Source organism: Taudactylus pleione, unplaced genomic scaffold (genome assembly GCF_031769625.1).
Source record: "Taudactylus pleione unplaced genomic scaffold, aTauple2 ptg001334l, whole genome shotgun sequence".
In the NCBI taxonomy this organism is placed as follows: domain Eukaryota; kingdom Metazoa; phylum Chordata; class Amphibia; order Anura; family Myobatrachidae; genus Taudactylus; species Taudactylus pleione.
The window spans coordinates 3,680,587-3,798,907 of record NW_028285734.1 but is presented as its reverse complement, the minus strand read 5'-3'; the positions used below and the strand labels follow the sequence as shown (position 1 = coordinate 3,798,907).

Sequence of the window (118,321 nt, the reverse complement as noted above, 5' to 3'; positions counted from 1 at the left end):
ATCGTGACGTTCCATAGGTTGTCCCAAACAATGTCTAGTTCATTTTATTTATGGGATGTATTTAGGATTCATAGGGCTGTTTCACACACGCCGGTTTTGACCGGCCAGCGAAACATTTTTTTTCCCCGGCAATCATTGCCTTTCACATTCAGTGGCTTCTAGCCGTTTTTAATGCCGTGTTTTTTTTCTTTTTTAAAGTAGTAGGCATGCGCAGCGGAGGGAGTTGTGGGCGGGTACGAGCGTAAAAAAACGGGATGTGTGAACGGCTACATTGCAGACTGTGATTCACTGCCCGGCAGGGACGGCACGGACACGGCAGCCGTCCTTCTCAGCGGATATTCCCGGCTGCATTACGGCGACCGTGCCGTGCAGTCTGAAAGGACCCACCTGTTTTCATACTTGATTACATTTTACATACGGCAAAAAACCAGCCAGTCAAAACCGGTGGCTGTGAATTAGCCCATAGTGCCCATTCACTAATGGGCACTAAATATAAACGGGCATTGTATTTATTCATGTTACTGCCTTTTCTTTTATTAACAGTTTCATTTTTTTAATACTGGTTTCTGATTAGTTTCAAGTTGTGTTTTTTGCACATAGAGCGCCACCTACTGTTGTGTTTGAGGCTGCAGATCGTCTTTTCTGCTTACGCTGCTGATGTGGCTTATTAAGTGCCTGAGAACTCTCCCTTTTTCTCTAGAACATCAGGTGGGTGATCAACTATGGGTTCAAACTGTTCTAATGTTATGGAGGCCTTGGTTATATAGACATTAGGGTGAGGCAGGGGTGCAGCGTGTGGCCAGGGTGCCTGGAGCACGTTCATACTACGACACCTCCACCTCACCCCCCCAAGTGTGCCAGGGAGGGGGCGTGTCCAGCACATGGGGTTCAATTAAAGGGAAATAAAATTAGGGGCAGTATCGAACTGGGGCAGGTTGGGCTAGATATATATTCTAATTCCAGTAACGAAATCCAGTTTTGTGTGTACACAATAAAAATACAACTTGCCTACAGTATATGGTGGTTTCTCAGCAACACCAGCCCCTGCCACCCTTTCTGACTTACCTTCTGCTCTTCAGCGCGCAGGCTCTTCTTCCTGCTCCTCGACGCGGCGTGGAGGTAGACATGATGGTGGGTGAGCCGCCCGTGTGCAGAAGGCGCATGTTGGTGGTCACACCAGGACCTAGTGCCATGACAGCTGCTGGGTGACTTCAGCGCCCTACCCGGAGCAAGCTCCACAGCCGTGCCACCGGAGTGAGCTCCCAGCTGCAGCTCAACAATTCCACCAAAGCTTCACAACCATCAGACGTCTTCCTCTTCTGTCCCTGATTTATCTTGTGCCGAATTGCTTCTGTAGGTGTTTTACTCAAACTGCATCCAGTCTCCTTACTCTGCATAACTTCTGTTCATGTCTGTCTCAGGCTGTAGTCTTCTGTCTGCCATATGCATCACATCCGCTCACTTTTATTCTGCCCACTTGTAACTATGTAATTTTGTAGTCTTGTATGAAGGCGGGTATCCACTAGACCAGGGGTAGCCAACCTTGGTCCTTGAGAGCTATTAATAGTTCACTGTTTCCAGTCCACCCAGCAGGTGCACAGGTGTAGTCATTACTCACTGACACATTTGAAAAGATCCACCGGTGAAGCTAATTATTTCACTTGTGATTCTGTGAGGAGACCTGGAAAACATGCACTGTTGGCAGCTCTCGAGCACCAGGGTTGGCTATCCCTGCACTAGATGATATGCTCCTTGAGCGATATCGTCTACCGTTTTCCCGGCAGTGATGTGCTCAATGTCATTAACGACATTGAGCACCCACACTGAACGATATATCGTTCAGTGACGTCACCCTCCCTCATCCCTGTACTTGCAGAACCTGACAATATAGTCAGGTTGCCCTGCAAGTACGAGCAATGAAAGATGCTATCAACGACCAGCGGGAGCGCGCATCGCCGGTCGTAGATGGCATATCCACTGCACAATATGGCGGACGATGAACATTATCATTCAAATCGTCCAATTTATCGCGTAGTGGATATGTGCCTTAAGGGGGTAGTAATTACCTGGTCTGAGCAGGGGCAGGGATTGCTGGGCGGCATAGTCACTCCCACCCCATGCCGGAAGCACCCCCCCCCCCCCCGCAGAGCACGAACCACTTTGTGACAGCATAAGTAGACATATAGTCAAGTAAACTAATACACAGGGGGACATAGCAGTGACTCCTCCTGTTGTCACACTTCTCACCTACCGTTTAATCTGTCTTTTATACTAATGCTATGGTTCACTGTTGTATGTTGTACTTTTCTGTAATTCTGGTATACTTTTATGTCACCCCCTGTAAAGCGCTGCAGCTACCTTGCTTTGCCTTATAAATAAAAGATAATACTGATAGTTCATGTCATAGTGTTATTAATAAGTAGATTTTAATACATGAGTCGAGAATTGTGAGTAAATATAAAGGCGCAAATGAATTTGTATAGGCATTCTATCATTTTCCCTAAAATTTAAATCAGTAATTAACGTTCCAAGCAATATTTGTTTATATAGTGCACACATATACCGCAGCGCTTTACAGAGCATAAGTCAGTCACATCAGTCCCTGCACCAGAGCTTACACTCTATAGTCCGTATCACATGGACACACCCATACCCAGTAGGGTTCATTTTTGTCCAAAGCAGTGCTCGAAGTGGGGTGGTATACGGTGTTATGACAAAACTTCTGGAAGTAGCGGTACTTCAAGGCACCGCTGCTTGCGCCACTGTAATTATCCGCAGAACACAGGAATATACTGGATCCGGGACGGCAATGATGCTGTGGCTTCCTGCTCCATTGGTCGGTGCAATCGTTTTTTTATCATTGTAGCGCAGCACGCACAATGTCATAACGCGCCTCTGAGATGAGCCGTAGCCAAGAAAGGATAACTGAGGAGCAGCCAGAAGACACAGTAGAAGTTAAGTGTCTGTGGGCTGGAGCCAGAGGGATGTGGGAGCTGGAGAAACAGAAAATGGCTGACTGGAGCTAGAGAGACAAATGAGCTGGAGAAACACTGTGGGTTGTAGCTGGAGACTTTGGGGATCTGGAGAGACTCTACAGGTTTGGAGAGACCTGGGGGGGCTGGAAAGAAAGGACTGACTCTAGAGACAAATGAGGGTCTGGAGAAACATGGGGGAGCTTTGCTGGAGAAAAGTAGTGGAGCTGGAGATATACATTGGTGATTTGGAGAAATACTGGGGGCTTTGCTGAAGAGACAAGGGGGCTTGAGAAACTGGGGATTTGGAGAGACAGTGGAGGGGTAACTGGAGATGGGGGTCTGGAGAGAAATGGGGTCTTCTCTGGAGAGACACAGGATTTGCAGCTGAGTCACACTGGGGACCTGCAGCTGGAGTTACACTGTGGGGCTGGCGAGACAGAAGGGATACTGGGGGCTGCAGCTAGAGACACTGGAGAATGAGGCTGGACAGACACAGGAGGCTCTGGAGAGACTAGGGGGCTGCAGCGATACTGGGGGGGCTTTACTGGAAAGACAAGGGGGCTGGAGTGACTGGGAGTTTGAAAGACCCTGGGGGGCTTGAAAAACACTGAGGGGCTACCTGGAGCTAGGGTTCTGGAGAGAAACTGGGGGCTTTGCTGGAGAGAGAAGGGAGCTGGAGAGACACTAGGGAGCAGTAGCTAGAGTGGCACTGGGGGGCAGCAGCTGGAGAGACAGAAGGGGAATGGCTGGAGCTGAAGAGGTCGGCCGACCTGACGATTGGTAAGTGTATACCCACTTACCAATTAGTCTGCCTTATGTGCCGGGCTTGACAGCTCAATGGACGATCATTTAAATTGCCCGCCCAGTTGAGCTGGCAATCACTGCCATGTACCGCAGCAAGCGTACGGGCGATCGGTGGGTCACCCGTACACACCAGCAGATGGCTGATATATCTTTCATATGTGCTGCACAGCAGATCGGATAGGTCTGTGAACAACCTCGCTCACAGAGATATACGCTGTACACACCCGGCGATGCACTATCGATATATCGCCCCTTCAAACGAACGGGCGATATATCTATCAGTGTGTACCCAACTTAATCTTCATTAAGGCACCAATTCTAAACAAACATTACTGATGTAAATGGTACCACATTAGCAAGTAAGATTTAATAATATAAAATTGTTTGATCATGAAAGTTACATTTTTTCCCTGCACCAAAACTATTGTTACTATCTATTATCTGATTGCACCCCTGCTATATGATGATGCCATTGCCTGCTTGTGTAGGAATACAACCATCCGCGAGACCATGTCATCTCCTACGTGAATACAGACTGAAGTCACCATCTGACCAGGGAGGAACAATTTCTTCAGGGGTTCCCCGTTGCAGAGAAACCACATATAGGTAAGGGGGTGCAGTCAGGAAGCAGACGGTCGAAATGCCGACCACCGGCTTCCCGACTGTCAAATCCCGGCAGGGGTCTAATGATAGGCGTCGAAATCCCGACGCCTATCGTCCCTACTCCAGGAGCCCGGCATACCGAACGAAGGTAGGCCGAGCGGCGGGCGCAGACAGCCGCTTGGGGGGGGGAGGGATAGGTTAGGGGCTCCCGGGGGCACTTGGAGTTAGTCATCCCCTGGGAGGGTTAGGCTAGGGGATTGGGGGGTTAGGCACCCCCAGGGGAGGTTAGAGTTAGGCACCCCCGGGAGGGGGTTAGACACCCCCCGGGAGACTTAGGTTTAGGCTGCGGGGACAGGGGGTTAGGTTTAGGCTCTTACAGGAGGGTAAGGCACTAGGAGGGGAGATTAGGGTTAGGCAACCCTAAGGGAGGGTTAGGGTCAGGGGGGAGAGGGTTGGTTATACTTACCTTTTTTAGCTGTCGGGATCTTCCGGCGTCGGGATTTAAACTGCCGGACGTACGTCATTCATACCGATCCCATAGGTAAGGAAGACTCTTAAGTGACTGTACTGTACCTGCCGGGGATTGATCTCATATTATCAAAATCCCGAAAACTACTGGGGGCATGAGGCGGCCCCTGAGCCCTGGCTGTTCTATTCAAATTTCCATACCCGCACTTTCCCACCTTGAGCGCTGATCCAAAGCCAATTAGTCCACCAGTATATTTTCATGGAGTGCAGAGAAAACCAGCCAGGGAGAACTCACTTAAACACATGGAGAACATACAAACTCCACACCAATAGTTGGAACCCATGACCCCAGTGTTCTGAGGCCGAAAAAGGATTTACAGTGTACCTGAAATAAACAATGAGATACTGATATTTGCTACCACAAGGACACACACACACAACGATTCATAGTCTGTTAGAAGCCAATTATCCTTCCAGTATGGTGGTGGGGGGAAACCCACACAAAGTGAGTACATACAAACTCCACATCAATGGTGCATCGGGGAGGAATTGAACTTGGGGATGTGAGTTATGCTAACCATTACCCCAACCACGCTATAAAATTTGTAAATAATTTTGTCTCATATTATGCAAAAGGGTGCACAGAATAATGCATATTTAATTATTATAAAGCTAGTTCGGAATCGCTGGATTATTTGATACGCAGGCAATAGTGACTGGCAGAATAAGGCCTCATAACCGCTGGTGTTTGTTTAGTCGCACTTGCGTTTTAATGTGGACGTTGCATTCTCCTCGCAGCTTCAGCCCCCGGGTACCACTAGACGTGACAATTACAACAAGAAGATGAGTCTGGGGCCTTCCCAGCAACTAAATACATTCTTCATTTACAGAAACTGGAGCTAGATTACCAATCTTTGCCTGATTTGTCTTTGAGATCTATATATTTAGGGAGAAAGTGTTCCCTTTACAAGCAGCCATTTGTGTGCCCATTATTGAGAATACATTCTGCGCCTGAAACTATATGCACAGAAGCATCCAAGTGACCGCCTAAATGTACAGAGAGCATCCGAGTGACCACCTTAATACACAGTTTATCCAAGTGACAATTTAATATACAGAGAGCATCCGAGTGACCACCTTAATATACAGAAAGCATCCAAGTAGTCAACTTAATATACAGAGCATCCGAGTGACCGCCTTAATATACAGAGCATCTGAGTGACCGCCTTAATATACTGAGAGCATCCGAGTGACCCCCTTAATACACAGAGAGCATCAGAGTGACTACCTTAATATGCAGAGAGCATTCGAGTGACTACCTTACGAGTGACCGCTGTAATATGCAGACGGCATTTGAGCGTCCGCCTTAATATACAGAGATCACACGAGTGACTACCTTACGAGTGACCGCTTTAATATGCAGAGAGCATTTGAGCGTCCGCCTTAATATACAGAGATCACACGAGTGACCGCCTTAATGCACAGAGAGCATCCGAGTTACCTCCTTAATATACAGAGGGCTTCCAAATAGCAAACTTAATATAGAGAGAGCATCCGAGTGATAGCCTTAATATACAGAGAGCATCTGAATGACCACCATAATATACAGAGAGCATCATACAGATTTTCATGTAATATACAGCATCCTAGTTACATATCCACATAGCTACCAAGCTGCCTAATCTCTCTGCTTCAACTGCATCTCATCTCCTGCTTCTTATCCCCTAACAATGCATCAGTCTGCAGGATTCCTTCATTTGTGTCTTCATTGATGGGGCTCCAGTCATACAATGGGTATTGAGACCCGAGGGATGGAGTTACGCCCATGCTCCTCCCACTTTCGTCATTCTCTTCCTTTGCCCGGCTTGATCATCATCTACACTCCTCCTCTATTCCTATGCTGCTCCTCCACTCCATCCCCCAACCTCCTCCTCTATTCTTTTCCTGCCTCACAAGGTTCAGAGAATTGTGTGCCGAGCCCTGATTGGACTCCCATGATAAACGTCAGCACACACCTATCTCTGCCCCAGAGATTTTTCGCTGTACACGTCACCACACACCTAAGTAAACGCCCAGCACGCGTAAAGCATATCATGCATCTCTATCGATATTTCTCAGACTCCCGTCTCTCTGTCCTATACAGTGGGGGAGATTTCCATATTTACCACTCACCAGAGTAAAGCAGATAACCCTCACTTCCCCCTACGCCCAAGTCCATTCAGCTGAGACTGTCTGCATCCTTTAACAGGACAGTGAGCAGTGATCACTTTATCCTACCGACAAGAGTATGAACGTTTCACACTCGCCATTCCTCTTACCGGCCAATCTGCCTCCTCAGCCAAAGCACAGGCACACCAACATAATAGCAGATATGCTCTCTATACAGTAACCCCACTCCATCAGGGCAGATCCGGATCTGTGGAGGGCAGAGGGGTTACAGAACATGTTAGAAGAGTCAGCGGTATCCGGAGCACAGGGAATGACCATCAACTGCGCTGTACTTTTACCCATGGGGATAACCTAATACAGGCGGGTGTGAATTCACCAGGACAGACATGGACATAAATGGGCAGACAGACACTTGTGTTACACATCAGAGATTTATTACACGACCGGAAACACATTTAGGGAAATAATTACAGAAATTTGTAGAATGTCATTATAAAAACACAACATAGAACTTGTACAGCCTTTTATTACCAATTACCGGCAAGGGCAAAAACAAAGATGTCCTAAATGGGCGTTCCCTACAGCGAACGTGTTCCTGCTCATGTCCTCTCTTCCCAACACAACGAAACTTAAGAACAGCCCTTAGAGTCCTTGTGAGGTAACAAAATGTTAGGAGTGGGGTGACTTTTGCAAAGTTGAAACTTTCGAGTCGTAAATCGCAACTCTTCCTCCGGCCTCCGACAATCCAAGGATTCGGATTGGATACTTCAGCAGCTGCAAGACTACTTTACTCCATGGGGCGTAGTGCGCCTCTCCAATCCCAACCACAACGCTTTGCTATCTACGTGATGAGCTGGACATGTGAATGAAACACAAATTTCTGTGTTAGCGTGATGTCTGTTCTGATGCGTAATATTGAAATAGATGGTTCTTATTATGTACCAGGTAAGAACTGCCCGCACTCTTATCTAATTGTGTCTGTAGGCCTCATCCCATCCCCACATCCATACCATTTCCTTACCGATGTCTACTTAATCTTTGATGTAAAAGACAATATATCAGAGTATATTAAAAACTCATAACTGGCGACAACTTACCTTCCCCTCTACTATTTCACAGATGTCCTGCATATTAAGTCCCATGGAGCTACAGAAGGCCATCTGGCTCCCTTGGTTTGCAAAGTCCACCTTAAAAAGAAAGAAATTAGAAATAATTTCTGTGTATATGAAAACCCAGAACACACCCTGAGACCCTGAAGGCAGTGAGTACAGCCCAGCAAGGGAAGAGGGACACGGGAACTCAGTACTTACACTTCTTTATATGCTACGCTATAGATAACAAGGAGGGAAAGGAACTGCAATACACCAGTAATGGTTGTGTCTGTACATAGAAATATTTTTGGAGAAATGTACTCCTTGGAAGTGTGACTGAACGATGGAGACCCAAAAAAAATGTTTTTTCTGAATTTTTGGATTTAAATCAGATTTTTTTGGATTTAAATCAGATATTTTTGATTTAAATAGGATTTTTTCTTTACATTTTTTTTTTTTATTAAACGTTTTACATTTTTTAGGGATAAATAAAATCCTATTTAAATCAAATAAATCCATTTTTTTTTTTTAAATCTGATTTTTATGCAACCCTTTCAATACTGTATAGCTTAGTCACCTATAAAGAAACTGAGGTATGTGACATCAGGGAGAGGAGCAATAAAAGAGAAAAACAAACGCTTGACACACGGCGCGTGCAGTGTGCAGGCTCCTCAAGCCCAAAATGACTAGATGTATATAAATATATATTTTTTGGGGACCACTGTTAGGGACTGTTTATGAACTATAGAGAATTTTTTTTTTATTAATTGGAATTTGCACAGGCTCCTCAAATCCGAAAAGACTGTTATATATGCACTGACATATTCTATTTCTATAAAGATTATTAATATTACATAGGTGCCGTCGTGAGAATTTTTTTCTGCCATTTCGGAAAATACATAGAATATTATTTATCTGATTATTAGTGCATCACCATTGTTTTGTTGTGGCAGTATTGCAAATGCTTATTTGCATTTATGTCAGTGCTGGGGGATCTAGGTTCTTGTACAACTGGATGAATCAGTACAACAGTCACCAAAAAGCTCTGAGACACTAGGTTGGTGCTCCGCTACAAAATGCTTCACGTCTGCCTAAAAGTGCTGGGGAAGCTCCCCGGGTCATTAGTATTAGTTGTGAAAAGTATAAATCAAGATTTAAAGTTTACCTTAACTTTACAGCCAGCAATCACCCCCCACTTGGTCTTTTCTACAGCTGCCTTGGCAAATTCAGTCTCTCTGTAAAGAACCAAAGCTATGCCTCTACAGTGATCATGCACCACCTGCCAGGAGAAAGAAATGTACACATAAGAGCCTTGCAATTGCAGCCAGAAGAACAAGAAAGTACACAAACATGCTTCAGAGAGAGACTGAAAACAAAGGGGGCCTGATTCAGCAAGGATCGCTATTCTGCTAATGCACACGCAACGCAGTTGCTAATATCAGCAGTGATATGCCAATGCATTGCGATTGCAGATTAACAGTGCGATCACAGCCTCACATAAGGACGCCCACTTTACCTTGTCCCACATCTTTAATACTTGGCAAAATAGCGACACAATCGCTAACATCGACCCGTACGCACACTTGCACAAGCCCAGACCTCGCTAACAGCCACGCACACCACGAGACGAGACCTTACACTGCGTATGGCGTCGCAGTGGATAATTTACGCACACCCCTGCAATGGGGTTGCAATGCACTGGCACACCTGCGTTCGCACACGACCACCCCCCCCGGCACCACCCACAAACGGCACTTCTTGTCAATCACCCTGCGATGGGTCTACGAGCACACTGCGATTGCAGTTCTGATCGCAGCATCTGGTTCGCGCACGCATGCGCAGTGCGAATTAATCGTCCGATTGTGGGCGTATTAGCAACTGCGATCCTCGCTGAATCAGGCCCGAAGAGCGTTCCGGCACATACGGATCTTGTTGCGGCGATAATCTCCATTTACCAATGATGAGAGATGGACACTTTTCACCTCCAAGTGTATTCAAAACAATCAATTCCCACCGGTGCCACCGAATACACAGGCACAGGGGAATTCCAGGGAATGTTTTAAAGTATGTAGTCAGACAGTGACAGCATAATCCAAAAGAATAAACAGGACGACAATAATAGTGTACACTGGTTGTGTCACCTCTCTCTTTTCTGTGTAATTACGTGGCTTGCATGCGGAGTGGGTGTGAAGTCCCGGCAGCTGATTAGATTAAATAGACTGGTGATCCAAATGTGGTTCCAAAATAAGGTGACTGTCACACACGTCTGTCTCTTTACTGCTGGGGAGGCACGGCACGCACGCCCGGAGCCCAAGTGCACATGCCGGTCAGAAAGAAACAGGAGCTGGGATACCTGCTAAACAGAAGAGCGGCCTGCCCGCATTTTATGCCGGTCCTGGTAAGCCGTCACGAAGTGTATCATGACAACATGCTTTAGAAGTATATAGGAGCCATTGTCATTACTGAGACAACCTTTGCTCTATGTAAGCAGCACTATTGTATCCCTGAGGAAGTTGGTCACAATGAAACGCGTTGTTTTTTTTTCCTCCAATTTGGGTGTCACCTGAGTACAGTCTGAGACTGGGTAAAGATCTCATCTTCCAGGATTCTGGTGATCTGTTTTGTGATATGTGCATTTATAATTTTATGAATGTACGAGTTTTTATTCATGTATGCTTTAGAATACATTTCTGAAATATTACGCTATGAAATTTTCTGCTGTTTTAGCTGCTGGGCTTTAATTCCAGATCATTTGTAAATACATGGTCCTGCTTTATCCGGTGTCCCATTCAAACACTATATGGAGGATCCCTTGGGGTATGGGGTACATATATATCAGATAAACTAGTTTAATGTTCTATAAAGTACACATAATATATACATTTCTGAGAACCAAAAAAAGGTGTTTTTATATTACACCCTTGCTTGCGTGACTTCCTGATTTGTTTTTGTACAAATATTAGGATATTTATTGAGTATTTGTAAAAACAAGTGTTTGGTTCTGGTATATCACTGATATTTGAGGTGCTGGTGATATCTAGATCTCCTTAGAAGAAATAGTTAAATAGATTCAAAGCATAAAGGACGCACTGGCCTGAGAAAGAAGACCTGATCTGCGAAACGCGTTGAATGCCAAGTGGAGTGAAGGTGTGTTATTATTTAGTATTATCCACTATAACCGGCTACGGTCACACAGTGTACACTCTGTTACTCTTTTTGCAATACACATGGAGACGAAAATGAAAAGATTCAAGTATACATCTCCATTCTTTATGATTAATCACCCCAAGTAGGACTGTATGCGCCGAATCACTCTTGGTATTTATTACTACATTACCTTCTCATTCTAACTCCACTTACCTTTAGTACAGGTCCGTATTGGTTAAAATGATGTCTTAAAAACTGTTCAGAAATACGGATGGGTAATCCGCCTAACCACACACAGTTGGTAGGCGCACTTTTCCCAAATCCCGCCTATGAACAACAAAGGGGACAGTATGTAAGTTGTAGTAGTTGGAAATGAAAGGTGCTCTTTACTTTTCTCCTGGTGATTAGGGCTATTTCTGACATTTACAGTCCCTTCTTGTAACTGAATTTTAGAGGAAGAAGCTGGACTAGAACAAAGACACAGTATCCTGGAGGAGAAAGAATAAAGAATATAGCTTAGCATGTAAGGATTACTGCCCCGCCCCAGCAGGTAAGACCCCGCCCTAGAGGATCGGGTACTGAAGAGAGCCTATAACAGTGATATCATTGTGAGGCTGACCTCAGTGATGGGTAACGTGATAAAAGAAAAAGGAGGCACTGTTGTTTCACTATAGAGCTGTATACCTTTAGCCGGTGTTTCCCCAGATATTCTCCGTGCATCGCCTTAATTGCTTTACAGACACTTGAGACATCGCAGTACTGCAGAAACGCATACGTAAGAATCCCCTTCACTGTCTTAATGTCAATATCCTGGACAGCAGAGGAGAGAAATAGTCAGGGCTGCTACTAAACTGGATTAGACACAGAGAGTCACCAGGGGACAGCTAGACAACTGGATATCAAGTGTGGGCCAATAAGCAAGGAATTAGATTGCCAGGCTGGGGAGACACTGCGGGAAGTCTGATGTAAGTGTGTAGTTGTAGTGGCCTAAGCTCCCAGCCTGCTCCTATCCAGCGTCCACAGACCTGATATCTAGGAGGGATGGGATCTGACCGGACCACGGGTTACAGAACAGGGCAGACGTACCACAATCTCCCCGAATCGCTGGAAAACGTTATGTACATCAAAGCGGGTGGTGGTTTCCTCCAAGTTACTGATGAAGAGAGTCCTGGTGGCCTTGGGGTGAAATTCATCTATTTTCTCTTCGTGAGATGGTAAAATAAACTCACTTTCTATTTCTGGAGGAAATAAAACACAAAAGCTCATTACTTACAATGTGAGGATTAGATGAGGGTCTTTTAGTGGGACACCAGAGTACACACATTGCTGGGTGACAGGATCACAGTGGCCACTAAGTAATTCTAATCTAATCTGGCTGGACCGATATACTATATGTTGCACTTACTCTCATGTATTACATCCCTATTTCCTTGCAGAGTGTAAGCCAGCGAGCAGGGCCCTCTGACCTCTCTGGCTATGTAGTCATTATGGCGATAATCACAATGTTGACAGTCAAAAGGTCGACACCAGAATGCAGACTGTCGTAATGTTGACATGTTTAAATTTTCAACACAGTCTAAATGTTGACAATAGAAATTTCAGAGTTCAGGGCAAGGAGTAGGCTGAAAATTGGGTGTTGACATTATGTACCTATCGCCATGTTAAACATGCCGACTTTTTGTCATTTTCAAAATTTTTCATGTCGACAGTGTGGTTGTCATCATTCTGAACATGCCAGCACCACAACCTAAGACTACATCGACTCCCACCACACACCTCCTAAAAAAAAAAAAGGCTTCACCGGCAGTGGGACCACACCGGCAGTGGAGGCTGCATCTCCATATCAGCATCTTTGGAATAGAGAAGAGATGACCCCTCTCCAGCTGGAGTGGTGTTCCGCTCTCCGCCGAACCCCCACCACCACTATCAACGTAACTGCAGCTCTGCACACATCAGCAACTCTCAACACCGGCCAACCCCCGGTAGGAGGAGCCTCCTTACGCATTAAGCAGCAAGAGACTGTTTCTTTAGCCGACGATACCCGGCACCATCCCGGACGGTCTACATCCTACTGCTGCACTTACTATCTGTGAGTTCTGTACACCGCAGCTCACAAGCATTGTACAAGATCACCTGTAGAGTTGGATGAGACCACAGGGCAGAACTGACTGGATGCATAGGAGGGGTATAGCGCTATACTAAACAAAGGTGTTCCCTGAAGGAATCACCTGAACACTCCTACAGTCCCCATACTACGTACCCGTTAGTGGGGATCTCCTAATGCTATATTATTGTACATGGGGCTCCCTGACCATTTACACCTCAATCCCACGCATCTGGTCACAGTCCTTCTGTACTACAAACATATAGCAGAACACATCACGCTGACACCCCCTCCCCCAATAGACATTTTGTACCTGTTAATGTGATGTCTAGATAACAACAAAACATACCGAACCGGTAAATGTAAATAAATACATTACGGATGGGAGCAATGGGTAAATGTAAATAAATACCTTATGGACGGGAGCAATGTGTAAATGTAAATAAATACATTATGGACGGGAGCAATGGGTAAATGTAAATAAATACATTATGGACGGGAGCAATGTGTAAATGTAAATACATACATTATGGACGGGAGCAATGTGTAAATGTAAATAAATACATTATGGACGGGAGCAATGTGTAAATGTAAATAAATACATTATGGACGGGAGCAATGTGTAAATGTAAATACATACATTATGGATGGGAGCAATGTGTAAATGTAAATAAATACATTATGGACGGGAGCAATGTGTAAATGTAAGTATATACATTATGGACGGGAGCAATGGGTAAATGTAAATAAATACATTACGGACGGGAGCAATGTGTAAATGTAAATAAATACATTATGGACGGGAGCAATGTGTAAATGTAAATAAATACATTATGGACGGGAGCAATGTGTAAATGTAAATAAATACATTATGGACGGGAGCAATGTGTAAATGTAAATAAATACATTATGGACGGGAGCAATGGGTAAATGTAAATAAATACATTACGGACGGGAGCAATGTGTAAATGTAAATACATACATTATGGACGGGAGCAATGTGTAAATGTAAATAAATACATTATGGACGGGAGCAATGTGTAAATGTAAATAAATACATTATGGACGGGAGCAATGTGTAAATGTAAATAAATACATTATGGACGGGAGCAATGTGTAAATGTAAATACATACATTATGGACGGGAGCAATGTGTAAATGTAAATAAATACATTATGGACGGGAGCAATGTGTAAATGTAAATAAATACATTATGGACGGGAGCAATGTGTAAATGTAAATACATACATTATGGACGGGAGCAATGGGTAAATGTAAATAAATACATTATGGACGGGAGCAATGGGTAAATGTAAATAAATACATTATGGACGGGAGCAATGTGTAAATGTAAATAAATACATTATGAACGGGAGCAATGGGTAAATGTAAATAAATACATTACGGACGGGAGCAATGGGTACATGTAAATAAATACATTACGGATGGGAGCAATGTGTAAATGTAAATAAATACATTATGGACGGGAGCAATGTGTAAATGTAAATAAATACATTACGGACGGGAGCAATGTGTAAATGTAAATAAATACATTACGGACGGGAGCAATGGGTACATGTAAATAAATACATTACGGATGGGAGCAATGTGTAAATGTAAATAAATACATTATGGACGGGAGCAATGTGTAAATGTAAATAAATACATTATGGACGGGAGCAATGTGTAAATGTAAATAAATACATTACGGACGGGAGCAATGTGTAAATGTAAATAAATACATTATGGACGGGAGCAATGTGTAAATGTAAATAAATACATTACGGACGGGAGCAATGTGTAAATGTAAATAAATACATTACGGACGGGAGCAATGGGTACATGTAAATAAATACATTACGGATGGGAGCAATGTGTAAATGTAAATAAATACATTACGGATGGGAGCAATGTGTAAATGTAAATAAATACATTATGGACGGGAGCAATGTGTAAATGTAAATAAATACATTATGGACGGGAGCAATGGGTAAATGTAAATACATACATTATGGACGGGAGCAATGTGTAAATGTAAATAAATACATTATGGACGGGAGCAATGTGTAAATGTAAATACATACATTATGGACGGGAGCAATGTGTAAATGTAAATAAATACATTATGGACGGGAGCAATGTGTAAATGTAAATAAATACATTATGGACGGGAGCAATGTGTAAATGTAAATACATTATGGACGGGAGCAATGTGTAAATGTAAATACATACATTATGGACGGGAGCAATGTGTAAATGTAAATACATTATGGACGGGAGCAATGTGTAAATGTAAATACATTATGGACGGGAGCAATGTGTAAATGTAAATAAATACATTATGGACGGGAGCAATGTGTAAATGTAAATAAATACATTATGGACGGGAGCAATGTTAGTCACCGAGTAAAAGGAAAGACACACACACAGTCCGAGACAGAACTCACAGTACTGTGATTAGAATGGTGCACGGTCCATAAGCACTAGTGCAGCGACACTCACCTCATCCCTTACAGACCAGTGTACGGCCAGCACTCACAGTGTCAGTAGATAAGGCTATATTCAGTATAAGTCATGATACAATGACCATCTGTCCTCCCTGTCATTGTCTGTATCATGATTTATACTGAATAAAGCCTTATCTACTGACACTGGGCCTGATTCAGACCCACTCGCAAGCGGGTCAATGTGCACTGCGCATGCGCACGACGGCAGGAGCTCCGTCGTGCGCATGCGCCAGACGCGACGAGCGAAGGACTTTCCTTCGCTCGTTGTGTCTGATCAAAGGGGGCGTGCTGTCGATGTTGATTGACAGCACGCCCCCTTTGGTGGGCGTGCCGGGGGTGTGCCTCCCTGACGGGGGCGTTCCCAAGGGAACGTCTACCGTCAGAAGCCGGCCCCACTGACATCACTAGTGATGTCAGTGGGAGTGATTTTGGCTCTGATAGAGCCAAAATCACTCCGGGCCTTGCGGTTGAAAAACTCAACCGCAGGCTCCGGCTCGCAGTGGCGATGGTCGCGATGGTCAAGACCATCGCGGCCATCAACCTGCACGCTCGTACAGGCTGTGGGTGGCGACCCACAGCTATACGAGCGTCCAGGAGGACGCTCCATAATTATGGAGGACGGCCCTCATTCAGAGCGTGCGCTCTGCTCAGAACGTACGGCTCTGAATGAGGGCCACTGTGTGCTTCTAGTCATACACTTTGGGGTACATTTACTAAAGTGAGTTATTAGAAGTGGAGATGGCAACCAATCAGATTCTACTTTATATTTAACTAGCACTTCTAGAAGATAATAGCTAGAACCTGATTGGTTGCTATGTGCAACATCTCCACCTCTAAAAACTCTCACTTTAGTAACTATACCCGTTTGTCTGTAAAGGATGAGGTGAGAGTCGCTGTATATATATATTATATATATATATATATATATATATATATATATACACATATACATACACACACACACACATACATCACAGCAGATGCCAAGACATTTTCAACTTAATTTCTTCCTACTGATGAACTTAATGTAATGGTCACAATGACTTCAGATGATGTAGTGAACGTTGGTGACTGGTTCTATGTTGAATATGATGGAAAGAGTTTCCCATGTGAGATCTAGGACATCAGAGATGGTGAATACTTAGTGAGCACAATGGAGCAAGCTGGCAGCACCTGAAAATGGCCATCACCACCAGATGAAATATTTTATACATCCTCACAGTTACTCAGGAAGATAAACAGGCCTACATGGATTAATTCACGTGGATTGTACAGGTTTGTATCAGAGACCTTTGACTGGGGACAGAATTGTAACATGAGTCACATTCATATGTAACATGAGTCACATGTCAAAATTGATTTTAAGTATAGTTTGGTTAACATTCAGTTTTTTGTTTGAGCGTCGGTCAAGTTTAGGGTCTTAAAAGTGTATGTAAAAATAATTAGGAGAGCAAGTTTAAATAAAAATATAAGTCCCCTCAGTTCCTATGTCCATTCTGTTGTAACATGAGTCACGCATAGAAATAATAAAATGCAACTATATTTTATTCTGCTTCTAAGCATTATTTATGACTACCTACCCCATATATTATTGTAATTTTTTAAAATTTAGAATTTCAGCCTTAATTTCGTGTGTGGTTCACTTAAACTTCTAAAAATGAACATGAAATGTAATGCTAATCACATGGAATGACCCTAATATATTATATACACACACACACACAATGGACAAAAGTATTCGGATGACTGACCATTTCACCAACAGGGACTGTAATGATATTGTATTCAAATACATATACTTTAATATGGAGTTGGGCCCCCTTTTGCAGCTAAAACCACTTCCGCTCTTCCACAAGATTTTGGAGTGTTTCTGTGGGAATTTGGGCCCATTCATTCTGTAGAGCATTTATGAGGTCAGGCACTGATGTTGGACGAGAAGGCCTGGCTCGCAAACTCCGTTCCAGTTCATCCCATAGATGCTCGATGGGGTTGAGGTCAGAACTCTGTGCGGGGCAGTAAAGTTCTTCTACAGCTAACTCATCAAACCATGTCTTTATAGTCCTTGCTTTGTGCACTGGGGCACAGTCATGCTGGAATAGAAAAGGGCCTTCTCCAAACTGTTGCCACAGAGTTGGAAGCATAGCTTTGTCCATAATGTCTTAGTAAGCTTAAGCATTAAGATTGCCCTTCCCTGGAGATAAGAGGCCTAGCCCAAACCCTGAAAAACAGCCCATTGTACCATTATTTATCCCTCCACCACCAAATTTCACAGTTGGCACTATGCAGTCAGACAGGTAACGTTCTCCTGGCAAACCCAGACTCGCCCATCTGACGGCCCAACAGAGAAGCGATTTGTCACTCCACAGAGCACGTTTCCACTGCTCCACAGCCCAGTGTCGGTGTGCTTTACACCACTCCATCCGACGCTTGGATGCGAGGCTTGCATGCAGCTGCTCCGCCATGAAAATCCATTATATTAAGCTCCCGCTGCACAGTTTTGATGCTTACATTAATGCCAGCGGAAGTTTGGAACGAATCAACTATGGAGTCAGAAGGGCATTGCCAATTTTTACGCACCATGCGCCTTAGCAGTTGTTGACCCCACTATGTGATTTTACATGGTCTTCCGCACAGTTTTGATGCTTACATTAATGCCAGCGGAAGTTTGGAACTAATCAACTATGGAGTCAGAAGGGCATTGCCAATTTTTACGCACCATGCGCCTTAGCAGTTGTTGACCCCACTATGTGATTTTACGTGGTCTTCCGCTTTGTGGCCGAGTTGCTGTTGTTAATAAACGCTTCCACTTTCTAATAATATCACTTACAGTTGACCATGGAACATCCAGCAGGGATGAAATTTCACAAACTGTCTTATTGCAAAAGGTGGCATCCTATCACAGTACCACGCTTCCTATCGCAGTACCATGCATCCTATCACAGTACCACGCTTCCTATCACAGCACCACGCATCCTATCACAGTACCACGCTTCCTATCGCAGTACCACGCATCCTATCACAGTACCACGCATCCTATCACAGTACCACGCTTCCTATCACAGTACCACGCTTCCTATCGCAGTACCACGCATCCTATCACAGTACCACGCTTCCTATCGCAGTACCATGCATCCTATCACAGCACCACACATCCTATCGCAGTACCACACATCCTATCGCAGTACCACGCATCCTATCGCAGTACCACGCATCCTATCACAGTACCACGCTTCCTATCGCAGTACCACGCATCCTATCACAGTACCACGCTTCCTATCGCAGTACCACGCATCCTATCACAGTACCACGCATCCTATCACAGTACCACGCTTCCTATCGCAGTACCATGCATCCTATCACAGTACCACGCTTCCTATCACAGCACCACACATCCTATCGCAGTACCACGCTTCCTATCGCAGTACCACGCATCCTATCGCAGTACCACGCATCCTATCGCAGTACCACGCTTCCTATCGCAGTACCACGCATCCTATCGCAGTACCACGCATCCTAGCACAGTACCACGCATCCTATCACAGTACCACGCATCCTATCGCAGTACCACACATCCTATCGCAGCACCACGCTTTCTTTCACAGTACCACGCTTCCTATCACAGTACCACGCATCCTATCACAGTACCACGCATCCTATCACAGTACCACGCATCCTATCACAGTACCACGTATCCTATCACAGTACCACGCTTCCTATCGCAGTACCACGCATCCTATCACAGCACCACGCTTTCTTTCACAGTACCACGCTTCCTATCACAGTACCACGCTTCCTATCACAGTACCACGCATCCCATCACAGTACCACGCATCCTATCACAGTACTACACTTCCTATCACAGTACCAGGCATCCTATCACAGTACCACGCTTCCTATCTCAGTACCACGCTTCCTATCACAGTACCACGCTTCCTATCACAGTACCACGCTTGAAGTCACGGAGCTCTTCAGAAAGACCCATTTTGTATCACTAATGTTTGCAAATGGAGACTGCATGGCTAGGTGCTTGATTTTATACACCTATAGCAATGGGTCTGATTGAAACACCTCAATTTAACAATTAATAGGTGTGCCCAAATTGTTCTGTCCATATAGAGAGAGAGAGAGACACAGAGTGTGTGTGTGTATATACGTGTGTGGTTTAATTTTACGTGACCTGTGAAATATAAGATTAGCATTATTCAGCCTTTTAAAAGTAACTTATATAGCCATATTGAGGGTTGGTACAGTATATATTAGAAAAGATATAGGGGAATTCATAGTGATTATCATTCTGATATTCCCTGATTTTCTACTCATTCAGTTATTCTTCTTGTATCCCACTAACAAACATTATTCTCTTCTAAGTGTCGAATTGGGGTCTTGACTGTATTGGGGTCCCGCCATTCTCTGCCTTGGGTCTCTATATAGATGAAGACAAAGAATTTACAGCCAGTGCTACCAACCTGGAACGCAACACACCTCCATGACCCAAAAAGGGCCAACGCCAATTCCTTGCTGTTATTATCTCGCTACCCTCAGGATCTTACACTGCATTTCACAAAGAATTTTTTTTGGGAATATTAGGTTCTATTTACGAAGCCTTGGAGGAAGAAAAAGTGGTCATTTTTTAAACACAGCCAGTGAATTGGCAGTTAGGAGCTGATTGGCTGGTACTTTATCTCCGTTCACTTTCTCTCTCCTAGACTTAGTAAATAAACCCCATAATCCTGTGGAACCACTTAAATATATCAAAAATAAAAATATCATCTAATTTAAGCCTCCTTACTTTATTGGTTACCTGCGCCTAAGAGTACCCACTTTTCAGAACAAGTCAACGTACCTGTTTCCTCCCATGAAGTCACTTTCATCGGTACACCGAGAAATGTTGTGCCTTGTGAATCGTTAAGGGCAACCTGTTGATCATCCTGGTGCCTGAAGAAGACCAGGCCGTACCTGTTCTCGGGTATACCGTGTATCTGGACAGCCGATAACTCCCCATACTTCTTAAACTCCTTGTAAAGGCCGTATTTAAGGCCTGTAATTAGAAACAACACAAAAACATTTGAGCAGAGCAAACCAATCAGAACATCACATTACACTTGTAGGAAATGCAGCCAAGAGATTAGCATCTGTGCCTGGATCCAGGACTACATAGTAATCCGGTACAGGACAATAGGAGAAGTCACTCTGTGACCACGTATCTGAGGGTTCCCATACAGCCAGATACAATGTCCCTCTGTTCTCACCTATATTTGGCCCCTTCGGGCTGCTCAGAAAACCCGACAATAGGATTACAAAAAGGAAGTCCTCCCGCATCATCACAGCCGTACCTCCTGAAACTGAACATTTCTTTTCTACAAAACCGCACAGAAATAGTCTTTTTTTTTTTTTATTTAATGAAAAATAAAAAATATTTTTAATAATATAATTAAATATATTTTTTTTTTTTTAAAAAGGAGATTGTTGTTACCTAGTTAAATCCATAGGGGACAGGGAGAGAGACCATGGTATAGGCTGGAGCAGGAGGAGTCCTTGCAACAACTAGTTCTTCTCCCAGCAGCCCCGACTCCTCCCCTCTATACCCCGCTCCCCACGCAGGTCAGTTAAGTTAACAAGCCCAAGGCAGGAATGAGAAAGAGGAGAAGGAAGACCGATACACACATACAGGTCCAAACACCCAGAAACGCTAAAAGGAGTACTGGAAGCAGAGTAAAAAGCCTGCGAGCCCGGTGTGTCAGTGTGGACGCCTGTATCCCATATGGATCTAAAAAACAAAAAGAAGAATTTAACCAGGTAAGAACATAAATCTCCTTTTCTTCTTCACTCCATAGGGGAACAGGCAGAGACCATGGGACGTCCCAAAGCTATCCCATTACTGGAAAGGGACGCAACGGAGCTGCGATGAGAACCCTTCGCCAAAAGGTGCATCCACGGTAGCGAATGTGTCAAATTACCAGAACTGGAGGAAAGTATGAGCGGAGGAGCATAGGGCCGTTCTACAAAGCTGTTCAACCGAGGCACCCCTGGTGAGCCGCCTAACAGTACTCACCAAGCTGGTGAAATGATGCAACATCAAAGACAGAACAGAGAGGTTCGCCACAGCTGAAGCGTGATGCATAGTCAAACGGAGCCAACTGGCCAAAGTCTGTGTGGTAACCGGCCAGTCCCGCTTACGAAAGATGTAGAGAAAAAAATGGGATCCGTCTTATGGATATCCCAGGTCCTATCCCCAGAGATCCGTAGGGACCCCACAACGTCCAAAGAGGTGGAACAATCAGGTGCCTGAGACACAGGGGCCACAATGTCCTGGATGATGAGAAACAGAGCTTACCGTAGGAAGGTAGCCTAAGCAAGTTTGAAGAACAGCCCGGTCCAAGTGAAAAACCAACAATGGGGAGAGACAGAACAACACGCCCAGTGAGACACCCATAGGGCCAACAGCATAGCCAGCAGGAGAGCGGTCATCAATGTAAGGCAAAGAATGTTTACAGAGCCCGAAGACTGAAAAGGCGATGACTGAAGAGCTCGAAGCACCAAAGACCAGGTCCAAGGAGCCAAGGAACAAACACTGTATGTGGAGAGCAACCTGAAGGAAAGCTTGTACTTCAGGTATCAGAGCATTCAAAGAAGAGAGGCAGAGGGCTAAATCTAGACCCACCTGCAGAAGGGAGAGGACCCAAGAGAGGGAAACACTCTGGGATGAAAATTCCCGTCAGAAAACCAAGGGAAGTAAATCCACCACAGCAGTGATAAAGTCTTGCAGAGGAGGGCTTACGGGCATAGAGTATAGTATGAATTAATGACCTAAGAACCTTCAGCACTCAAGATGGAGGTCTCAAGAGCAACCCCAACAAGTGAGATGGGCCAGATCCGGATGGAAGCACGGGCCCTGAGACAGAGGATCTGGCCGCAAGAAAGACACAGCAGATTGTTGATAGATCTGCGTACCAAGCTCGTCATGGCCAATATTGGGCATCCAGGACTACCATGCTGCCCCCATCACTGCAACTTGTTTAGGACCTGCGGTATCCACAAAATCGGAGGGAAGACATACTAGAGATCAAAATCAAGGCGAGCAGTACTTCGATAGCTGGTGTTTGTGCCGAGATGCCAACAAGGTAATGTCTGGCGACCCCCAGTGAACAGCTAGGATCTGAAAGGCACCTGGACGAAATGCCCCTTCACCTGGTTGAATACCCCTAAAATCGAGGAAGTCCTCTTCCCAATTCTGGACTCTGGGAATGAACACTACTGACAGAGCCGAAACCTGACACACTGCCCAGATGAGATTGCGACTCACCTCCTTCATGGCGCCAAAATTGAGTGCCGTCCTGATGATTTATGTAGGCGATGGCAGTCACGTTGTCGAATTGTACCTGGACCGGACCAGGCTGAAAGAGCGGCCATGCCAGACAGAGAGCTCTGGAGATTGCTCAGAGGACCAGAAAGTTGATCAGAAGCCGGCTCTCAGAAGTTGTTCACAGACACTGGAAGGTTGTTGACAGGTAACTGCCCCCCACCCACGAAAACTTGAATCGGTGGTGAGGAGGACCCTCTGCGGAATCCCAAAGGGGGGCGGCCTCTGTCTAAGCGGGAAACCTGGACCACAAGAGGAAGAGCCGAACCTCTCAGGAGAGGTGAGCTGTCAGTGGGACATGTTCCACTAGGATAGATTCTCCATTTGAAGAGGCTTGGAGTGAAACTGGGTCATCAAAAGTCGGAGAGGCCGTGTAAAGACGAAAGGGCAATGCCCAAAATTGGAAAAGCTTCCCCCGGACCGCAAGCCAGAAGAAAATCTGGTGACTGAGCCATATAGGAACCTATAAATAGTCAACCTGGAAATCCAAGGAGATCCCCCAGATCTGGTGCCAGAATGATGGAACGTAGAGACTCCATGCAGAATCTGAGGACTCACAAAAACTTAAATGGAGGGTTTCCAGGCTTAGGATTGGCCAGAAAGAACCATCGGTTTCTGAACCAAGAAGAGACTGGCATAAAAGTCCATGCCTTTCTGAGACAGGGGAACTGGAACAAGTACTCTGGAGGCCAGTAGGAAGTGAAAAGACTCCCTCAGTCCTTCCTCTTTGTCTGGATCCACCAGAAAGCCTGTGGAAAAATTAGGTTCGGAGGCCTTTCCTGAAAGGCTACAGAGTAGTACAGGGAGAGAATTCCTCGCCCTCAGGCGTCTGTCATGGTCATCATCTAGGTGCTGGAAACAGCAGAAGTCGGCCTCCCACGCTGGGGCCCCCCAGGTAGAGGTCAGCCTTGTCGAGCGGCAAGCTTGGCAGTAGGCCTGGAGATAGGAATATTGATAGACATGGGCTGTTAAGCTCGGGGTTTGGAATCCTTAGAAGAGTAACTTCCTCGAGAAAGGTTGGCCCTTGGCCTTTCCATCCGGACGAAAGGAGCGAAAATCAGAAGTATGCATCCTAGGTAACAGAAGAGAATAAGGCCCTCCTGGACGCCATCATTATTGCTACATTCCTGTCCAGATCAGGACCCCAAAGAATGTCCCCTGAATACGAAAGAGCCACTAAGGTCTGAGTCAGCATGCCAGAACAAAGCCAGAGGGCTCGTTTACCAGCCACAGAGGATGTTGACACCCTGAAGGCTAGGACACCAGTATCTATTGCTGATTCTCCTAGAAAAGAGGTCATCCTCTGATGTGCTCCCGTAATACCAATAGCTTATTCCTATGGGTACCAGAGCTGAGGTCCTCCTGAAGAGCGTATCTACAACCTGTGTTGGCTTTAGCTACCTAAGCGGAAGCCAGGGCTGGACGTACAGTAGCACCTGCAGAATATTAGTCCTTTTTGAGGGAAATTCTAATGTCCTGTCCGTCGGTTCCTTAAGGGATGCCATATTTGGACTTGGAAGGGTAGACCAGATGGACCATGTGAGCATCCACCTGAGGAGGCGGCTTATTATGCCCGGCCCACAGCAGATAGAGAATTGAAGTAGGCAGAGAGTTGAAGAAGCAATGCGCCTAGAAACCTGGAGGCGCCTATTAGGGTGTGCCCACGCCTCCGCTAGAAGGTCCACTAGCTGTGCAGAAGACAGGAATTCTGCAGAAAACAGTCTCCTGACGCTTGAAGACCGGAAAATTAGCCTTAAGGGCCTGCTCTGCGTCTTTCATGCGGAGAACAGCTCTCCCCGCCTTAAACAGGACTGCTACATCCATCTTCGGTAGGGAGCCCTCCAGGATAGAAGAAGGTCTCAGCATCTGAAAAATTAGACAGAGTCCAAATCATAACCGGACCGGGGCGCAGAACTATCTTGAATGGTTAAAATGGCTGCTCAGTGTCTCAGTTGGGAGGGGAGAGAGGAAGGAGAATCCCTATGACATAGTTATTGCAATGAGGGAGCGAGCCGTGGGAGCGAGCCAAGGGAGCAGGGGATAGCCTACCTCCCCCTAGCTGAAAAAGATCCCTCAGGGCAATGGCTGCTTCTAATGAAGCTCCCCACTGCCTGTGCCCTGGTGCTCTAGTGGTGGCCCCAGGCAGCCTGGCTGACCGCCGTCCACACCGCCGATGGACTCTCACACTAACGGTGACAACCGCTGCAGCGCGGCTCCCTTAACTAGTTGATGAATGGACTCTTCCTGCTCCTCCCTTTACCCTTGGTCTTTGCCTGTGTCCCCTATGGAGTGAAGAAGAAAAATAGATATCTAGTGGATGTTTAGCACCCCCTACCCCCTGTGTCCATAGACCCCCATTATAAAACTTATCCCCCCCATTGGCAATGCACCCCTTGGTGCTAATAACATTACCCCCCACACCCCCTTAATAGTAAAAAAATAAAATAAATTCATGTATAAAAGAAACCCCCCCCCTGTAAAAAAGACTGCTTTTTTTGCACCCCCCTCCTCCTCCTTCCCTGTAACAAGTTTAAACCTTTTTTTTTTTTTTTTATTATTATTATTATTTTACCCCCTCCTCCACATCATATGGTTTTATTTAAGCTCTCCTCTACCCACACTGATACTAGATCCCCCCACCATGCAGAACGCAGCCTACCTCATGTCAGAGGGGCAGATGATCACATACAACCGCGCCGGGGTGGCACGGTTGTATGTGACGTGGCCTTGCCAGCTGTAGCACAGCTGGCTTCGGTTGGATCACTTAAGACGTCGCCAGATAAGTTGCACTTCGCTGCGACCACATTAGCATCAGTTTCCATAGTCGCATGTGCGACTTTATGGTAATGCTAGTACCAGCCTTTCCCTTGGTGTACAGCCGTGCGTCTTTACGTGCAAGGACTGAGATGCCCACTTTGTACAGACATCGCTCGCACCATTAAATCTTGCGCAAGACCCATGCTAAGTGCGATCCGCAGATGCATGCAGGAGTTGTCTATCTCCTACAGACACCTGATGTTGCATTTACATTTTGTTGGATGGTATTGCACAGCCAGGTCTGTGCGCCTCTACAATACTGTCCTTGCGTTCGCAACCAGTTATGCGACACTCCCATAACACGCCCTTAAGACAAACTATCTCCGCGCATCTTAATCGCCACCGCCCAGGAACGTCCTTTTGTTATCAGACGCCGTGCGCCCCAATAGTTACTGCGACTCTGCGAGTGCACACTTTGAGATGCATGTGCTGTGCGAGTTTCTGGGGAGTTTTGCTCACGCGCAGCAGGATACAATCGCCAATTTCGGTGAGTGTGTACGACTCCGAATCAGGCCCTATAGGAGCCAATTCAATTCAAAACTATATTCCATTAGAAAAGTATTGGAATGCTCGGAATGGCGGCAAATAGCGACCAAAACATTGCTCATTTTGCCTGGCAGCGGTGCTCTACCTTAATTCTGCGTAATGTCAGCAGCCGCTCTTCGCGCAGAACTGAATTACTGCCACGGAACAATGAGCAAGACTGATGAAAACACAGGCCACGTGCACCCTCGCACAGCTGAATGCGTTCCCTTTAGGAGGTTATCAGGATATGCTCTAAAGCCGCGTATCCACTAGCAGATACCCATACAACAGTACAATTACGACATCGTAATCGTACCGTCGTTCCCCTAACCTCCTGCAGTGCCTACACTGAACGATTAATCGTTCAGTGTAGGCACATCAATCATCTCTGAACATGGCCAATCTGTCATTATCGGCAGATTGACCAGCATGTTCAGTAGGTGATTGATGTCGGAAACGACCAGCTGGAGCGAGCATCGCTGGTCGCTTCCGACATAATAGTGCCCGATTACGATGTTGTAATTGTGCAATCGCTCAGTAACATCGCGTAGTGGATACGCGGCTTTAGGCGTTCAGCAAGCCACAGAGTTTCCCTTTACAGCATCAATTATTGTAGAATCAATACTTTGTGGTGTTAAGAGAAGTTTTTGGTTCTTTGAAAAAAATAAATAAAAAGGAATTATTGGCCAAGGTTAAGGCAAGAATTTACCAAGGACTGCCACAGATCTAAATAGATAGAATTAGTGTTATAAATACTGCAATCTAGAGTAATCACCACTGGCAAAACATATGTACCTTTACGGCGCACTGGGAGATTCTCAACTTTTATCCCAAAACTCTTGCGCGGTTCATCGTCATCTGAAGAGAAGAGCGTCTGGGACGGAGGAGCTGGTGTTGCCGCATATTCGTCACTGCTGTAACATAACGATTCATGTTAGACCTGCCATATAATAGTTGTGGAACTGCCAAGAACCAACTCTGGTGGAAATACAACTCCTATATATTACCCAATGTTAGATTGCAAGCCCCTGCTGACAGGACCCTCTTCTCTCCTCCTAGCACTATTCATGTCACCAGTGGCAGTGCGCCTTTGTTCTCATGTCCACCCTTTCCCCACCGGTGACACTGATCCCTTTTGGTGGTGAAGGGTCAGAGTGCGGTTTTGCCTCTTATGCTACTTTTTTCTAAGCCGATACAGTCTGAGTGAGCGCATAAGAGCGACCAGATACTGTAATTATGCATTTAAGTAATTACGTCGATGTGTGTATAAGATGACTTTTCCCTTTATCACTCCCTCTCTAATGTAAAGTGTTCCAACACGGGAAAATCTCAACTCACTGGAACTACAAAAATAAATTATTGCAGAACACCGGTTTGAGGTCCACAAACAACCCCCCTCTCAGCTGAGGGATTTGAGGTTTCCTTTCACATAAACTACTGTATGATCACAAAAGTGTCAGTTAGATCCCAGGACAGTGGAGTGGACTAAGGCAGAATGATAGGATGCTGTCCAGGGCTGGATTGGTTATGGTTTGTTTAAAAAAATTAGAGAATTTAAATTTAGCGATTTCAATTTGGCAAGAATTTGCTGTTTTTGTTGAAGTCCGTCAGAACCAAGAGCTCACATTTGGGAGAAGAAATGCTGGTAACAAAGTTTATATAATCATTTAGGGTTTGAGGTTTCTTTTTAGAGAGTCAATAGATGGCAGGAATAATGAATAGGTTAGCCATGGGTAAGCAAATTTTGCCAAATAAGCATTCATAGAGATGGAATAAGGAGATTTATGTTCTTACCTGTTAAATCTATTTCTTCGACTCCATAGGGGGCAAAAGGATAACTCTGGGTAGCTAATGTAGTTAGCAAGGAGCAAGACAGAGGAGAAGACAGACCGGCACACGCACAGAATGATACACACGTATGAGAGGGCAGAATGGGCTGTTACCACGGCAGAAAGATCCGCCAAAGAGTAAGCATGTCGGATAGTCAGAATGGAGCCAGCGGGCCAAGGTCTGTTTAGCAGTCGGCCAGCCCCGCTTGTGAAAGGACAAACAGAGAATCTGACTTGCGATCATCTCTGATCCTGTTCACATACATGCGGACAGCTCTCACAACATCCAAAGAGGAATCCACCTGCGAAGAATCCGTAACCCAAAAAGACGATACCACACTTTCCTGATACAACCTTGGGAAGATAACCCATGTGAGTCCGCAGCACAGCTCAATTTGAGTGAAAAACAAGAAATGGGGAGTGACACAACAAGGACCTCAAGTCAGACACTCTCTGGGCCGATGTGATGGCAAGTAAAAGACAGTCTTCTATGTTAGCCAACGCAGCTCAACCATCTCCAAAGGCTCAAAAGGGAGTCGACTGCAGAGCCCGGAGAACCAGGGACAGGTTCCAGGGAACAACACAAATGGTGATTGAACGTGGTGAACTCCCTGGAAGAAGGTCAGTACATCAGGTAACAGTGCTATCTGTCTCTGGAAGAGAACCGACAAAGCCAAAACCAGGACCTTCAAGGAAGAGAGCCGGAGGCCCAAATCCAGACCTGTCTGCAGAAAGGAAAGGACACAGGACAGGCGAAAAGACCTGGGGTTAAAACACCTAGCTGCACACCAAGCAAAATAAGTACGCCAAACCCGGTGATAGATCCTCACCGAAGATGGCTTCCTAGCATTGAGCATGGTCCGAATGAACCTTCTGGAAAACCCTTTCGTTCTTAAGACGGTTGTCTCAAGAGCCACCCCATGAAAGTGCGATGGGCCAGATCTGGATGGAAGCATAGACCCTGTGACACCCCCGCGGCCAATCTGGCGCCTCCAGGATTACTGTGCCTCCTTCCAGCTTGAATTTGTGGCGTACCCAAGGAATCGAGAATGGAGGGAAGATGTATATGAGAGGAAACTCCCACAGAACTGCTAGAGCGCCCAGAAGTAGTGCGCTGGGATTCCTGGTGTGGGAGCCATCATGTCCCCAACGGTGGACAGCAGATGAAAGATTTCCAGATGTAGAGCCCATTCGCCTGCGTGAACGTCCTCACGGCTCAGAGTCCAATTCTGGACTCCTGGGATGAAGACCACTTCCAGAGCCGAAAGATGACGCTCTGCCCAACAGAGAATGAGGCTGAAATCCTTTATGGTGCAGCGACTGCAGCCCTTGAGGTTTATGTAGGCAATGGCTGTTGCGTTGTCCGACTATACCTTGAGCAGAGACTACGCCTGGCAAAGAGCCCTATACATTGCTCGGAGCTCCAGGACATTAAGTGATAGTGGACGTTCATGAAATGTCCATCGTCCCTGAACGTGAGACTTGTTCCACCGCACCAGAATGACCAGCTGCAGAGGCCGGGAATGGAACTGAGCGTACTTCACCATGTCAAAGGTGGAGACAAGAGACCCCAAGATCTGCATACAGGAATGTATGGACACACGACAGTGGCTCAGGAAGGAGCAGATCCTGGAGGTCTAGTCTGCTGGAAGGAAGACTCCCTGAGTCTTGGAGTCCAATAATGCTCCTAAGTGGCGCATCTCTTGAGGAGTCCGGGTGGATTTTGCCAACTGATTATCCACCCATGTGACTGCAGAAGCTCCACCAGAGACATCAAGTCTGCCCATGTGAGTACCTGAACTAAGCTCGTCCTTTATAGCATCAGCCCAGTAGCCAACTACCTTAACTACCCAAGTGGACGTTTCGGGCAGGACGAGCAATACCACCCGCATTAACATAAATGGTCTCAAATGCATTTTCTGGCTTACTATCCACAGGATCCTTAAGGGAAGCAGTGTTCGGAATAGGAACCTGATAAAGACTGGTAATATGGGTATCCACCAGAGGAGGGGACTCGCACTTGGCCCTATCCACCACTGGGAGAGGGAAAAAGGTAGCAATACACTTAAAAACTTGAAAGCATTAATTAGGGTGAGCCCACGCCTCCGCTAGGAGGTCCATCAGTTGCACCGGTGAAGGGAACACAGTTACTGCCTTCTTTTGATGCTTGAATACTGGGGCCTTGGATTTAGCAGGCTGCTACAAATCCTCTACCAGGAGAACCAATTTAATTGCCCTGATAAGAGCCTCCACATCTACTGGAGAAAAAATACAAAAAAACCCTACAGTATGTGCCTAGACACACTGTCATGAAAACTGAGCCTGCAGCCGTATAAAACAAAGGGGAAAAAACTGCAACCCCACACAAATAGGAAAAAAGAATACCGCGCTGGCAAATAGTGTAATTGAATAAAAAAATATATTTAATAACCAATAACGAAATATAAAAACACATGAATAACACAAATAAGTTGAATAAATGGTATAGATACAGTAATCTAGATCAATAGATATGCATAGACATAGATAAGAAAAATAAAAAATAAGGACAACAATACTAATAGAACATAAAAATATATGGTAAAATGGATAAGTGAATATAAATGTTAATAGGAATCAGGAGTGTGCTGTATCCCGGAAAATAAAATAATAGTCCAAAGACTACCGTAGTCAATTGCAACAAATGTGACAGTTGTCACAGCTTGTGGATGATACTTGTAAAGTGGCAACAATGAGTTCACAGCATTATAACGTAGTATCCATTAAGATATCCTAGTTTGCTGGATAAGGTGGAGTTTTTAGAAAAATAGGCACGTGCCGTTGTACCTCAATGTGGTTGTATAATTCCCCGTCGGGCGCCACAGAAGTGGGTCAGCGGAATAGGCAGAAGTATTGCCGAACAGCATGAAGATCTCAGGCCACTGGTAGTACTACGGCTCAATAACTCTCTGCCTGGCTCACACGTGCAGGAAGCTGCCCAGGTAAGAAGGTGCTGGGGAGGTTGTGTATTCCTCACACCAGAAGTCGGGGTGGCAGGCACTGGATACAAATGTATCGTAGGGTAACCGGTAACAGCACAAAACAATGGCAGCAACGCGTTTCCCGATCCTGGGACTTTTTCTTATCTAAATCTATGCATATCCACATCTACTGGAGACATAGCCTCCTCCAGGGACGATGATGTCTCAACCACAGAAGTGATAGAGACACTAGTCTCATCGTCTGAGGAACCCTCAGAGTCAAAACCACCCCCTGGCAGTGACGGAGGTCTCCGGCGCGTAGCAGGCCTGCGTCTGGGAGCTCTAGCCTTGTCCAGCACGGACTGAGTAAAGGATTGCATCCAAGTGGCTCCGTAGTAGGTAGCTGAGGAGCAGGGAGAATGTTAGTTAACAGGGAGTGCTTGAGATGCAAGCTGGTTTACTAACTGCGACCTGTGTCAACGTAGATGCCCAAGCCGGTTTCTTGACCGAATCCTGCGGGTGAAGGCACCTCCTGCTGTAGAGCCGTAAAGCAACAGACACAAAGGCCATCGCGGTCCAGGTCTTGGGAAGAGATGGCGTTGACACATATTTTACAAGTGCGCAGCACTGGAGCACCCACCTCCTTGGGAGTCTTATTTTTGGAATATATTATCAGCAATCCAAGAAATCCCTACACAGAGGCTCAAACAATGATGCGTACACAGGGGAAGCACAAAGAACGTTTGATACAGTATTCAATAAATGATAAGTGTGCAATTGGTATGTATATATTTATATATACAGAGTTGTAGTCACTAACTGATCAGACGTGTCTCCTGCCGCCCAGCGTCTCAGTAGGTTAAAAGAGAGGAGGATTCTGCCTGGGGCTTGATGACTACTGTGAGGAAGCGCGCCCCAGGGTTGGGGGAGAGACTAACAGGGACAGCCTGCCTACCTTGTCTGGTCCGGACCCCAGGCCAAATGGCCAGCTCTGTTCCCACAGCGCCCTGTTCCTTCGGTTCCTGGATGAAGCAGGAAGCCGGGAACCCCCACAAACAGTACCGCCAGTGGTCTCCTGCACTGGTGGTAACAGCTGCGAATATGTGGCTCCCTCCATGCAGGGAGCCGGTCTTACCTGAATCTCCCGAGTGTCCGGCTGCAGCTCCGGGATGTGTGGAGTCCACAGGCGAAGTCACAGACCCAGGCGCCTGTCACTGCCAACTCAGTAGTAAAAATAAATTAATAAATAAATAAAATAATGGGGGACCACCTAAAGCAGCCCCCCTCAAAATGGTGCCCACTCCTGCCGGCACCAATCTCATACTGGCTGCCGGCGGCTGGGTATAAAGGAAAGAAAGCCTTGGGAATTTAACTATTTTGTGCCCAGACTCTCCTTTCCTGGCTATACCCAGTGTTATTCCTGTGCCCCCTAGTGGAGGAAGAAGAAACAGGAGTAATTTATCATTCATCAAACTCATGGAATACTCTACGTAGAATATCACTCTTGCTTACTGTCCTAAAGACTAATACACGTGAATGGTTTCAGATGCATCCTCACAGGACCCATACGTGTTCTCGGGAAAAATTATAACCTCAGTCATTTCCATAAAGCACCAACATCTTAATTAATCTAGTTTAAAGTACTGACCTCCTAATTCATCCAGTCTGGTTACTGTAATAGTTTATGAGCAACATACAGGACCAGGAGACCGTCCGTTTACAAATTTGCTCATTGTAAATTTGTAAAGCTTAGAACCACATCAAGGAGATGAAGAGAACTCGAAGAACTAGAAGATCTGTACTGCTAAAAACCAGGAGGACAATTCCCTGACTTAAATGTAACTGCGACACAACTTTCTTTTTGAAAGGACGAGCGAGTTTGAAGGACTGCTCTGTCAGGATGGAAAATCAACGAGGGTAATAAAAAGACAGAGCTGCCAATTCTGAAACACGCAAGCAGACGCGCAAATGGCAAAACCTTGGCTGAAATTTTGTTTTTGGAGCAGAAGCCTGGAGCTAAGTAATTTTCCGTAACCTGAGAAATAATATAGTCTAGCCCAGGCCCAAAGAGGAACACTGGATTGAGATCCCATGACCTGAACGGCCAAGGTCCTGGAAATGAGTGCACTCATATCCAGGAGGGCGTCTCCAATATATGCAGATGCTCCCTTAATCTGGTGATCCCAAGGCAGATCATCAGCCCAAAAAACATTAGATTGAAATCTTGGCTAATATGTTCTGCTCAAGACTCAATGGTCTGTAGAGTGAAGTTCTGGGCTATTTAGAGTAAATCGCGTTGTAATTTGTAAACCTTTATTTTGCCTTGCTTTTCTGGATCTGCTTCTAGACTTTAAGACCTTTGGACTTGTCTCCAGCATACTGGGAGTCACTTCTGGACTTCTGCAGACATTCAAATAAGACCGATACCAACTAATATTATGCAGTTATAATAACATGAATTATAAATGTATTCCTTTTTAAAATTACTACACAGTCCTCTTCTGTCTCCGTTTTTTATTCCCAAAAGGGCATGGTGTTATGAAGCATTTCCGGACCAGAAAAAGCACTCAGATATAAGCTTATTGTATTTTCATTTACTATAGTAGGAAGAATTATACATTATTTTATAATACTGCAGCATCAGGCCCCCACCCTTACCAGTTTCTTATTTTCACATAATTATACAAATATACAAATCAATTAGCATTTTAAGCTTAGCAGTCTGCTTAATATGCCAACAAATGACAACTTACCTTCTCTCGGATGTTACGTCGCAGTCCTCCTCTACAGCCTGTTCCGAGGACTCCATGGAACGATAGAAAGCCAACTCATCTGATTGGTTGGCAAAATCCAGCTTCAAAATAATTGAGAATTCCAATAATTTAAATGTATAAAACATTCTATTAAAAAAAATTTAAAAAATGTAAAGAGTGCTGCATAATAAACAAAAACAGAAGCGTGTGGGATGTAAATACTATTGGTAATGGACAGTATATAAAAAAAACTACGCAGCAATCACTTAATACCAGGTTTTGTATAAAATATTCATTATTTCCTCACCCAAGGCTTGTAAACTGAATGTTAACTGGAAGCAGATCAGTCTAATGATACATTACATCTTGATACCATTAGTAAATATTTCCCCCCCTAGAATTACAATTGCACAGAGTAAAATCCACAAAACCTGATGTCAAGTGAAAAAAAATTAAACTGGCTGTTTTGGCATTATGAGAGCTTTCCACGGCACGTGTTGGAAGCAGCTGCCGGTTATCATGAGTTATATCCACAGGCGGACATAACTAGAGGGACGTCGCAGCTGCCGGGAAATGGGTTGGAATAGTCAGGGAGTTCCAAACATGGAATGGGATTATTTTGATTTGCATTAAATCCTTTACTAGGAATCCAGAGTAGAACTGGAGCACTGGGTATAGAGTTTGGAGACAGGTGCTTTGGCACTTTTAAACTTACCTTTATAGGTTAAAGATCCTCCCCCTCTATATCCCGAATGCCTAGCTTTCAGTATATTTCTAGGAGGAGAGAACCAGGTGTAGAGAACAAGAGGAAAGACGACAGATTTCCAATGAAAACAAGAATACTAACAAGGAAACCAGGACCATCAAAAGTCCATGTAAAGAGAGAATTTGTTTCCTTTTGTATGAACACCAACTGGGTGTTAAATAGAAACTCCATGAAGTTTATCTACCAGGCGGATGCATGGTTGGATTTCCCAGTGTGAAGCTCTAAGGGCCATCTCCAGAACATCCTTGCATCCTTCCTAAAGGATATGAAACCCTAACAAGGTTGTGGCAGTGACTAGGACCTACCCAAAGCCTAACAAAAATTGGGCAGGCACAGCTGGCAGGAGGTGGTTCAGACTGTAGAATTTACACTGACGACTCCATGCATCATACAGCCACCGCATGGAAAAGGTAACAAAATTATATTTAAAGAATAGGGCTGTCAAAGGCAGCCAACACAACACCGTCTAGCTTTGCTGGGTACTTGAAAATATAAACCGAAGTGCCAGTGAAAGTGCCCAAACTGCTGTCACCAACCCTTCATGCTCCAAGTGTTCCACCATGGATAAAAGAGAAGTCATACTTAGATGCATAATGTATAAGCTTATGTGATGCGTGGATGGTGCGATTTATATTAACAGAATCTCAAAGAGGTCACCAATCTTTCACTGCCCGCGCACAGAATGGTTTTAAAATATAGAGATATAAAGAAAATAGATGTAATTCAGAAACTGAGACAGCATCCCAGGAATATATATGAGTTATCACAGTGCAGAAGTTTAACAGTACCAAGAGAAGTTTGGAGAAATGACAACATCAAGCCGCTCAGAGATACAAGGTTGGCGCTTCCCTACATAATGCAAGGATAGCTGGGTTTATATACCAGTGGTTCTTAATCCCCTGACAAACATTTAGAAATGTATAAGTCAGGATTTAATATTGATACACACCTTAATTTTTTTCCCACGCATTCTCTTCCCCATGGTATTTTCTACAGCTGCCTGGGCAAATTCGGTCTCTTTAAAGGAAATCAGAGCCATGCGTTTCACTTGATCATTCACCACCTGTCGGGAGAAAACAAAATGAAGAGAGTACACATAAGAGCCTCGTCCACTGGGGACTTGGTAAAAGATCAACGTTCTTCTTGTCTCAATTGTATGAGGATTCTGGCTCAAAATACGTGTCTTAGCGATCAAGGATACCTGGCTGGGATTGACAGAGGAACTGCTATGACATATATAACACCCATAAGTAACACAGCTTCTAAGAACACCCCCTGCCAGCTCATGTGATCTACAAAGCTCTCTTAGCATACAATATTGGAAGACTATGGGGCATATTTATCAAACAGTTTTCTTATAAAATTATGCAGAAACTACAGGCAAACAAGGCATCCTCAACAAAAATGTGTCAGGCTATATCGCAAACTATCACCCAGTTATAACAGTTTTCCATTGCCTCCCCAAGACCCATAAGAACACCCGCTCAAACACCAGGAAGACTTGATCATCTCAGGGATCAGCACAATCTTAGAAAATCTATCATAATACATTGGTCATTTTTCACAGAATCTTGTGGCAACACATCCAACCTACATAACTGACACTACACAGGACCTACATACATTGGACTAGATTGACTGGAAAAAGTACTTAAGTCTGGCATCAATTTATATCATGATCAACACCAACAGGGACTAACAGCATCAAATGCTTTTAGGACTAAAAACCCACAACATTTTTCAAAGCAATCTGTTTATATTCAAGCATAATTCTGAATGTATTAAGAATAAAATCTGTCTGCAACCACAAGGCACAGCAATGGGTACCAGGATTGACCCTAGTTACGACAACATGTTTATTAGCCACTGGAAAGAACACTACACCTGGCTTAAACAAGGAACAAGGGCAAACCTTTATACTCTGAAACAGATACATTGATGATATTTTAATGATAAGCACAAGGGACAGAAGAATCACTTCAAGACTTTCAACACACATCAACAAAAACAAGAACAACAACAATGACAGACAAGCCTTTTCATACTCCAAACAATTAACAAAGCTGTTATACAAGATGGAATTTTATGCATTTCAGATTTGTAATGGAATTCAGGGAGACTTTCAACAAGGCACTCAGATTCCTTACAGAGGAAGAGTGTTAGCAGACTCTGAGTTTGCTCAGAATCATTAAATGTATTAATTAGTATAGTGAGCTTTAATAAATGCACAGTCTTTTGTTATTGTGTGTATACTTGATACGGCATGTTAAGTGAGCCCATGATATCATTTAGACCACCCTAAAAGACAGACCACAGTAAAGAAGCATTTAACATTAACTAACCATTCAACACTTTCCTTACCACAAATTAGCGGCAACTGCATTAACATCTGAAGTGATAAATGGTCATCCTATAATTCCATATGAATTTGAATCCACTATTGGCTTGATTTGCCTATTGTTTGTCAACATTTCTAAAGACATTATTACTAGCCTCTATTCCATTAACGAATGCATGCTGAAGCTCACATGTCTAAAATTATCGGCAAAACTGATAGTGTAACAATGGCAGAGCATGTTTGTGTGGCATTTTGAGAGGGTAACATGTTAATCAAGCATTTGGTCTGAGGGGATGGTGTTACAGTGACCACCACATCCTTTGGCTCGAATGTGTCACAGGGGTTCATCATCCTGTTTCCTTGAAACCCTAAGACAGGTGGTAAAACCACATAGAAATTGTCCTGAGAAAACCAACAGGGGAGTAGAGAAAGTCCATCTTGCTACTGCGACCATTATGTCTGACAATATATGTAACTAATCTAAAGAAGTGTAGGACACGAAAGACATAAGAAGATGGAACGGTGTAACCCCACTTACCTTTAGCACAGGCCCATGACAGCCAAAATAGTGTCTTAAATACTCATCAGGGACGCCAGAGGGCAGGCCTTTTATCCACACGCAGTTGGTAGGCATGCAGCTCCCAATTCCCAGCTGTGAATAAAGACAGTGAGCAAGTTGTAGTCTTACAGGTGAAGGTATAAAGGCGCTCCCTATACTCACAACTTTACTTAACAGTGTGGAGTAGATTGCTGTATACGTTACACATCGTGTTATGCTCTTTTTCTATAGGCTCTAATCCTAAATTGAAGGTTTTGTATTCATTGACACAATGCAACGCACCTAATAAACCCTAACCTAGCGTTCCCGCTAGGCTGTTTTAGCGGGGCACGGCGCCCTGCCCTCCTTCTGGAGGGCAAAAAGCATCCAGCCCTCCAGGAGGAGGGCAAAAAGCGCCCTGCCCTCACAACCTGCGGGTGCCGTTCTCACCCGCGGGACGCAGTGTCCGGCGGGTGGAGAAACATACGGTGACCCGGTCACCGTCGGAGAAAAGACGCCGGGCGCATGCGCCCGGCATCTATTCTCCCTTTCTGCAGCGCTTGGGGGCTGCCCGGCATGTCCGTAAGCACCGGGCACGCCCCCAAGTATGACGAAAAGGGGACGCCTCTTATAGACATGCCCCCTTTTCATGACCACGCCCCCTTTTCGGGCGCGCGCACAAGGTTGCCCTCTCTAGCTCTGGCGCCCTGCCTGCCGCCGGAGCTAGAGTGAACACTACTAACCCCATCCGCTGCTGCTGGACCCCCACACTCATGCATTTTGAGAAACAAATATTACACACCTATTAAATCAGACAGGGGTTTTGGTCTAGTGCACCGGTAAGGAGACTACGACAACTCCCGAAACACATTATATATTAATCTATGAATAACAAAACCATAGCTCTAAATACCATCATCATCATCATCATCTTTTCTCATCTCTCTCCTACTTAAATCTGCATACAACGTAAGGTTTGACCAGCCGTAAATGAGGCTGATAAAAGTAACTAGAAGCAACAAAAACCAGTTACAGTTATATGAAGGATATTTTTGATGAGTTACAGAATAAAATTTTTTATTTTTGGTACTTCCTTTTAAATCCCTTTCTCCAAATCCATCTGGGGGACACTGCTGACCATGGGGTGTGTTGGGGGTATAAGAGTTCGTGCATAACTGGTTAAAATTTTTCTTGAAATCCTTGCAAAAGGATATGAAACCCTAACAAGGTTGTGGCAGTGACCAGGACCTACCCAGAGGCGAACACACATTGGGCGGGCACAGCCGGCAGGAGGGGGTTCTGACTGTAGAATTTCCACTGATGACTCCATGCATCATGCAGTCGTCGCATGGAAAAGGTAACAAAATATTTAAAAAACGGGGCTGTCAAAGGCATCCAACACAACACCGCCTAGCTTTGCTGGGTACTCCAAAACATAAACCGAAGTCCCAGTGAAATGGCCCGGGGTGCTGTCACCAACCCTTCGTGCTCTAAATGTTCCACCATGGATAAAAGAGAAGTCATATATCGGGGCAGAATGTGAAAAGCTTATGTGATGCGTGGATGGTGAGATTTATATAAACAGAATCTCTAAGAAATCAATAATCTTTCGCTGCCCGCTCACAGAATGATTTTAATATAGAGATATAAAGAAAATAGATGTAATTCAGAAACTGAGACAGCACCCCAGGAATATGTTAGTTATCATGGTGCAAAGGTTTAACAGTACCAAGAAAAGTTTCTAGAAATGACAACATCAAGACGCTCAGAGATACAAGGTTGGCGCTTCACTACATAATGCAAGGATAGCCGGGTTTATATACCAGTGTTTCTTAATCCCCTGACAAACATTTAGAAACATATAAATCAGGATTTAATATTGATACACTGTCACCATTAGGGTGTTCTGTGCGCACCTTAATCTCTTTCCCACAAATTATCTTCCACTTGGACTTTTCTACAGCTGTCTGGGCAACACCACTCTCTTTGAAGGAAATCAGAGCCATGCCTTTCACTTGATCATTCACCACCTGTCGGGAGAAAACAAAACGAAGAGAGTACACATAAGAGCTTCATCCACTGGGGACTTGGTAAAAGATCAACGTTCTTCTAGTCTCAATTGTATGAGGATTCTGACTCAAAATACGGGTTCTCGCAATCAACGATACCTGACTGGGATTGACAGAGGAACTGCTATGACATATATAACACCCATAAGTAACACAGCTTCTAAGGACACCACTGCCAGCTCAGGTGATACGCAAAGCTCTCTTAACATACAATATATGAAGATTATGGGGAATATTTATCAAACCGGTTTCTCATAAATGTATGCAGAAACTACTGTCAAATGAGGCATCCTCAATAAATATGAGTCAGGCTGTATCGCCAACAATCACCCGGTTATATCAGTTTTCCATTGCCTCCCCAAGACCCATAAGAACACCCGCTCAAACACCAAGAAGACGTCATCATCTCAGGGATCAGCACAATCTTAGAAAATCTATCATAATACATTGATCATTTTTCACAGAATCTTGTGGCAACACATCCAACCTACATAACTGACACTACACAGGACCTACATACATTGGACTAGATTTACTGGAAAAAGTACTTAAGGCTGGCATCAATTTATACCGTGATCAACCATCAACAGGGACTAACAGCATCAAATGCTTTTTGGACCGAAAACCCACGACATTATTCAAGGCAATCTGTTCATATTCATAGATAATTCTGCATGGATTAAGAATCAAATCTGTCTTGTAACTGCAAGGCACAGCGATGGGTACCAGCTTTGACCCCAGTTACGACAACATGTTTATTAGCCACTGGAAAGAACACTACACCTGGCTTAAACAAGGAACAAGGGCAAACACTCTACTCAATAAATGTATCTGTTTCGTACCCCAAGTTTTCCCATATAATTTGAAACAATAAAAATCTACTGTTTAAAAAAAAATAAAAAATGTATCTGTTTCAATGTCTTTTTGATGAGCAATAGGGACAGAAGAATCACTTCAAGACTTTTTAACACAAATCAAAAAAAACGACACAATCTCGTCTCCATGTCCAAATACTAGAAGACAAACAGACTTTCTGGATTTATACATTTTTATCAATAAGGAAACCATTAATACAATAATATTTCACAGACAGGTGAATGTGTAAAGCTACATCCTGGTGTGCCATGGTATTGCTATTCCTGTGAATCACACTCAGCCTGCCTGCTCAACATCCAGTAATTCCCAGAAGCTGTATGAATATCCTAACATCAATAAAGTGAGTCTTGCTCTTTACGAGCACATATCTTGCCTTTTCATACTCAAACAATAATTGAGACAATGGAACAAGATGGAATTTTATGTGAGCCCTTGATATCATTTAGACCACCCTAATAGGCAGACCACAAAACAGAAGCATATAACATTATATTACCAATTAACACTTTCCTTACCAAAAATCAGCAGCAACTGCAACAATATCTGAAGTGCGCAATGATCGTCCTCTAATTCACACATCAACATAGATCCTGCTATTTGCTTGAGTGGCCTAATTGCCTATTGTTTTTCAATATTTCTAAAGACGTAATGACCAGCCTCTTCAAGAAATTATCCATGAGCGATGGTAAATATGAGTGCACGCTGCAAAATCTCCAGAAACAACTGTCCTCGAAAAGCTGAAGCTCACATGTCTAGCATTATTGGCAAGACTGATAGTGTAACAATGGCAGAGCATGTTTGTGTGGCATTTTGAGGGAGTTAGTCACATGTTAATCAAGCATTTGGTCTGAGGGGGATGGTGTTAAATGTGCCACAGGGGCTCATCATCCTGTTTCCTTGAAACCCTAAACACCCCCCTGCGAGGCGACAGGGGATCCGTCGTCCGACATATCGGGCGGTTTGCGCACATGGCGCGATCGAGTGGCCCACCGCCCGATATGCCGGCTCCCCCCCTCTCACCCGCAGAGCAATCCATGGGATCACACATTGCATCCCCTGATCTTATGGTTCTGCAGAAAGATCAGGGGGTGCGATGTACGACCCCGCGGGAGCGAGCTTGGCCCGACATCAGGGCCATATACGGTGCAATATAGCAAGCAAATCGCACCAATCAGTCGGATCGCCTGCTTTATCGTCCCGTCTATGGGGTCCTTAAGACAGGCGGTAAAACCACATAGAAATTATCAGGAAAAAACACAGGGGAGCAGAATAAGTCCATCTTGTTCAGGGTTAAAAAAATAATGGTTTAATTGGTTTAAACAGTTTTTTTTATTTATTTAAATCAGGTTTTTTTGCATTAATGTTTAAATGGAAAAAAATAATATTTAGCATATTATATTAATACAGGTTGAGTCTCCCATATCCAAAATGCTTGGGACTAAGGCTATTTTGGATATTGGAATATCCTGGATATTGGAATATTCCGTATTTTGGAATATTTGTATACCATATTGAAATGTCTTAGGAAAAGGGCCCAAATCTAAACACAGAATGCATTTATGATTCATATACACCTTATACACACAGCCAGAAAGTAATTTTATACAATACTTTCAATAATTTTGTGGCTCAAACAAAGTTTGTGTACATACATGAAATTCATTTAGTTTCATATATACCTTATGCATACAGCCTATAAGTCATTTTATACTTTATTTTTAATAATTTTGTGGCTTAAACAAAGTTTATGTACACTGAACCATCAAAAATCAAAGATTTCACTATCTCAGTCATGCTAAAAATATTCTGTATTTCGGAATATTTGGATATGGGAGACTCATACTAATGTTTTCTAACATTAACAATCCACAGTTATTAGGATTTTTTTTTTATCTCATTCAAAGAGAGCCAGACTAAAGGTGCCCACACAGTGTACGACTCGCAAACGATGCAATGTCGTTAATGACTTCCCTTGAACTCCCCGGCAGCTCCCCTGGCAGACCTGGACAAACGATATCTTGCATAACCTGTGCAATCTGACAAACGATCTGACCAACGATCTTAATCTCATTAACGAGATTGCCAGATCTTACCTGCTGTAGGTAAGATCTAAGGATACGACATACAACCCGCAGGACCACGCATCGGATCGTTATCGTTCCTGGAAGCTGCACGTTTTTAAACGATGTATCATTCCCATGCGTCGTTTTCATGCAAACCGTGCCTAAAATCGTCCCGTGTATGGGCACCTTAATCTTTTTTCTTTCCACTCATCTCAGTAGGAATGAAGGTTTTGAATTGAAATAAACATTAAGGAGATTAAACCATGAGGTGTTTCTCTGTGTATTGCCTCTTAGTTGTGGATTTCTCCTGTCCTATAGGATTGTTAGGGGAGGAGTTTGTGAAGTGTTAGCTGATGCTAGGCAGGTTTCGTACCTCTCTGATCTGGTTCACCCTCCCTATTTCTCTGCTGTGTGTGTGAATTTACTGTAATGGTTAAGCTCACTCAAATGAAGACCACAAGCAACAAGAATGTGGAATAATAAAAAAAACCCAGAGAGTTTTTTTTTTTTTAAATAAATAAATTTTGGTTTAAACCAAGGTGGTTTTAACCAGCCAACCCTGATCCTGTTACTGCGACCATTATGTCTGACAATATATGTAACTAATCTAAAGGAGTAAAGGACAGGAAAGATGTAAGAAGATGGAATAGTGTAACCCCACTTACCTTTAGCACAGGCCCATGACGGCTAAAATAGTGTCTTAAATACTCTTCAGTGACGCCGGAGGGCAGGTCGCTTATCCACACACAGTTGGTAGGCATGCTGTTCCCAAATCCCAGCTGTGAACAAAGACAGTACTGTAAGTTGTAGTCTTACAGGTGAAGGTATAAAGGGGATCTGGTCTATAGATCTACAGTAAAAAGGTTGACAATGTCTAGATAGACAGACAATAGGTCGTCAGGGACAAAAGGTCGACATGTAAGAAGGTTGACAGTGTCAAAATGTCAATACAAAAATGGTGCATTTTTATTTTTTAGGATTAGGCAGTTACCGGAGGCTTAGGCATTTACCCCGACGGTTAGGGACTTACTCCAACGGTTATGTGGTTACTGGCGGGTTAGGCACTAGAAGGGACGGTTAGGGTCAGGCACCTACCCCGACAGTTAGGGATAGGCACCAGGAGGGAGGGTTAGGGTGAACATTAAGATTAGAAAAAAAAATAAATCATGTGTTGACCATTTTTGTGTCAACCTTTTGACCTTGTCGACCATTTGTACCGGTCGACCTTTTGTCTGTCTAACATATGGTGTCTATCTAAAACATTGTCTACCTTTTTACTGTAGATCTTTCAATCCACACCCAGTATAAAGGCGATCTTTATACTCAGAACTTTACTTAACAGTATCTAGTACAGGGCTCGACAAATCCCGGGGGCCAGGTCGCCATGGCTACCAGATTTTGCTGCCTAGCTACTAGATTTTACAATGAGGGAGGAAGCAGATCCTCATCAGCTCCAGCGGAGATTCGTGCCTATAGTATTGCGGTGTTCATATCATGAACAGAAGTGCATGTGCTGAGTGCCACCTGCGGTGACTGCTGTGCCTCTGTCCGTCCCGGCCTGCACTGACGACTCACTCTCCATCCTGGCCTGCTCTGATCCCTGCTGTCTGTCCCAGTCTACGCTGATCTTCCTGTACGTCCCGGCTGTCTACTGTCTCCTATCTCCGGCTGTATAGAGCTCTCTGGTAGTAGGGTCTATGCGTGGCCATGGATTCCGGAGCGGCTACAGAGGGATAGTGGTGTGACCACGAGGGGAGGGGGGTTTTGTTGTACTTTCTGGCACCGTTATTACTGCAGGGGAAGGGGGGGTGGAGCAGGGGAGCTGTGCAGAGCAGTGAGGGGGCCTCCATTTTACTGTATCCATTCAACTGTGACCATTTTGTGGACTAGTATAGTGTGTGTAACAGTTGCATAACACACAGAGCTGTGCTCCTTACTCCTGTAATTTTATGGGGGGCGGTGGTCTGGCTCCTACAATTTCATCCTGGCTCCTAGATATTAGAATAATTTGTCAAGCCCTGATCTAGTAGATTGCTGTATACGTTACACATCGTGTTATGCTCTTTTTCTATAGGCTCTAATCCTACTTCACAATAAATGACAGCCTAATCCTAAATTGAAGGTTTTGTATTCACTGACACAATGCAACGCACCTAATAAGCCTTAACCCCACCCGCTGCTGCTGCTGGACCCCCACACTCATGCATTTTGAGAAATGATTACTATACACGTATTAAATCAGAGAGGGGTTTTGGTACTAGTGCACCGGTAAGGAGACTACAACAACTCCCAAAACACATTATATATTAACTAATCTATGAATATGTCTACAAAACCACAGCTCTGAATACCATCATCATCATCTTTTCTCATCTCTCTCCTACTTAAATCTGCATACAGCGTAAGGTTTGACCAGCCGTAAATGAGGCTGATAAAGTAACTAGAAGCAACTAAAACCAATTACGGTTCTAGAAAGAATATTTTTAATGAGTTATGGAATCACAAATAGTATTTTTGGTACTTCCTATTACATCCCATTCTCCAAATCCATCTGGGGGGACACTGCTGACCATGGGGTGTATTGAGGGCGTAAAAGCTTGCGCTTAACTGGTTAAAATTGTCAAGTATAAAAGCTCCTCTCCTCAAACCCCTTCCTCAGTCTTAACTTACAAAGCCTACAGGATAGGTTTGAAAATATGACAGAGGTCACGCCACTCTTACAAAACATAAGGGAGGACAGTGACTGCTAGATGGACTTGGCCTATAAGTAACAAAAATATATGCATGTCGGATCATGGACCTAATCCATCCAGCTATTGTCTGCTTACAATACTGTGCAAAGGTTTTAGCAGGTGTGGAAAAAAATACTATCATGTAAAATAGAAAAAGAAGTGTCTGCACACTGGCCCTGATTCAGAGCCGGACGCTCTGACAGAGCGCTCGCTCTGAATCAGGGCCGTCCCTCTGAATTTAAGAGCGGCCAAAATGATGGTCGCGATGGTCAAGACCATCGCGACCATCGGGCTTGCGACAAGACCCTTGTGGTAGGGTCTCGCTGCCGCAAGCCCTGGAGTGCTTTTGGCTCTATCAGAGCCAAAAGCACTCCCACTGACATCACTTGTGATGTCAGTGGGGCCGGCCCCAGACGGTAGGCGTTCCCATGGGAACGCCTCAGTCTGGCCAGCCACGCCCCCGGCACGCCCACCAAAGGGGGCGTGCTGTCACTCACCATCGACAGCACGCCCCCTTTGTAGCGAGACCCATAGCGACGGCTTGCCCGTCGCTATCCGGGTCTTGCGCACGCGCATGACGGAGCCGGCTCCGTCGTGCGCATGCACACTGGCCTAGGGTCTGAATTAGGCCCACTGTACTGATTAATATAATATTGTCATGTATTAGACCCCATGTAAATTACATTTGTAAAAAATTTCAACAACCTGGGGGTGCAGCCCAAAATCAACCAAATTAGATTATACCCCACAAAAAGAAAAGGGGGCAAGGGGTTGTATGGGATGGGCGCACAGAGAGAATAGAAGATATTCTAAAATTTAACTTTTAATTCATTTAAATTAAAATAGTCCCAATCTATTTGAATATACAGTGAAATATAGAGGTTAAAAAACTGGACATATACGCAAAATATGTGCAAAAAGATAGAAATTGTGTGAGTAAAAAAAGCAAAGTCCACTGGTTAGTTTTGATTAATATTGGGTACTACTCTGTAATACAATAAATCACAAATGAGGGTGGTGTATAAATAGCTAGGATGATGGTCACCTGCAATAATTGATATAGTTCACCTAGTATTGATTTATAATTCCTGTCTGTATCTACAGGAAAACTTGTTCATTAGTCAACATCCTTTATTTATACGTTAATCCATAAAATACTGATATTACATTGATGGATGTTACGGACATGTGATATTATCAAAAAGGATCGTTAAAATATAATTAGTAGTGGTAATGTTCATTCACTACTACTGTAAGCAGTCTCTAATCCATCCTGTTAGAGTTGGCATCAAAAGCAGTATATAGTAATTATATAATAACACCAAAATAATAAATTATAGTGTTGTTTTAAGTTTATTTGACACTCATATTATATTATTTCTCTTTAGACTGATTGCATTTAGTTATGGAGAATTGCTACGATGGAATTGCCATTTTATAATGCTCTCACTTCACACCATATAATAGGAACTTGCTCATAACTAGCTGTGCTACATAACGTTCATTTTATTCACTGTACTATAAAAGTCACAGCTTCAGCCACTTAATTAAAAGCGGTCTCTAAAGTGTAAGAGTCTAAAGATAGCTGTTAATGGTAGATTGCAACGATGATGATTCCCTGCTGGCAGTCTCTAGTATGCGCTGCCTGATATCACCTCAGAGACAATGAAAATATTAGGAAGTGTTTAGATATTTAACAGGGAATGGATAACAGGATTTTGGTACTTACCGATAAATCCCTTTCTCCGATTCCACAGGGGACACTGGAGTTCAAGACAGTGGGGTATAGACGGTGGTAGAGTAGAGCCTGGCACCTTAAATAATTTAGAAGTGTGACTGGCTCCTCCCCCTCTATGCCCCATCAGCCCCAGTTTAAGAACTGAGCCCGAGAAGAGACGGAGGACAACAGGAAAACGAGGAGAAGGAGAAGACCACAGAACGGAACAAGACTGACTGAAGGAGAACAGAGGAAACCACTGCAGGGAATCATGCAGTCACACAACCATAGAAGGAACAAAACCACTGGCAGGTATGCAGCGCTGGGCGGGCGTCCAGTGTCCCCTGTGGAATCGGAGAAAGGGATTTATCGGTAAGTACCAAAATCCTGTTTTCTCCTTCATCCACTAGGGGACACTGGAGTTCAAGACAGTGGGGACGTCCCAAAGCCAACCTCCTGGGTGGGAAGCGCTGAGAACATGCCAACCCTTTGGCCAACCGAACAGGGACCGCCAAGAACCAGAGGTTCAACGGAAAGGCAAGAGCTGAGGATCAAATGTCGTGAGCCAGGAGACAATCAAAACTCCCTGCGGAACAGACACAGAAATACCACAACTTACAGCGTAAATAGAATGGAATAAGCGGCTAGCGAGAAAACACCCTCAGGTGAGAAGCATCCTAACACTGTAAGCTCAGCTGAAAACAGACCAAGCCGGACTGTTGGGAGCAGAGAACTCCAACCCGAATCCATATGAGAAGGGCAGTAACCCGAGAACAAAACTCGAGAAAACCGTACCAGATTCAGAAACAGAAAGCTGCAACAGTCGCAGATAGCAGAATACCAGCACTGTTGGACATAGTCATAAAGATACAAGTATAACGATACCAATCTACAGAAACAGAGCTGATCCTGTCCACAGACTCCTAACAGAGTATGCAGAGAGGTAAAAGACAAGGCCGAACAGTCACCATGAACCATTCTGGAAGTCCAACTACTACAAAGTTGTAAACCAGCGGAAGGGAGAGACCATAGAAGTCTCCAACGAGTGGAGATCACACTGGGAATGAGGCCGAGGCAGCTTCGAGAGGATTGAGATTACAATACCTGTCAGAGGGTCAGACAGCAGAACAACCCATTCTGAAAACAGAGTAGAAAACAGCGACTGAACACCTGCAGTCGAAAAGCAAATCACAGCCACAAACTCCAAAACAACAGACAACTTCCAACATGATGGAAGTGCGTAGGCAGTACCAACCGCTGGCCTGAACATAGGGTGAACAACCAGGATACCCTAGTAGTTATAGAGCACGGATGCAACAGCCACGCAGGAAGCTACCAATATAGGGAAGCATTCCATACCACAAGGCTAGAGCACTAGGACAACCCTGAAGGTACCAGTCAGGTACCCGTCAATGTGATGAAAACATCCACAGAGGCTGAACAGGAAATCCACCAGGCCCCCTGCGTAGGACATATTGACTGTCACACTTTAATGTAAAGATGTGCACTAGACCCTCAAAGCGCTTCAGTCCATAATCCCAACAGATCTAGTAGAAGAGTGTCACTAATCTCAATGTTGAAACTATGCACCAGGGAAGCTCTAAAGTGTAGAGCCAACTGATTAAAAGAGCAGATGGCTGCTAGGACCACAGCTAGGGTGCATAAGGGAGAAAGCGGCTATGCAATGACAGGTTGAGCATTAGTGGGGTAAGCCCGCTTACCTGTGAGCGGCCAAAAGCCCTCTGGACGCTATGTAGAATGTCACTGACCTTTTTCATCTCACAGCAACCTGCCCCGTCAGGTATAGGGAATAGCTTCAGTGGGCTAAGACCCAATGCTCTACAGCACGGACTTCAGTCTGGAGATGTTGCAGTAGAAAACACTGTATAAACTAGCAAAATGTTAGTGGAGGCAGGAAGGTCGTTCAACAGGACTCTATACCTGAGCTTGTTATATTAGGGATGTGTATCCATATACACATTATACCTATACCACAAAACGGTCTACTAGTTTAAGTATCAGTACATTAACACTTATAATGGAGAAGTGTGTATTACGCCCATCAATCTAATAAAATCCAGGCCTGACCCTGCCTATATCGGCGGGGGCCCTAGGCCTTCATGTAATTTAACAAATGAATCCCTGATTACAGAATAGAACCTGGATTCTCTATATACAGATAGAATGTACCCAGGGGCCCTTTAGAGACTCATGTTATTGAGATATGTGACAAGACAATAATATGGAGTACCGGAATCTATACTGAGAAGGGTACCTGTACATAGACAGAGTGCATTAGTTATCCCGAGAAAGGAAGGGACATATCTGTATTGATAACCAATAGGGTTAAAAACCAGGTTTTGCCAATTATTACAAAATATGCATACAAGGAATGGGAATATATCAGTATATATACACCCGTACATACAGACAAACATAGTTGCATAAGAAGGCCATCTCTTTGAAAGGAAGAGTAGTGCCAACATAGCAAGTTAACTTGTCAGACTCCTGCATCGGGAGATCAGCATGCTATATTTATATATGTCCTGCTATATCCTGCATTCTCAGTGTCTTATAAGTTTGCTACCAAGTGCAAAGTTAAAATAATCATAGATCACCCTAAAGGGGGGCGCCATAGATAGGGACTAACAAGAAGGAACTATAACCCCAGGAGGATGTAAGTACATATCTTTATATACAAGAAGGCCCCAGTCATGTATAGGGTTCATAATAGAAGCAATGTCTATCACTATGTAAGCTGCAGAACATGACTCTAGTCTACAGAGCCACCATTTAATATATATATATATATATATATATATATATATATATATATACACACATATATATGGATAGGCTGACAGCTTTGGTAATCGCAGGCGGCTTCCCATCCGTGGAAATATAGGTACGTACACACACCCACATACAAATCCTTAGGGAGAGATGGTGTAAAGCGGAGTTATTGTACCAACTACTGGATGAGGAGAGTCCAGACTTCAATTGCAGAATTCTTCTTTTAAATAAGCTAAGTACCAGACATAAGACTGATAACAGATCCTACCTCTGCCTTATAAGGATAAGAAGCGATATATATATATCTCCACATATGCATACCTACATACAAGATTAGTAGGTGCGATAATATTTAAAATTAGAACATGAGCAATACACGTATATGTTCTATAGCAGGGCTTAGTATAAATACATGTGGCTTACCTCAACGCAGGGAGACTGCTCAAGTGTTGCGTGTAGCCATCAGCCTGCTACGGTGTAATGGGCAGGATATTTTATCAGCGTGCTGTCCCAGACTGGTACCGAACCTGGGACCCTTCTGTTACTGGAGTGCTCGCCTTAATCAGTTGAGCTATATATGTGTGCAGAAGAGTAACAATCCACAAACTTAAGGGATTACTGTCCCCAAAAAGTGAGCTGTATTCTAACAGAGCCTTCCCAACAAATTAAAAGGGAGACCTGTTCCTTGGGAAAAACCACAGCGCAATCCCCCCATCTAAACAGGGGATAAAGGCCTGCCGTTGTTATTAACACAGCTAAAGTGGCCGTCCCGGCCTCTAATGCTGGGCCACAGGGATGGTAAGCCCAATATGGGATTCTCGTTCCTGAGAATGGATGATTCGGGAGGACCTGACCCAAGGCCTGCCCCCTCAGCCAACGCTGGGTTGAGACCCAACCCAATGGAGAGTTCTCCTCACCCACAGATATCGTTACAATATTTTTGTATATGTGCTGCCAAAGCGTGCACTGGAACGCTTGTCAACCTTGCGCAGTGTGCTAATTAACCTCTCTGGAATAAGGCTTGTCCATAGACCACCCGATTAGCAGAGTAGAAAAAAGGTATACACATACATACACTATATATATATATATATATACACATACACACACATATATACATACATCCCTATATGGGATTACATATACATCTACATACACACACACACACACACACACACAACACGTACATTGTAGGCGCCGGGACACGGGGAGCGATCTGCAGAAGTGACAGAGATGACTCTTACACTGCGCTAGGGTAAAGTTATACCGCGCTGTGTGCGCAAAATGTCCACGCTAGCCTGGAAGAGTCCCGGCTAACATAAGCTGTCCCCTCAACAGAACCGCATAAAGCGGAGTCATAGTGCACCTGCTAAGCGCAAGGTTGAGGGAGGGGCAGCAAAAGGCTAGACATATCCATCAGAGCAGCAGGTGTTAGGGCAATGAGCTATACTGCTGTGGAGGGCGCCGAAGCGGCTTATACACAAGTGCCCCGAAGTAGCTAGCGCCAGAGCTTATACATTAAAGCACCGCCTCAGCAGGCTAACAGCTACGCTGTTATAAAACACACGCAAGCACAGGGAGAATATACAAACTCCACACAGGGTCATAGTGGGAAACAAACCCATGACCTCAGTGCTGTGAGGCAGCAATGCTAACCATTACACAGTCTGTGCTGCCCTGTTAAATATATACAGGCTGCCTCAGTGCGACTGGCGCTGTACCTACAGTGAGAGCTCCAGCGCTTTTTGTAAGTGACAGCGCAGTCAGCCGTCTGTCACTTACCTGACCTACAGTTAACGGAGCTTCAATACACATCTCCCCCTTGTGGGGGGAGGGGCAGGAGACCCGGACTCAGCCAGCGGCGGGACCCTTTTCGTCCCCGAGCAGGAGTGAGTCAGCGCTGTGCTACACAACGGACCACTCTTAATAAAAGGGGGAGTTGTTTATATTGTAAGCTGTTCCCTCTCCTTAAGGGGATGAAGCGCGCTCCCTTGCAGGCGCTGGTCCGCACTGCATACTCTTAAAAGGACACCTCTCCTGCTAAGCAGGAGAGGAGAGCGTCAGCTGATGTCCACTGCTCCAGTGAAATGACTCAGCGCTGTGCTTGCCGGCTATTGCTGCTGCGGAGCAATAAGGGGGAGAACCCTTACAAATGGCGCCGCTGTTGCAGGACGCGCCATAAGTGTTTGTTTAGGGCGGGTCTCGACGCCGGGTCCGTGCGCTTATTAAGACAGCGGGACTTATTAGCCACAGCAGCCCGCCTTGTGTGAGGAGGGCAAGCGCGATCGGCGCTGCTAACGAGCTCTCCTATGCAGCAGCGCCGACAGCCGCGTGGTGCACACAGCGCGGCAGTGAGGAGGGAGCCCGACTATAATAGGCGCCGCTAGATTGCATGACGCGCCTCCAGCAGCCCCAGCGACGACCGGGGCTGTAATTTGCGCCCTCGTGACTACAGCACCTGGTGACCCCCTTGACCTGGTATCCGAAGTCGGGGAGAGGGTGGTGCGGGGGCAGGGGAAAGTCGGGCCCTCCTAACAGTGACAGTGTCACTGAGCCCAGCTATACTTCCACTGCTCCTGCTAATCAGGAGCAGTGCATACTTACAGCTGCTGCGGCCGGGATGCTGGGCTGAGGGGGCGGAGAGGAACCCGGACACATGCCGGTGTCAGCAGTGGCGGGTCTTCTCTGGGTCCGATGACTCCTTTGTGTGTGCCCCCTCCTCAGGGTCACCGGACACAGGCTGCAGTAGCCGTGTGGTGCCCTTCCCGGCGGCTCCCACGTAGCAGGCAGACTGCCACAGCAAGCAGCCTGCCTGTCCTCAGTGTTATAAAAATTAAAAAAATATGAAAAAGGCTGGAGACAGCCTGATGTGCGACCGGCTCTCTCGGGCACATTCTAAAAACTGGGGCTGATGGGGCATAGAGGGGGAGGAGCCAGTCACACTTCTAAATTATTTAAGGTGCCAGGCTCTACTCTACCACCGTCTATACCCCACTGTCTTGAACTCCTAGTGGATGAAGGAGAAATGATAGGCTTTATATACTGTTATCACTTAGTTTAATAATTCACACAGCATATAACAAGATTCTACTCATTACTACCAGTATTACGCAATGTCAGTCTTTGTTAGCTATGCTGTGAGACTCACAGCTAAAGCCACCTCATTAACAATATACATGATAAACCAACACAGGGAGTTAATATACATCCTCTTTCAGATTACACAGTGGACCTGCTGAAACGCCAACGTGCACGTTTCACTGCGTAAACAGCTTTATCAAGGCAGCCTGGATCTGTATGTTGTTATTAGAAACAGAACTGGAACAAAGGCAATTTTTGTGCAGGCGATAGGAAAAAGGAGATTTATGTTCTTACCTAGTTAAATCCTTTTCTTCGAGTTCCATAGGGGACACAGGGACAACGCTGGGATGTAGGCTGTGCAGAAGGACTGGTAATCAATCAGTCAAAGTCTTTGACTTCCCAGGCAACCCGACTGCCTTCTCCCCTATACCCCACCCCCGAAAGACCCACCGAACCGCTAAGGCGTCCACCAGAAAAGCTTCTGAATATCTGGTGCGAGAAAAGTAGCTCAGCAGCTTCTGGTTGTGTTGAGACGCCATCAAGTCAACGCCTGGTAGGTTCCAGTGAAGAACTAAAAGCTGAAAGACATCTGGATGAAGAGCCCAATTGCTTGAATGAACATCTTCACGGGTTAGGAAATCAGCTTCCCAATTATGGACCCCTGGAATTAAGACAGCCGGAAGATGAAACCCTGCCCAGCTGAGCATGTGACCAACCTCCTCCATGGCACCACAACTGCCTCCCAGAAGATTGATATAGGCAACGGCAGTTGCATTGTTGGATTGAGCGATGCTGTAGGAGCAGTTGCGCTAGATACAATGCCTGAAAGACTGCTCGGAGCTCCAGAATGTTGAATGGAAGGCTGCTCTCCTGAACCATCCACCGACCCTGAAGGGACTGCTGGCAGGTTACTGCCCCCACCCGTGCAGACTGGCGTCGGTGGTGAGCAGTACCCGATTCTTAATCCAAAAGGGGGGGCAGCCCTTGTCCAAGTGGGACCCCTGGAGCCACCACAAGAGAGAGAGAGCCAGACCTCCCAAGAGAGGATGATGGTTTGCTTCCTGATATGGAGATAGGATGCGTTCCATCGGGTCAGAACTTCTTTCTGAAGCGGCTGGGAGGAAAACTGGGCATATGCCACCCTGTCGAAAGTGGAGACAAGTGAGCCCAAAATCCGCATGCAGGAGTGAATGTACACTCGGCGGTGATGCAAGAACCTGCTAATCTTGTGCATCTTGTCCTGAAGGTCCGGAAGTCTGCCCACTTGAAGGAAGAGCCTTGGAACAGTGGAGTCCAGTAAGGCCCCCAGGTGGAGCATCTGCTGAGACGGAATTTAATTATTTTTTTTTTAAACTGATGAACCACTCGCGAGACTGGAGAAGATATATCGCTAGACGAACATGTTCCTTGAGGACATCTGCGGACAGTGCCAGGATAAGAAAATTGTCCAGGTAGGGAAGAATCCGTGAAAGAGCTGCCATGACTGTCCTGAAGACACAAGGAGCCGTGGAAAACCAAATGGCAAAGACCAAAATTGTTAATGGACCACCTGGACTGCTGACAGGAGGAATCTCCGGTGACTGATCCGGAAAGAAACATGTAACAAGGAGACCATGAAATCCCCCAGTTCCAGCTCCAGAATGATGGAATGCCAAGATTCCATGCGCAACCTGGGGAATGTGGTCGATAAACCTTAGAATGAGTATTGCCCAAAAAGAACACATCAGACTTCTGAACCAAGAAGAAGTTGGCATAGAATCCCGTGCCTCTCAGAGACCGGGGTACTGGGACAATTACTCTGGAGACCAGAAGGGAGACAATGCACTCCAGCCGGGCTCTTGCTTTTCCAAGAAACACTGGAAGGCCTGTGGAAAAGAACTGGGTTGGAAGATGCTCCCAGAAGAGTAGAGCGTAGTCCAGAGAAACCACTCCTCGTAACAAGGCGTTTGACATGGTCGCCAGCCAGGTCTGGGAGAAAAGTAGAAGCCGGCCTCCTACGCTGGGGTGCCCCAGGTGGAGGTCCACCCCAGCAGGTTTGGTGGTATGGCATATGGCAACCCAGGGTTGTTTGCTGCGGGGCTTAGAGCCCTTGGTTGAAGAACCCTGGAGAAATGCTGGCCCTAGGCATTTCCCTGCATACAAAAGGAGTGACAATTAGATGCTCATAACCCAACCCTGCCGCAAAAGGGAGAAAATGGCTTCTTCGATTCCGCAACTGAGGCAATAATCTTGTCTAATTCAGGACCAAAGAAAATACCCCCAAAATAATAAAGAGCCTCGAGAGCCTTCTTAGAATCTGAGTCAGCGTGCCAGGTACGAACCCAAAGGGCTCTCCTAGCAGCAACGGAGGAAGCTGACACATTGGAGGTTAACATACTAGTGTCAAGAGCCGTCTCATCCAGATAGAAGGCAGCCTCCTTAATGTGCGCCACTAGGGACTATAACTGGTTCCTGGGAGTACCACAGGAGAGGCCCTCTTCTAGGGCATCCATCCAACTGCCGTTGTGCCGACGTGTGATAGTACCTGCATGGGTATAAAAAACCTTAGGTAAGGTCTCCAACTTCCTATCCGTCGGATCGTTAAGGGAAGCTGAAGTAGGGATAGGAAGGATAGAGTTCTTAACTAGGTGGGCAATGTGTGTCAACCGAGGGGAGCAGACTCCTATTTGTGACACTGTTCAGCAAGAAGCGGATAAAAGGCCGTCATCCGTTTGGAGGCCTGACAGAGTCCGTCAGGAATGGTCCAAGCCTCCGCTGAGGGTTCTCAAGCCATTCTTACTTAGCTGAGAAATTAACTGAAACTCACTTTCGCAGCTTGAAAAACCGGAGCCCTGTACCTAGGTGCCGGTTCCTTGACTTCGATTTGCAGGACTAAGTTAACCACCTTAACCAAGGCCACTACAACTACTAGAGACGAGGACTCCTCCTGGACAGTGGAGGTCGCCACATCTGAAATAACAGACCCGAACTCCTCAAGGTCTGAGTAAGCCACAGAGTCCGAGGCACGGAGGGTAGTGCTTTTCCGACTGGATGGTCCGTGTCTCTCCTTATCCAGCAGTTACTGGAAGGAGTGGGACACCTGCGCCCAATCCTGAACTGACTGGAAGAGAGAACTGAAGCATAGCAGCTCCAAAACAGGTGGCTGCAGATTAGACTGTAAACCGTGGCAGGGTGGGCATCCGTAGGAGGGAGGGGGGAAGCATGGGATGTTAAACGGTTAAGCAGCTGTAACCACCCAAGCTTGCTTCTGGTTGGAGGCTGTGAATGGGACCGTCAGGGAGTCCTCTGTGCATGTAGAGGACCCAGTCAAGGTCGCTGACCCGTTTGCCAGTGCCGTAACCACCGGGGGTGATGGAGCGGCAGCACGGAGCGTCCTATAGGACGCTCTACTCTGTGCACTCAAAATAAAGATTATGGGGTCAATCCTATTAGCAGCGATGATCTCGCCGGTGCGAGTCATCGCGGCAGGGGCCGCACTTTACGGCAGCCCAGATTCGCCTGATATTGCTTGCAGCCCCATAGGGCTCCGAGCAAAATTATGAGAATCTAGGCTCGAGACGGGTAGCGCAGGGTGCGAGATGCGGTGCCGGCATTTAAACGTCGTTGCAACGGCACATCGCACCCTTTGCACCTAATAGGATTGACCCCTTAGGCTGCATAAGCAGCACCTGTTATAAGTGTGCCCGGCTCCTGCCGGAACAAATGCAAACTGGCCTGCCTGCGATTGGAGGCGGGGTATAGGAGAGAAGGAGGCTGGGAAGTCAGAGACTGTTGGTGCCCAGTCCTTCTGCACAGCCTATACCCCAGCGTTGTCACTGTCCCCCCTAATGAAAGAAAAAAGAAAAACAATGAAGTTCAGAATACAATGGTTATTCTTCACTGGCATCTGCTGCAAAGCCCCAGCAGAACAAATCTAACTGCAGAGAGAATCAGGTACCAAAGAGAACTTTGGTATCATTATACCTAGAACAATGATGTTAGTTTGATTTTTCCACAGTTGACCTCAGCAGTGGATAATAGTAAAAAATAAAGTGTGAAAACGTTGAGCTGTATACCTTCAACCGTTTTTTCCCCAGATATTCTCCATCCATCTTATTGATTGCTTTACAGACGCTTGTGATATCGGAATACAGTATAAACGCATACTGAGGAACCCCATCCACCGTCTTGATGTCAATATCCTGGACAGGAGAAGAGAGGAATAGAGTCAAATCAATAGCAACATGAAACCCAGCTGAGATGGCTGCAACTAAACCGGATTAGACACAGAGAGACACAAGAGGACAGCTAGACAAATGGATATCAAGTGACAGCCAACAGCAAGGAATCAGATTGGAGGGGTGGGTAAAGACTGCAAGAAGTCTGATGTAGATTTAGTGGCCTAACTAGGAGGGACGGGATCTGGCGGGACCACAGGTTACAGAACAGCCCAGAGCAGACTTACCACAATCTCCCCGAATCGCTGGAAAACGTTATGCAAGTCAAGACGGGTGATGGTTTCCTCCAAGTTACTGATGAAGAGAGTCCTGGTGGCTTTGGGGTCAAACTCATCTATTCTCTTGTCCAGAGGTTGGCATTCATTCTCCCCTTCTATTTTTGAAGAAAATATAAGTATCAGTGAGTATTAGAGGAGTTATACTCCACAAAGGGATAACAGAGCACATTGCAGTAAATGGACATTGTATTATATGTTGATTACAGAAAGCAGAGGCTAAATACAATTGTCCGGGTTACTGTGATTTCAGAGAAAATATGATTTTTACTTACCGTAAAATCTCTTCCTTGGAGTCCATCTGGGGGGATGCCATTACCTCTGGGTTATGTATGTATAGTGAGCTGTGGAGCCGGGCACTATCTAATTAAGACTGCCCCCGTATATAACCCCTGCCCTTCCACTAGAACCTCAGTCTATGTTTAACAAAGCCGAAGAAGGACCCTCGGAGGAACTGAGAAACCAGAAAACCAACAAGTAACTAGTATGAAACCAAACAAGGGAGGAATCCCAGCATCCCCCAGATGGACTCCAAGGAAAATATTTTACGGTGAGTAAAAATCGTATTTCCTTTTCAGCAATCTGGGGGATGCCATTACCGCTGGGATCTACCAAAGCAAGCCAAGTTAAGGGGAAAAAGCATCGGAATGCCACACAACCCAAGAAGCCCCGACAGCACGAGTCGAGTGAGCCAGAATTGAAGCCGGAACCGTCACATTTGGAGACAAATATGCCTGTCGAATGGCAGAAGTGACCCATCTAGCAAAGGATCCCTTAGGGGCATGCCATCCTCTTTTTGGAGCATCAATCAACACCAAAAAAGAATCCATACGCCTCAAAGACACAGTGCGCTCCAAGTAAATGCATAACGCACACACCACATCCAACAGTGTTAAAGGAAGAAGCTGAAGCCTGGCGAAAGGCTGGAAGGACAATATCCTGGTCAATATGTCAATATGGAAAGCCGATATCACTTTGGGATGAAGGAAGGTTTAGTGCGTAACACCACCCTATCTTCATGAAAAATGAGAAGCGGAGATTTACAAGAAAGAGCTGCTAACTCAGATACTCTTCTGGCCGAGACAATGGCCAAAAGAACAACAACCTTCAAGGTGAGGTATCGCAATTCTACAGATTCCAATGGCTGAAAAGGTGCCTTTTGAAATGCCTCCAAAACTAAATTCAAGTCTCAAGGAGGAACCGGCGGGACATAAGGAGGCTGTATGCGAAGAACCCCCTACAAGGTGGTTTGTACTTCAGGAATGGAGGCCACACCTATATAGGTCAGAGCCTCCAAATTGTGATCAGCTAAAGAACTAGCTTCAGACAAATACTCTGATTGAAACCCAGCAAACATCTGGGTCATTCAGCAATGGATAGCCTTTATCAACAGATACATGGGTCTTCTTACGTTTAAAGAAAGAAACTGAACTAGTCACTGGATTAGCTGTTTCCTGCAGATGCAAAGTCTCCCTGACCACATCTACCAGCATAGACACCCCTGAATCAGAATGGGAGTCATCCTCCCAGTATGAGGTGTTTTCCCGGTCATAGTCTAATTCCCCTTCTTCCTGGGAAGAGGCGGCTGAAACCTCATCTCCAGGAAAACCCACTGAGGACCGGCCTGAACGTCTTAGTGGCTGTGGCCTCTGCTGACGTTACCATTTTCTTTAGGGACGTTGCCATCTCAGCGAGACATCGTCCCATATCCTGGGCCCATCTGGGCTCTACCGAGGGATTAGACAAACTAGGAGCTTGAGCACAGGTTAACATATAATTTGCCTGAGAGTGACGTAATTCACCTATGGCCTTAACCAATCAGGCATCACCGACTGTTCAGCCGAACCTCCCGATAATGAATCTCCCTCTGAACAACCAGCACAGAGCGACCCTGGTTCCGTACAACCTTTTGGCAACTTTTTATCACATTGTGTACAAGTATAAAATGTGATTGATCCCTGTTTTTTGGAACCCTTGTCTGGCTTCTCCATATTTGAGAGAGAAAGACAACTCTAACCAATACAGATAGCTACCTAAATTCCTCTGGAAAAAGTGTAGCACTGTTTGACTAGAAAAAAAAGATGGGGTCTCTTTTTTTTTCAGAATAACAAGCACTGCTTCTGAAATGACAGCAAAAAGTAAATGCAAAATAACCCAGACTCCTGGGGGTATATTTACTAAAGTCAGAGTTTTTATAAGTTGAGATGATGTCCATAGCAACCAATCAAATTCTATCCATTACCATCTAGAAGGTGCTAGTTAAATGTTAAGTAGAATTTGATTGGTTGCTATGGGCAACATCTCCACTTCTAAAAACTCTCGCTTTAGTAAATATACCCCCTGAAGTCCACACTCACTTGTAAAAAAACCCCAAAGAATCTTCAATACAAACAATGTATCTTACTGCCTAAATTCCTACGAAATAGTGCAGTAAAGTTGCTTATATATACATAACAATGGTATAAGACCAACATATATCACCAGGTTAATACCCAAAGTAATAATCCTGGCTAACTGCTTATCTGATAAGAAACAGCCATCTCAATGTAATTTGCAGTGAGTCTCAGCCAAGAAGAACTCCAGCAGCACTCAAACACCCACCAAAATAGTGTTTGGGGCGTGTGCTATGAACCCCCGTGAGCCTGCTGTCACTCAAATGCCTGGGGGCGTGACCGGGTACGCCGTCAGCGGCCTGCTTCATTCAGGACGTCTGAAGTCATAATAGGTGTTTCCTAGCCGTCGGCTCCTACCTCCGGAGCTTGCCTGTATGTGCAACGGCTCAAAGTGATGAAGTGCACATGCAGCGATGCCGCGCCATGGAAGTGCCAACGAGTCCAAAAAGCTGGCAGCATGCTCTGCTCTGTAACATCCTACAGCTGCTGCCACGTGAGTAACATGCCCGGATGCTCTGCTAAAGCGGCGTGCCGGGAAGCAGTAAATATAGCATACAAGGTATTCCCATGAAACATGTATCAAGCTTACCTATTTGCCAGCGGCCCCCTCAGATGTGGTATGGAGAGAGTCCCAGAGACTATGTAGTTTGGTGACTCTCACAGAGGCGGTCTTCAGAATGGGATACAGGGTTCACACAAACCTCTATTTCTATATAACTCCCTCTCTGCTAGGGCTTGTCGCCTGTTGTCAGGAACTAAGGGCCTGATTCAGAGCCGCTCGTAAGCGGCCGCTCGTTCGTTCCGAGCGATGTTTGCCCAACTGCGCATGCGTACGGATCGTAATACGCATGCGCGAACCAGTCAGTGCAGCCGAAAATCGTTTGTTCGCTAAATAGCGAATGCCTGCTAATATGAGTGACAGGAGGAGGCGTATGTGGGTGGTAACAGGGGAAGGTGCTTGAAAACGGGGAGGGGAGATCAGAACGCAGGCGTGCTTAAAGGTCAAAACGGGCGTTTTATGGGTGTGCATAATTAATACAGCAGCGTCATTGACCACGTCACTGGGTTATTTTATAGTCAGAACTGCTCGCAAATTTGTGATAGGAAAAACCAACCACAAGAATAGCGAGCAGCTCATACCCTGGTCGATGTACTCGATTAATCTAATAAATAGGGGACATGACGTATGATGCGAGCGGCCAGGGGGCGTTTTTATCCAAAAAACGACCGCATGTTTTGTTCGCTCGTTCAGACATAGAGGCGGCAACAGACCGCAAAGAGCGAACGGTTCATTTGAAAAGCCACCCCCTTTTTCTGAACGAGCGAGCGGCTCTGAATCAGGCCCTAAGCACGCAAACCAAAAACAGAAAAAGAAATGAAACCTAACTAAAAGCTAGGACCTAGCTAGTGATTTACTCCAAGGCACTAAAAACAAGACTGGGGTTCTAGTGGAAGGAGAGGGGATATATAGGGGGTGGGAGCCAGTCTTAATTATTTAGTGCCCGACTCCACAGCTCACTATATACAACCCAGAGGTAATGGCATCCCACAGATGGATGAAAAAGGAAGGAAGGAAGGAAGCCAGATACCAAACTGACCCAAAATGGGCCATAAGTTGGACCAACCATCAGTGGTGCACCCCTAACCGTTCATGATCAGGGTTAACATACCTGGTCCATCCCATGCCATCACTTCAAGCTCCATGCCAAGCAAACGTTTGCCTTTGGAACAGTAAAGGGCTTCTCTCTGATCGGCTTGTTGCATAAAAAAGATCAGGCCGTATCTCTCCTCGGACACGCCGTGTATCTGCACAGACGTCACCTTCCCGTACTTCTTGAACTCATAAAAAAGGGCATTACGAATGTTTGTATCTGGAAACAAAACACAGACATCTGTTACACAACCAGAACAGGACCGGAGAACCCAATCAGAGCGTCGTCACATTACACTGCTGGGGAGATACAGCCAATAATCAGCCAACGATTAGCATCTTTGCTTGAGACAAAAAAAAGGACATTGTATTACAGTAGGGGATAGTATGAGACGTCTGTAGCCTAGGTATGTGAAGGTCCCTCTTACAGTGAGACACTGGGGGTCATTCAGACCCGGTCGTTAGCACCGATGCGCTCGGACCGGGTCGATGGCCCCCCACAGAGAATGCGCACGACGGCGCCGTCGTGCGCATGCGTGAGACCCGCTACGACTGACAGCACCGGTCGTAGCGGGTCTCGATCCAAAGGGGGCGAGCTGTCGATGTTGATTGACAGCTCGCCCCGTTTGGAAGGCGGGCCGGGGGGGTGGCAGCCCAAACGGAGGCGTTCCCATGGGAACACCTACCGTTTGAGGGCGGCCCCACTGACATCACTAGTGATGTCAGTGGAGAGCTTCCGGCTCAGACAGAGCCAGAAGCTCTCCAGGGCTTACGACAAGGGAGACCCTACCCTAGGGTCTCGTCGTAAGCCCCGATGGTCGCGATGGTCAGAGACCATCACCGGAGCGGTCGTTAGAGCTGTGGGTGTTAACCCACAGCCTAACGACCGCAACAGAGGCGGGCGGTCAGGAAGCAAGTGGCCGCACAGTTTCTGAGCGACCGCTTGCATCCTCCGACTGCCTCTGAATGAGGCCCACAATGTCCTCTGTATCACCTATATTTGGCCCCCACAGGCAGCAGAGCCTATATACAGGTTCTGACATCCCCAACTCTTGTTTTCATTTTCTGTCTCTACCTCAGCCGGGTGCTGATACTCACGGCTGTCACTTGACGTATTCATTGGATACAATTAGCAACATCTCGGACCTGGTGTTTTATGATCGTCATACATGTTTCATGTTGTATTGTCAAGTTTATGTATTTTTCTATATTTCGCCTTCCTTATCTGGGTTATTACAACCGAGATTGCCTACTCACTCTAATTCTTTCACCCTTTTGCTTGATATCTTGATATCTGTGTAAGTCAATTTAAAATTAAAAATATTTTTCCCTTGCATATATTAATAAAAGTTGTTTTATTTTGAATAATTAATAGCTATAAGAGTGCACTCCTATAGAGTCTTCCGGTTGAAGTTCTCTTAGAACTGACACCCCCTCTCTTTTTGCCCCCACAGGCTTCTCAGAAAACTCTTCAATGGGAATACAGACAGTAAGTCCGGCCTGCGGAGGAAAAAATAACTACCGCATCATCACAACCGTACCGCATTAAGTCACATGTTTACATGCGGACTTGAGCCTCCATTTTACATTTAGTGGGATGGATGAAAACACCCGCGGTCGGGACGTGGCCATTAATCTTGGCTGAGTGCGTGCTTTGTTACTAAGCTCTGTGATGAGCCCTGAAAAGTACATATATATATATATATATATATATATATATATACATACACACACACATACATACATATACAAGGGATGAGCGGGTTCGGATTCCTGAAATCCGAACCCCCCCGATCGTATCAGAGTCAGGCTCGACTTTTCCCGCCTGACTCTGATCTGAAATCGAGGCAAAACATCATCATCCGCCTTCCGGATCTCGCGGGTTTTGGATTCTATAAAAGGTCCCCGCGTCTGCGCCATTTCTCACTCCAGCTGTGGAGAGTGAAGAGGGAGGGTGAGAGCTAGGGCTGGCTGGGCTGTGTTGTGCTGCTCTTGTCCATAGGGGCTGTGACCACTCAGTCCATAGGGGCTGACTGGGCTGTGTTATGCTGCTGTTGTCCGTAGGGGCTGGCTGGGCTGTGTTGTGCTGCTGTCATAGGGGCTGGCTGGGCTGTGTTGTGCTGCTCTTGTCCATAGGGGCTGTGACCACTCAGTCCATAGGGGCTGGCTGGGCTGTGTTGTGCTGCTCTTGTCCATAGGGGCTGTGACCACTCAGTCCATAGGGGCTGACTGGGCTGTGTTGTGCAGCTGTTGTCCGTAGGGGCTGGCTGGGCTGTGTTGTGCTGCTGTTGTCCATAGGGGCTGGCTGGGCTGTGTTGTGCTGCTGTTGTCCATAGGGGCTGGCTGGGCTGTGTTGTGCTGCTGTTGTCCATAGGGGCTGGCTGGGCTGTGTTGTGCTGCTGTTGTCCATAGGGGCTGGCTGGGCTGTGTTGTGCTGCTGTCATAGGGGCTGGCTGGGCTGTGTTGTGCTGCTGTTGTCCATAGGGGCTGACTGGGCTGTGTTGTGCAGCTGTTGTCCGTAGGGGCTGGCTGGGCTGTGTTGTGCTGCTGTCATAGGGGCTGGCTGGGCTGTGTTGTGCAGTCAGTTGCAGTCATAGGGGTTGTGTCCACTCCAAAGTCTATAGGGGCTGGCTGGACTGTGTTGTGCAGTGTCCCATAAAGGCTGTAGTCCTAGAGGGGTGCTGTAGTGTTGTCCAGGGGGTGATCTGTGCATCAGGGGTGCTCCCCCAAAGTGCACTAAAAATTTATTTTTTTCTGCTTGTGAATTGTGTGCGCAGTAGCCGCACGTGCATCAACAAAGTAGCGCCAAGCGTGCGCCTGTGTCATAAATCAAGGGCCAGCTGGCTTGTCCGTTAAAGGGTGCTGTAACCCCCAAAGTGCACTCCAAAAAAAAATATATATATATTTTTTTTGTGTTTGTGAATTGTGTACACAGTAGCCGCACGTGCATGAACAAAGTAGCGTCAAGCGTGCGCCTGTGTTATAAGTAAAGGGCCGGCTGGCTTGACGGTTAAAAGGTGCTGTAACCCCCAAAGTGCACTCCAAACAAAATAAAAAATTATTTTCTGTGTTTGTGAATTGTGTGCACTGTAGCTGCACGTGCATCAACAAAGGAGCAGCGCCAACCGTGCGCCTGTGTCCCATAAGTCTGTTAAAGGGTGGTGTAACCCCCAAAGTGCACTCCACAAAAAATAAACAATTCTTTTTTTTCTGTGTATGTGTGCGAAATGTATGCGCAGTAGCCGCACGTGCATCAACACAGCAGCAGCGCCAAGCGTGCACCTGTGTCATAAGTCAAGGGCCGGTTTGGACATCTGGTCCGGACTGAAGGACGTGCCAACAGTGTCAATTTCTGACATGTCTACGGTCACTGCATACGATACTGTCACCACTGACAGAATGGTGGAGGAATTATTTTCTGTGTTTGTGAATTGTGTGCACTGTGGCTGCACGTGCATCAACAAAGGAGCAGTGCCAAGCGTGCGCCTGTGTCATAAGTAAAGGGCCGGATGGCTTGTCCGTTAAAGGGTGCTGTAACCCCCAAAGTGCGCTCCACAAAAAAATAAAAAAATTCTTCTTTTTTTTGTCTTTGTGAATTGTGTGGGCTGTAGCCGCACCTGCATCCTCAAAGCAGCAGCGACAAGCGTGCGTCTGTCTGTTAAAGGGTGGTGTAACCCCCAAAGTGCACTCCAACCAAAATAAAATAATCTTCTTTTTTTCTGTGTTTGTGTGTGAAATGTATGCGCAGTAGCCACACCTGCATCCTCAAAGCAGCAGCGACAAGCGTGCGTCTGTCTGCTAAAGGGTGGTGTAACTCTCAAAGTGTGCTCCACAAAAAAATAAAAAAATCTTTTTTTTCTGTCTTTGTGAATTGTGTGGGCTGTAGCCGCACATGCATCCTCAAAGCAACAGCAACAAGCGTGCGTCTGTCTGTTAAAGGATTACATCGGTCACAGCATCCAAGTAGGCATGTCAGACAGTCCGTACCTGTACTGGCAGGAAAAAGAGGCAATTTGGAGGCCCCTGTACAAACTGGCTCTATTTTACCTGAGTTGCCCCCCCTCCAGTGTGTACTCCGAAAGAGTGTTTAGTGCAGCCGGGAACCTTCTCAGCGAAAGGTGTAGGAGGTTGCTTCCACAAAATGTGGAGAAGATGATGTTCATAAAAATGAATTATCAACTCTTCCAGGGAGACCAGCCTCCGGAACGTACAGAGGGACCTGTGGTGGTGGATTCCAGCAGGGACGAATTAATACTCTGTGAGGATGAGGATGTACACAACACTGAAGAGGGTGAGGAATCGGTGGATGAGGAGGATGAGGACGACATCTTGCCTCCGTAGAGCCAGTTTGTGCAGGGACAGATTAATTGCCAGCTTGTTTTCTGGGGGCCCAAACGAACTAATCATTTCAGCCACAGTCGTGTGGCAGACCCTGGCGTTGAAATGATTGGTTTGCTAAAGTGTGCATGTCCTGTTTATACAACATAAGGGTGGGTGGGAGGGCCCAAGGACAATTCCATCTTGCACCTCTTTTTTTTCTTTGCATTATGTACTGTTTGCGGCCTAGTTTTTCAAAATGCCATCCTGTCTGCCACTGCAGTGCCACTCCTAGATGGGCCACGTGTTTGTGCCGCCCACTTCGTGTCGCTTAGCATAGTCATCCAGCTACCTCGGTGCAATCTTTTGGACATAAAAACACTATTGTGAGGTGTGAGGTGTTCAGAATAGACTGGAAATGAGTGGAAATTAAGGTTATTGAGGTTAATAATAGCATAGGAGCAGAAAATACCACAAATTCTGTGATTTTAGCTGTTTTTATGCTTTTTTTTTCAAAAAAATACAGATCCAAATCACAAACCCAAAACACGGAAGGGTGGTTTTGGCAAACCCAATCTAGATCCAAACCAGGAAGAAAGATCCAGATCCAGAACATGAAAAGTGGCCAGTGCACACCCCTAATATATACTACCAATACCGCTTGGAAGACAGTCTCCGACTAAGGTTACCGATTGGCAGGCAATGAGCCCTGACTCTCCAGCATTGCATTAACTGCAGGCTAGCACAGGACATCTTGCTGGGATCTCTCACAATACCTGCTATTAGAAGATCTGTTGGCTAACGCCCCGACACCTCTGCTGAAGCAGAAAGTCCAGTAGAACACAACGGGTGGGCTGGCCTGTCCATTGATCAGGACTGTCAGGGAGGGGACCCCACCGATGTTATCTGAACGCTTCCCTCAGAAATGCACAGAGCCCACAGCCGGTGGTACATGCGCAACATTCTGCCAGCCACTCCCCGCGCAGCACTCTGCCAGCCACACCCCGCGCAGCACTCTGCCAGCCACACCCCGCGCAGCACTCTGCCAGCCACACCCCGCGCAGCACTCTGCCAGCCACACCAGCAATGGACAAAGTGGAAGAGCTTTGAATCGATTCCTGTTCCCCAAGGGAACTGTAAGCCCTGGACAACCTAGCTAGCGTAAGACTCTGTGATGATTAAAAGACAAGCTACAGGGGGAGTGACATAGCGTACAAGGAGGATGCACGCATCCCTTAGCGCCGGCGCTGCTTTAATACAATATAAAATTCACCAGGTGTCTCCCCAGAACTCCTTTGCTGTAAGATCTGTATCCTCATCTACTGTAATCTGAGACAGGCTAGCTCAGTCTCCCTGCTGTAGAACACTTAGGGCCTAGTTTCCGCCATTCTAGCCCCTGCTTCTTACCTCGCCTGTGGAGGCCAGATTATATTCAACCAGAGGTGTCTTAGGAGGATCGGACACTTCAAGTGACATCCGGCTGGGCCAGCTTCTATACTGAGCTAGTGGGCATCACACTCCGTGTCCTGGTAACAGTAGCAGCCCTCCTCATACATGTCTCCAGGTCTGAACACTTCTCCCCACTAGCACCCACTTTCCTTCAGGACACCTAGTATTCAGACTATTAACAAGGCATGGTCCAGCAGGACCTTCTGTCCACTGGGAATACCAGTAGAACCACCGTTAGCTTGAAACTTCACATCAAGGCCACATCCCAGACCAAGCACCTCTCTGGACCGCCAAATACTGAGCTAACCCCCATTTTGTATCCGCCGAACAGTTGAACATTTACTAAATTTACTGAAGCACCAACTGCAATACGCTACACGGCTGTGGAAAATTCCCTTGGGCTCATCCAACACTACACATCTGCAAGGCAAGAATCCTAGATAGAACTTTCCAAAATTACAGTACAACACCGGTAGGAATATATATATATATATATATATATATATATGCCCCCTGTCTATGCTAGTCTGTTCGCAAAGGAAAATCTGCCTAGTCCAGAAGGCATTAGAATCATTAGTGGTTAAATGTTAATTTGCTGGATTTGTCATCACTCGCTGTTGATAAGGAAAAATAAAAATGTCCAGATATGGAATAAGCATTATTCATTCATAGCAATCTGTGTGCAATCAAACATGATAGCATCACATGAACACAAAGACAGCTGAAAGAAAATATACCTGGAGGGGCAATAGTACCAGTCTACAGGTTGTGCTTGAAAAATTACTTAGGAGCTGAAGGGTTGGTACTTTATCTCTCTCCAAGGCTTAGTACATAGACTCCCTATGTTACACACAGGAGCGGATTCTAAAATTGTATGTGGCTGTAGTTGGTGCGTCGGATGTGGCTGTAGCTGGGGCTTCGGATGTGGCTGGGGCGTCGGACGTGGTTGTGGCTGGGGCATCGGACGTGGCTGGGGCGTCGGACGTGGTTGTAGCTGGGGCGTCGGGCATGCTCTACGGCCGATTGTGCACAACTCAGGGACAACTCCAATTGCGGGCTGAACGGAATGGTTATGAGGCATCCGCACACACAGCAAGTTTAGTCAGGGCGTATCGAGTGAACTGCGGGCTACACAGAGTTGAGCGGAAGCGTAATTACGTCGCGCCACAGATAAGACTGGTGCAAGGGCGCACTGAAAGTGATGACAGCCAAACCAGACGTACAGCTAGGGGCAGCCTGCGATGTGCATAAGGCCGAAGATCCGCATTTAGGGGGTCATTCAGACCCGCTCGCGAGCGGCAGTACGCTCGCAAGCGGGTCGATGTTCCCCACTGCGCATGCCACGACAGAGGGAACTCCGTCGCGCGCATGCGCGAGACCCGGGGAGCGACGGGCTTTCCATCGCTCCGGGTCTCGCACCAAAGGTGGTTTGCTGTCGATGTTGATTGACAGCACGCCCCCTTTGGTGGGCGTGTCGGGGGTGTGGCCGTCAGACGTAGGCGTTCCCATGGGAACGCCTACCGTCTGTAGCCGGCCCCACTGACATCACTAGTGATGTCAGTGGGAGTGATTTTGGCTCTGATAGAGCCAAAATCAATCCAGGGCTTGTGGCAGGGAGACCCTACTGCAGGGTCTCCGTCGCAAGTCCGATGGTCGCGATGGTCAAGACCATCGCGACCATCTTTTTGGCCGCTCGCATATGCTGTGGGTGGTCACCCACAGCTATGCGAGCGGCCAGGAGGTCGCTCCATTTTCATGGAGGAGGGGGCCCTGATTCAGAGCGAGCGCTCTGGTCAGAGCGTCCGGCTCTGAATCAGGCCCTTAGTTCCGTGTAAGCAAAATAAGCTGCGATAAAAAAAGCTGTAAAAAGCTACAGAATGCTCCCCCCCTCCTCTCCCCCCTGCGATATCCAGAGGACACATCAGTACAGACCACACATATCTACCTGAAGAGCGCACAGGAAAATTCTGAACCTTGAGTCCAAAAGTTTTGTACAGTATATCGGTGTCTGCAGATAACGGCTGGGAAGGAGGAGCTCGTGCCGTGGCGCTGCGGTCACTGGAATCGTGGCTGTAATGACACAATGCTTGTTAGAATTACAATAGCCACCTCTTTCAACTTGATAGAAAACAAACAGAGGTAACTTGCGCCCAAGAGTGCACCTTAGAACCACTCCTAGGAGCACCAAACCTGTACGCAGTATTAAACACAAAAATGGGGTGGTCCACAAGCGCCGTCCCAATATTCTGGTCTAAATATAGCGCCTTCTACTTCAATATATAGCTCCCTCCAATCTTTAGAATTAAACCACAGGAGATGTTTCACCATCTGTAGGCTTTTTCAAACAACTTGGAAAATACAAATCTTACACCATGGTTAGCACTCACCAAGAATTAGTAAGGGCTGGTCAAAGAAAGATTCCATTATTACTTCCCTTTACACCTTCTCCCTCCTAAATAGACAAATTTTTCTCACTGTTACCCGACATATAGACAGAGACTCCCCTAGAAACCACTTGGGGCCTGATTCATAGCGCTCGCAAGCGGGTCGATGGTGGGGTACTGCGCACGCGTGGCATGAGCAAGCTCACTACAAAAGCGGCGGTTCTCGATGTTGATCGACAGCTCGCCCCGTTTTTGTAGGAGGGGTGGCTACACAAATGGAGGCGTTCCCGAAGGAACGCCTGTTAGAGCAGGAAGCTCTCTGGGGCTTGCGACGGACGAGACCCTACCGCAAGGGCCTCGTTGCAAGCCCCGATGGTCGTGACCATCACCTGGCCGCTCGCAAAAGTTGTGGGTGGTCACCCACAGCTTAGCGAGTGGCCAGGAGGCCGCAGCAAAGAAAGAAAAAAAAGACGCCCTGATTCAGAGCGAGCGCTCTTCAAGAGCGTCCGTTTCTGAATCAGGCCCACGGTTCGTACAGATAAAGGTTTCTTTAGGGTGAGACCATCTAGGGATGATACCTTTCGCCTCACAAACGTAGTACTCTTTTCTTGATATGTAAACAGTTCTTTATTCCATAAAACATGCACTATAAAAATGAACTGATAGGCGCGGGTCCCAAAGATTCACCTTACATATAAAGATATACACTGATAACATCAATAAATATAAACAACCATTAAAAAGGAATCAAAACCAATATGGCCGTTATCCAAATAACGCTAATATCACATCCCTTAATATCCATTTCTGGTTTCCACATCGCTATACATCTCCGCGGCTGCAGTCCACTAACGGGCACCATAACTCTCCTTGCCCCTCACTTTTCTCCTGCAAGAGCCTCCGTTCCGATGTGTTCCTATAGAGCACAATGCCACCGCGGTGCCTCATACATGACATTGGCTCCCACTATCCAACATGCATGCTCCGCTAATCTCTTCTTCAACATGCGAGATGCTTTCCCGACATATTGGTAACCACAGGAACATTCCAATACATACACACAATATTTGCTGTGGCAGGTTATAAAATCCTTCATTACATAAGATTTATTTGTTTGCGTGGACTTGTATTGGGTGATTGTGGTCACGTTGCTCTTGCAAAGTCTGCACATTATGCATGTCCCATATCTAAAAAAAACCTTTAGGTTTATTAAGAGCAATGGCCTAAAGGTGGCCACACACTAGACGATATTATGCACGATTTGGCCGATTATTACGCATTGGAACGACAGATCGTGCATAATATGTGCAAATCGTGAGTGTCCACTCATGATAACGATGTGCGTACCCGTGGGTGGTACGTTGTATCTTCAGATCTTACCTACAGCAGGCAAGATCTGGCAATCTCGTACACGATCCGGCGGCATATTGTTCAGTGTTTATGCCTGGGCAATATGTCGTTTGGACCCGCTTTCGATGCAGACATCACTTGCATGGACAGATCAGTGAGATCCGTCCATGCGTCTGTAAAAAAAAAAAAAAAATTGTAAAAAAAAAAAAATAAAAAATAAAAATTAAGTGCCCCCCTCCCCCCCAAAGCACAAGCAGCCTCTGGGCTTTTCAGAGCCGGTCCTGATTGTGAAAAAACAGTGGACAAACGATGTAGGGGTCCCCTGTACTTAGTACAACCAGCACTGGGCTTAGCTGAGCCTGTCCTGGTTTTAGAAAGGGGACAAAAAGAGTAGGGGTCCCCTGTATTACCTATAACCAGCACCAAGCTCTTTCTACCGGGGGGAGGGGGGGTTTAATGCCACGGCCAGGGGAACCCTTTCACCAGGTCCCCTGGCCAAAGCATACCAGACTGCTAGGGACCCCAATAAAGAGGTCCCCCTGTACAGGGCACCCCAGGCCTGGGCTGATAGCCCGGGTCTATCCCCGGCACCCATGGAGTGGTGGGTGCTGGGTTGATTGTTGTGTAAAATGTGTATTGTAAAAAATTGAAGTAAAAATACTACAGAACTACAGGTCTCGTTAAGGATTATGGTAGGGTCAGCATTATTCCACATGGAGTGAACGTGGAATGTCCAGATATCTCAGGTTTGGCAGAGCAAAAGCAGTAGGACTGAAGGGTCCAGTTCTGGTGTTGCCTCAATCAGTTGTCATCTAATTAATTAAACTGCACCTGTAATCAGCCTTTAAGAATGTGTTCAGGGCACAGAACGGGGCTTCTGACGGTGACTAGCATCCAGAAGCAGGCCCGCCAAGAGCCGCACCAGGCCCCGGTAAAAAAGGGGTGTGGTAAAAGGGGTGTGGCCTAATCATGGCAGCGTGGCCATGCCGCCTTGGGGGGGGGGGGGGCGTTTTGGGGCACTGCGCAGTGTTGAAGGGGGCGCAGTGAGCCCCCTCAGACCGGCGCATAGCCAGTGGGGAGCGCGATCAGCTTGATCGCTCCCCCCACAGGCATGGGAGACTGATGTGGCAGCTTCTTAGCAGCTGCGAGCAGTCTCCCAGTGCAGCCCAGGGGGGGACTTAGGGTTAGGCACTCCCCCGGGAGGTTAGGGATAGGCTAAGGTTAGGCATCCCCGGGAGGAGGTTAGGGTTAGGCAGCGGGGACGGGGGGATTAGGTTTAGTCACTTAGAGGGGGGATTAGGGCTAGGCACTGGGGGGATGGGAGGTAAGGTTTAGGCACCCTTAAGGGAGAGTTAGTGGGAAAGGTTAGGTTAGTGTGGCCGGCGGTAACTCATCCTGAACCCGTCAGACCTGCTACATTTGTGTACAAGCACCAGGGAGATACGGAAGAAGTTTTTAAGATGTTTAGTGAATTGGCTGCAGGCCCAAAAAAAACTGGCTAAGGAGCAGCAAATACAAATTCAGATGCTGCATGAAGAGCGGAGGGAAATCAGAAAAGATGGGCAGGATCGTGAAGCTTTGCAAACGCTCACAGCTTCATGATACCGCGGCATTCTTGTGCACTTTTGAACGTACTGCCACCTGATTAAAGTGGCCAGAGGAGGAATGGGCTGCCCGATTAGCTAGCCAGACTGAGAAAAGCGTGGTTACAGCCAGAGAAACATGCAGTGCTATGCATAGTAGAAATTGTTGCCTTAGACCATGCTATACGTTTATTAGACCGTGGGGTACAACACTGGGCCCTGCAAGCTGACTGTCACGGCCAGGGTATTTCAGCATGGCGCAAGGTGGGTGTTACCTGTGAGGTTGTTGTGGCGCGGGCTGTCTGGTGGCGGAGCTGGTGTCTGGCGGGGGGCTTTGGCTGCGCGCGTTGTTGTGCGGGCCTGTTGTCACTCTGCGCTGGTAAGGCCTGGCGGCGTCTCCGTTCCGTTTGGCATGGGCGCCGCCATTTTGCCTTCAGGCCTTGTGATGCGGCTGGCCAATCCTGGTGAGTCACATGTTCCCTCCAGCCAGTAACAGCACGGCATGGGGTATTTAGGAAGGTTCAGTGCCTTCCTTCTTTGCCAGTGCAACGTGTATCTCAGCCTAGCTGAGAGGGAGTTCTCTGTGCTTATCCTGTTCCTGCTTCCGCTGGACTACCCCGCTTCCTCCACCACCCTTGCCCGTGCCTGAGCCTGCTGACATCCTGCTCATTTGCCTTAGTTCACTACCTGCATACCTGGCTTATTATTTCCTGCATCACTACCTGCATACCTGGCTTATTATTTTCCTGCATCACTACCTGCATACCTGGCTTATTATTTTCCTGCATCACTACCTGCATACCTGGCTTATTATTTTCCTGCATCACTACCTGCATACCTGGTTGATTATTCCAGTCCCACTACCTGCACAGTTCTACTTGTTTCTACTTGGACATTAACCCATTACTCCCACCACAGAACTCTAGTGCATGTTTATATATACCTGGACTTTTATTTACTGCCATATTTTATGTCTACTTAAAGCACCTATTAAAAAACTAGTTTTATATTCAAACCCGCTTCTGTGATCGCTCCTGCTACCACCCCGGTTCCACAAACAACCCAGAACATAACACTGACCCCCAAACATTTGAGGAGTTAGTGGTGGTAGTTGAGTGGCACTCTACTTTCGGAAAATTAACCAAAACTAAGCAAGGGTGGCAACCAGTGCCGAAGCCCAGAACCCAGGTACTAGTAGCTAAGGACCAAACCCCACTTCCTGTGGTGCATTTAAACTGCGGTGAGTCCGGTAATATACGGCGGGACTGTCCGAAACAGGGTGAACCGATGGAATGCAGCACGGGGAAAGCAACCCGATCTAAGGTCAGCATGGCTGCTGAGACCATCTCTCCGCCAGAAAGCACCCTGTTCCGTATGATGGTACAAGTGGATGGGTGGGAGATCTGGGCACTAGTTGATATTGGTAGTGCCCTCACCTATCTCGCCGCTAACCTTGTACCTCCGGGTGCCGACCAGGTTTTACCCGTCAAGGTGTTGTGTATTCACGGGGATGCTGAGGAGTGCCCACGTGTGCATCTACCACTATTATTGAAAGGCCGGTCATTGAAAGTGGTAGCCGCAGTGACAACTAGACCACCTTATCCGCTGATCCTGGGCTGGGAGTTCCCGTTGCTACAGGAGGTGCTTACGTGGCATGACGATGGTAAACAATCAGCAGCTGAGGTGAGCCAGGAGCAGAGGACCATGGGTGACCAGAGCTCAGCGACCATGAAAGCTTCCTTAGTCGGTGAGCTACAGGAGGAAACAGAGACTGAGGCCCAGGGTTCCCCTGTTGGTGAGCAAGTGTCTTTAAAGGAATTTGGCAGATCCCAACAGAATGATAGAAATCTGGTTAATGCCTTTAAAAATGTGGTAGAAATTACTGGCAAAGTGGTTGCTGCTGTGCCACCAGAAGGTGTACCATACTTTATTTAGAAGAATGATTTGCTGTACCGTGTAACCTCTTTGCAGGGTAAAAGAGTAGATCAGTTATTAGTTCCCCGGAAACACGAGCAGTTGGTATTAGGGGCGGCACACACGCATCTGTGGGGTGGCCATTTATGGGAGGAGAAAACTCTCCAACGCATACAACTAAGATTCTTTTTGCCTTACGCCGCAGTAAAGAAATTTTGTCAGGCTTGCCCAGTATGTCAGAAGACCGTACCCTGGCCAGGGCTTAGGGCGCCCCTTGTTCCCCTTCCTGTCATTTCAGTCTTTTAAGAGAATTGCCATGGATCTGATAGGGCCGGTGGAAAAATCTGCTCGAGGACATCAATACATACGGTTAGTAGTGGATTATGCCACCCGATACCCTCAGGCCATATCACTACGAAATACGAAATCTAGTACCATTGCCCGGGAATTTTTAACACTGTACACTCGCTTGGGAATACCAAAGGTCTTGCGCTGACTGTTAAAGGTGGATGGGATTACTACCTCAGTTTACCACCCGCAAACGGATGGCATAGACGAACGCTTTAACCAGACCCTTAAACAAATTATAAAAAGGGCGGTGCCTGAGGAAAAGCGAGATTGGGACTTACTCCTACCTGATCTAATGTTTATAGTGTGAGAGGTACCCCAGTCCTCTAGTAGATTTAGGCCCTGATTCAGAGCCGCTCGTTCGCACTGAGCGATGTTCGCACAAATACGCATGCGCGAACCAGTCAGTGCGGCCGAAAATCGTTTGTTCGCTATATAGCGAATGCCTGCTACTTTGAGTGACAGGAGGAGGCGTATGTGGGTGGTAATAGGGGAAGGTGCATGAAAACGGGGAGTGGAGATCAGAACGCAGGCGTGCTTAAAGGTCAAAAGGGGCGTTTTAAGGGAGTGCATAATTAATACAGCAGCGTCATTGACGTCACTTGGTTGTTCTATAGTCAGAACTGCTCGCAATATAGTGGTAGGAAAAACCAGCCACAAGAATAGCGAGCAGTTCATACGCCGTTCGATGTACTCGATTAATCTAATAAATAGCGGACATGACGTATGGTGCGAGCAGCAAGGGGGCGTATTTTTCAAAATTCCGACCGCAAGTTTTGCTCGCTCGTTCAGACTTAGAGGCGTGAACAGACCGTAATGAGCGAACGGTTCATTTGAATAGCCACCCCTTGTTTTTGAACGAACGACCGCAAATAGCGTCCGGCTCTGAATCAGGGCCTTAGTCCCTCTATGGGAGGCAACCTAGAGGGATTTTAGATCTGTTGAAAGAGGCGTGGGAACAACAGTCATGCCAAGAACCTGACATCGTTCTGGAAAGAGTGTGCTAGTCACCCCTCTTTGGTCGCCAAGAAAACCCTGGAATGTCATGTACCATTTTAGAATACCCTTAATCTTGCCCAAAAATAGGAGGTGGTGAAATTAGTAGCACGACACCAAGATGTGTTCTTTGCCATTCCGTGAAAAACACAAATTATCCTCCAGCAAGATATAGTTACTCCTCCCGTGGTGGTAATAAAACAGAGGCCATACCATATACCCGAGGCAAAACGGGCAGCGGTCAAACAGGAAGTAGAGGAGATGCTTCGCTTAAGGGTCACAGAGGAATCAAATAGCGAATCAAATAATCCCATTGTTTTAGTGCCTAAGCCTTCAGGTGCTTTAAGATTCTGCAATGATTTTAGCAAATTAAATAAAGTTTTGCAGTTTGAGTCCTACCCTATGCGCCGGGAGGACGAGATGGTGGAGAATCTAGCAAACAGTCAGTATCTCATCACCCTAGATTTGGCAAAAGGGTATTTGGCAGATTCCTTTGACTGAAGCTGCTAAAGCAAAAACAGCCTTCTCTACCCCAGAGGGTTTGTTCCAGTACAAATTTCTGCCTTTTGGTTTGCATGGAACGCCAGCAACTTTCCAGAGGGCTATGAACAGGTTGCTGCGACAGCCGCATATCTAGAAGACATAGTCATCTTTAGCCCCGACTGGAAGAAGTAGAAGCAGTGTTACGATCTTTACAGACACATGGGTTTACCGATAAACTCGAGAAGCGTGCCATTGGAATGGTGGAGGCAAAATATTTAGGATATGTTGTAGGCAGAGGGCAGGTAAAACCTCAGCCCAGTAAGGTCGAGGCGGTCCTCACATGGCCTAAACCCAAATGTAAATCCCAGCTCAGAACATTCCTTGGCCTAGTGGATTACTACCGCAGATTCATTCGTGATTTTGCCACTAGGGCAGCACAATTAACTGAGTGTCTTAAAACACAGTTCCCAGACAAATAGTATGGTCTAGACCAGCCAAAGCTGCATGGCAAGATTTGAGGCGCACCTTGTGAGCAGAACCTGTTTTGCAGGCTCCTAATTTCAAGAAGCAATTTATATTGCAGACAGATGCCTCAGGTACAGGATTGGGGAAATTGCTGCCCAGGGAGCGCAAGAACGCCACTGTGGAGCAAGAGTGCTTGGCAATCAAGTGGGCAGTAGACTTGTTAAAATATTTGTTAGGGCGAGAATTTTTGTTGGTTACAGATCATGCCCCTTTACAGTGGATACACACGAACAAAGAAGTGAATGCTCGTGTAACCTGCTGGTTTTTGTTTTTGCAGTCATTTAAATGTGAGGTGCAGCATCATCCGGGGAAACAGCACCTCAATGCTGATGCCCTTTCCAGCAAGTTTGTTGGGCCCGATCCTCCAAGCAACCCTATGGTGAAACTAGAGGAGGAAAAAGAGGGTGATGATGGCAAACTTTGGGAAAAGGTAGAGAGTTGTGTGCCCGGACAGATGGCACGAATAGATGTGGGAGAGGCAGGTTGCTCGTCTGAAAGTTTCTAAGCTTCACCAGGGTGGTTGAAGCTAGGGGGGTGGAGTGTGGCAGGGTCAGCATAATTTCACATGAAGTGAATTTGGAATGTCCAGATATCTCAGGTTTGGCAGAGCAAAAGCAGTAGGGGACTGAAGGGTCCAGTTCAGGTGTTGCCTCAATCAGTTGTCATCTGATTAAATTCCACCTGTATTCAGCCTTTAAGAATGTGTTCAGAGCACAGAATGGGGCTTCTGACGGTGACTAGCATCCCGAAGGGGGTGTGGGATGTCAGGGCCACGGTTCCTGTGATATGTTCCAGTACTGCTATGCTGATAAACTAACATGTTCCTGTGCAACTGATGTCAATCTATACAGCTGTAACATGTGCTGTTTGGAGAACTGCCTAATAACCTGAATTGCACGTCTGGCGTATGAAGCTGTAACCTGCCTGTGCTGGTAATAAAGAGTGTTGGACTTTTATCCGGCATATGCGATTTCTTGTCACAGGATATGACATTGAAATGGTGGATGCGGCCATGGGTGCATATAGGATGGATAGGGAGAGTTCAATGGAAGGTAATGGAACTAGTACTAAGAAAAGCATGGATGATTTTACCTTTCATTACCAGATATCACGTTCACTATAAACAAATGGGAGAATATTATTAAGAAATGGGAATTCTGACTAGGGATCCTATTGTAACCAAATACATCGGTAAACAACCTTCTTTTGTTTAGCGAAAGGCAAGGAACATTAAGGGTAGAGAGGCGAGTAGCACTCTTCCGATGTCTAAGAACATTACCCTTAATAAACCTAAAAGGGTTTTTTTTTAGATATGGGACATGTATAATGTGTAGACTCTGCAAGAGCAACGTCAACAAAATCACACAATATATAAGCCCACGCAAACAAATAAATCTTATGAAATTAAGGATTTTGTAACCTGCCACAGCAATTATTGTGTGTGTATATATTCGAATGCTCGTGTGGTTCCCAATATGTTGGGAAAACATCTCGCATGTTGAAGGAGAGATTAGCGGAGTATGCACGCAACATTAAGAAGTGTCTGGTCTCCCATAATGTGTCATTACATTTTAAACCAGAACATCTATGCGATATCTCCCAACTGGTTTCTTTCTGTTTTATACAGATGGTACATCCGAACTGGAGAGTTGATGATAGGGATGTAAGAGCCAAAGCAGAAATTAAAAGTATATATACACTTAAAACATTGTTCCCTAGAGGGTTGAATGTAGATTTTGAGGTTTAATGGTTCCTGGGATGATTTTCGATATGTTGTAATAGATATACCCTTATCTGTAAGGGGTGTTCGCCTCTATGGCAGATATATCTTTGTATATTTTATGTTTTTCTAATTCTGATCATTTTTATTCTTTTTATGTACCTTACATGGATGATGAGTATTAACCCAATAAGATTAATGGCTTTCTAATACGCTACTCCATCAAATGAAAACATCTCCTATGGTTGCATTCCACTCAATGAAGCTACCTCCGATCTTTGCGTTCCATCTGACTACCACTTCCGGTGTTCTGATTTCCGTCCACAAGAAGTGGGCGCCAATGTGTTCTATAGGAACACATCAGAACGGAGACTCTTGCAGGAGGAAAGTGAGGGGCAAGGATAGTTATAGTGCCAGTTAGTGGACTGCAGCCGCGCAGATGTATAGCGATGTGGACACCAGAAATGGATCTTAAGGGATGTGATATTAGCGTTATATGGATAACGGCCATATTGGGGGATTTTAACTCCAGATTTTGATTCCGTCTTTTAAATGGCTGTTTATATTTATTGATGTTGTTATCCAGTGTATATCTTTTACTTTTTGATGTTTATGATGACCCATATGTGGAATGTATATGTGGTATTGTCATGGTGTTTTTGATTGCTATGTTAACATTGTACATATGATGATGCGATGTTAAATGGTGAGGATTGCATTTTAATTGGGGAATAGAGGAAACCGTATAAAAGGGATTGTTTGGACCATGCCACATCCTGAGGAAGGACTTCGGTCTGAAACGCTTTGATGGTGGCTCATGGTGTACTATTCTTACTGGACTGGGTGGTGATTTCCATCTGGCAAAGATCACCTTGCGTTCCCGGGTATATGTAAGGTGAATCTACATTTGGGACCCACACATATTAGTTCTTTTTTATAGTGCTGGTTTCATTGATGTTTTATGGAATAAAGAACTGTTTACATATCAAGAAAGGAGTACTACGTTTGTGAGGCGAAAGGTATCATCCCTAGATGGTCTCACCCTAAAGAAACCTTTATGTGTACGAACCAAGTGGCTTCAAGGTGAGTCTCTGTCTATATGTCAGATAACAATGAGACGAATTGGTCTACTTAGGTGCGAAGGGACGTAATAAAGAAACCTTTCATGGACCGGCCCTTACTAATTCTTGGTGAGTGCTAACCATGGTGTACGATTTGTTTTTTCCAAGTTGTTTGAAAAAGCCTACAGATGGTGAAGCATCTCCTGTGGTTTAATTCTAAAGATCGGAGGGAGCTATATATTGAAGTAGACGGAGCTATATTTAGACCAGAATATTGGGACAACGCATGTGGACCACCCCATTTTTGTGCTTAATCTCTTTCAACTTATTTTACTGTAATGAATAAGCAATACACAAAAAATGATTAACCCATCGAGATCCCAACACTTCATTTATTAATTTAGTATGCACAATCTTAAATAATCATTCAAGGAGTAAACACAATTCTCATTGTTTACCATTGTCCTCGTCTATAACCCCATTCAATTGATCTTGAAACGGACCCCACTGTTTGCCAACATGCATGCCAACAGTGGCGTAACTACTGAGGGTGCAAGAGGTGCGACTGTTGTGGTGCCCAAGCTGCCTCTGTGGCCCACTGATTCCCTTGCACCGTCTAGCACACAAAGTGGGATGGTCCAGTCACCGCCGCCGAGAGGGGCACAGGTGTGAGCGGAGTTGATTTGGTGCCCGATTACAGCTGGTGCACCAGCAGGCAGGCATGGAGAAACAGCGCCACTGGTCGCGAGGCAATCAAGAGGTCGCGGATCGGCAGGCAATCAGCAGTAGCAGTTACCGATTGGCTGCCGGTCCGCGAACCCTAATTGAATCACAACCGGCGCCAGATTACAATTGTGCTGGTTCTGTCTGTCCATGTCTGCTGCTGCCTGCCTGTAATTAGCTGGTGGCTCGGCACCAAAGCACACCTGATGGCACACAGGGGGAGGCAAGAGGCTGCTGGAGGGACTCGGGGAGGGGAGTTCCTGGGGGGGGAGCATAATGTGTAAAGTTTTTCTTATGGCAATAATATTGCCACGCTGCTGGTACCATGTATGATATGGGTAAAACCGAGCGCGGGCAGATTCCTTTTCTGTTTAAAACATTTGCCTTGTGCTATCATGGCAGCTTTCAATTAAGGCTATAAAAAGCCTAGTTGGGTGTGGCTTATTACAGCCAGCCCATATATAGATGTGCCCCTCTGTATCTAGGAGGTGAGTACATTTAACTGCAATGTAATGGCGTGCTAGGCATATATGCTAGTGTAGGGACCTGCAGAAAAAACAAGGGGTCCCTTGACGCTGGGCTGCAGGCTTAAATGCTTTTATCAAATCATGACAAAATCCCCTTGGTTTTATTTGCTACACATATAGATTTGCAGTATATTATTGTTAGTGCTGATAGCAAAAGTTTTTCTATAATGTGTAAGGGGCAGTACTTTTGTTTGGAATAATGTGTTATATAGGGCATGAATAGTATGTGGCATAATCTATAAAGGGCATTACTGTGTGGTATAATGTTAAAGGAAAACTACTGCTGCGTGGCATGAGTATAACGGGCACTACTGTGTGGCATAACATGAATGGGCTCTGTGTGGGGGCAAATGAAGTTCTAGATACGCCCCTGCATGCAAACACAGATATGTATTGTCACCTTAAAAAGGTCTAACTGTATTTAATATGCACGGGTCAGAAAGTTTGACACTTGCTCAAACTGCGAGGATAAAAAGGAGACTTATGTCTTACCTGGTCAAGTGTCCCCCCCTCTCCCCCAGGCAGGCCAGACAGGCTAGCAAGCCTAAAGGCTCATACACACTAGACGATGTGCTGAGCGCTATTGGTGAAAGATATTGGGTGTACACACTGAACGATATCATTCAGTGACGTCATCCTGCCACATCTCTGAACAGGCACTTTCTCACGATATCGTCAGATTGGCCTGTATGTTTGCATGACAGCAAACATCGTTAACGACCTGCGGGAGCGAACATCGTTGGTTGTTCACGGTATACCCACTGAGCGATATATCGTTGAACGTTTTTGTCCATATCGTTAAAAAAAAAAAAAATCATCTAGCGTGTATGCGGCTTAAGGCAGGAGTGGGAAGAAGGAGAAGGAAGACCAGCACACACACACACACACACACACACACACACAAACAACTGAAGAGGCAGGGAAACCAGAAACCGAGGAAAACCCTGGAAACCCGGAGCCTCAGGGTGGGTGCCCTGTGTCCCCTATGCAGTTTGAAGAAAAGGACTTAACCAGGTAACATGTCTCCTTTTCTTCGTCATCCATCCATAGGGGACACAGGGACTACACTGGGACGTCCCCAAGCAATTCCCCTAAGGGAGGGGACGCTCCTGATCTGCACTGAGAAACCTCTGCACAAAAGTCGCAGCCACGGAGAAGAAGGTGCCAAAGGCATAAAAGCAGAAAAACGTGTGAGAAGAAGACCACTTAGCCACCCAGCAGGGCTGCTCAGCCTAGGCACCATGCTGAACTGCCCAAGAGAAACCCACAACCTGGTGGAATGAGCAGTCACCATGGCCGGTGCAGGAAGGTCCGCCGTCACATATGCAGGGCGGATGGTTAAACAGAGCCATCTGGCCAAGGTCTGCTTCGTAGCTGGACAGTCCCACTTATGGGAGCCATAATGGATGAAAAGGGTATCCGACTTCCGGATATTCCTGGTATGTTCAATATAGATTCGGAGGGCCCTCACAACATCTACAGAGGCCTCTGCCACAAATACCTCTGGATACCACAATCTCCTGATTAAGGTGAAAACTGGAGACCACTTTTTGGAATGTAGCCTAGCAGAGTCCAAAGAACGGCCCGGTCCGAGTGAAAGATCAAAAATGGAGAGCGACACAACAGAGTGCGCAAGTCTGACACTCAAGGCGAAGCAATAGCCAAAAGGAATATAGTCTTCCACGTGCGCCAACAAAGGTCCACCGAGTCCAAAGGCTCAAAGGGAGATGGCTGAAGAGCCCAAAGCAGCAAGGACAAATCCTTAGCCACCAGGGGCAGAATAAAAAAGGTACGATATAAGGTATGAAGGTAATCTGCCTCGGAAAGAGCCGAAACCTGCACTTTTAAAGGATGAAAGGCGAAGACCCAAATCCAGACCCTCTTGCAGAAACCAGAGAACTCGAGAAAGCCGAAAAGGATCTGGGGTTAAGGCCTCTGAACGAACACCAGGAGAAATAAGTACGCCAAACCCGATGGTATATTCTAGCGGATGAGGGCTTCCGCGCATTCAGCATGGTGTGAATGACTGACAACAAAAATCCTTTAGCTCGCAGCACTGACGTCTCAAGAGCCACTCCGTCAAAGCTAGACGAGTCAGGTCTGGGTGGAAGCATGGGCTCTGAGACAGAATATCCGTCCGTGAAGAAAGACACAGTGGAGAGTCGATGAAGAGGCTCAGAAGATCTGCGTACCAAGCCCTACGCAGGTAATCGGGAGCTACCAGAATACGCCTTTTAATTTCAAATTGTGGAGAACCCTTGCCAGAAGAGATAACGGAGGGAATATGTACATTGGACTGAAAGTCCACCGAACCGCTAAGGTGTCCACCAGAAGAGCTCACGGGTCTCTGGTGAGAGACCCGTACACTGGTACCTTGTGGTTGTGCAGAGATTCCATCAGATCGATATCCGGAAGATCCCAGCAATGAACTAGAAGATGAAAGACGTCCGGATGAAGGGCCCACTTGCCTGAGTGGACATCCTGGCAGATTAGACAGTCCGCTTCCCAATTTTGGACACCAGGTATGAAGACCGCTGACAGCGCTGGTACATGATGTTCCGCCCAGCGGAGAATGCGACTCACTTCCCTCAAGTGCTGCAACGATGGCTTATGTAAGCGACAGCTGTCGCGTTGTTGAACTGTACCTGGACTGGGCAATGCCGAAGAAGTTGCTGAGCCCGACAGAGTCCTGAAGACAGCTTGAAGTCCGGAAGGTGGCTCTCCAGAACCGTCCAATGACCTTGGAAGGACCGCTGGCAGGTCACTGCCCCCCACCCGCGAAGACTTTCGTCCGTGGTGAGGAGGACACATCCCAGAATCCAGAGAGGGCAACCTTTGTATAAATGGGAGTCCTGAAGCCACCACGTGAGGAAGAGATTGACTGCCAGAGATATGATGATTGTCTGCAGCCCGATTTGGTGATGAGATCCGTTCAGGCAAGCCAGAATCTCTGCCTGGAAAAGCATGGAGTGAAACTGCGCGTACTACACCATGTCGAAGGTGGAGACCATTGAATCCAGGATACATATGCAGGCGTGTATTGACACCCCACGAAGAAGCAAGAACCTTTGAATCCTGTCCTGCAATTCCTGAATTTTGTCCACTGGGAGGAAAACCCTCTTAACCCTGGAATCTAGCAGGACCCCAGATGGAGCATCTCTTAGGACGGAGTCAAGGAAAACGTCTCCCAATTGATGATCCAGCCACGAGACTGGAGAAGATCTACCATCATATGGAGGTGCTCCCCTAGCATGTCCGGAGATATGGGCAGGATAAGAAAATCGTCCAAGTAAGGAAGAATTCTTATATCCTTGTGCCGTCAATGAGCTCTCATGACCGCCATGACTTTCTTGAAAACACAAGGAGCCGTAGAAAGACCAAAAGGCAAAGCCCAAAACTGGTAGTGTTCCTCCCTGACCACAAACCGGTGGAAGCGCTGGTGACTGAGCTGGATAGGTATATGTAAATAGGTGTCCTGGATGTCCAAGGAAGCCATGAAATACCCCAAATATTGTGCCAGAGTGATGGAGCGCAAAGACCAGCAGAACAAGCTCCTTATGTATGCAGCAAAGGAGCCGCCACCTCCTTCAGCGGTTTGTTCTTGGAAGACATAGTACTGTGAACCTGATTCAGACCCGTTCACTAGGATGTGTTCGCACGCAGCAGTCAGCAGCCTGAATATGCAAATCCTGCGATCGCTAGCAAGACATTAGCCCGCCTACTGTCTTGCCGTGCGATGACGGTATGTATTTAGATGCCCACCAGCCTGACACAAGACGCCCACTTTCCCTTAGTAACATACGTCATCTCCAGGAAGTGTATTAAACAAATTGGTAACATTGAGTAACATCTCACCCATACGCAGCACTTGTGGCTGACCATACCCTACAGCAAGCACTGCCAGTGCTGCTGTGTGTAAATAAGCCATGTGACGTGTATGCTGACGATGAGTCTTAATTATGCACGCCCCTGAAACGGCGTTCAGACAGACGCCTGCGTTCGCACCACCACACCCCCGTTACCATCGACCACCCCGTCACCACCCACAAATGGCACGTCCTGTAACTCATGCTTGCGGAGCATCTGTATACAGGGTGAGAACGCTTCCCGATCGCATGGACTAGTTCGCGCATTGCATCATCTTGTATGCATGCGCAGGTAGCAAACATTGGCAGGCTATGTGCTAATGCAGCCTAGCGAACGGGTCTGAATCAGGCCCTGAATTCCAAGGAAACTTCCACACACCAAGTTGTATAACAGCGCTGTCTACTCAAGGTAAAAATAAAGTAGCCGGCTGCCTCGGCAGCCCTCTTACGGTGCCCGCTCCTGCGGTACCAGACTTAAGAATGGCCTGCCTGGGAACAGTGCAATAAATGTAGGGGCAGCACAAATTTATCAATGAGTGGGGCTTAACCAAGGGGGAATTAACCTCTTTCACAGTGACCTAATGAAATATATAGAGAAAAATAGAACAGAGTTTAGAAATGAGAAGAAGCACACAGTCTCAATCAAAGCGAGAGAGATATAACAGGCAGATAATGCTCAACAAACCAACCCCAGTCAGCTGGATGGCGCTAGACTGTATACCCTGACCTGAGGGGAGGTATACAGGGAGACAGGAGCCAACCTCTCTGAGACTAACTGCACGAAGTTACGGAAATGGCCGCCCAGCATCTGTACAAGGGAGGAGTAAACTGATGGCAGGAAGCCTCCATGAAGGATCACACCATAAGCCGGGGGAGGGGCTAATGGGGAGAGCCTACCTCTCCCTGCTGACAGAAAGCCCCAGGGCTATGGCCGCCTTATACTTTAAGCCCTCCGTTGCCTAAGTGCCCTGGAGATCTAGTGGGGGTGCAGGCATCCCGGCCTCCCCCGGTGTCCGGCTGGGGTCCTCCATGTGCTGCAAGGACCTGGCCAAGGTCGCCGACCAGCACACCAGCGCAGGGGGTTGGTGGACCGGCAGCACAGGCATCCTGTAGGTTGCCCGGCGATGCCTACTCAAGATAAAAATAAAAGAATTAAGTAGCAGGCTGCCTCGGCAGCCCTCTAACGGTGCCCGCTCCTGCACTACCAAACTTAAGAATGGCCTGCCTGGGGCTGGGGTATAGGGGAGGAGGAGCCCTGGGCTGCTGGAGTGTAAAAACTTTTAACTGTTTGTTGCCCAGACTCCACTGCCTTGCCCTATACCCCAGCGTAGTCCCTGTGGTCACTATGGATGGGTGACAAAGAAAGGATACTTTTGCAGCTTTCACACAGGTTTTTGGCAGACTTCCAATTTCCACTGGAGCCAGCCCCGGAACCTGTGTAATGTAAGAGTGTCCCCATTTTTAAGGCTTATGTGACCCTGACAAAGTTCAAACCCTAATCCTGGTAATACTACACCCACCATGCTAAATTTGCTGGAGCTACGCCCAAAACGCTGGCCATAAAGCACAAACAGGCAGACACTATTTCTCGCTTATTATATAGATTTTTTTTTATTTATTTTTTTAAAATCAATTTTAACATTTTTGTTCAGGGACACCGAAATGTTAAATTCCTGAAACCTAGCCATGAGTCGCATCATAATGAGGGCTGCTAAACTCCGGAATGGCTCCATCTTAGCCTGTGTTTCTGTTTTGGTTTTTTTTCTCTACACCAAAAACATTGTGGACTTGTGAAAATGTCAAACCCTTATAATTCACAAAGTACATGAAATAAAAAAAAAACTCTAATTCAAGACCTTTAGTCAGTTTCTATGGCCCATTAAGTATACAGAGTGGGACTACTAGGGTACACAAGTGAAGATTTAACCAGTTGTGGAATCACCCAGAGACACTATTAAAAGGACACGGGGTCAGTACTTTGAAATATATTCTTATTAAAAATGTAGATAAACAGTAGTTCTGTTGTTTCACAATATGAAATGCATCCAGATTGTATGTGTGCAGCAGTAGTGTACTGAAAAAGCAACATACCGATGGCGAAATGCGCTAGTACACTTATTTCATTTTATATATATTATAAATACTGAATATTATTTATATCTATTTGGTCATTCTCTAATATTACATATAATTGCAATTCCTTTAATAATAATAATAATAATAATCCTACCTCTCATTACCATGATTTTCTGTCCATTTATTTATTTGGATATTCATCAATTTATTATAAAATAAAACAAATGCGCTAGTGAACCAATAACCTTCAAACATCTAAAACAATACCATGCTGTACTGTGCTGCAGCCGTCTATGATGAGGAGCTGACCCTCGACAAAAAATACATAAAACAGAAATAGATTAATAGTGCTGACTACAAGCTAAAAACCGTTTTATTATAAATCAAGACAAATAAAAAATAAATGGTTGATTTCTCGTTGGAATGGACATCTGCAAATAATCTCACAATCTCCATCACCTGATCCTGCAAATTAAAAGTCCATATAAAACCAGCAGTAGTAAGTATGCACTTATTGTTATGTTATTTGTGGTTCTAGGAAGTCAGCTGATCTCATCCAAAGCCACTCAGTTTGTAAGGTTAGTGCCAACATCAGTTATTTGCAGGTTCGTAAGTATTACTCCGGGTCCATACCTGGTGAGACCCCTTTCAGACCGGCAACCCGACCCGGCTTATTGCCGTGTCGTTGACATCACAGCCATCATATGTCGTGCCGGCATTTGGAGATGAGATCATCTCCAAGTGTCGGCTCTTCCTATGCTGTCAACGGGTCTCGGGTCGCAACGCTGCTTACAGTTAGTCTCCGGAGGGTTGGGCTGTCTCCCTGTATACCTCACGCTCAGGTCAGATTATACAGTTTAGCTCCACCCAGCCGACTGGAGTTTGGATTGTTGAGCACTTTCTGCCTATTTTTATGCATTGTATGCAACTATGGGCCTGATTCAGACCCACTCGCGAACGGCTGTCCGCTCGCAAGTGGGTCGATGTTATGGACTGAGCATGCGCACGACGGAGGGAGCTCCGTCGTGCGCATGCGCCAGACGCGACGAGCGAAGGAAAGTCCTTCGCTCGTTGTGTCCGATCAAAGGGGGCGTGCTGTCAATGTTGATTGACAGCACGCCCCCTTTGGTGGGCGTGCCGGGGGCGTGCCTCCCTGACGGGGGCGTTCCTAAGGGAACGCCTCCCGTCAGAAGCCGGCCCACTGACATCACTAGTGATGTCAGTGGGAGTGATTTTGGCTCTGATAGAGCCAAAATCACTCCGGAGCTTGCGGTTGAAAACCTCAACCGCAGGCTCCGGCTCGCAAATTCGATGGTCGCGATGGTCAAGACCATCGCGACCATCACAATGCACACTCGTATAGCCTGTGGGTGGTGACCCACAGCTATACGAGCGTCCAGGAGGACGCTCCATGAAAATGGAGCCCGGCCCTCATTCAGAGCGTGCGCTCTGCTCAGAGCGTACGGCTCTGAATGAGGGCCTATGTCCTTGTTCTCACTTTCGAAGCCCTTTTACTTATTTTACCTGTCTATTCATTGAATTCCCCTCTGCTAAGCTTTAATTTGTGCAGCCCCTACATTCACTGCACACCTCTGTTTTATAACTTGGTGCGTGGGAATTGCATTGGATTTCTGCACCATGTCTTCCAAGAATAAAGTGCCCAAGGAGGTGGAGGCTCCTTTGTTGCGTACTTGTAGAACTTGTTCTGCTGATCTTTCCCCACAGGACGTGGTCCAGGATGGTCTCTGTATTCGGTGCTGCACAGGCGCTCAGTGTGAAGTCTCATCCATTGATCCAGCCAGGAACTGGCCTGGGCATCCTCCTTGTTGCAGTTGGTTGATCGCCTTACAACACCTGCACCCGTCCTACCTTGTATAGGGGTCCAACAAACCTCTATTATGCAGGCTCATCTGCAGCCATTAGCGCTGAAACCCCTATGGATGAGTTCCTTTTCCCAGTCAGTGCACGGTTTAGCGCAGGTGTTCGCCTCATTCCAGCAGATGGTGGTTAAGGACCGTGCTTCCGGGCGCAGACCATCCAAACGCGAAAGCTTTGCCACCCAGGCAGGTTATGCTTCAGACTCAAGTCTCCTCAGACCATTTCTTCAGATAGTGAGACCTCCTCTGTCCAGGAAGAATCCTGTCTCAGGTGGATGTAGTGGCCTTCGTTAGGAAGTTTAAATTATTCCTTTCCATTAAAGGAGCCGGCCCTAGGTCCAAAGCACCAGTTTTCAAGGATTAGAACGGGTTTCAGTAGAATTCCATAAATCTGAACAGCTTTAAAGAACTTCCAGCGGAGGCTTGGGCCGTTACTAACAGGCGCTTTCTGGTCTCCAAGCGCATCGCAACAGAGGAGCGTGATAAGTGGGAGCCTCCTCCGATGAATGACGTGCATATTGTCAGCCTAGTTAAGAGCTCTACCCTCCCTATCTATAATATCGCTTCTCTTAAGGATCCGATGGATAGGAAGTTGGAAACATTCCCAAAGGTTATTTAGTCCCATGCAAGTGCTATCGCACGTCCGGTCCTTGCTTCTGCTTGGGTGGCTAAGGCAATCGACTCTTGGGTTGACGCCCTGAAAGAGGGCCCTACTTTGGGTACCTAAAGAAACCAGTTATCTCTTGTGGTACATTTAAAGCAGGCCACTTCCTATCTTGATGAAGTGGCCCTTGACACTGGTATCTTAACTTCAGCTTTCTCTGTGTAGGAGAGCCCTCTGGCTTTATTCCTGGCGCACTAACACAGACTCCACAGAAGGCCCTCAAAGCTTTTCTTCACTCTGGCGACATTCTCTTTGGCCCGAAATTGGACAAGATTTTAGCCGAGTTGGCGGCTTCCAAAACATTGTTTCTTTCTTCTGCAACAGCCCCTAGGACACGAGCATCTACTTTTCGCTCCTTTTGTCCGCAAGGAAAAGCCAAAAGGCCAGTCTTTTCCTAGGTTCCAGATTTCTTCCTCCAAGATCCCCAAGCCCAGAAGCAAACAACCCTGGCCTACCAGACGCCCGGCCACTAAGCTAGCCAACCAGCCTGTCGATTGAAGGGGTGGGTCTTCTCCTTCAAAAGCCGGCCTCCCACACTGGTGTCCAGTGTGGGAGGTCGGCTTCTGCTTTTCTCTAAGGGCTGGATGGTGACCATGTCGGACGCCTGGGTACGCGGTGTAATCTCACAGGGCTACACTCTAACCTTCTGCTAGCATCCTCTGGCAATGTTTATTTCCACTTGTCTTCCAGGAGATCCAGGTAAAGCAAAAGCACTGTGGGAGTCCATTCACTCTCTGCTGGCCTCCAAGGTAATTGTTTCAGCCCCCCTGGCTCAGAGTAGCTCAGGCTTCTATGCCAACCTCTCCTTGGTTCAGGTACCTGTTTCTTTCGGCCAATCAACATATTTGTGGGACCGCAGGTTTCGCATTAAGTCTCTGCATTCCATCATTCTGGTGCTGGAACTAGTGGATTTCATGGCCTCCTTGCACATCCAGGATGCCTATTTATATGTCCCTATCCGGCTAAATCACCAGCGATTCCTCTACCCATTTCGGGCATTGCTACTTGGTCTTTCAACAGTTCCTTGTGTCTTCATGAAAGTCACGGCAGCTCTTTTGCGGCACAGAGGTGTCAGGATCTTTACTTACTTGGACGATCTATTTCTCCTGGCCTAGTCTCCAGATGTCCTCAGGAAACACCTCAGTCTCACAATAGATCTTCAATCTCATGGATGGATCATCAATTGGAGGAAATCCTCTTTGGCTTGCCTCATTTTGACGGGGTGGCTCTTGAGACATCAGTCTTGAGAGCTAAAGGGTTTTCACGGTTGGTCATTCGTACCATGCTGAATTCACGTAAACCCTCCTCTGGTAGGATTTATAATCAGGTCTGGCGTACGTACTTCTCCTGGTGTTCAACCAGTGGCCTTAAGCCCAGATCCTTTTGGCTTTCCCGAGTTCTCACCTTTCTACAGGCGTGTCTGAATTTGGGTCCTCACCTTTCATCTTTGAAAGTACAGGTTCTGGCACTTTCGATTTTCTTACAGAGACAGAGGCCCTCATTCAGAGGTGGTCGTAAGAAGCAAGCGCTCGCTCTGAATGAGGGCGGACGCTTGTCTAATAAAGTGCGGCCTCCTAGTCGCTTGCTAGGTTACCACCCACAGCTTTAGCGACCGACCAGGTTGATTGTCGCGATGGTCAAGACCATCGCGACCATCGGGGCTTGCGACGAGACCCTAAGGTTGTGTCTCGGCAACCGCAAGCCCCAGGGAGCTTCCTGCTCTGATCGAGCAGGAAGCTCCCCACTGACATCACTGCTGTCAGTGCGGCCGCCCACAAAACGCCTCCGTTTGTGAAACCACCTCCTCGCCATGCCTACAAAACTGGTCGAGCTGTCGATCACCATTTGCAGCCGCCCCTTTTGTAGTGAGCTCCGGAGCGAGAGAATTTCTCTCTCGCTCAGGGGCTTGCGCACGCGCAGTGCGGCTGCTGCGTGTGCGCAGGGCCTAAACATCAACCCGGTTGCGAGCGCTCTGTGCTTGTGACCGGTTCTGAATGAGGTCCAGAATGCCTTGATTCCTGATGTCCGGACCTTCTTTCAGGGAGTGCTCCACATGCAGGCCCAGTTCAATCCTCTGATGGGTCTATGGGACTTTGGTGCTTCGGGCTCTTCAGTCTTTTCATTTTGAGCTCTTCGACTCGGTGGACATTCGTTGGCCCGCGTGGAACACTATCTTTCTTCTGGCTATTGCCTCGGCCCGGAGTGTCAGACATGGTCTTCTTCTCATACATTTCTCCTATTCTTTTGACACCTTTGCCTCCGCGGACACGGCACTTGGGCGGCGAGTTCTCAGTGCAGTTCAGGAGCATCCCCTCCCTTAGGGGAAATGCTTTGAGACGTCCCAGCATTGTCCCTGTGTTCCCTATGGAGGTGAAGAAAATTAGATTTATGTTCTTACCTGGTTAAATCCTTTTCTTCAAGATCCATATGGGACACAGGATGCCCACCCTGATGCACCTATCTTGCAGGGTTTTCCTCGGTTTCTGGTTCCCCTGTCCGTCTCTTCAGGTGTGTTTGTTTCTTTGTGTGTGCGCCGGTGTTCCTTCTCCTCGCTCTTGCCTTGGGCTTGCTAACTTAACAGGCCTGCCTGGGGTAGAGGGAAGGAGTAGCCTGGGCTGTCGGTGTGGCAAAAGATGACCTGTCTGGTGCACAGACTTTAATGTCAACCTATACCCCAGCGTTGTCCCTGTGTTCCCTATGACTCTTGAAGAAAAGGATTTAACCAGCTTCTTATGATGTTGTCTGGAGCAGGTCACGTCTGGGAGCAACTACTTATATCACCTCATCAACCAAGCCAAGCCGTATAGTAAGAAAACCATCTTAACGCTACCTATTTATAGAACAAAATGCACTGACCTTGTGCACCAGATGGAGGGACCAAAGAAAGGGACTCAAGTTGAAATAAAAAGACATTAAATGAAACAAAAACCAAGAAAATGTGATAAGGCAACTTACCCACCATCTTCCATCCTGCTGTTGCTGAGAGATTCATTAAATAATCTATGCCTGGAGTCCCTGAAACTGGGCGATCTGGCAGGCCTTGACTCTCGGCTGGCCAGCCTCTGCGAGAACTGGTTCCTAGGCTGTGATGAATAGGGTGAGCGACTCCTGTTGCGCTGGTGGCTCCTGCCAGGGCTGCGCTGGTGGCTCCTGCCAGGGCTGCGCTGGTGGCTCCTGCCAGGGCTGCGCTGGTGGCTCCTGCCAGGGCTGCGCTGGTGGCTCCTGCCAGGGCTGCGCTGGTGGCTCCTGCCAGGGCTGCGCTGGTGGCTCCTGCCAGGGCTGGGCTGGTGGCTCCTGCCAGGGCTGGGCTGGTGGCTCCTGCCAGGGCTGGGCTGGTGGCTCCAGTCGGGACGCCTTCCTCGTACCTCCCTGGGTTCCCCACTGGGCAAAGTGAACTGCTCCTGGGTCCTAGCTTCAATGCGTACTGGACTGCGGCGAGAATGATATATTCCATGTTGTAAGGTCTGGTCACGTGGGTCTCTATAGCAATCCTGGTCTAAGTGTTGTGTCCTTTCGTAGCCAGCAGTCTCACGTTCATGGTGTCCATAGGCATGGTGTTCATATGATTGCTCCAATGTTTTAGTAGCCCTGCAGTAAGAAAGAAACACTGTTCAGTCTCCTGTCAGGTAGGATTTTTTAGGAGAGCATTTCATGCAGTCATTAAAGCGTATCGTAACATTATTTACTACACTGTGTACAAAAGTGTAAACCGTGCACACGTGTGTACGGATTTCATTACTCATCACATTATTTCAATTAATATTTGGGGAGGAAGATTACAGGAATTTATAAAATATACGCTAGTGACATTACACATCACTTTCCATGTACTGGTGATAACTTGCGGAAAATCCGATTTTTACTTACCGTAAAATCTCTTCCTTGGAGTCCATCTGGGGGATGCCTTACATCTGGGTTATGTAAAGTGGTGGGTGAAGTTGGACACTAACTAATTGAACTTGGTTCCCATCCCCTATATAACCCCTCCCTTACCATCATAAGCTCAGTCTAATTTTTAACAAAGCCAGGGGAGAGCCACGGAAAAAACTGAACTGAGAAAACCAGTATGAAAACCAAACAAGGGAAAGACCTTGACATCCCCCAGATGGAGTCCAAGTAAGAGATTTTACGGTAAGTAAAATTCGGATTTCCTTTATCATCTATCTGGGGGATGCCTTACATCTGGGTGATATACCAAAGCAAGCCAAATAAGGGGGGGGGGGGGGGGGGCTTCAGAACCGACCGCTCTAAGAATTTTCCACCCAACACTGGCATCTCTTGCTCCGAATGTATGAAAGCGGTAAAATTTTGTGGAAGTGCAAGAGGCTCCGACAGCACGAGTCGAGCGAGCCCAAATAGAGGCCGGAACCGTCACATTCAAGGAAAAATATGCCTGCCTAATGGCAGAAGTAACCAATCTAGCAATGGACCCCCTTTTGAGGCAGGCCAGTATCTTTTTGGTGCATAGAACAACACAGACAGGGAATCCGTATGCCTCAAAGAGTACACTGTTTTTGCACTTTAATATGTGGCTCCTGGTGTTTAGCAGTGTTTGACATGCTTTCTATATAAATATTTTTTGGCATTCAATTGGTGTGCTGTTCTTCCCTGTTGTGAATCCTCATGTGTTTTTTATATATATATATTATACATTTCGCCTAGAGTAAGATATATTGCATACAAGAACTCAAGAAATATACACATGTATGTTGTGCCTCTATGCTGATTTTATTGTGGTTATTCATAGTATGACTAAATGTATTTCATTAAATTTGCACTCCAGCGCAGAATCCTTTTTTTCGTTATTTGGTTTAGTTTGTGAGGTTGGCAACACCTCTTAGTATTCTGCTGCAGGTGTGCTTAGAGGATTTTATCAGCAGGTGGTCATCAGGCGCTGAGATTTCTTAGGAGTGATTGGCATCTGTGGTGATTATGGTCAAGTCTTTTACTGTCAATTGGCAACCCTTGTTCAGATATGCATCCTGCAGCCACCACTGAAGAGACCTCCAGGTCTGAGGTGATAATCTGAACAACTATTTGTTTAATTGCGGGTCTGGTTTTACCCATCGATGAAGCAATTGGTTCTGTAGAGGTCAGGCGTGAAATTTGGAAAAAGGAACTGCTTCGAAGGAAGCTTCCATTTTCCCCAACATCTACATGGCCCTTAGAACCGAGATATAAGACATCTGTAAAATGGTCCTTGTTCTGGATTGCAGATCCTGACTCTTTGCCTGAGGAAGAACACTCTGTGACCCAGTGTGTCGAAGAGTAGACCCAAAAATACAATCTTCTGAGACGGAATAAAATTTGAATTGGGAAAATTGATGTTCCAGCCGAATCTCTGGAGCATGCCTATTGGAATCTGAAGGTGTTGTTGAAATAGAGCTATTGAGGGAGCTCTTAGCAACAAATTGTCCAGATAGGCCAACACATTTATCCCCCCTCTCCTGAGTATGGATATCATATGTGCCATGACCTTTGTAAATACTCTGGGGGCGGTGGCCAAACCGAAAGGTAGAGCCTGAAACTGAAAATGCTGATGCCCCACTGCAAACCGCAGAAAATGTTGACGACCTCTCCATATAGGAATATGGAGGTAGGCATCCTTGATATCTATGGAGGCCAGAAAAACTTCCTCCTCCATAGAACAAATGACAGACCTTATCGACTCCATCTTGAATTTTTTTCAAGTGAAGATAAGGCTTTAACCCCCTGAAGTTGAGAATTTGTCGGAATGACCTGTCTGGTTTGTCTACTAGGAAAAGTTTGGAGTAAAACCCCAGGCCCTCCTCTAATACTGAAACCAGAATAATTACTCCAGAGCACAGAAATTGCCTGCAAAAGAGCCGCCTTTCTGCAACCATCCACAGGGAGGAGTGGAAAAGAATCTTTTTGGAGCAGGACCTTCCAAATCTAAAAGGTAACCCCTGGTGATTATTTGAATTACCCAAGAATCCAGATTGGAAAGGATCCAATATTCCCAGAGCCTGAGTAAGCGACCTCCCACCAGAGGACGGGACTCAGTCCCGTGATAGTCATTTGGATCTACCTGCTGGCTTCGCACTACAGAAGGCCTGAAAGCCTCCTCTGCCTTCATGCCGAAATGAACGAAACCTAGGAGTCTTTGTTTTAGGTGTGTTTACAGGCAGGAAAGGACTTTTTCCTCCTGTAACCTGAGAAATAATTTTGGTCAATTCTGGCCCAAACAAAGAACCACCTTCAAAAGGCAAAGTCTTTAAAGCAGGTTTTGATATTATGTCTGCCTTCCATATTTTAAGCCATCGCGAACGCCTGGCAGAAACATCTAAAGATGAGACTATCTGAATAGTATCTAACAAAGCGTCACCTACTGTATATAGGCGTCACCTACTGTATATAGGTTAGAGCTTCTGAAATCTGATCAGCTAAGGATTTAGTTTCAGATTCCTCCCCTGATTGAAAACCAGTAATCATTTGATTTATCCAAGGACCAATAGCCTTTACCACCCAAGCGCTGGCCAGAATTGGCAGCAGCAATACTCCTGACAAGCTGAATAAAGATTTAAGAACAGCCTCATTCTTTCTATCCATAGGATCTTTAAGAGTTACAGACTAAGTAGTGGGGATAGGATTAGGATAGTATTCCTAACCAACCTAGCAATAGAAGCATCCACCATAGGTGAAACTTCCATTGTTTGGCATCCTCTTCTGAAAAAGGATAAAGACCCTTATATTTTTTTGGAATACGGAGTCTTGAATCAGGTTTTAACCAGGCATGAAAAAATTCTGGAAAAACCAAAACATGTTTCTTATGTTCAAAAAAAGAAAATGCACTAGTCTCTGGCATAGCTGCCTCCTGTAACGGGATGTAGTCGGCATCCCAGCGTGCAGGATGCCCATGGTCTAGATACCGGCGCCGAAATCCTGACAGGTCGGGATCCCAGCACCAGTAACCCGACAAGTCGGCATCCCAAAGGTAAGTATCGGGGTGTTATGGGGAGGTTAGTGATAGGTAGCGGGGTTAGGCACCGGGTAGGGAGTGTTAGGATTAGGGTGCAGGGAGGGGGAGGTTAGGTTCAGACACAAGTGGGGGAGGTTAGATTTAGGCACCGGGGAGGGGGTGTTAAGTTTAGGGTGCGAGTTAGGTTTAGGCAACGGGGAGGGAGGGTTAGGGTAGGGGTTGGGAAAATACCAGCCGCTCTTATGAGTGTCAGGATTCTGGTTGCCGGGATGCCGCTGTCGGTATTCTGAACAGCGGCATCCAGACAACCGGGATTTCATACCCAACCCCCTGTAACTGCAGAGTTTCCCTGACAGCCTCTATCAGCATAGAAACTCCTGACTGACTGGGGAGCCACCCTCCCAGTCATAATCCAATTCCCCCTCCTCCTGTGAAGAAGCAGAAGCCTCTTCTCCCGGAAAAACTAGTGAGGAAAGTCATCGCTTTTTAACGGCAGTGGTCGCTGCAGACGGTGCCATTTTATTTAAAGACTTCTCCAACTGAGCGAGACATCGTCCCATATTCTGGGCTCCACTGAGGGATCAGCCAAAAGAGGAGCTTGAGCACAGGTGATCATATCATTTTCCTGAAAGTGACGTAGTTCGCCTATGCAATCCACCGTAGTTCTAGCCCAAACAGGAATCACCGACTGTTCAGCCGAACATCCTGATAATGAAACCTCCTGTGAGCAACCAGCACAGAGCGACCCTTGGTCCGTACCTTTTGGCATTTTTTTCTCACATTTTGTACAAATATAAACAGGAACTTGATAATGTCACCGCTGCACGACTACACGTGCGGCGGTGTTTTACTGACAACTTCTCCCAGCGCCTGCTGTTCCCGATGACATCACCCGCCGCACGACGCTCTCTCCTGCCACCTGTGTAAGCCTCCAGCTAATTGTGGCCGCAACCGATGAAGTCACCGCTGTGCGCCTGCACATGTCAGCGGCGTCCTGGAACCAGCAAAGCCCCTCTCTCTCATAAAGCAGCAGCATGTTGCTGCTTCTGTAACCCTCTCCGGAGCCTGATAGAAGCAGAACTTCCGCACAGCCGTCGGTACTTACTGTGAGGATTGAAGCAGCATTTTGTGCTGACAGCCCCAAGGAGACGTGAGACAAGCCGGCTCTACAGGATCTGTGAGCAATTCCAAACCCTGCCCAAATCTGCTCAAAAGCAGTATAATGGCAACAAGCTTTAAACACTTAGTAATAAGCTTACCATTTTGCATGCGGCCCCCTCGGATGTGTCTGGATTGGAGAGAGACCCAGGGACATGGGCGTTTGGGGACTCTCTCAGGGGCAGTCTTTAGAGTGGGATAGAGGTTCTCACAAAACCTCTAATCTATATATCTCCCACACTGTTGGTGCTTGTCACCCGTCTCCAGGACCTAAGCACCCTAATTCAAAACATCATTTTCAAAGCAAAGAAATAAAACCTAACTAAAAGCTAGGACCTGTCTAGCTCGTGCCTTACTCCAAAAGCACTAAAAACAAGACTGAGCTTACGGTGGTAAGGGAGGGGTTATATCGGAGGTGGGGTTATATAGGATATAGTCTGCGCCTCTTGATTTGGTTGTAAATGTTGTTGGAATGAGACTCACGTTTGCGAGTACTCTTCATTCTCTCTCGTCTGAGACATATAATTGCGACCCATTGATAGCTCCTGCCTTCCAGTAAGGGGTGTGCCACCGTCAGGGAGGCAGGGGTGTGCCGCCGTCAGTGAGGCAGGGGTGCGCTACTTTCCAGTGAGTAGTGTCTGTATACGTGATGCTGTTGTATACAGTTGGATTTGTTTACAGATGGTCATGTGACAGTAGTGCAAGTGAGCGGTTACGCTGGGAATTGTGCGGCCGTCGAGTAATAATGCAGTCATGTGATCTAGTGCATCCAATCATGTTAGTGGGAATGCTGTCATTATAACACACATTATTACATGGGAACTTTGCCGCTCCACCACGCTCAAACCATTGCCCCACTCATTTTTCTCTTCGACTGGCACATCTACATGGTAAGACCTTTATTTTGATACCACAACCCTATTTTTACGTTCAAGTCACACAGTAAAAAAAAACCAAAATAGAATATATAGATACCTCACACTGCCTATATCATGCACAGTGTTCTCCCCAGAATTTTTTTCCAGCGAGTGGCATCAAAAAGTAGCCGGGTGGGGGCCTTCGCAATTCTGCACGTACCAGGAAAAGGGGTAGCTCCCTTACCATTCCAGCCCAACAGGTCTCAGGCTGCTCCCCCACTGGCTCGCAGTCAGAAGTGCCCATTATACAGTGCCCCCTGTAGTTTTCCCCTTTATGCATTGCCCCCAGTAGTTTTGCTTTGCCCTCATGCAGTGCCACCAGGCTTAAGTAGTGCCCCTATGTAGTGCCCCCAGACTGGTCCCTTATGCAGTGCCCCCATGCTTAGTGCCCCTTATGCAGTGTCTAAAGGTCCCAGAGGCAGTGAGATGCATAGGAGACATCAGCAGGGGCCAGTAAACCAAGTCGCCAGGGGCACCACTAAGCCTAGCCTCTCAGGAATAAGCCCAGCAAATGACAGCAGCGGAACCAGAGGAGGGGAACAGAAAATGGCGGTGAGCGGGAGACTTCCAGCCCGGCTGAATGTGATCAGAGCAGCTGGGAGCCCTCTGGAAAAGACACACAGTCAGGCAAGCTCAGCCCAGAACACAGGCAGCAGTGTCACAGGGGAGGGCAGCACCACGGGGCAGAACTTACCTTTACTTGCTCGCTGCTCACGCTCCTGGTGCCTCGCTCTGACTGGATCCAAGTAGATCCAGCAGGCGCGCGGGGCAGGCTCCTCACGTCGCGGGTGAAGTCATGACGTCACCCGCGCAGTGCATCACTGGGAACGCTTGCCTCTGAAGCTATCAGAGGCTTCTTTAGCCTCCGGTCACTTCAGAGGCCAGCGTTCCACAGCGGGGGTTGGCGGGGGAAAGTGCCGGGCGGTAGGCCGTTTCTGCCGGGCGATGCGCCCGCAGAAAACAGCCTGGGGAGAATACCTGTCTCTATTTATACTACTGCTGTTGTTGATAGAGTCATTGGATAATCTACGCTTGGACCCCCTGCCACTGGGAGATCTGGCAGGCCTGTACTGGTTCCTAGACTGGAATGAATGGGGCGAGCGACTCCTGTTGCGCTGGTAGTTCTGGCCAGGACTCCTCCCTCGTACCTCCCTGGTAATGTCATTTTTGTAAATATCCCCACGGACCACACTGGGCAAAGTAAACTGCTCATGGGTGCTAGACTGAGTGAACATTAAAAACCATCTCTGTGTGGCGCATAGCCCCCCTTTTCTCATATCCCTCCCCACATCCCTTTTCCCCTCTCCTCAACCTATTAAACAGCAGTGCCTCTTGGCTGACTGCTCCACCTGAGGTCACCCTGCAGCAGGTCCTGGAGGCTATCACATCCTGTGGAAATAGGCTGTCTGATGAGCTGGAGAAGGTGCAGATGATTTTGTCCCTAATACGTTCCTACCATCACCCTTATCCTGGTATCTTACCGTTGACTTTATGGGGCACACTGCTGCTGATGTTGAATTGGGAGGATATACCAGCCGCTTACCTAGACAGGCCCCGACAGAGGAGGACACCCTGGGTTTCACCGAATCATCATTGTTGACTGTTCCCGTTGTCAGAGGGATCGGGTACTTCAACAGAGGTGACCCTGCAGCAAGAGCTCAATCCTGTGCATCATAGTGAAGAACGAGTCACAGAAAACCTGGTGATGATGTCATCTGCTCTGGCCCTTTTGCATCGTGATTTGCCTAGGGTCCAAGTATCGGTTGCCGCAATGTCCTTTTCTCTGGTCAAGCCCAATATTCGAAAGCAGGGGGAATATAATGCTACAGTTGTTCTTCATCTTCATGAATCCACTACAGATGAAGTTGTAGTTCCTGCACATTCTGTCCCATCTACTGGTCCTGCTTCCCTGATGTTGGTCTGCAGGGTCTTTCGGATGCCGGACAGTCTCCTCCAAAGCTTATTGAGAACCTTCCTATCCGTGAAATTCCTCAAGATGGGGCTTTAAAGGCATCTATAGTACTATTTCCCTCCCTTTAGGTTATTTATGCAACGTGTTCCTATACTTTTAGTCTGACTTTTCCTGAATATAGGATTATCTTATTTGGATTCATCTCCTATGCACCTATGTTCTAATGTTAATTTATCCGGTTATTTCTGCTGTAGCAACTGTAGTTGCTTTGATATATCCTGATCTGCCTCTGCACATCTGCTTGGTCCTGCTGCTCACATTAAGGGTGACCAGGCAAGAGGGAGTCAGCGTATTAGAGCGGGGGGGGGGGGAGGTGTGGAGTGCCAGGCGGTAGCTGTTTCTTTCCGTGTGGTGCGTCTGCAAAAAAACAGCCTGGGGAGAACACTGGCATTACAGAGAGAGAATATCCCACAGAGAGAGAACGGATTAGAGGGGGTGGGTAGAGCATGGCAGCCAATATGCATATGGGGGGGAGGTGGCCAGATTCGTCCAGACATTCCTTCCCGGGGTAGTGGTGAGGAGGTTTGGCCTGCAAGCAAAACTATTTATCTGACCATTGTAAAGTTCTTACGGATCAGTAAGATCCCGGTCACAGAAATAACTAGTTTCCAAACCCAAGAGGAAGCACTGAGATTTCCCAAAGTGTTACATCTATCAAGGGGAATTTAAGAGTTTTGTTTATTCTCACCATATAAAATACAAAATATCTGCCTTGATAAACCTTACAACTTACCGTTCCAGTATCTGCTTATAACGATGTTCCCATGAATTAAATGACTGTGGGGGACCATGAGTTGACCCCTCACCGACTCCTCTGAACTCAGAAAACCCTCTACTAGGATTGATCATATCAGAAACAGGGGCAGGAGTCGAAGGTGCACCCAGCGTGCTGTAATGCATCCGATGGTCTAGGGCCCCCATTATTTTGACTGGGGCATTGTCCTTCTGTGTAGATCTATTATTCGCAAATGGTGCCACGCCACCATCAGCTCCTCTGTTAGGTAAAGAGTTGACACTCTCAACGCCGCCATATCTGGAAAAAACAAAAGATAATAAAAACTAAGATTACTGAAGCATTACAACATTTCCAAAATATATTCACTATTTTACAGTACGGTAAGATAAGAGGATATATGCTGAATGACAGAGTTTGCAGATCAAACATGCTTGAAAATAAAAATCCTTCATTGAGCGTTTGCCAGATTATTTTTCATTTGCATACACTATAATCCATACAGTCATCGATCTACTTTATTTCACAGGATTATATTATATGGCCATCGCAAGGATTAACAAATGCACAATATAAAGGTTCAGCCTATTAGTGCACCATTCCAGGTATTTTCCTCAGGAGCATCGGCCCCGACATAGAGCAAGTTCGTCAAGTAACATGAATGTTGAATAGAACAATGGGCATCTATCTTGTTTAAGGGTCTTACGGCAGAGGTTCCCAAACTCGGTCCTCAAGGCACCTTAACAGTCCAGGTCCTGGTGCCGGCTTCCACCCCCCCCTCCCCCAATGTGGTTAATGGCGCCTGCGGCACAGAAAGCTTAGACCCCGTGCTGTGGCACCATATTTGAGATGTTGCCGGCACTAGGTGCCAAGTGTTTAACAATGTATTTTATAGTTTTGTAATGCTGCGGCCCGAGGCCATCATCAGTGGGTGGTAACTGGTACTAGGGGAATGAGTCGCCGCATCCGGGACTTAGTCCCAGAGCTGGTCTATTGTGAGGGATCGGTAGGCATCAGCCGACATCAATCAGGAGTTGTGGTCGCAGCTTGTCTACGCGTACGCAGCATAGGCGGTTCCAGGTACCGACTTAGTGGTTTCTGGTGCCAGTGTAAAAGCCTGTATGAAAATAAGCAGTTCCAAGTGCCGAAGAAGGAACTTGGTGGAGGCAGCGAGGTTACACGCCCACGGCGCAGTGTGCGGAGTCACTAACAGGCAGTTACAGACCATACAAGGGAATCCCTAATACCCCAAGATCAGTGGGATCAAAAACAATCTGTGGCCACTTGGCGCAGACAAGGTCATCCGGTCACAGATATTGGTGGCATAGTGGTGGGATACTCCCAGGTGGCTTTTCTGTCACCAGATTGGAAAAGCAGAGTTACTTACTTAGGAGAGAAGTGCAGTTCAGGAGAACGCACAGGATGGCCGACTACAGCGTAACGTACAACGGTTATCTTGAAATGGCGTGCCATGGAAAGGGCATTAAAGTCCCTTACAAAGTTACCCGAAGTGACATGAGGGAGGCGCTCATAAGGTGGGAAGCGCTGATGGCGACAGCATCCACGAGGACGACCTAATGGTGAACACACTTAGGAACCTAGTGAGAGCTATAAACCCCCACACCCTCTCACTGCAGTTATGTTTGTTTCCCAAACTTCCACAGAAGGGCAGGTATCCCAACGTGGCCAGGAATGGCGGAACGGATACACTAGCGGATCGGCTTTCAGAATTGGGAGAAAGGGCAACAAAACAGGAAAGCATGCTCATCATCCGGATGTGGAATGGTGAGCGGACACTCCCAGCCGTGGTACCCCGAAAAACCGTTGCTGAGTGCTGTACCCAAATTCCAAGGCATAAAGTTTGAGAAATTTGCAGACAGTTATGGGGACACTGATGGACATTTACAAGTATTTGAAAGGACTTGCAAACTTCAAGATTTGCGTAAGCAGGAGTGGGGCAGACACCTAGTACCCACGCTGCATGGAGGGGCACTGGAGGTCCTATTGAGTGGCCATTGAGGACTGTGGTGACTACGGCGAAGTCGTAAGGGACCTCCTTCAGAAATATTTCATCAATCCTGAGTCCTACAGGAAAAAGTTCCAGGACTTGCCCAAGAACCCTACCAGAACCCATGAGCAGTTAGTCACCCAGCTTAGGCAGTATGTGGTGAAGTGGGTTGCCCTGATGCGCCGACAACCGTTCTATCGCAGGTGCGCCCCTGAGGTGAAGGAGTAGGTGGACGGGGAACCACCCAGCTTAAAGCTGGCGGCCCATGCCAGCCGACAAGTATGACCAGCAGCCAACCACAAAAGACTGTACAACCAGGGGGGATACCCCTCTTCAGCTCATCGCCACCCAAAGCAAGCATCTTCCAACCCAGATGCTTTTAGCCAGTAACCAGCAATCAGAGACCACCGGAGTCCTGACTGGACAAGAAGTGCTACAGCTGTGGGAAAATAAGTAATCTGAGGATGAACTGTCCCCACCCCCCAAACTCATACCCCTATACCGAGTGCTGGAGCCTGGCTTGCTTGTCTAACCCAGGAAGTGAGCCCAAAAAGACTGTTCCCACTCCAGAAAGTAGAGGCACGATCTACCTTTATCAGCTCATTTGGCTTGTTCGAGTTCCAGACCATACCATTTGGGATGATGAATGCGCCAGCCACCTACCAGAGCATTGTCAATGACATGCTGAAGGGGTACACAGATTTTGTGGAGGCCCGGCTTGGATGACATCACAATCTTCAACTGCGAATTTGGGAAGATCACCTGAGGCATGTGGGGCTGGTGTTAGAAAGGATTCAGAGGGCAGGTCTGACCATTAGGCAGACAAGTCCCAAAAGGGAATGTAAAATGTACAGTATCTAGGGCACCATGTGTGGGGAGTTCAGGTCAATCCTGAAAATAGATACAATCCGAAACTGGCCCTGGCCCACAACACAGAGACAGGTCCTGGCCTTCTTAGAGATTGCAAGGTACTACAGGCGCTTTATCTCAGACTTCTGTGCTCAATTTTAATAGCAAGTGTTATTAATACAAAAGGATAAAAATGAGGTGCGCCTCTTAACCAGTCAAAACAAATCTTCAAAACTGGCAGCTCCAAAAAAAGCAGGATCTGCTACCTGCTATAGAAAAAATGGAAAAGGTGTAGTAGGAGCACTGGTTTATGAAGAAAAAAACACAATGATGCATAAGTATAAATAATTAATAACAGTCAATATAAAAACAATGTGAATGTTTCAGCTCTAAAACAAAAAAGTCCCTTCCTGTGCACTGGAAGATAAAAAAAATATATTTTGATATCTGTATAATGAACAGATGATCCACACAAAGAAATGTCCTGCTGTATTTAGATAGAAAAAAAAACAGCAATTGTATCCTTTTTGTGGCAGGATGATTGTTAGATTGGCTACAAAGGTTATTATGTAACCACTGTGGGTAGCCGATAGGTGAAGCACAATGTCTTAATAAGTGCACGCTGACCCCGACTAACTGTGGGGTATAGTACTCTACCGCCCAATAGCGGGAGTATAGGATCTGCGTGTGGATTAATATTTACCGTCTCAATCCCCGATCTCCAGGGTCCCGCATGTGAAGTAGATGTGATGAGGTCTATAAGACGCCTGGTGCTCCACCACTCGTCAGCGGGAGCGCGAGTGCTGGGTATATGACCGCTGGATGATCTATCTCCGTGCCCGACTGTGTGGACAGCTGTTGGCCTGGCTGGCCAAACTGCGAGCCGGATGACTATCACAGCGGGCTCCCTGCCAGGGAGAGGTGTGGATATTCAATGATCTCGTGCACAGGCAATCAGGAGAGTGTAATACAGGATGTTCCTTGACGCGTTTCTCCGGGCAAAAGAAATCAGGGTTTCCTCAGAAGGCATAAATGTTTTTTAGTCACTCGTCTTGATAAAAGACGCCGGGGAGCGTCAAAACGCGTTTAGAAGTCGTGACAGTGGATAGTTTATCTTACCTCAGAGCCAGTTCTATATACCCACTGAGCACCCGGGTTCCATGCTACTTGTGGTGTATACTGAATCGGCTTTTACCCTTTCCATCTGGTACGGATAAATTATCCAACTTTTTAAGTGTGTGTAAAGGGTCATTAAAATAGTGATTTATATCCACACTGAGTTTCTCAGGTCTTTATGGGGGAAGACTAACGGATTCTATGCAAAAGATACCTTTATGGATCTCCAATATGCTTTACTGATGTAAGCATACAAGTAAGAATCATTCCACATACACCCTTATACACACAGATAGAGGTATGAAGTTTTTCATTATATCAAAGCAGCACACCTTCGGTAAATCTTTATATGGACTATCCTGGTAGTTTTTTGGATATTGTGACGTAGAATGTTTTTTTTAACATATTGTACTTTATTTTTTATTGTTTAAATATATGAATCCTGGGATGAAATCCTGAGAGATAAAGATTGCTACGCTGAGAAATTACATCATTATCTACATTTGGGACTATACTCATATTTGGAAACAACTTCTAAGTCTAAGCAGTGCCACCAGGATACTTCCTTTCATGTTTGCCCTATGGTGAGAGATTAGGCATACTCTCTCTCAGGAGGTGTGCTGCACCTGCATCTGTTTTTATAGATTTACCACTGGATTTATTGTACTTATCTGGCGCCAAGATAATACTGTGTCAGCTTGTGAGGCTCACAACCCTTTAAAGAGGTTACAACAAACACGGGGAAAAATGGCAGACCGTTGCAAGTGCAGCCTTGCACTTCAGATTCATGACTTTCACATTATCCATAAGCAAGGCAAGGCTGACAGCAATGCGGAGGGACTGTCTCGTCAGGAAGAGCCTGGAGGAACTCCTGGTAACCCCAAAAAACTGCGGGACCAGGAATCAAATCATTGGGACATGGCTTACTGGTGGCCCGGGTCCAAGTCCCGATGCAGACTCCCACCACCAACCCCCATTGGTTAATGAAAGCCAAGGAATGGAAGGCTTTATCCCCCGTGTTGCTGTACCATATATGAAACGTTACCGGCGCTAGGCGCCAAGTGTTTTACAATGTATTTCATTGTTTTGTTGTGCCGTAGCCTGGACCCTCTACGGCGCCTGCGTCAATAGTGGGTGGAAACCCCCAGTGCAGTGCACCGGGGTACTAGGTGAATGAGTCGCTGTAGCCGGGGCTTAGTTCTGGAGCCACAGGGCAAGAAGTGGTCACATTCTGACGGCGATCCAGTACCCCACCTCTACAGTGCGGCACTGCAGGTCACACGCTGGGGGGACAGAGAGAGTCTGCTCCATGAAACCCCGGCAGAGAGAGGGGGCAGTACGGAGCGCTCGCAGCCAAACTGAATCCTGTGGCTGCTGCGCTCAGGATGTGTTGCACCGGGGGAAGTGTGCATAGAGCTGCCCGCTGGGTGGACCAGGAAAGCCGGCTGCCAGTGAGCGCTCCAACGCTGTTAGCCATTGGTGCAGCGAGCCCCAGCACATCCCAGACAGCAGGGATGAGAGTTTGGCACCCGGCGACCCAGCACTGCAGGGGTGGGCTAACAAAGCCCAGCACTGAGCACAGTGATCTTTGTGGAAAGCATTGAACTGCTGTAACATCTGTATGATGTACTCCATAAGCACATGCAAAGGGAAAGTGCCTTTTTGAAGACTTCTGAGCAATAAACATCTTGCCTTTACAACAACTTCATCTGTCTCCTGCGACAACACTATTCCAGTTCCTGGCTGTTCTGGATTCAGCCCAATGTCTCAAAGCTCAAGCCCTCTGCCAGCTACCGTCCAGAGACTGTTCCATTGTGAGGGATCACTAGGTATCAGCGACACCAATCAGGAGTTGTGGTCGCAGCTTGTCTACTTATACACAGCAGAGGAGGTTCCAGGTGCTGACGAAGGGAGCCTGGGAGAAGTGGCTCCAGGTGCTGACGAAGGGAGCCTGGGAGAAGTGGCTCCAGGTGCTGACGAAGGGAGCCTGGGAGAAGTGGCTCCAGGTGCTGACGAAGGGAGCCTGGGAGAAGTGGCTCCAGGTGCTGACGAAGGGAGCCTGGGAGAAGTGGCTCCAGGTGCTGACGAAGGGAGCCTGGGAGAAGTGGCTCCAGGTGCTGACGAAGGCAGCCTGGGGGAAGTGGCTCCAGGTGCTGACGAAGGCAGCCTGGGGGAAGTGGCTCCAGGTGCTGACGAAGGGAGCCTGGGGGAAGTGGCTCCAGGTGCTGACGAAGGGAGCCTGGGGGAAGTGGCTCCAGGTGCTGACGAAGGGAGCCTGGGAGAAGTGGCTCCAGGTGCTGACGAAGGGAGCCTGGGAGAAGTGGCTCCAGGTGCTGACGAAGGGAGCCTGGGGGAAATGGCTCCAGGTGCTGACGTAGGAGCCTGGGGGAAGTGGCTCCAGGTGCTGACGTAGGAGCCTGGGGGGAAGTGGCTCCAGGTGCTGACGAAGGGAGCCTGGGGGGAAGTGGCTCCAGGTGCTGACGAAGGGAGCCTGGGAGAAGTAGCTCCAGGTGCTGACGAAGGGAGCCTGGGAGAAGTGGCTCCAGGTGCTGACGTAGGAGCCTGGGGGGAAGTGGCTCCAGGTGCTGACGTAGGAGCCTGGGGGAAGTGGCTCCAGGTGCTGACGTAGGAGCCTGGGGGAAGTGGCTCCAGGTGCTGACGTAGGAGCCTGGGGGAAGTGGCTCCAGGTGCCTGTGAAGGAGCTTGGTGGTGGTAATGAGGTTCCACACCCACGGTGCAGTGGGCAGAGTCAGTAACAGGCGGTTACTGACGGTAAGAGGGAATCTCCAATTCCCCAAAAACCACTGGGATCAAAAACAATCTGTGGCCACTTGGTGCAGGCAATGTCATCTGGTACTTAATTAGTACCTCAGCGAATTTAATTTAACCTCCTGCGCTCAACCATGGATATCTCTAAAACCTGAACTGTTGGGGTGCCTTGAGGACAGCGTTTGGAAACCTCTGTAATATGGTCTTCAAATATTTACGCTGAGATCCATGTAAACTTTTACCAGAATGTGAGATGCCTTGAGTGCATGTTAGTCAGAAACAGAATTCTAAAACAGTTCTATATCTCCGATACAGAAACGGTATGTAATACTGACAGATGGGATCCAGGCGGTCAGAATACCGACGCCTGGATCCCGACAGGGTTAACATACCGACACTTGGTGGTCAGTATGCTAACCATACCCCTCTCCCTTCCCTAACCCTCCCTCCCAGTGCTTAAATCTAACCTCCCCCTCTCCACACCCTAAACTTAACCCTACCACTCTTAGTGCCTGACCCTAACCCTCCCCCCCACCCGGCTACTTACCTTCGGCATCCCGGTGGTTGGGATGCCGGCGTCGGAATTCTGGCAAAGTTCTTACGGATCAGTAAGATCCCGGTCACAGGAATCACTAGTTTCCAAACCCAAGAGGAAACACAGAGATTTCCCAAAGTCCATCGGAGGGGACGTAAAAGTTTTTTTTTTTCTCACCAGATAAAATACAAAATATCTGCCTTGATAAACCTTACAACTTACCCATCCAGTATCTGCTTATAAAGATGTTCCCATGAATTAAATGACTGTGGGGGACCGCAAGTTGGCCCCCCACCGACTCCTCTGAACTCAGAAAACCCTCTACTAGGATTGATCTGATCAGAAACAGGGGCAGGAGTCCAGGGTGCACCCAGCGTGCTGTAAGGCATCCGATGGTCTAGGTCCCCCATTTTTTTTAAAGTGGTATGGTCCTTCTGTGTAAATCTATTATCCGCAAATGCTGCCACGCCACCATCAGCTCCTCTGTTAGGTAAAGAGTTGACACTCTCAACGCCGCCATATCTGGAATAAACAAAGATAATAAAAACTACAATTACAGAAGTATTAGTACATTTCCAAAATCAGACGGCACTTAAACTCACAGTTCACACTTTAATGTTAGTGATTTTTGAGGTTTCTACATAAAAGCTTTACCGCACTTTAAAAAAAAACGTGTTTTTTGTACTTGCGTCTCCCTAGGAGAACAATGATTACACTGAATGCGCTGATAGAAGCTTGGGCACTTTCAAATTAAGCTTCAAAAACTCAAGCGCCAACCATTTTTGTGTCGACCTTTTGACATGTCAACCTTTAGTGTGGCAACCTTTTGTCCCAGTCGACCTTTTGTGACTGTCTAACATCTGGTGTCTATCTAGACATTGTCGACCTTTTTATTGTCTATCTATAGTCTGGAACCCTCGTTTTCTGACCATTACTAATCCGACGAATACTGCAATGGATATAGAGGACACCCAGTCATAGGGTCTGGGGGGTGCATTGTTCCGGATTATCTCATATCTTGGGGCTGTGAGGGGACCTGTGAAGGAGGCGCACTGATCTACCACCAGTGACGTTGTGCTCCCCGGGATAAGCAGCAGGTAATCAGTATAATACAACCTTATCTCACTCCTCTCTAAAACCTCCACGTGTGTAACTCCTGTGGCAATAGTGGCTGAACGGAGCCCGCTTTCAGTGTGCATTTAATCACATCGGGCACAGCATAAGGGGGGGTTAAAGGTGGAAGAGGGTCCCAGACAGTGTCCGCGGGGGTTTAAAGAGTGAAGATGGTCCTGGGGAGGGGGGGGGAATCAAAGGTGGCACCATGTCAGTGGGAGTAAAGGGGGATCCCAAGCAAGGGTAAGGGAGTCCCAGGCACAATAACAATAGGTGTGAGGGGGTCCCGGGCACCGCATCAGGGAGTATGAGGGGGGGGGTCCCAGGCACAGTATCAGGGAGTATGAGGGGGGGTCCCAGGCACAGTATCAGGGAGTATGAGGGGGGGTCCCAGGCACAGTATCAGGGAGTATGAGGGGGGGTCCCAGGCACAGTATCAGGGAGTATGAGGGGGGGGTCCCAGGCACAGTATCAGGGAGTATGAGGGGGGGTCCCAGGCACAGTATCAGGGAGTATGAGGGGGGGTCCCAGGCACAGTATCAGGGAGTATGAGGGGGGGTCCCAGGCACAGTATCAGGGAGTATGAGGGGGGGTCCCAGGCACAGTATCAGGGAGTATGAGGGGGGGTCCCAGGCACAGTATCAGGGAGTATGAGGGGGTCCCAGGCACAGTATCAGGGAGTATGAGGGGGTCCCAGGCACAGTATCAGGGAGTCCCAGGCACAGTATCAGGGGGTATGAGGGGGTCCCAGGCACAGTATCAGGGGGTATGAGGGGGTCCCAGGCACAGTATCAGGGGGTATGAGGGGGTCCCAGGCACAGTATCAGGGGGTATGAGGGGGTCCCAGGCACAGTATCAGGGAGTATGAGGTGGTCCCGGGCACAGTACCAGGGGGTATGAGGGGGTCCCAGTATCAGGGAGTATGAGGGGGTCCCAGGCACATGATCAGGGAGTATGAGGGGGTCCCAGGCACATGATCAGGGAGTATGAGGGGGTCCCAGGCACAGTATCAGGGGGCATGAGATTGTCCCGGGCACAGTAACAGGGTGTATGAGGGGTTCGGAGCACAATACACGGGTTAGAGATTAAAGGCCACCCCCGGGCACATCCCGTCCGCGGCAGGAATCCGCCACTCACCGTTTAAAATGCTCAAAGCTTTTGTCATCCCGCACGTTCCCCGCCCACAGGTGCCCGGCTCCCCGGTCCATGCTGGCTCGGTGTCCCGGCTCATGCAGACGTAGGGAGGTGGAGAGGGCTGCGGGCCGCTGAGCCCGGCATCGGGTGGGACTCTTGTCACACACAGCGGCTGTCGGGCTCCGTCTCCCGGTTTCCCCGGTCACACACTCACATCCAGCTCTGCGCATGCGCATGAGGTGAATGGGAAACTTCCGTCCTCACCACACGTCACGTACGGTCATCACTGAAGGGGAACCTATGCAGTGTTCAGATCCCCTTCAGTAGCTGTACCTGGAAGTGACGTACGGTGAGGGCGGAAGTGCGGTGCCCATAAAGGCCACCAAAAGAAGACAATTGTCCGTGAGCCAGCATGGACCAGGCAATTGTGGGTGGGGGTTGCTGCTAGCTCCATGTTGAAGAAAGCACCGCTGACGTCACAACCACGTGACCGCTATGGCAGGGCCGGTCCGCTGCCAGTGTTACTATCCACGTGGGCATAGTGGGGGTATATAAACCTGTGGCGAGCCATCGTGCCCGAAGCGCGGCGGGCAGACATTTTTGGCCCCCGTTCTGTACCTTGCCCCTCACCCTTTTGTCCGTGGTCACGACGTCAGAGGTCCTATACAGCACCTCGTTAGACCTAACCGTGGGTGGGGAACCTACCCCCATAACGTGCGGCATTTTAAACGGTGAGTGGCGGATACCCAGGACACTGCCCAACCGTTGGGGTAGGTTCCTGACCCTAACCATCCCTTCTATTGACTAACCCTAACCGTCGGGGTAGGTGCCTAACTGTCCAGTAAGACCTTAACTCTTAAAAAGAAAAAAAGTCAACCTATTGACCTTGTCGACCATTTGTACCTGTCAACCTCCTTACATGTCGACCTTTAGTGTGTCGACCTATTGAATGTCTAACGTCTGGTGTTTATCTAGACATTGTCAACCTTTTTACTGTCTGTCTATAATCCGGCGTCCGTCTGAATACAAACTGAAAGATAAAGCAATCATTTGCCCAAAAACAAAATTATAGAGCATTTCAAATGGTGAGTGGCGGATTCCAGCCACAGACGAGATGTGCCTGGGGGCAACCTTTCAGCCCTCTTCTCTGTATGCCCTGTGCATTGTGCCCCAAACCCCTCCGATATTGTGCCACTGCCCGGGACCCCCTCATACCCCCTGATACTGTGCCTGGGACACCCTCATACCAACTGATACTGTGCCCGGGATCCCCTTTACTCCCCACTGACACTGTGACCGGTACCCCCTGCCCCCCCAGGACACTGTACCCAGGACCTTCAGTCTTAACCCCCCCCCCTGCCCGGACACTGTGCCTGGGACCCTCTTCCCCCTTTACCGCCCCTACACTGTACCCAGGATAGATCTCCCTGTTTGTCTCAAAACGTGATCGTACATACTCTGTATGAGTTTAGTGGCAGAAAAGAAGTCACCTTTTTAACGATTAATTTTGGGCCATTGAAAACGTGACGACTCCTTGTGGCATGAAACACCACCCAGGTGGTACGTCCAGGGGATCTAACAGTGTGCACTATATGGTATTGATCCAATATAAAAACATAATTGCTCACCTTATTAAGGTGAGCCCAATACCTTTACAAATAACCAGAATAAATTTCCAGTTAGTTTTTATGTATAAAATATTGCAATATATATTGGCATATGGAAAACATCGCAAGTAAGAAGTCGCTCACAGTTGGCCGATGTTGCGTCTCTGCGCATGCATGTTCATCTCAATGCGTGTGTGCGAGCCAGTCATTGCGATCACGTAAGGGAGCGCACGGTATACGCTATTAGCACGGAGAGACCACTGACATTGACAGGTAGTGCCGTTTGTGGGTGGTGATGGGGTGTGGTTGGGCGAACGCAGACGCGCCTATGCGTCTGAACTGCGTTACAGGGGCATGCATAATTAATCTTGTGCGGCGGCATACGCAGCTGTACGTCTCGATGTACACAGGAAGCTGCCATAATCCTGCGGCTGGTTAGGGCTCCTACAGTTGTGCGTATGGGTTCGATGGTTCCCGATATTACTGATGTTTGCGCTAGCTTGCGTACTGATCAAGCATAGAGTAAAGGGAGACGGGCTGGCTTTATTTAGTACTGGGCGTCTGCATCTTGTGTTGCGATTGCCGTGCGTATGCATTCATTAGCATATTCTCGCAGCGGCCAGGTACGTTCAATCTCTTCTTTACGATCCTTGCTGAATCAGGCCCTAAGTCTGCTGGAGAGTTCTTGCTTTAAGTAGGGAAAGTGCATCCTCAATGAACACATACATGATAAAACTTTCTTTCAAAATCAGACTGTTAACATTCAGTCAGAAAACATGAAATATACGTAACCTAACAATAAGTAAAACTTTTATCACTATGAATGAAATTGCTTAGTGTTGTGAAAGGAAATGAGCCAACCAGATCATTTTGCTCTTAATATTTGATTTGCTTAAATAATTTCCACACTGGAGACTTAACATAAAGTTCATATGATAGAACAAGAATGGACATGAAACACAGATGGTATATAACCATGTAGTTCTGGTCCAGGGACAGCGCTGGGAGTTTGAGCTCCGCTCTGTGATTAGTTGGCAGCTGATGCTGGAGACTGCACAGTAAAGGTGCCCATCCACCAGGCGATTAAGTTGAGCGATTGAACGGTAACGATATTGTTCAATTGTTCATAAATCGTTTGCAAAAATGTCTAAAATGACCAGCGATGCGTGTGCCCGCTGGTCGTTTAGCCATCTATCATCGGGCAAACATGCTGGACAACCTGACGATAACGTCAGATTGAGCATGTTAGCAGATGATTATTGTGCCTACACTGAACGACTGCTCATTCAGTGTAGGCACATCACAGACTGACAATGTCGTAATCGTGCAGTCTTTTGCCTGTCTTCTAGTGGATGGGAAGCTTTAGAGTAGCAAAGAAAGGTTTTTAATGTATTGCTGATACCTGGGAGCAGGGGCGTATCTATAATGGGTGCAGGGTGTGTTCGGTGCACACAGGCCCCCAGGTCCAGAGGGGCCCGCATCTATATTATCTAAATTTACCTCTCCGAGGTCCCACGTTGGGTGTCTCAGTGCTCCTCAAAAGGCCAGAAAATGGCCACTGCACCATGTGCACTAGACTCTGGGCATACTCTAGTGCCCAGAATCTTCTGATGCTGCGGTGGCCAGCCAGATGCGTCAGTCGGCTGCCGGCCACCAGGGAGAGAGGAGGGGTCCCCTGATGGGGGAATGTACACGGGCCCCTCCTCTCTTAAGACGCCTCTGCCTGGAAGTAATGATGTTTGCAATAGGAAATACGGTTGCTCTGGGGAGCCCAGATTGACGTGATGTGTACAGCAGGGTTTCCATGCTACATTAATTCTATATGAAATATATGGAACGAAGGGAGAGAGGGAATGGAGTCCCTTTTACATAGACAGGAAGTCACGCTACACGTACAGTCAGGTGCATAAATATTGGGACATTGACAGAATTTTCATATTTTGGCCTCTATTCACCACCACAATGGCTTTGAAATGAAACAAACAAGATGTGCTTTAACTGCAGACTTTCAGATTTAATTTGAGGGTAATTACATCCAAATCAGGTGAACGGTGTAGGAATTACAATGGTTTCTATATGTGCCTCCCACTTTTTAAGGGGCCAAAGGTAATGGGACTATCAACTCATGGACAGGTGTGGGCTATTCCCTCGTTATTTCTTTATCAATTAAGCAGGTAAAAGGTCTAGAGTTTATCCTAGGTGTGACATTTGCATTTGGAATCAGTTGCTGTCGACTCTCAATATGAGATCCAAAGAGCTGTCACTATCAGTGAAGCAAGCCATCATTAGGCTGAAAAATCAAAACAAATCCATCAGAGAGATAGCAAAAACATTAGGTGTGGCCAAATCAACTGTTTGGAACATTCTTAAAAAGGAAGAACGCACCGGAGAGCTCAGCAACACTAAAAGACCCGGAAGACCACGGAAAACAACTGTGGTGGATGACAGAAGAATTATTTCCCTGGTGAAGAAAAACCCCTTCACAACAGTTGGCCAAATCAAGAACACTCTCCAGGAGGTAGGTGTATATGTGTCAAAGTCAACAATCAAGAGAAGACTTCACAAGAGTGAATATAGAGGGTTCACCACAAGATGTAAAAACAGGAAGACCAGATTAGAGTTTGCCAAACAACATCTAAAAAAGCCATTACAGTTCTGGAACAACATCCTATGGACAGATGGGACAAAGATCAACTTGTACCAGAGTGATGGGAAGAGAAGAGTATGGAGAAGGAAAGGAACTGCTCATGATCCAAAACATGCCACCTCATCAGTGAAGCATGGTGGTGGTAGTGTCATGGCGTGGGCATGTATGGCTGCCAATGGAACTGGTTCCCTTGTATTTATTGATGATGTGACTGCTGACAAAAGCAGCAGAATGAATTCTGAAGTGTTTCGGGCAATATTATATGCTCATATTCAGTCAAATGCTTCAGAACTCATTGGACGGCGCTTCACAGTGTAGATGGACAATGACCCGAAGCATACTGCAAAAGCAACCAAAAGTTTTTTAAGGCTAAAAAGTGGAATGTTATGCAATGGCCAAGTCAATCCCCTGACCTGAATCCGATTGAGCATGCATTTCACTTGATGAAGACAAAACTGAACGGAAAATGCCCCAAGAACAAGCAGAAACTGAAGACATTTGCAGTAGAGGCCTGGCAGAGCATCACCAGGGATGAAACCCAGCGTCTGGTGATGTCTATGCGTTCCAGACTTCAGGCTGTAATTGTCGGCAAAGGATTTGCAACAAAGTATTAAAAAGTGAAAGTTAGATTTAGGATTGTTTAGTTTGTCCCATTACTTTTGGCCCCTTAAAAAGTGGGAGGCACATATACAAACCGTTGTAATTCCTACACCGTTCACCTGATTTGGATGTAATTACCCTCAAATTAAATCTGAAAGTCTGCAGTTAAAGCACATCTTGTTTGTTTCATTTCAAAGCCATTGTGGTGGTAAATAGAGGCCAAACTATGAAAATTCTGTCAATGTCCCATTATTTATGCACCTGACTGTATGTAATGTGTGCTGCACCACACATGTATTATACAGATAGAAGTTTTATTGGCCACATCTTCTATATCTCTCTCTCTATATAGTGATAGATCGGAACCAATCTACAGTAATTAATCGCCAGCCATAGCTCATTATTGTGTGTCACACCCTTGCAATACTAAGATCTCAGAAGACGGTTCACCACAAACATTAATCTCGGTTTCAAGATTCCCTCTAATTATATTTGCATCTCGTCCAATAATATAAAGCACAGTGGGTCTCATTCAGACCCGGTCGCAAGCGCTGAGCATTCGCAACCAGGTCAATGTTAAGGCCCTGCACACGTGCAGCGGCCGCACTGCGCGTGTGCAAGCCCTGGAGCGAGAGAAATTCTTTCGCTCCGGAGCTCACTACAAAAGGGGCAGCTGTCGATGGTGATCGACAGCTCGCCTAGTTTTGTAGGCGGGGCGGGGGGAGGCTACACAAACGGAGGCGTTCCTGACAGAACGCCTGCCGTTTTGTGGGCGGCCGCACTGGCATCAGTAGTGATGTCAGTGGGGAGCTTCCTTCTCGATCCCTTGGGCTAGCGGTTGCCGAAACCCAACCTTAGGGTCTTGTCGCAAGCCCTGATGGTCGCGATGGTCTTGACCATCGCGACCATCAACCTGGTCGGTCGCTAAAGCTGTGGGTGGTAACCCACAGCTTAACTAGCGACCAGGAGGCCGCACTTAAAAAAAGAAGCAGCCGCCCTCATTCAGAACGAGCGCTTGCTTCTTGCGAGCGCCTCTGAATGAGGGCCTGTGTTATTACTTTGCAACATCAGTATTTTCACATTACATCTCAATACAGCAGTCATTGGCCCTGATTCAGAGCCGGACGCTCTGACCAGAGCGCTCGCTCTGAATCAGGGCCCACCTCCATAATTATGGAGCATCCTCCTGGACGCTCATATAGCTGTGGGTCACCACCCACAGCCTATACGAGCGTGCAGGATGATGGTCGCGATGGTCTTGACCATCGCGACCATCGCCAGTGCGAGTAGAAGCCTGCGGTTGAGATTCTCAACCGCAAGGCCAGGAGTGATTTTGGCTCTATCAGAGCCAAAATCACTCTCCCTGACATCACTAGTGGGCCGGCTTCTGACGGTAGGCGTTCCCTTGGGAACGCCTACGTCTGGCAGGCACGCCCACCAAAGGGGGCGTGCTGTCAATCAACATCGACAGCACGCCCCCTTTGATCAGACACTACGAGCGAAGGAAAGTCCTTAGCTCGTCGCATCTCGTGCATGCGCACGACGGAACTCCCTCCGTCGTGCGCATGCGCAGTGCACACCATCGACCCACTTGCGAGCGGACAGCCGCTCGCGAGTGGGTCTGAATCAGGCCCTTTGTTAGCATTCATTACAGCGCATCCACATTTTGTTATGTTACAGCCTTATTCCAAAATGGAATAAATTAATTTTTGTCCTCAAAATTCTACACACAATACCCCATAATGACAACGTGTAAAAAGTTTTTTTTTATATTTTTGCAAATTTAATTAAAAAAAAAAACTAAGAAATCACATGCACATAAGTATTCACAGCTTTTGTTCAATACTTTGTTGATGCACCTTTGACAGCAATTACAGCCTCAAGTCTTTGTGAATATGATGCCACAAGCTTGGCACACCTATCTTTGGGCAGTTTCACCCATTCCTCTTTGCAGCACCTCTCAAGCTCCATCAGGTTGGATGGGAAGTGTCGGTGCACAGCCATTTTCAGATCTCTCCATCGGATTCAAGTCTGGGCTCTGGCTGGGCCACTCAAGGACATTCACAGAGTTGTCCTGAAGCCACTCCTTTGATATCTTGGCTGTGTGCTTAGGGTCGTTGTCCTGCTGAAAGATGAACTGTCGCCCCAGTCTGAGGTCAAGAGCGCTCTGGAGCAGGTTTTCATCCAGGATGTCTCTGTACATTGCTGCATTCATCTTTCCCTCTATCCTGACTAGTCTCCCAGTTCCTGCCGCTGAAAAACATCCCCACAGCATGATGCTGCCACCACCATGCTTCACTGTAGGGATGGTATTGGCCTGGTGATGAGCGGTGCCTGGTTTCCTCCAAACATAACGCCTGGCATTCACGCCAAGAAGTTCAATCTTTGTCTCTCATGGTCTGAGAGCCCTTCAGGTGCATTTTGGCAAACTCCAGATGGGCTGCCATGTGCTTTTTACTAAGGAGTGGCTTCTGTCTGGCCACTCTACCATACAGGCCTGATTGGTGGATTGCTGCAGAGATGGTTGTCCTTTTGGATGGTTCTCTCTCTACAGAGGAATGCTGTAGCACTGACAGAGTGACCATTGGTCTTCTCCCTGACTCGCTCAGTTTAGATGGCCGGCCAACTCCAGGAAGAGTCCTGGTGATTCCAAACTTCTTCCATTCAAGGATGATGGAGGCCACTGTGCTCATTGGGTCCTTCAAAGCAGCAGATATTTTTCTGTACCCTTCCCCAGAT

The 118,321-nt window shown here is 46.8% G+C and overlaps 1 protein-coding gene across 2 annotated transcripts; it reads right to left on the bottom strand.

Moving 5' to 3' along the window:
• Positions 1 to 7,431: 7,431 nt before the first annotated feature.
• On the bottom strand, positions 7,432 to 111,042 carry LOC148443111 (msx2-interacting protein-like). 2 transcript variants are annotated; one of them, XM_088463243.1, is made up of 21 exons: positions 110,732 to 111,042; positions 108,704 to 109,003; positions 101,205 to 101,504; positions 92,440 to 93,072; positions 69,333 to 69,457; positions 61,641 to 61,841; positions 57,530 to 57,675; positions 57,141 to 57,266; positions 43,428 to 43,541; positions 39,671 to 39,784; positions 37,755 to 37,868; positions 35,828 to 35,941; positions 34,113 to 34,213; positions 27,366 to 27,484; positions 20,712 to 20,906; positions 12,344 to 12,495; positions 11,942 to 12,067; positions 11,471 to 11,584; positions 9,276 to 9,389; positions 8,117 to 8,206; positions 7,432 to 7,872 (listed from the first exon to the last, which is right to left on the bottom strand). In XM_088463243.1, the coding sequence occupies exons 1-21, from the start codon at positions 110,962 to 110,964 to the stop codon at positions 7,861 to 7,863; spliced, it is 3,543 nt and encodes a 1,180-aa protein (XP_088319369.1). In that variant the 5' UTR covers positions 110,965 to 111,042; the 3' UTR covers positions 7,432 to 7,860. The 2 variants fall into 2 exon arrangements, with proteins under 2 accessions (XP_088319369.1, XP_088319370.1); XM_088463244.1 differs by lacking the exon at positions 43,428 to 43,541.
• Positions 111,043 to 118,321: the final 7,279 nt, after the last annotated feature.

Bases quoted from the DNA above. Each gene is read 5' to 3' on its own strand.
- LOC148443111 (XM_088463243.1), bottom strand. From the start codon at position 110,964: ATGCGCATGCGCAGAGCTGGATGTGAGTGTGTGACCGGGGAAACCGGG. The intron at 57,676-61,640 runs GTATGTTAACCC...CTTCAAAAATAG, and splicing joins GATGGCATGGGATGGACCAG to AAGGGGAGAATGAATGCCAA. The intron at 20,907-27,365 runs GTACATATGTTT...TTCTAATTACAG, and splicing joins TCTCCCAGTGCGCCGTAAAG to GCCTTAAATACGGCCTTTAC.